Source organism: Ammospiza nelsoni, chromosome 8 (assembly GCF_027579445.1).
Source record: "Ammospiza nelsoni isolate bAmmNel1 chromosome 8, bAmmNel1.pri, whole genome shotgun sequence".
In the NCBI taxonomy this organism is placed as follows: Eukaryota; Metazoa; Chordata; class Aves; order Passeriformes; family Passerellidae; genus Ammospiza; species Ammospiza nelsoni.
In genome coordinates, this window is record NC_080640.1 from 19,554,683 (window position 1) to 19,672,016 (window position 117,334).

Consider the following 117,334-nt stretch of genomic DNA (forward strand, 5'->3'; position numbering starts at 1 on the left):
ACATCAGACAATGCTGTGGGCAGGTTGTGCAACTGCAGCCCAGTAAGGTTTGCCTTAGAGTCCAGGGTGAGTAAAAACACCTTAGGTATCACTCCATAGCATGGCCCAAGTAGGGCAACGATATTGTCTGTTCACACTGAAATGGGGAGAGCCTGCTGCTTCTCTAAATGTGGTGTAGGGCCCATTGCTGTGACCAGCTCTCTGAGTTATTGGCTGCTGGTCCTTGCACTTGCATCTGTTCCAGATTTCTTTCATCACAGGTTTGGAGGTGCTTTGGGAATGGGTGTGTGCCACATGAAGACAGAGGAGAGAAGGCACTACATGAAAGCCTGCAGAAAGGCTAAAACATTGCTGATGGAGGTATATGGAGACCATAGCAGCAGTAATGAGAAGGGAAAAGCACTTCCATCTTGCTTGAACAACTTCCTGTTATGAGAATCACAGATTCACATTAAACCAAGACCAGAGAACTGCCACAGAGGAGAAAGAATATAAGTTTATTTTAAAAAATAATAATTTAGCTCAAACACAAACAGGATTGCAGAGTGTTGACTGAAGTAGGAAGAACAATATTTATCCACAGTTTTTTTTTTTAGACCAGTTTTTCTCTCTTGTAGATGATACTTTCAGTGCCCTTCCTTGTCCACAGCTCTGCTTCAGTTCTCATCTGCACATAAAGGTATCCTGACTACTGGGGCTCTTAGTAACAAGGCAGAGGAGAAATGGTGTCTGCTGCATATGAAATGCTGTTCCTGCCTCCAGAGCCTCCATGATCCAAAAAGCCAGAAGAGCAACTCCAGCATCTAAACCAATGTGCAATACAAAGGGAACCACCTGCACTCCTCCCTGGAAGTCTACCTACCCATGCCCCATTCCCAGCATCCTGGCCAAGTGCTCCCACCCACGCCTGAATTCACCCCCCCGCCCACAGGTGCTGTACACAGAGGTGTAGACACAGGCCTTTGCAATACTCCTCCCTCCCCACTCTCTTCTCATCCAGACCTGCAGATCTTTCACCTCTCTCCATGCCTGCATGCCATACATTTCTTGGCACAGCAGCAGTTCATTTCACAGTGATGGGATATGCCCTGGAACACACCGGCCACTACTGCAGTTTTTTCTCATCTGTGAAGTGGCCTTTCATGCAATTGCCATTCTGATACACAGGGCTGGCCCCTTTCCTTCTGCACCACAGCACAGATTTGTAGAGAGCAAATCCAGTAGCAGCCAGACACAGCAAGAGAAGAGCCAATATGTCCAGGCAGAAGTACTCATACAAGGAAAGGTCGTAGACAGCCGGGCGAAGGAAGGGCGCCCCATCGTGCCGAAGGACGTACTCCAGCCAATACACTGTCCTGTTGAGAGCGTGCATTGGTCTGTCCAGGTGCAGGGCTGAGATGTGCTGGGCTGCTTTTCTGTAGCTGCAAGGGAAGATGACAAGACATTTACCTTTCAATAGAAACTTCAAACTGAGAAGTGGCCTGACACATCCAGTGATGCTTTGAAGTCCCAAATAATACCTTGGGAGAGGGGCAAGTTTCTCCCATTCTTCTTCTGAAACCCACTCTGATGGCACTGGCCAGCTATGAAGGCACAAACCAGAGTGGATTTTTCTTTGTGTTTTGTTAATAACACTGACAGTTTGGCTTGCAAGTACCTGTTCAGTGAGTTCATGTGTATGACACTTTCTGAGGGGAGTTTACACCCTAAGACCTCACCCAGCATCAAGCAAAAGCTATACACTTGATGAGTGGCCAAACCTTTCTAGATACCAAACTGCAACACCTCTTAATAAGTAAGAAATACAAAATATTTTCAAAATCAAGCTCTCAGAAAGCATTTCAAAAATCAGCAGTTGCACATGTCCCATTAGAAAACAGGAGCCCTGTGTCACTTTTCTGTTCCTGCTTCAGTTCTAGGAAAAAGCAGAGTATATGAATGACAGAAGGAGCAGATGGAGCATTACCTGCAGTTCCCTCTCTGTTTCTACAGAAAGTTTTTTGGACAAGTTCAGGGAGGTCCCAATGGGAGGCTGTGATCTCACCCTCCCTGATGACAGGATGGCCTTAAGAGGTCTGTTCCCCAGTAGCTCAGAAAACTTTCTAGGAACATTACAGTCAGACAGAACTAGATCACACTCCTTAGAAGCAAATGCTGGAGTATCTCCTCCTGTGCTGCATCTAAGGACTTTGAGGCATGGATACATCTGGTCAGCTGAGCAATGCTTGACACTGTGCTTGGTACAGAAGCCACCATAGGTGGTGTAGGGGTCAACACAAAGACACACTGGTCCCTACACACTGTCTGCACCAAGGAGGAGTTTGATGCTTCCAGATGCCTCACCTGGGGTCAGAGATGACGGTGATGACAGCCTGGTAAAGCTCCTCTTCTTTTAGTCTGCTCCAGTCCATGAGGATACCCATGCCCTTTGCCTGCACTCTGGTCATGATGTCAAACTGGTCCCCATAGAAAGGAAATCCCACCACTGGCACACCGTGATAAATTGCCTCAAATATACCATTCATCCCACAGTGGCTTACAAAGGCTTTCACATTGGGATGGCCTGCAGGTAAAGGAAGAGTAGCAAGTCAATGCCTTCCACGTTGCAACAGGGCTACCTTAACACACAATGTTGATGTATGTTCAGGGAAAAACAGGCATGTTAAGCAGAGAGGATGTTAAGCAGAGAGGATTCCTTTGGGAATACATCTGGTTTTTGCAGCCCAGAATTGCTGAGTAGAGCCTGGAGGAGAAGGGAGATAGGAGCCAAGCAGCTTCAAGCAGGTGTTAGGTGAGGAACATGTTTTGTACAGATCAGACACACAAGGAGCAACAGACTTAGATCCACACAGGTGCTGCTATCCTTATGTGCCTTTGCTGTGGTTTGGGCTAAACTCCAGGGGTGTTGCTAGTGGCACACACATACACAGAACCCAGCCTTACCTAGCAGGTCATTCTGGGGCAGCCACCCCATCATCAGCGTATTTTCACCCAGGTTTCTTGGCTTCTGACCAAAATATCTGTGGGAGGAGACAGAGCAAGAGAAAAAAGGAGAAGAGAAACACAGAGAACAAGAGTAAATTCAATCAGATCAAGAAACAGAAAGCAGACTCTGTGATTTGAAATGAATCACCCCTCAACATTGTTTTTCATCCAACTCTAGTGAAAATTAATCCCATTCCCTTTTCACCTCCACACCACCCTTTGTGGGAGGCGAGCAAATGCACCAGCCATCTTCTCCACCAAATCGCTTGGAAGAGCTCGGATCCCGATGCCAAAGGAGACAACAACGACACCTGCTTCTGCTGCTTCCACCCAGAGACGCAGACCCTGTGGGCAAAACACACACAGCCGCCTTGAAGTATTCTTCCAGAAGGGCCCTTCCCACTCTTGCCTCTGACAGAGGCAGTAGAAACTGTCCACAGAGAAGATGAAGCCAAATCCACCCAGAGCACAAAGCTACACGGTTTTCACCAGGCAACGAACTCTAAAACCACTGTGGTTTTTGCACCCAGACAGGCAGAAATTACTTGAGCACCACCTGGTCTTGGAAGTTTGCAGGGAGGTGACCAATGGCATTATCTCCTGCTGGAGGTAACACAATTAGTCTTTGACAAGAAAGGGTCTGGAAATGGAGGTACCACATAGGAATAGCTAGGGGAGAGAGGGAAATTGGAGCAAAAAAAGGGAGGCTATTTTCCCATTACCACTAAGACAGGAGGCCTGTCAGGATCTCTAGATGTAAGCTGATACAAGAGACAAAACATCACACAGTCAGGAACAACTTCTTCCTGGAAAGTTCCTACAACTCTCCAATGTCAAAGGCTTCTGATGGTGGCAGAAAGCCTTGCCATATTGACAGGAGACTTCTAACCATCCTTGATAGCTACTTGCAGACAGCAGATTTAGTTTTTGATCACTGGACAGAAAGGTAGCTACAGATCCAGTAAAACTCATGGTCATTTGTCCTTCATTTAGAGGCTACCTGTAATGCTACATAAACAGGTCTGTATCTAGAACAGAGTCTGTACTTTTTTTAACCAAAGCCAGAAGGTAGTAGGGAGAAGAAATCAGCAACCACAGCTACTGTGAAGCAAATATGGACTGTTCCCTCTTATGCCAGGCTGGGCTGAATCTATTTCTCATTATGTCCTGCTTCAAGTTTCCCATGTATCTCAGTCAGGAGCATTTTAGAGAAGTTTTATAAAGATCTATCTTTGAATATATATACTTCCTAAAACAAATATGCAGGAGAAATTGAATTAAAAAAAATGTTATTAGAAGAGAAAACTAAAGTGATTAATACAGAATATTAGTTGTATTTTAAAAGTTAGGGGATCAGAGTACAAAAGAGTTACAGAGCACATCTTAGTGCTGTTCTCTGGGGATACTTCTCCTTTGTTATATGCTTCAGAGATTCATGCCTGCCTTTTCAGAAATGCTTAGAGTGTGCTAAAACAATCCAGGAATCAAGAAGTTTACAATAGAGATATTTTAGCTTCTCCATTCTTTTGAGTTTTACATCCTTTGAGCTGTGCAACCACTGAAACTACTACAGAAGAGAAAGTGCTGGTTTTCCTTTCCTAAATAAAAGTATAATGACTCCTAAACCAGATGACTATGTTATCCATTATAATTGGGCCATAACATTTATCTTTCAGAAACAGCATTGAAGCTGCCAGGGAAGCATGGTTGACCACCAAATGTTCTCACTTTCTCTCAACTACAAATCTATATTTAACCAAGTCCTAAATAGAAGCATTCAAAATCATAGTGTTTCAAATAGGAGGAAATAAGCATTTAATTACACTTCAAATGGGACATTCTTTAAGGCACACCTAGACCTACAGAGGCTTTCTCTTCTGCTGGCATCCCATGATGTGGACACAGACATGCCTACCTGTTAGCATGACAGCCACCACCTACCTCAGGGCTCCAAACTTATCTCCATCATTCTTTCCTTAGGTGCCCTGGGATCTGTTCTGGAAGCTGTGAAGCACATGAGTAATGCCCTAACAAACAACTCCCTTCTTTATAAGGCAGGTGTGTACGTGGTCAGGTTGGACCAAGCCAGAGTTTTGCAAGAGCTGTGAGGCAGCCACCCTCTGACACAGCTTTCGGAGCACCCTACGTGCGTTTCATTACCTGCAGGCCGTGCCACATGGGCAAGGCTCATGTGCAGTCAGACACATCTGGAGAGCTTCTTTTTAAGGCACCTGATCTCACTTCTTTTTTAACTGAAAGATATTGGTATCCACAGCATCAGTGAAGTTGCCATCAGAGATCTTGAGAGGCCTCTAATAATTTGAAAGTTGAAATCTTATCTCCATTTCAGACCCTTAGTCAGGACACTAGGACATCTTGACTGCCCAAGTTTTATTATCCAGGTTTATTTCCCCTCAATGTTTGTAAAAGTGGTAAGACAAGTCCTACTCTCTTCCAATACTGTCTTCAGCCAGAGGCTTTAGGAGCTTGTTCCTCTGAATTTATTCCTGGGATTAGTAAGGCACAGGCTGGAGAAAGCCTTGAGAGGAGTTTTCAGGACTGAATCTTGAGAAAAAGGGGTTGATACCCTGCAGTTTTCTACATTTTGGGATTCTACACTCAGTTTAATGAAGGAACAAGAATAGCTGTCCCCTGTGGTTTCTTAACACTACAAGCTCAAGGGCAGAAATGCTCTGTGGGAAATAGGATGAAGGAGGAAATTCTGGATTAACACATCAGTGATGAAACAAAGCAGATTAATTGTTCTTCCCATTCCCACAGGAGCAAACAAACTATTAATTCTCAAGTCCCAGGGGCAGCACTTCCATCTTACAAACTCCACACACTATTTTACATGGACAGTGAGGCCAAATCCCACTTCAGCGTGGTCCACTCAATTCTACATCCTCCCTGCAGCCTGGCAACCTTCAGTGTTCCCTGTCTCACCAGTGCACCCACAAGCACCAAAACACCACAGCTTTCCAGACACTTGGGGCTTCAGAACTTTACAAGGTTCTCCCAGAGAAGATCTGTACTAAGTAGCCTCCCTAGCTGATGTGCAATCATAGATCAAAGCTTTCTTGCACTTACCACTGGAAGGGGCTTTGCAGGCTCAGCCAGGATCCCCCCTGTGAAAATGACATGGGGGAGGGTTGGACGGGGAAAGTCCAACACCACATCATTACAGAGGAAGAACAGACTGGTTCCATGAACAAGGTCCAACATGGATGTCTTGGGCTCCACAGTATGCTTCTCCATGAGACGTTCAAACTTGGGCAGGATGACCAGTTTTGTAGCCACACGAGTGATTATGTAGACTAGGAGATTCCAAGTCCTACCAAAAAAACCCATTCTGTCTGTCATCAGGGAGTTGAATTCAGGGACATAGGCAATGGGGGAGGTGGCACCAATCTCTGCTGGGAACCAGAAGCCAGTGGAAATCACAGCATATTTGATATGTAGGATGTGGGCCAGGATAAATCCACACATCTCATTGGGGTCCACCAACAGCAGATCAAAGTGCTCCAGCTGGAGTTTCTGCAGAAGGGTAGAATTTCCCAGTACTAGGTCACAGTTTTCCAGGTACTTCTCCAAAAATGAAAACACCTCCAGGGAGGTCATCTTCCCTTGAAAGATACGCTTTATCTTCTCCTGCACCCAGGCATCTGCGTTCTCTGTGCTGAAGGTTCCCCAGTACCTCTGCACACGGAAGCCGGGCAGGGAGGTCTCCACATCCCGACCTTCGTGGAGTAGCAGCACAGGGTCATGGCCCCGCTCAGTCAGTGCCTCTGCCACCCGCATGAAGACTCGCAAGTGGCTGTCAAAGACTATGGTGGGCATGATCAGCACCTTGGCACAGTGAGATGGCTCCACAGTGAATGCAGTCACGAGGAAAAGAAGAGCAGCAGGGCATGGTAGCACCTTCATCATCTTTATCGCTGCAAGGAGACAAACATGCCATTAATGCAGTATCTCTGTCATGCACTCAGGAATAACAGTTGGAATTGTAGCTGCAAGCCAGGACTTGTGAGCTGGGACAGGAGAGCAGTCTGGAGTCTTTCACTGGGGAACATCCATCCCCATCCACTCTGCCTTGCCCTAAAAAAACCCCAACCAAACCAGAAACAATCCCACAAAAATACCCCAACAACAAAGTCAGATATCAGGGGAGTTTTCCAGAAAATCTCTTCTTTGTGCTCCTAAGTTAGCTCAAAAACTAGCAGACTGACTCACAGAGAGTTACTGAGGGTGAGTGGCTGGAGGAGCTATGCTGGGTCACAGCACCAGCAGGGACACTTGCTGCTCAGTCCCTGTTTACCGCTATGGAACCAGCTCAGCTGGATTTTATTTTTATTTCTGTCCAGCCAGAACAGCTGGTTCTCTCTGAGGCCTTGATGTTTTTGCAAGCTCGCAGGGAGGCCTGCAGAACTTGGTGGAAAGGCCATGAGGTGTGCTCTGGCTTTGGCCCTCACATGGCTGGCAAGGCACTTTGCTCAGCACAAACAAGGCAGGAGCAAGTCCAGGTCACAGCAGGACCCACTAAGAGGAGCCACAATCCCAGAGAGCACAGCTACAGTCTGGACAGAGAGCTGCTCCAGTATGGCTCAGTCATAGGAGGCTCTGGGGAAAGGGCTGGGAAAGGAAAGTGGATGCCAGGATACTCATCCACTAGAAGAAGGCAAACCCAGAAAGCAATCCCAGAGATGACATGCAACACCTGTGGCACACTGACGCCCCTTAGTCACACTCCTAAAGCCGTCATCCCCTCTGCAGTTTGGTGAAACACCCAAGATTTCTGTTGTGTAAGGGATGTTGCTACATCACTGGAAGCGAACGCGCCTCACCCACACCTAGCATTATTTTGGGAGAAGAACTATGTGATAATTATTTGGGAATAGTCAGAAGCAAAGTAGTTTTCTGAGAACCCAGTTCAGACATGCTAGGAAGCAGCAGTGGGAAGAGGAAGAAGTTACAATGGGAACAGCTGGAAGTGGATTTTGGATGACCCCCACATGCTAAGCCCCAGTGGGGCTGCAGGGATGTGGTAGAGTGGAATTTGGTACAAGATTTTCTGACAGCCCCGCCAATAGTGCTTGATCAATTAAGAGGTGGGAAAGAAAGTAATGGACAAGATTCTGCTAAATAGAGTGTTCAGACTGCCCTCAGCAGGCCTCTCTCTGGCTAAACTAAGCACATGAGAGCGAAGACATGGGAGAATAAAACTGCCCTATTCTTCCTCCAGTGCTTTCTTGTCCCACGTGGAGACAGGACATGGGAAACAAACAGAGCAGCTACTGGTTGGGACCCTCCCCTGTTTCAAAGGCAATTCCTGCTAGTGCTTGGACTCCCATCCTTCCCACCCAGGGTCAACTGTGTGGCTGTGCCTGCACGAGTGATAAGAAACACGAGAAAAAGCTAACAGATACCAAGAGGGTAGCTGAACCCACAGAACAAGAGCTCCAGGAGAATATAGACAAAAGTGATGGGCTGGAAAGAAGAAAGCATAAGCTCTGCAAGGAATGTAAGGATCTGCCCAGCATCCTGCCTCCCTAACAGCAGGAAACAGGCTGGCCTGTGACAAAGCGTTGGTCACAACAGAGCTACAGCCCACAAAGCTGGTCTGGTACTCAGATTACTTGAGAGGCCCAAAAGGAACTTATCCTGCCCAACACCAGGGAAGGTAAAGCATTTGGCTATGACATTCACAGCAGATCCAGGAGCACATGCTGCTTCCAGGAAGCAGGGGAAGGATGGCAGCCATGTGATCTCCGCTGGGATGGCAGGGAGTTAAGGAGAGAAGCAGACACAGGCTTTCCCTGGGGCACCTAGTGGGTCATACATGCACATAAGTATGCCAAGAAGAGTAAAAGAGGTTTTATATGTGGGGTAGGGTGTTTTCTTATTGGGCAACAAGAAAAAAGATGAAGCAATAGTCCAGGTAAAAGGTATAGTTATTTAAAGAAAAAAAATAGTCACCCATCTTCAGCCAAGGACTGTGTTCTGCCATGGACCTACATGCCAGACATTGCTGAGACCCTCAGCTCAGCTAAGACCCTCTGGGGACTACCAAATCCAAATGACAAGTAAGGTGTCAAATCTCAGCCCTCAGGTCAGGGGCAGATGCTGACTCAGTGAGACTTGCAAACTGCTCTTGGTGGTTTCATCTCTTCCAAATCAGGAGCAATCCCTAAAGGTGCTGGCTCAGGAACCTCTTCTCCCTACCCAAGCAATAAGGGAGGCTATAAATCTTGCTAAGATGTGAGAGGATGCCAGGGTGCAGGAAGAGACCTTTTTTCCTACTTCAGCTCAATATCTCCAGAGATAATCTCTGCTCTGTCCATGCCCAGAAAGGTACCCTGGTCATAGCTTCAGCCCTAGAGCTGTGCTGGATGCACCAGACACATCCAATTTTAGTGCTATTGGGATAAAACAAAGGCTAACTACCAGCAAAAAGGGCACAAGGGCTTGTTCAGCAGCTAGTCATTGTTGAAGTCTCAGGCTGATGGCAAAGGGGAAGGGAGTCCCAGACCTATACAAGGGCTAAATGGCCCAGTTTAGAAGGCTCAAAATTCACCTGCTCACCTCACTGGTTTACTTCTTACTGACACTGAACAAAAAAGCTGCTCCATGAGCTCTGCAGCCTGGGCAGCTGCTGTGGCCAGTGCAGCCAGTTCAGCCCAGCTCTCTGGCTATGGGAGCTCAGCTACTGCAGGCAGGTGATCTTCAGAAATCTTCAGGCACCTTCAATCACGTGGGATTGTGATTCTCTGGGAAGGTGAATTCATGGTTTGTGACTTGTCAGAGGTGCAAAATCCAGTAAATGACAACAGGTAAATGACAGATTGCACACTAGGCCCGAGAGCAGAGTAGACGGAACCATCTCCTTGTGTGTGGTCTGGAAGTCCTAGTGGCTACATCACATAAATACTGCAAAAATAATCCTGCCACTGCAAGGGAAAGGCTTGTAAAGAGAGAATAGACCCTTCCCTGTTTTCATGACAAGTGCTTGGCAGAGCAATGGACCTAACATCACAGTTAACACTGGCAGCCAGAGTCAGGGTTCAAGGGAACTGTTGGAAAAGCCCACATCACAGCAGTTTCACCACTGCAGTATTCAGGGCAGAGCAGGCACCTCAGTGGGAGCAGGACCTGGGAAAGTGAGACTGTCACAGCAAGCAGCAGCATCCCCCCCTACCCTGCACAACTGTCCACCTCCAGCTGCTGGGAGATTACTTTCAAAACTACAGCAATCCATTAGTGCTGAAAAGTGAGGCAGCAGAAAAGGAGTAGAGAGGGCACAGTCCTCTGAAATACCCCTGAGAAACCTCTTTCTAGGCTGAAATTTGTCCCATGATTTTGCCCCGTTTAACATGTTTGACAGGGTATGGCTTCGGTATTGATGGAAAATTACACCAATCAACTTAAGTGAAATAACCAAACAGCCACAGCTCCAATTTAATTCAGATGCCTTTTATTAGGCTGAAGTACTAAAACCTGTCACAGCAAGCAGTCAAGGCAAAGAACCCCACAAAGAAAGGGCTATGAACAGGCTCAAATGCAAGGACTGCCATTTGTATCTCTCCCTCACTTTTTTATATTACCTAGTTCCTGCCCAGGACCTGGAGGCCTGTATACATGGGACTGAATTATTTCCCCTCCTGCATCCTGGAGCTCTTGCATCTATGCAGCTCTTGCCCACAGTAAGAAACGTTTTCACTGCAAACTTCTCAGGAGTTAACAAAGCAGCAGAATTAATTGAAAAGCAAAAGATACTTTCACCTGGATGCTCTAAACTCTTCCTGGAATAAGATACTGAGATTTGCCTGTTCTGTTGGGTATGATCCAAAAAAGCCCAGGATCTTCTGCTACCATCACACTGATGACAGCCAGCCTAGCTGCAGCAAATTTATGGAAGCCAAGACTGTGAAAGCAGGCAGGTATGCAGCTCCAAGAGCAACTTTGTCACTGCAGGAGGATATTACACTATCAGCAGGGGCTGCCCAGGGGAATCCCTAGTAAAAACCTAGAGGATACAATACTGTACAAAGCAAACAAAGCACAGGTGGAAATAGGGAAGTTTAACCAGGCTTCTGTGCTCTGGTTTTGGTTTATCACAGACTCTGACTTAACCAGAGTCACCTGGGTAAATTACAGTAACACTAAAACATTTACATTAACACTATAGCATACTAATGTCAGAGTATACCAATACAAGTATTAGTATTTTAGTATAGAAAACAAAGATAAAGGAAAAAAACCCTTCAGATATAAGCATCCCCTGGCAGTCTGTATCCCTGAGGGTCTTTTAAAATGCTGTTTGCACACAGACTGAATAGGGCACAGATGGTTTGCTCAAAACAACATACATACCTTTCTAGCATTTTTCCTTTTACATATTCATAGAAGCCCACTGCAAGCACAGAGAATGAAGGAAGCCAAGATCACTCTTCCAAGATCCCTTTGGAAGGACCAAAGGGAACAATCACAGCAGTGATCAGGTCAGCATCAGAATGATTTATACCTTTCACCACATTGGTGCTACTGCTGCCACAAAACACCAGAAGTGGTCTGGCTGATCTCTTTTGGACAAAGATTGATGCAGTCCCCAAACAGTTCCTGACTTTTGGTACTTTGGATCATTTTCAACATCCTTCCTGTCTCATTAGAGTTATATGGAGGAAGTTCTACAAGCAAGGTGGGAATCTGTGGGCTAGCAGGAGGTTGCCAGACGATAGTGCCAGGGAACCATGATACTAAAGGAAATACTGGTCCATAACAACTGAGAAAAGAAATAAAGATCTGGATCTCAGCTTGTCACAGTATTTGAAACTACACACATCTTCAAGTATTTGAAATTACACACACCTTGAGCTGGGGGATGGTGCCAGACACCACACATCTGCTTCCCCAGCTAGCCCCTCATCATACATTAAATCTGTCTAGGAAGTAAGTGATATTTCCCCCATTCAATATCCACAGGCTTCCTGTTTGTCTTGTGAAAGCAACAGAGATGGTTTGTGACACAGGGTGCTCTGCAATAACAAGTTCTTCTGGACAGCCTTTTTCTCTCACTTACAACATGGTTGCAAGACAGAGCAGCTGATGTGAGACTGTGCCCCTTGTGAGTGGTCTGAGGTCTGCCATGTGGAAGCAAGTCAGAACATTATTTGTAATCCCTGGATGAAAGAGAAAGAACAGCTTGGGGCCATTTCCAAATAGTCGTGTGAGCCATAGACCTCAAAGTGAGAGCACATGACAGGGCAGAGCATTAGATGGTCTTAAGAAGAATGTATGACACTCAAATAAGTTCTTCAGACTGCTGAGAAAACTGGGAAGATACAGGCGCACCAAACCTTAGGGAAGCAGTCAAGAGGAATGGGGAGGAAAAGAATCTTCCCATTAACTGCCTTGTCATTTCAACTTCTTTCTGCAGAGAAGCAGCATATTTAAAGAAAAGTTATTAAACACCTCAGAAAGTTGTGAAATCTTGTGTAGAAAGCTATGGGGACTGATAAAGTCCTGACAGACAAGTCTGATCACATTTGACAGAGTTACAAGAGTAGAGAAGCTAGGGATGAGTCTTATCTTCAATGAAACAATTGACGCCCTCACGTAAAAGAAACCCACAATCAAACCAAAGAGCTTCTTGGCTCTGAGCCCACCAGAGGAATGAGACCTGGCTGAGCTGCCGTAAACAGAGGTTGAAGAGGGTTGCATAGGAAGAGGAGGCAGAACAGCAGATGGAAGATACTCCTGAGATGTAATCTTCTAAAGGAAGATGAAGCAAGTTACACAAAGGCGCTCTGAACGCGCGTCCGTGTGCCAAGGCTCTAGTCCTGCGCATTGAAGCAGATGCCGAACTCGCGCCTCGCTGGAGCAAGCCGGGCTGCACACGCGCGTCGGGCAGAGCCGGGGCCAGGCTGACAGCCGAGACTTCAGACCGAGTCCCCGTCCCCGTCTCCCGGCCGGGCAGAGCTCAGGTGCCATCAGCCCAGCCCGGCCCTACAGCGCTCACCCGGAGCGCAGCTGGCAGCCCCCCGCCCGCGGCCACCCCGAGCTCCCGACCGCTCATCCCACCGACCCCGCAGGCACGCCGCAGGGCGAAGGACCCGGGCAGGGCACGGCAGCCCGGCAGGGCACGGCAGCCCGGCAGGGCACGGCAGCCCGGCAGGGCACGGCAGCCCGGCAGGGCACGGCAGCCCGGCAGGGCACGGCAGCGGGACAGCGTCGCCGCTGCGGAGCCGAGCAGCCCCGCCGGGGGACACGCCGGCCGCAGCTCCTCCGGGCCGGCCGCCCCCGCCCTTGCGCCGCGGTGCCGGCACCCACCTGCAGCGAGTCCCGGCGGAGCGCGGCCCGAGCGAGAGGCGCGGCGGTGCGGGAAGTGGGAGGGAAGAGAGGGAGGAAGGGAGGGATGCGGCCGCCACCCGCCCGCCTTCCCCTTTCAAGCCGGCGGGCGCAGGTGGGGCCGGGAGGCGCAGCCCCGGCCCACGGGCCGCGCCGAGCCCGGGGCTGTGGCACGAAGGCGGGGCGAGAGAAGGACGCGGTGGGCACAGAGAGCCGCACCCGCTGCCCCGCCCCGGCAGCTCGACGGGCAGCGGGACAGCGCTGCAGTTTGTGCCTCCGGCCCGGCCAGTGCCTCTGATCGCCCTTAGAGCATCTCTCCTGTGACCGCTGCCCGGACACGGCCAGGGCCAGAACCCCCTTGAGAGGAGGGCAAGCAGAACTCGATAGTCAGGACAGCAAAAGGGAATGGGCAGTGCACAAGGGAATCGGGATGTGAGGGACACTGTTCCAGCACACACCAGACGGGGATGTCCTGTTGGTCCAGTTCCAGCACTAATAACAGCTGTAGCTGCACCACTGTTGCACAGGGAAACCAGGCCTCTACACCAGGACAGCAGTAGAGCAGAGATGTAGGCTAAGTATGTCTAGCAGCTGCAAAATCTTGTGAAAGGACCAGTTTTTCCCAGAAGTGTCAAGCATGTCACTTTTGAGAGTCTCACAAATCATTTCCCACCCCAATGCTTGTTGCACTTGCTCAGTCAGGTGCTGATCTCCAGCAAGGCTAATGACATTCTCTGTGCTGGAATTTCAGACAGCATGACATCTCTTACAGCATCACGTTCAAGTTGGAAGGCTGTGGCAGAGTGTTGGTTACAGAGGGACACACAGCCCAAAGCACGTGGTGCATTATCCCACTCTTTCCAGAAAACTGCAGTATGAGGGATAAAACTGAGCATTACAGCACTCAAGATCTCCACAAGGCAAGTTTCTTTTCCTTGCACACACAGGGGAAGAAATCTAAGGGGACACAAATCAGTTATTTAAACTAGATCTATACAGGGTTTTTTAGTTATGCCTATTCTTTCTTTTTTCTATATACTGGTGCTTATATGGCCAACTACCACACAGTTGATTTGGCAGCAATATTTGAGAAGACCTGAGGAGATATTCTGATAGGAAGGAACTTGTGCAGGCTCAGTTTTTGATATAAGCTTCTAGCATCTTACCCATATTTCTCAGTCACTCACCAGCCAGCTGCACAGGCAACCTTTTACTTCTGAATGTCTGTTACATGTCCACAATCATTTAAGTAAGATGACAAGTAGTTGTAGACAGATGTAGAGACAGTGCTCTTATCCCCAAGCACTGGTACCCTCCCTTTTCCCACCCATTATCCCATATCTTTAACTACCAGATCCACTCAGACTACAAAGGCAGCAATCTTTATTTTCTGACACATTAAATTCTCACATTTTATACTTTTTTAAAAACCTCAAAGCATAAAAGTATTTTAAACAGTTTCAAATGTAAGTTCCAGATAAACAGAAAAAAGAGGGCAAATGACAAGAAAGATGATGTTCAAATCCCCATGCAGAAAATACTCTTTCCCACCTTCCTTTGGCCTCTAACCTTTACTTTATTGTAATAACCATGGTCTCCTGGGCCCCTCTGCACTGTAGCCCCAGTGATTGTGCAAGCTGGGGGAAGTCCTGAAAAATGCTCACTGGAAAAAGTTGCCACTCATGTACATGGGGGTGGCTCATCAAGTCTCATCCCAACCCTCAATTAGGTGACACTGCTCTGCACACAAACACAGCTTCCTACAACAAGGCTCTTCTCATTGGCACCCTTTGGGGAGGGAATGGAAACATGGAAATCAGGCCCTGCACTACCTCTCAGTGGCTGACAGCTTCATCATGTGGGGTAAGCATATTTCACAGCCCACTACTCCATTTCCCAAACATGCACTACCACTATTCACCTCATACTGGCAGTGGGCTCAACCCACTGCTCCTCAAACTAGTTAACTTAACCCACCTAACAGAGGGGGAATATTTTCTACCAAATGCAAGCTGCACCAGACGAAGCAGTCACACAACTGAGTGAATGCAAGCTCACCCCTCAATACACCATTACACTGTCAATTGCTCATGAAATCTCAGTTTAGGCTGCAAGTTTCTCAACTTCTTTGTGGCTGCCCATACTGAACATACACTTTTAGCTCATGCTTCAAACCTTACAGCACCAGGGTTTGCCTAGTGCTAGGGGGAAAGTGGCATTTATCTTCTCAAGAAGGATTTAACAGATGGAAAACAGATTAAAGACCAAGTGGTCTAACTCAGAAATTTAAGGCATTAATGATACATTCCCCTTGACTCCTAACAAGCTCCATCTCACACTGCTGGCAGTAAATGCAAGCTGGCACATTTTATGTTCAGACAGAACAAGCAGTGATGCCACTGCAGCCAGAGCCTCTGAAACAGTAACACTGCTTATCCACCTCTGCCTTTTGCTAAGAGGCCTTCATCTCCTCAGTCTCCTTTTCCCTTCCTATCAAGTGAAACTTCACAATCCCCATGCAGTCAAGTTTCTGTACAACTTCACTCCCCAGCTACACTAATGCAAGTGTTATTAGGAGTGCCACAGCAGTACTGTAGACCTTGGTCTTTCTGACAACAGCCCCCACCTTGCAACTGCAATCGATACTGTTACTCAACTACTAAACCACGTTTAGAGACTGCTTCTCCAAGTAGTCTGGTTAGTGGCCTCCACAGGAGTGCAAGGAAGAGGAAAGTAGGTATTTACACTACAAGGGTAAACTTGAAATGTCAAGTGGGGTTGGGGATTACAGCCAAAGCGCTCAAATCAGTTGTTCTTACAGTTACTTGTCAGAGGCAAGTGACAATACTTGCCTTTTCAAAGGTATGAGAGTTAAACTGGCTGGAAAATAAATGGGAGGTTAAAATACACGACAATGATTTCTCTTTCTTCTAGTAGATGGGCAGGAAACCAAAAGTAAAAAACACTGCCAGCCTTTCAAAATAAGACTGTAGAACATATAAGTCCTGGCGGCCACCCTAGTGGTGCCAATAACACCAGCTTAAGGATGGTTTCAAATTAGGAGACTAAAATTTAGAAATAAAACAGGGAAACATCCAACCATTCTCCCACATCCCTACACTGGAGCTGCCTGCCCCACAAGGGCCATGGGGAGGTAGCATTCCAGGCAGGCTTGACACCCATAATGTCCATATGCCCATCCCAGGTGTTCTGGTGAGCAGATGGTTTATGAACTTCAACATTCTCAGTCACTTTCAAACTTGACAGAATTGACTTGGGTTGATATAGTGCCCCCACGATAGCTGCCTCGCTTTTTCTTTGTTTTCTCATGACGGAAAGATTTGCCTTTAGTGTATTTCAGGATGTTGTTAGCTTTCTCACCCCAGTCGCCAGCTGCTCCTTTCTGTGAGGGATGGAGGGGGGGGAAAATAAATTCAAGTCAGTACCCAAGAGAGTGAGGGCAATGCTCTGCACTTCCCAGCACATTGGCACAGGAGCTGACACTGCTCTCCCATGCGCCTCCTGGTGGAAGAAGGTCTCACCAAAACCACTCCCCAGAAGCACACCGAGCCTGCTCTGCAGTCAGGTACTTCAGAGACCAATTGTTACCACTCTGGCACCACCTAGCCCTACCTTTGCTTCAAATGAGTTATCAGCCACACGGGCATCCACCTCAATCTCTTCTTCCCTTACGCGACGGAATGGAGAGGACGGCTGTTGAAAAAGAAAATGAGAAACAGTAATCACAAACAAACACGCAATGTTCCTTTAGTAACAACCTCCTTCCTTGCCCTGCAAATACAGAACCCTATTCACATCATCTCAATTTTTAAGTGTTTCTCAGATTCACCATTCTTTCCCCACTTCAGATCCGACAGCTCAGGAGTGCTCCTGTGCAAGTATATCAAATCAGCTTTTGCCAGAATAATATGTTATGTGCACTCCCTAGGGTTCTCCAGACAAGGTTAGAGTACTTAAGGAGATAGCAAAAATACAAATAATGCTGTGGGCCCAACCACCCAGAAAAACCTCTACTTGTTCAGAAGGCAGAGATGCCTCTTCAGCCAGCTGCCACAGTCCACCCTCACTCACCCGTTTCACCTTGGGAACTGTGTGTGGTGTTTTGGCTTTGATCTTTGCTTTTTTACTGTGTGGTGTTTCTGGCTCCTGAACATCTTCCCTCTTCTGTTTCTTCCCAACTGTACCTGTTAGATGTACAGCAGAACTTTAAAGGCAGCGTTGGGAAAAGTAATGGCTTCTGTTCCCCAGAAAGCAAACCCAGTGTTGACACAGGTGTGAGAACTGGTGTCTGCATTACTTCACCCACAAAAAGAGACTGCTGTACCAGACACTAACAAATTCTGAGTCAGCAAGGACTCCTCATCCTATCCTAATGGATAAAATTTTATGCAATAGGATAGCCCTATATGAACGATTTTGCATACTTGAGAGAGTTCTGTTAGCCAAAATTTGCCAGATTTTGGATTCATACCATATGCACTTGCACACATCAGTAGTGCATCACTAGTTGTTTTCCTTCTGGAAGGTTAAAGATTGAAATTGTGCACCGGGGCATCAACTGTGGTGTCCCACTGCACACAGACAAGGTCCTCCAGCAGTCTGCTTTGCTGTCACTAAATCATGTGCATGCACAGATGGCAACTGGCACTGGCAACAACTACACAGACATGTACTTCACATTACCACAAATGTGGTAATGTGCAGCCATGCAATGCAGACAAAAAAGATCCCACCACATTCAAAACTAGCCCTTCCCTCTTACTACTGCACCAAATGGCACAAACACACAGAGATTAGAATGAGTATTGTTTCATGAAGTCTTCCATTCATGCTTAGCTCAGTAATACTGCCTGACAGACCCACTTCCCACACTGCTGGTAATACCTCCATTGACTTTTCCAGTCTCTTCTTCAGAGCTGCTTTCACTGCTGCTACTACTGCCACCAGCTGGCTTAGACTTCACGTTGTTTGCAGCTACTGCAGATGCTTTTGCTTTCTCTGTGGAGGCAGGGGCTTTAGAACCGTTCTGCACCCCCTTCACTGCCTTTTTGGGCTTCTCATCCTCTTCACTGGAACTGTCTGATGAGCTGCTGCTACTGCTAGAAGCAGCTGCCTTCTTCCCCACAGCTGCTTTTGCTGCCCCTGTAGATTTAGTGGCTGGTTTTCCTGCTGGCTTTTCTTCTTCACTGCTTGAGCTATCAGAGTCAGATGTGTCTGCTTTGGGAGCTGGAGTAGAAGGTTTGGACAGTGGCTTAGCCACTTTGCCAGCTGGTTTAGCTGGAGGACCTTTCTTCTTCTTCTCATCCTCAGAACTGCTGGAGCTGCTATCTGAATCAGAGCTACTTTGTGCTTTCTTTGTGGCAGCTGGAGACTTCTTTGCTGCAGGGGTTGCTGCTTTAGTTGTGGGCTTCACAGGAGTTGCCTTCTTGGCAGAACTATCAGAATCTAGAATGGAAAGAAAAAGAGCAATCAAGGCTAAGTCTCATTCCTTTAATACAAGGCCAGCACTCAGATTCAGTGTTGATACACAGTACACTTCATCATCTGCTTGAAACAACATTGCAATGGGTATTCCTGTCCAACTGCATCTTCAGACCCTGCCCAGAAACAGAAAGCTCTGAACAAGAACAACATGCAGATAGAAATTCTCCTTCTCTCCCACTCCAATACCTGAGCTGTCTGAGGAAGAACTGGAATCTTTCTTTGCTTGTCCAGGCTTGACAATTACTTTTGCTGGTTTGGAAGTATTCTTTATCACAGGTTGTTTAGCAGGGAGCTTATTCCCTACCTTCTTTTTATCATCTTCAGAGCTAGAATCTAAAAAAAAAACCAAAAAAAAAGTTCTTCAAGTTAAGAGGCTTCATGTGCAATTTACTTTAGTGGTAACATGTATGTAATTTATGGGTAAGTGAAAAGCAAAATGGCTCAAGGCTGAGCCACTAGGCAACTGGCAAGCATCTGATGAACACTTGAACAGTCAAGGGACAGCATTCATTTTTCATGCATCTTCTTTGTTGGGAGAAAGTGGAAACTGTTTAAGTTGTTCACTAATGCATGCAAGAGGAAGTAAATATTTGGAGAATAATGTAGGAGAAGAGGTACTGAATAAGGAATTTTAGAGAAAGTACCAGTATTGTTAAACGTGGGGAGAAGAAACATTGAAAAAAGAATCTATGTGGTAAGGGTCAGAAAAAACATAAAAAAATTAAGAGATAAAGTTGACAAAGCATGCAAAGTGAGGCAGCAACAGCACAGTATCTCATTTTAGCTAATTCTTCTATCAGATGAGGAAGCAGCAGTTTGAAAATGGAGACTCTTGAGTACAAATACACCTTTGTTTGTGCTACATGGATCTGGAATATTAAACCTGATCTATTCCAGTATTGCTGAACACTTTAGCAACAGCAATCAAAAACTTGACAACGAGGTAACAAAATCAGGAGACACAGAACAGCTGACATTCACTGGAGTGTCACACAACCTAGTGCTAGGGCTAGCTGTCTGCAGACAGACTGGCAGCTGCTACCCAGTCTCTGCCATGCCACCAGAGATGCTGAGATATGCCACAGGAGCATCTTGAACTCAGAGGGAAATTGCAGCACTTGGGGAACTTACATGGGAAATACCAAACCTGAAACCTTGTTGACACAAGAGACAAAGTACTGCTCCCATTTCTAGGGCCACATCAGAAGAAGGGAGACATCTTCTAAGTCTAGTTTGAACTTCATATGGTGATTACACTTTTATTTCAGATACTTCTCCAAAAACAATGGAAAAACAAACCCCAAAAATCTCAAGAGAGATGTTCAAGAACAGTTTAACCATTAAATGTCTGTAAGAAACCTGATTCACAATTGCCTGCCCTTTCCATCCAGCAATATGGACTTCACTTGCCAATGGTCTTGTTTTATGGTCACACTTTCCCTTGAACTGCAGGCTGCTGGTTTTCAATTTTGTATCTTGCTGTTCCTGGAGACTCTGAAGCTTTTAAGCTCATACACTAAGGCTTTTAGATACATCACTATGGAGCAACTTGGCCAGTAAAAACATGAACACAAAAGAATCAGAACTTGAGTTCTTGAATTACCTGAGTCACTGTCAGAACTGGATTCAGCCTTCTTGGTAGTCACAGCTTTCTTCTGGGGGGCAGGGGGTGTTTTAGCTACTACTGCTTTGCCTGAAAAAGCAAGTTTAAAATTAATAGGCCACATCCACACCACACCTTTGTCCCAAGATCCAAACCTCAGTAGAAGTGAAAAAGCTCCATTCTCAGTACACCAGCCACTCAGCCAACCTACTGGAAGCCACGCAAGAACTTGGCTTATTCCCACTAAACTAGATCCCAATGACTTTTCAAATCAGTATGTGCAAATGCAACCTGACCACAGTTCAGATCCACAAGTTCTACACAGTGTTGTTTGGAATGCCTTCAAATTAGTCAGAAGCTTCCAGAAGAGCAAATAGCAACACAGAGCAAAGAAAAACAGCTTTTTCAAGGAAGCCAAGACCTTGCAAAAACCTTGTTGGCACAATGTAGTGCTTCCCCTGCACCCTCTCCTTCTCACAACATACCTGCCTTTGAGGGCACCTGCTCTGCCTCATCACTACTGTCTGAAGAGTCACTGCTCTCAGCCTTTTTTGCAGGAGCTTTAGCAAGGCCCTTCTTTGCCTGTGTTCCTTGAGGAGGTGGTACAGCACTGTATGGACCTACGAAGAGAAACACAGCATTCTGCATGATAAGAGAAACACAGATGCCTGCATGATAACGTGAACAGCACAAGGTGTTTGTTGTAATTAGAATAAAGCACTTCTGCTATTCACTTCCATTTATTCCCCTACTGTAGCTACAATCCAACACTAGCTTATAATTTGAAAGATTATACCCACCCCATTGCTACCTCCTTGTTTCTACTGAGTTTAGTGTAGAAACCCTACTCCTCTTAGGGTTCAGCTCACCCAACCATCTCTGCAGAAGTTTTCTCTGCACTTTTAGAAGAACGGGAACTTGCCAGCAAACTTTTACAGAAAAAAATCAGATATGTCAATTTTTCATTGTTTTCATTTACTGCCTTCTCAAATCCTCTAGTTAGAGAGTCAGACTGACCTTGGATGATTGACCCTCTACTCAGACCAGTTCTCTACTGGAAGCCTAAGACATTATACCACACTGATCAGAGGCCCATTCAGCCCATCAGCTGGACTGCAACTGAATGGCCCTGGATACTTCACAAAAAAACCCTATTTAGTATTTTTTACGCACCAGATTTTGGCTTTTGTTTTGCAGGTGGCTTTTCATCATCTGAGCTGTCAGATGAGTCCTCACTGCTGGAACTTTCCTTGGCACGTTTGGTTTTCCCCGGACATGTTTGAGCGGCTGCAGGTTTTGGCAGAGGTGATTTCTTGGGAACAGCCTTATCAAAAGAAATATACGTTAAAAAGGAAATTCAGAAATCTCGTAGGGACAACTGGATCTTGTTTAATTCCATGCCTCACTTAAGAGCAAGCTCCCAAGACAAAGGGAAGAAGATTAAGAGAGATTCTCAAATGCAAATTTTAAGAAACACACGAGTATCATTATCTTTCTAGCTCCTCTGCTATTGTTTTCTGCTCCGTGAACCCCTAATGATGAGTTCCTCTGGACAAAAGGGCAGAGGACTGACTGGAATTTAGTAACTGCCACATGATTAAAAACAACTATGATTATTTTTGTGTTGCAGGAATCATTTTAAATGCTTGCTAGTGGAAAACTCAAAGTAACAGCTAAACATGAAAGAGTCAGGACAAAGCAAGTTTCTATGATGGAGACACAATATGGTTATGACACAACAAGATGTTTTCCTGTAAATGAAGGAGCAGAGAAAGTAGCAAGGAGGTATTAGGGAAGAAAAAAGCAGTACATGGAGAGATGCTAGAACACAAAATCCCAGCATATGAAGGAGAAGCAGGTGTAAGAGTTATATTGAGCACAGCATCTGTGTAGCCTGTGCCTGCAAGATAATACCCAGTGTTACCAGACTTCTACACTGTGCATGAAGTTTCCCATAGTCTAATTTACCTTTTTTGGTGGAGCCTTTTCCTCATCAGAATCTTCACTGCTGCTGCTACTGCTTTCTGCTTTTCCATTGACAACTTTGGCAGCTGCCTGGGCAGCTTTACTTCCTTTGGAGAGAAGTAAAAAGGCACATTGCAAAACATGCTATGTAGATGAGGGTAATTACACTGAGCAGTGAGTATCTCAGAGAAAAAAGACCCACAGAAGCCGACAGAGCACATTAAGTGTACTGCTTTTGTAGTACTGCAAAACTCTTGGTTTATCCTACTGCAACCTTAGAGAAAGTTCTCTGGAAACTGTGTCTTTTAGCTCATGGGGAAGTTCCAAAACTAAAGGCTTAGTAAAGATCTTCCCTGCTTTTTGAGGGGAAGACAATGACAAATGCAAAACAAAAACAGTTATTCAAACAGTGTGGTGCTCAGGACCAGATGTTTTATTTGCATTCAGTTCTACAGCTCTGTGCCAGAACACACTAGACTGGAGTGGAATAGCAGTGAAAGCAGATTTTCAGACTGCTATGTTAATATCTATGTCTTTGCATGTAGGTGCAGCCCCCAGCACTCCTACCCTGCTTTTTTGATTTTGTACTTCACTCATGATCCACAATAACAGGTACCTGATTTAGGTGTTGCTGGTTTTGGTGGTTGCTTCTTTGGTGCTCCTTCATCCGAGCTGCTTGAGTCAGAACTGGAACTCTCTGCCTTCTTCTGAGGCTGAATTTTGGCTCCAGCTGGCTTCACAGCAGGTTTTGCACCTTTCTAAACAGCAGCAGGAAAAACTGATTAACCCTCAGAGTCATGAAAAGAAAACAAGGCTAATAAGATGGACACATACACAGAGTGTAGAAACAGCTGTCTTTCACAGACGTTACCATTTAGATTTGAAAACACCAATCTGCTTAGTGGTCAGGGTCTGAAAATTCTGGGATAACAGTTCTGCTCTAGAAAACCTCCCAGAAATACATTGGAAACCTCCTTTGCACATCAGTCTTCAGTTTTGCCTCCTTAAAATGGGGCAGCTCTGAGGCTGGCACTGTTCTCTTCCCTCTACAGATCACACTAGCTTGAAGACTGAAAATACTGACAACTCTGGCTGGTCTCCCCTAGTGTACAATGTTATCACTCTTCCTCCCCTGCCACCATTCTTCCTTGCCTCCACTTTAAGACCATGACTGCAGCAAGAAAAAGCTTTTTTTTACCTCTTTTTACCTAAACATACACATATATACATATATAAAGATCAAACTTATAGACCCGGATCTTTCTTTGCAAAGGAAGTAAGCCCTGGCAGTCTTAGGATAAAAGAAGGACCAGATTGGGATATGAAACAAGGGTGCAGGACCAAAAATTAATTTTTCCTAGGACGAGTCCAAATTGCACTACAGAAATGTCTTTCTGCATTGTATCTGCAGCAGCATGGGCATTTCATAGTTCAAGACCATGTTGAGCTCATAGTTGAGCTCAATATCCCATGCAATTCTGTTGGTTAAATTTGCTATTATTCATCACTGTCAAACATGCACTAAGGCTGCTGGAAAGAAAAGCCAACCTTTGCTGGCTTCTTCTCCTCCTCTGAGTCTGAATCATCACTGGAGTCCTCACTGCTGCTCTCTGCTGTCTTGGCTGCAGGAGCTGCTTTTGCTTGGGGCACAGCTGATGCTTTAGCTGCAAATAAGGGACAGCATATATTGATAAGTTAATTGACATTTTTCGTGTACCTATATCCTGCACTAGTGGGTATTAGAGCTAAAGGATATATAAAGATCATTAAACCATGACTGAAGTTCACAACACTGACTTTGTTTCTCAAGCAGTGTGTGAGACTGCTCTAAAATGGGTAAGCAATTCTAGAATTTATCTTTGTCACACACAAATTAAAGTGCAGTTTTCTATCACCAAAAATGACAGCCCACAAAGAAGAGCACCCCTCAAACTGAGATAATATTAGCTGGGTCTGCACACCTCTCAGCTTAAGAAGCTGCTGAACAAGTACAGACAGGTGTTTGCAAAGAGAACCACTGCAATGTCGTGTTAAGGTTCCAGACACCCAAATGTGTTTTGGCCAAATGCATTTCCTGGTTACTGATTGCTTTTCAGTAATGTGGAGCAAAACAAAAAAATAGTTTTGTCTTACGTTATATTTACAACTGTCCTTATCAAATAAAAATCAGATATAAGTTCAAATTCAGCTTTAGGATGGGTTAAATCAAAGACATATTTTCTTTCTGTGTCTCTTCTCATTTATTCCTTCCCTCCTGCAAATCTACTGCTAGACACACACAACCTTGTGTATAGTGATTAATAAATGATACAAGAACAGTTGCAGATAAAATGGAAAAATACAGCTCACCACACAGCAAAGTGCAGCACAGGGATGTATTTTTTGGTAGCACTAGTACACGAGCTCTAAAGGAAAAAGGGTAGCAACCTCACACAGGCAGCAGGTGAGTACGGATGCCCGGCACTTCTTTGGAATGGCTAAAACCTTCCATGGGACACAAACGGCTGTACCTAAATATTAGCAAGATACAGAGATCATCCTTAACTAAAATTAAGCTATCTTCCATAGCATGGGCAAAAGACCTGCCGAAACCGAGATCAGTCAATACAAGCCTAATCCTGATAGCTGCTGAAAGGCCTTCCAAGAGCTGCTGAAGCTGAGCTCCAAACGCACGTGAGAAGCCAGCGCCAAACACAGCCCCGGCGTGCACAGGGCCGCGCACAAACCTACCAGGCTTCTTGGCCGGGGGTTTCTCATCCTCCTCGCTAGAGCTGTCACTGCTGCTGGCCGACGGCTTCCTCTTGGCCTGGGCGCCGTTCGGGACCAGCTTTCTCTTCTTGGCCGCTGGAGACCTGCGGGAGAAGGGCTGAGCGGGGCCTGCGGGGCGCGGGCCGGGCGGAGGGGCCCGCACCGCGAGGGCACTTACTGTAGCCAGTAGGTGAAGATGTCCAGCAGCGAGGCCGCGTTGGGGTCCTGCTCCTTCTAAAGCGAGAGAGGCCGCGTCAGCCAGAGTCAGTCAATCGCTGATCCCCCGTCCCGTCCCGTCCCGTCCCGTCCCCCGCTCCCCGCTCACCGCCGCCGCCTCCCTGGCGAAGGCGCGCGCCGCGCCCTGGCAGCCGCTCTCGCGCAGGAACGCGAGCACGAGGGGGAACAGGTCGCTGGGCACCGCGCGCCGCTCCGCCATGATGCACACGCCGACACGTGCTGCGCGCGCACGCGCTAACGCCTGCGTGCGTGCCTACGTGCGTGCCTGCGTGTGCGCGCCGCCGCGGCCCCGCCCCTGCCGCTGCCTAATTGCCCGCGCGGCGGCGCTCCGGGGCGCCATGGGGGCGCGGGCTGCGAGTGGGAGGCTGCGCTCCCGGCGTGAGGGCATGGAGCCGCTCGGTGTTGGTGCCTGCGCCAAGGCAACGCGCAGTGCCGAACGGCTGCCTGTAGTGCAAAGGCAGGAGCGGAGTTGGGAACCTGGCAGTGCCCACTCGGTTCTGGAAGCGGGAAAACTTAAACTTAAGTCCGCTTAAACCTCACCAGCTTACTCCTATTTGTAATGCGTTTTAAATCACCGAAAGGAGAATGTTGAGGGAAGGCTGGAGAGCAGAAGTTGGGTTGCTCTAGGGAGAAGAAGCAGCCGGGAGCTGAGCTGCGGCCAGCCTCGGCGCTGGTAGAGCCCTCAGCGGCACGGCCCGGCTCCGCTCGGCGCTCGCAGAGCCCTCAGCAGCACGGCCCGACACGGCCCGGCTCCGCTCGGCGCTGGCAGAGCCCTCAGCGGCACGGCCCGGCCCCGCTCGGCGCTGGCAGAGCCCTCAGCGGCACGGCCCGGCCCCGCTCGGCGCTGGCAGAGCCCTCAGCGGCACGGCCCGGCCCCGCTCGGCGCTGGCAGAACTCTCAGCGGCACGGCCCGGCCCCGCTCGGCGCTGGCAGAACTCTCAGCGGCACGGCCCGGCCCGCTCGGCGCTGGCAGAACTCTCAGCGGCACGGCCCGGCCCCGCTCGGGCAGCGCGGCGGGCCGGGCTCGGCGCTGCTAGCGGCGTACGCCGGTACTCAGGAAAATGGGCTGTGAAGCAGCTGGACCCATACAGGAGCGAACTGAATACTCCTACTAAATCCTTTTATGTATGGAATAACATGAGACTGTGTTGCAGAAAAGAAACTGTTCGCAGGAACTCACGTTTCCTAGTTTTTTGTAGTTTCCCTCTACAGTAACCTACAGCTGCAAGCTTCATCTGCAAAGCTCAGCAAACTTTTATGCTTTTGCCTACATTGGAAAGGAAAAGATGCAGCTTTTGCTGGTAAACTGTGGTTACTTTAAGCCCCGCTGTGTGAAGTAACTGCCAAGAGGAGCCAGGGAAATTACTGTGTTTGCTTCACTGGCTCACTTCGCTTCTCCTCTGGTTAATGAGTATCTCCCTCTCCGGCCTGGCCTTTGCCAGTTCGTCTGTTCCCTGTGCTGTGTGGCAGCTTCTCTTCAAAGGTGTGCGGCTCTCCGGGTTCCCCTGTGTTGTGCCTGCAGCTGTCCAGATGACCTGGCAGGGAAAGCTGTTTTGTCCTTGTATCCTTCAAGACAGTATTGGGAGATCCTGGGATCTAAAAGACAAGCAAATTCAAGAGATTTATGTTACTGCTTGTGAATTCCTTTGTTCCCCTCACCTACTCCCAAGTCTTTTTAGTCCTCCCCTTGTCTGCCACGTGTCTTTTGTTAAGGCTGCAGGGAGAGCTATGCATGGGATCTTTTAAATATTACAGTGACTAAACTGCCCCCAGCACTTGAGGTGAGGAGGCCCCAGAGCAGAGCAGGCCAACCCCCTCCCTTGCCCAGCTGGCTTTGCTGTCCCTGATGCCCCACAGGACAGGCTTGGCCCTCCTGGCTGCCAGGGCACTGCTGCTAATGTTCAGTTTGCCATCCCCCAGGACCCCCGGGTCTGTTTCTGCAGCACTGCTCTCCTGCCTCTCATTTCCCAGCTCATCTCGGAAGAGAACATTTCCATTAGGGGTCTCTGGCCATTCCACTCTTTCCATGACCAAGAAAAAGTGAAGAGAGGTAGCATTAGTATTCAAACACATACTCAATCCTTTCCTTGTTACTGGTTGTAAGTGCCTAGCAAAAAAAGCATTGGCTCCAGAAAGAGCAATCTAGTCATTTTCTTTGGACAGGGACAAGACAGACCCTTGAGGATAATGCTGCAGATGCAGCTGTGTTCGTATGCTGCAGTGAACTGAAGTGAGGAAAGACTTGTACAGTCAATTTTGGGCAAGGTAGGATGAAATGCTCCCTCTATTTCTTCTCTCTTTTTTTTTTCTTTGATTATTTCTTTAGGGTGTTTGTAAGCATTTGTTAAGCCTGCCTACTGTGGTAGGGTGTGGAGGGGCTTTTGCCTTCATTTGCTGAGTTTTTAGTTGGAGGTTGCTGAAACAACACACTAGTAGTTATTTTACTCAGCTCATTTGTGGAGGCACGTTAATTTCCCTTTAGAGACTTGGGAAGTTTAAATGCTGAAGAGGCTTTGCATTGATTAAATAAAATGCAGAGTATCCTGAGTGACACTGACTGACATGGAGAAACCCTGTGGGTTCCCTGGAAGCTGACTCTGCTTTCCCTCTCTGTGTTACTGCAATGCTTTAAGGAGAGACAATTTAAAAGTTCATTTCATAAGAGCATGTTGAAATTCTTATCTAACATCAGAAAGATTATTTTATTTTTAATTTTTTATACTGGAAGTTGGAAAATACACAGCTTAACAAGAGAAATAATGTGGAACAGTCATAAAGTCGTACATGTGGTTATCCATCTGTTTAAATACTTCTTAAAAGATACTTGCTGTTCCATAACAGTAAAATAATTGGCTTATAGACTCTAGTTTCTGACTAGTTAACTTTTGTCTTTGACATAAATCCCAAGTTGGTTCTGTATTTGCACACTTCTCCATCCAGTGTCCATGTGTTCTTTATTCTAGTGTATATTTTTAGGATGATTCAAAGGGGAAAGTTTCTTCTTTGCATACCTGGAGTTACTCATGAGGCTTTATCATCAGGAAGTGCTTTTTGTTCTAGTACTTCCCTATTGAGAGAACAAACACCTTGGTTTTGGAAGACAGGCAGTGGCACAGGGTTTGTAAGCTTAAAGTAGGTTTTGAGTAAAGAAAGATTTGGAGGTAACGAGAGTTTGACTAAATTCTAAGATAGAGTTGATTAGTGGGAAATAGTTGGTTCCTTTCTGCTTGTAATCACCTCTGTTCTAACATTAGTGGTGACGCTAAGCTGCATACAGAATGTTCACTGACTGCCTTGACTGGGAAGCCAGGTTGTAAGGGGTCTGCTTTTGCTGTGCTGAAGTGCATCAATGGAAGATCTCACTGGTTACAAGTGTTTTTTTCGAAGTTTGCAAAGGAATAGGCTGAATAATTTAGGCAAAATCTGTTACTTTGTCTTCAGTGACAAAATTAGTAAGTTGAGTCCTACTCTCTTAACAGCAATGGTGTTTTTCTGCTGCTTTTTGTCTCTGTACTCAAACATGGGCACGGTCTTACAGAAAGGGGTGAATTTCATTTTGAAAGCAGCATCTTCTCAATGAAAATATAGAACATCGAGTTACTTCATTCTGTGGCGGGCAACTTCGCTTCTCCCTTGGAGTTTTCCTTGCTCCATGACAAAACCTAAGTTAGGGATGAGTATAAAGCAAGTATCGCTTGTTATTACTGTAACACAACCTTTCCTCGGCCCCCTAGGGAATGTGTGATTGGAGCAGCGGGAAGGGGCAGTTTCCCTGCTGGGGGCAGAGTCCCGCCGAGCGCCGGAAAGGCGACGCGCGGCCGGGCAGGGGCCGCCCGGTGCCCGGCTCTGCAGGGGGCGGGGCCGGCAGGAGCCCGGGGCCGTGTCCCGAGTCCCGAGTCCCGAGTCCCGAGTCCCGTGCCGCGCCGAGGGCGAGGGAGCGGCCGGGGGGGATGCGGCACCGCCTCGCTGCGCCGCCGATGTGAGGGACGGGCAGCGGCCCCTTCCCCGGAGCCCCGGACCATGGCGGCCCCCGGTAGGTGCCGCGGGGCTTCTCCGCGCTGTGCTCCCGCGGGCCGCGGCTCTCCGCAGCTGCCCCGCGCCGAGCGGAGCGTGGCGGAGCCCTGCCCGCTCCCCCGCGGGGCGGTGCCGCTGCGCGGCTCTGCGCGCCCCTGGCGCTCCGCTGCGGGCAGAGGGCGAGGGGGCTCCGCTCTCCGCGCTCAGGGAACCCTGGCGCTCTTCAGAGCAGCGGTGCCTCCTGCGCTCCTAGCCGGGCTGCAGCGCTTTCTAGCGCGCCTTGCTTCGCTTGCCTGGAGTTCAGGGCTGCTGCTGGTAGAGCTTTCCTGCGTCTGAAGTGCACTTCGGCTTGGCAGATCAGCGAGCTCTGGAGGGAGGGTGATCTGTAGGGTAATTTCCCCTGTCCGCCTTTACTACTTCCATGTTTTTCTGTGATGTTTCATAGAGAAGTCAGTTTTTCTTAAATACTGCTTTATTCTTTAGCACCACTTCATTTTGGAGGTATAACTTGGTGCTCCTTGCCACAGTGGCCCAGGATCCCAAGCTGAGCTGGTTTGCCATAATTGAAAGTGTTTTAGCTGACATATGTGCAGGTAAAACTACCTAGAATAAGAGCTGCAGACTGAAGGGGAGAGGGGTTTAGCCTCTATTGTGTAAGTCTTGCTAATGCCCAATTTGCAAGTTCCTCTCTTTGCAGGGAAGCATATGGGTTTTATCTAAAAAAGGAAAAAACGTGCCATTCTCAGGGTGTGAAGTAACATTTGCGTTTCATTGACCCATATCTCCTTGTGAGGTAAAAATAAGCTAAATGGAGGCCTCAGGAGACTTGTGGGCAAAACTACTTTTCTCTTTATAAACAGAAGGTGATTTCACAGAGACCCTTAAAAAGAGAACAACTTTAGATTAACGTATTGTAATGCAAATCTCTTGTTCCTCTCTGTGGAGTTTGGTTTGCAGAAATTTTATCTGCTTTGATTCTGTTATTTCCTTTTGCTTGTTTACAGCATTTTATTTAAAGTGAAGATTTTCTGTTCCAGTCGAGGTAAGAAGTCTCATGTGATCACTATTACTGTGCATTCCATGCATGCAGAGAATGCATTTATTTCATCATACATCACTTAAATACACACACTTCACATACTGAAATGTGGAAGGTGCTGAGGACTTCTCTTAATGGCCCACCAGCAGTTTCTATCACTTCCTGGAAGTGCTCTCTCTTTTAAGAAGTTGATTGTTAAGACTCTTTGAGTTGCGTTTCCTTTATACCATGGACAATTGTCTCTCATGAAGAGCGAATTCCCATCTATCAAGGATTGTTGTTTTGGACAGTATTATTTCTGTATCCTCCATACACATGAATCACAAATCACACTGCAACAGGTTACGTAATGCCTTTCATATGTAGTCAGAATTGGAGATGGATTTTTTTCTGGCAGATGAAGATAAATTGTTTGCCACTGCATATGGTCCTCTGAGTTGGAATGAAGGGTTTAGTCTCAGTTTTTTAACTTGGTCTGTGGACAATGAGAAATCATGGTCTACTTATGAGAGGTATGTGAAAGATGACAGAGAAAAGTTGTGTATTACTGCAAGCCCTGGATATTCTTTATGGGGCCAACAAGTACAATGGAAAAGTTTATGATCTGTAAATTGAAAAAGGGTCAAACCTTTTGGCTTATGGAATGAAATAATAGATAATAACAGTGGATAATGTAAGATGTAGTTTTACCCAGAGCTGATATGCCAGCTTCCCACAGAATTGTTTAGCTATTTCCATGGCAATCAGAACCTTATGATATGGCCATAAACCACTATCACATGTTTGGGCTTAGCCTAAAGATTATCACCTCACTACTTGCAGATATAATCCGGATATGAGCCTGATTTGTTTGCTTCTCAGAGAGAGACTGTGAAGACATGACATGGTCATGCATACTTCTCTATGCTTGCCCTGACCAAATGTGTTTTTTACTGAATTGTTTAATCCTCTTCCATTCTATGTGTGGTTTGTGAGCTAGGGAAAGCTTTGTATCAGTATTTGTGCTCTTTAATTTGTGGGGCTTACACTGCAATTATAGGTCTTATGCATTTCTATGGTACTGGTTTGTAATCTCATCAGTTTATCGTTGCTGTGTAGTGAAGTGTGCAGCTTAACACTGGAGAGGCAGTTACAGCTGGAAAGCATTCCAAAGGTTATGGTTTATCACTTCAAACTACAACAGAACTGTGCCTTTACGATTTTCTAGGAAGTAAATGAACATGCCCTGCAGTGTTGTTAATAGTGCTAACATTTTGTAAACAGAGGCAAAAGTATTATTAATACTCTAAGCTTAGGAATCCAGTGACAAGGTATTGTTAAAATTTGAACTAGATCACACTTGAGAGTGTGAAAGATAGACTTGCACCAGCCAACCATTTTTCTTCATCTTGCTGTTGTATATTCTGTTCATATATGTCTTCCTTTAATTGAAGACTTTCCCCAAACCAGCCTGTCAAAAGCATTGTCAAACCATCTATCTAAGGGCAGGGTTTAAAAATAAATGTTTGGTGTTCACCAAAGGATTTCCCTATATGCTTACAATAGGCAGAGTATACATTATGTTTTGAACTGTATTCTCTGAGTTTTTCTGATGTTTGAGGAATTGTGAAAAACCTCCCTGAAATGTTCTGTGTTCTTTTTACATGGTTCCCTGAGGACTGGACAGTAGTTAGTGCTGCAAAGGCAGCTATTTGGTTAGACAAATAATAGCATTGTCTAGGAAGGAGAGTCCTGAGTCATTCTTCTTTCAAAGGAGAATGTTGCAATTGAAGTTATTTCTAGATTTTTGGGGATTTTTTTAAACAGTCCCAATGCTGACTTAAGCTTATTTAGCTCTGCAAGACCCACTTCCAGTATTTTTGCTTATGAACATGGAGCGTTACTTGGGCTCTACATGTGGAGTCAGTAATTTTATTTCTCAGTTCTTGTTTTAGCAGCATTGTTCCTCAGTTGATTGCATGTGTGTAAAAGGCTGTAGGAGCTGAGGGAAGAAGGCCTGAGGGGAGCTGGTACAGCTCTGTTAAGGGGAATGGTGTTCTTGTAGAGCAGTGCTAGCTGGGAAATCAGCACCTTTCCTGAACACCAGAGGAAGTTCCTTCCTGCTGGATGCAAAGGTTGCACTGCTCTGGCAGGGAATTTGCAGTGAGTCTGTCCAGTTTGCATCCTTTATCTACATAGCAGAGAAGGGAGGGATTCTTGGATACTTAGTGCCCCTGCAGTGCGAGGCATGTTTAAAGTCAGTGGCTCTTCCACCCAGTCTCCAAGCACAGCTGCTTACTTTCATTGAAAGCCTGGAGAAGGGCGTGTTGGCTCACAAGTGGAGCTGTGGAAGCTGTGTGATTGTGCTTCCTAAGGTAAATGGCAGGATTAGTTGTTCCATTTTATAGAATGTTAAAAGTGCCCAGGAGGCCACTACTAATTCTTCCGGAGACTGGAGGTGGGGCTGCTGCCAGAGAGCACCAGGGTAGGACTTTAAGAGCTTTGGGCACACCTCAGAGAGTCATTGTGTGGTCTCCTCATCTGTTGAGGTTGGGCTTATCTGGCCGTGGTGCAATGCGTGGGCTCCATTCTCAGCAGACAGTTGTGCTGTCCTTTCCCACTGTACTGCACGTAAATCAGCCCAGGGCAGTGGAAGCAGAAGTCTGTGGTACATCTCCCTTTCTAGAATAAAACTTGAATTCTGCTTGGTTTTCATGTTTTTGCTCATGTAATTCTGTTGGTTTTGCCTGGTGGTGTTCAGCCACTACCAGTGATATGTTGGCCATGGGGGTGTGCTCACTGGTGTGAAAGCCATCTTATTTCACAGCAGTTCTGCACTCTTAGGTTAAAGACCCCAAGGTTTTGAATCCTGAGGACTCTACTTTGAATTTGCTGGATCCTCTCCTTTGGGAATGCTGTCTCCTACAAGCCTCCATCTGTGGTTCTGTATTCACTCCCAAACATGCAGCTGTCCTAGTGACTATGTCAGCACTGCACTGGCCACGTTCTCCATAGGTAGGAGATCATCCTTCCACTGCTAGAGACTTCCTTATTTATGCAGGTAACTGGAACACTCTTGGTCAAGCACTGACCACATCTTCCATCCTTCTCAATTGTATCACTTCTGCTGAGCTACTGTTTAAAGGTGTTAATTGTGTGGTTTAGGGCTGGAGTCCCTCAGCTTAGACATTGTTTCTGCCTTAATTTCACAATGAAGGTTCTGGGGAAGGTGATAGAGTCAAGTCTTTGGAGTCTGTGCAATTTTGGTTGAATTTTTCTAAGGTGACTGTAAAACTGTCATCTTCAGTTCAGGTAAATTAACTCTGCAGATCCTCTTTTTGGCGGCCAAATTTTAGGCATTGCTCTCTGCTTTAATTGGAAAAAATTGCCTTTGCTTGCATCATGATGGAGATGAAAATGTTGACATTTAAAGAGTCAAACTGGAATTAGCAGACAATTTGTTAACAAGACTTTAAATGCTCAGTTCTGAAATTTACTGTGGACCTGAGCTGTAAACTTCAAATTTGAGTAAACTTTTTCATTAGTAAAAAGAAAAATTAAATTTAGACATAAAAGCTTCCTTGAGCTTGGTGGGAGAGCACTGCATCATGTCACACTGGTTGAATTTGCATCTACTCTTAGCAAGCTGTTAACATTTTTAAGTGTTTTTGTGCCAGAGCACTGAAATGCATGAGTCTGTAGGTAGAACCTGTCTCTAGAGAATTGTGGAAGAAGTCAACTTTGGTGGGCATATTTTGGCCTGTCTTATGGCCACCACCATTGTATTAGTTCTTTCCCTCTAAAGGGAGGGAATTTTTGTCACTCCAAAAATGGTTGGGAAAGCTTTTGATGGCAATTTTGAGGAAGGACTCTAACACAGCCCTGTGGAATGTCTGAAGCCTGAAGGACAGAGTGGCTGTGGTACAAGCACTGGGGCTGATGTTCCCTCAGTTGCATGCATGCTTTTCAGGCAGTTTGCTTTCTGCTGCAAAGAGAGCAAATATCTAACACTACGGGGGCCATAGTGACTTCCTGTAGGCGTTGTGTGACCTCATTGGTTATTTTAGGTATGTTGTTATTTTTGGTGTCTGCCTGGGCATGTAATGATCTGCAGTTGCGTTGCAGAGACCATATAATTGCCTAAAATGATTTTAACTTTTCTTGTGAGAGTGAACTCCCCTTTTCAAGCTAGTTTGTTCTGAAGGTCTGGTTTTTGTGGCTTTTTTTTTCCTTATCAGAATGCTTTAAATCTGTAAATCTCTGCGTAGTTTGTTTCTCTTGAAACTACATAGGGAATGCTCTCCTTTATAGGAAGACCATTTTAAGTTTTTTCACTTTTAAGAATGAAAAAACTACTTAAATTTAGTGGAGTAGATGCAAGTAGGAGTTAATTCATCCTTAGAATTGCTTTGTGGCAGTGAACACCTCACTTTAGATAGAGCTACTGTTCTTTTGAAATGCTTTGTAGCTTCTGATGGGAATTAGAGACAGTGCTGTGGGGTTTTTTGTTCCAAAGCTGTGGGTGAGTTCATGGTTTGAATTTAATCCTTTCTCTTGTGATCATCTTGCACCTGTACAGGAGCCCCTGGAGAATATGATGTGCTGATTGTGTATGCAAGTGACGCTGCTGAATGGTGCCAGTACCTGCAGAACCTCTTCCTCTTTACTTGGCGAGTAGGAAAGCACCGCATCCTGAGCTACCAGCTGCAGGACCGCTCTGCCATCTCCCAGCAGGAGCTGCACCTGTTCAGCGGGAGTCGGAGTATCATCCTTTTGCTTTCTGCTGAGCTGGTGCAGAGTTTTTACATTCCTCACATCCAGCAGAGCCTTCAGGAAGCTTTATGGCCCCCGTGCAAAGTGGTCAAGCTGTTCTGTGGTGTTACGGACTGTGATGACTTTTTGACCTTTTTCAAGGACTGGGATCAGTGGCAAGAACTCACAAATGATGATGAGCCTGATGCTTACCTTGCAGCTGTTGAGAGGGCTATTTCAGAAGGTAAGACCATAGCTAGGAGCTGTGCTTTCTTCTTGGAGGAGGGAGATGTGTGGTGCTGTTTGTTTGTATTTTTACACTGGTAAAGTGCTTTACTTAATGAGCAAACTAAAGCAAATTGTCCAACTCTTGTAAACAAGAAAGTTATGCAAGCAAATTTTTCTGTGCCTGGTTGGTTGGTCCCTAATTCAGGAGAAATTACCAGCAACTCACAGACAACTTCTGAATTTGAGGTTATCTTGGGTGGCTGCTTTTGAAGCAAATTGAAAATTAAAACTTTCTATATTTAAAATACTGCCTGTAAATATTGCAGTTTATTGACCCAAATCAATGGAAAATTGTCTTTTTAAAATTTATTTTAGGGAAAAGAATTATCTTTTTCTTCAGACTTGTTTCTGTCATACCAGAACCAAAATAAAGTCTAGTATGTATTCTTTAGCATTGAGCCTAAAATCAAAGATGTAACCATACTGGCAGCAGATCACTTTGTTACCTGTGATGAAAAGGCAGACATTAATGAAGAATTCCACTGGTGGCCTTAAAAATAACCCAGCCAGTCTGAAGGTGATCCCCTTGTAACTAATGTAGAGGATTTACTAGCACAGAAGTATTAAGAGCTGGAGACCTCACAAACCCAATGTACTGAGTTTTAATTGATTCCAAGTTTTCCTAAACTCTAGAAAAGTGTGTAGAATTACTTTCTCATAGTTTCTGTTGAAATGAAGGTGGAGAGCTCTGGGCAGTCATGGTGGCCTGGGTATCTTTATGGCATTGCCATAGGTAGGGTTATAGTGTTCTTTGTCAGTCTCAGCAAGACTGGAATCCTGTGGTTGCATCTTGGCTGAAGATTTATCTCTATTCCATGGCATAAGTGAGGCAGTGTGTCCAGTGTTGTGTGCATAAAGGCTCTGGAGTCTGACTTCTCACAGTTGGATCTAAAGTCCTTCTCCACCTGTGCTGCAAGTTAGCATGGGCTGAAACAAGCTGTGCTTTGGCTTTATGTAGGTGTTCTGAAAGGTAGTTAGTGCTTTGGACTTTTATTGCTGTTTCTACACAACAAAAAAAAAAAAATCAGCTTGTTTTCTGTTTTCTCACTTTAATAAGCATACATTGATCTCAAACTGACTTCAAACTGACAGCATATCTAGAAAGCACTTGACTGGGAGAAAAAAAATTATGTAAAACTAAACTCATTTGCTGTGGAGTCTGCTGTAACATGTTCCAGACAGTTTGGTACACAAAGATTCAGAATTTCTGGACTTTGGTTACTGTTATGGCAATCATGGCTGATGTGACTGTCACCTGCATACCATGTCAAATTTGTGCACATCAGAGCAGTTGCAAAGGTGAGCCATCTGCTGTCACTGTGGTTCTTGTGAAGGAAGAACCTATTTAAGGTGGGCTGCTTTCATGGCCAAAGTATTTGGATTAATGTATCAGATCCTACTTCTGTGTGGGGAAAAAATGACTCTGACCTCTTCTATTGTGTGCTTCTATACAAGTTCTGTGAATGGCCTCAAATGCAAATGTTCTGATGTTTCCTCTGAAGACAGCCCCAGGTGTACATAGTTCCTTTTTTGGTTGAAACTGTGAAAACTTTCTTCTTGGCTGGTTAAAAAAAAAAAATCTGCATGATTTGGTTGCAGCATGAGTAACTTAAAATATTTGTGACAGCAGACCTCTCCCACAGAGAACCACAGCCTCTGCTCTGGTCTTAGTTAAATTTGAATTTTTCCTGATTAAGGCAGCCCTTAATTCTTACAGCACTTAGCAGAGAAAGTTCATGACTATATTTGAAATTGTTTGGGTCTGGGTGTCTTCCTCTGGGAAGTTCTTCACATGCACTCACCTGTACTTCTAACAGCAGCGTCAAAACTAGGCCTGATGCTAAAATTTCTCTGTTTCAGCTTCCAAATTGCTGAATCCTGAGATAGTGATAGTGGTGCAGGTCTACAGGATGCAGTCAGGGCAAATTCTTCTCCAGAGGCTGCACACTGGCCCTGTGCAGGCTGTGCTGTTGCCTCTAGCACAGCTGTTGGTGTTTAGGGCATCATGGGACTATGGCACCCAGACACCACATGCTGAAACTTATGTTAATTTTTATTATTTTAGTAGGAATTCAGAAATGAGGAAACATTCATCTAGCCTTGTTGAACAACTATGTGCTGATGCTGCCTCTTGCTCTCTTGTAGATGTGGTATTTTTACTTCTAAAGTTTCTCAATTCTGGGAAAACTACAGAGCACATGAAGGTTTGCATTTGCAGGTACTCCTCTTATCTGTGGTGAAGTTTTTTCAGACTATGCAATAACTGTGCTAAGGGGATAGAAATCATAGAATTATTATGGGTGGACAAGATTTTCAAGATGGAGTCCAACTACTAACCTAACACTGCTATGTGTACCACTAAACCATGTCCTTCAATACCACATCTACATGTTTTTTTTTGAACAGTTCCAGGGATGGTGATCCCACCACTTGCCTGGGCAGCCTGTTCTGGTGTTCAACCACCCTTTCAGTGAAGAAATTTTTCACAGTATCCAATCTAAGCTTCCCCTGAAGCAACTTGAAACTTTCATCTTGTCCTGTTGCATGTTGCCTGAGAGAAGAGAGCCTGCAGCCTCCTCTCTGGTAGTTGTAGGAAGCAGTAAGTTCCCCCTGAGTCTCCTTTTCTCCAGATTAAACAATCTTGTTCAGGATGTCTGTACACACCAGCTCAGGTCCAGCAGGGTGCAGTGACCACCTGCTGCTTAACCCCTCTTGCCTGGCCTGTGATAGCTGTGCTGTGTGCATTGAGCAGCTGGGAGGCTGAGCCACAGTCAGAGGCAGTGATCTTTCTCTTCCTCATGTGTTCTCAAAGCTCATGTGACATTTCAAATTGCTTCAGGGTATTTGTCCCTACCTATGTTGCTTTGAAACATTTCAAATTTCCCACTTGAAAAGCTGATGTTTCCAAAGCATTTACTAATTCATCAGTGGCTTTGAGCTCTCTGCATCCAAGCCATCTCTTGTGGGTAAAAACACGGGGAAGTCCATATGTGCCTGAGATGGCTGAGGTGGTAATTGAATATGACAGCAGCAGTGAACGGTGCTGCTGGAGGACAAGGGCAGCCTTGGCTGAGCAGAGCTCTTGTGCACTGGAAGAGACAAGAATGAAAGATGAGTACCAACAAACTTTTTGTGAAATAAGAGGGTCAGAAGTCGGTGTAAGAAAACATATGGTGAAGATGGAGGGCCTTGGGCAAGTAGAAGGAAAATGAGAACTTTTTTTAACTTTGTAGGTCAGGAAGAGCTGAAATGTTACGCCACTTTCAGAGGGGCTCATTAACAGATGCCAGAGACCATGGTAGAAAGCTTTTTTGAGAGGGAAATGGCATAAGAACCACATAAGCTGTATAATTCTTCCTCCTGTTCATGTCAAGGAATTGAATTCTATTTCTGGCTTTCTTCTGTTGCACTGATGAAACCACAGATGAGACTTAAGATCATATTCAGGTTGGAAGGGACCTCTTGAGATCATCTAAACTTTCTGCTCAAGCATGGTTAAATAAAGCAGGTTGCCCAAAACCATTTCCAGTTGGGTTTTTAATGTCTCTGCAGGTGGAGACTGCAGCACTTCACAGCCTCTCTGAGGCTGTTTCAATGTTTGACCACCCTCAAGAGTAACAAAATGTTTTCTTGTGTTCAGATGGAGCTTCATGCATTTTAGTTTGTGCACATTGCCTCTTTTCCTGTCAGTGAGCACTATGGAAAAGTCTGGCTCCCTCTTTTTCATTTTCTGCTATCTTGTCCATATAAGATTCCCCTGAGTCTTCTTTTCCCCAGGCTGAAGAGTTCCAGCTCTTGCAGCCTCTCCTCTTATGGAAGATGCTGTGGTTCCTTAATCATCTTTATGGTCCTGCGCTGGACTCAAGCTGTAAAGATAAATCTTGGAATAATCTACTCAGAATTTAAGGTCATGTTGGACAGATGTTCTCAACCCAGATAGGTGAAGTTGTAGTACATGTGAGATTCCTTACAGCTTTTTGTTTCTGTAATTATTTGATTTGATTTATTTGTTTACTTTTGCTAATAGCTGCCATTTAGGGCTAGAGACTTAAATTCACAAAGTATTTTTAAACTTGATGGGAACTATCATGTGGTGTTTACTTCTCCACTCTCAGTGCTCTGTGGAGGAATATGTTCTGAGTAGTTCTATCTCAGCTAATTACATCCAACATTGACTTCTGCCAGCTGATTGGTCTCAAAGATGTGAGGTGGTAGCATGCAGTTCTCTCTCCCTCCTCTTTGAAGGGGTAAAATTAAATTAATTCTTAAAGCGATATTTTTCTCTGTTCTATCTTGTTTAGACATAAGATGTGGTTCTTTGACCCTGCTCACTGAAGAGGAGTGGGTGAGCTATTAGTCAGCCTCTGGGTGCAAATGAGAGCCTGCTTTGTTATATGGCAGCTCAGCAGCCTGGCTGGTTCTCACTGCCTGTCAAGAAGAGGAAACTGTGACGCTCTTGCACAGGAGTTCAGGTTGAGAGAACATGCTGGTTGCATGCCTCTCTGTGCATGGGTGTACATGACTGCTGCTGGAAAATCAGAGAGTTTAGAGAGCTGGTTAAAGCAATTGGAGAAACCTTAACTAAGCTCCCAAGTGATACTGAGAGTTCTCTGAGAGAAATGCGTGGATGTTCTTATCCATCTGTAGCGTATGGGGTCAAGCAGTTAAAATAATCTTCACAGCTGCAGAATTAATTGTTTGTCATCAAGGTGTTTGATAAAGTCCCAGTTTATTTACATAAAAATACATCATGGGTTTTCTTTCATGGCATTATAAAATTCAAGCAGTGCTAGCATAAGTGCATATTAGCTTTCTAAATAGAGACAGTGATAGCCCAGAAATAGTAAAGGACAAACTGTTGTGATTAAGAATTTTAGACTGTTATAGTCTTTATGCACCTTGTAAATACTAAGCGTATTTCTCTGTGGCTTGTGGTTCTGACAATCTCCTCAGAGGTTGCTTTATGGTCTCAGACTAATTCTAGGTATCTGCTAATGAGAACTGCATGGCTTTAAGATACTTGCTTAAAGTAAGAGCCCAGTGGCCATCATTGATCATATTCAAGTCTGGAGCAGCTGAAGTCATTTCTGAAAATCTCAGTAGAAGTATGTGGTCAAGAAAAAGATGCTTTGGAGAGCAGGTCTGGAGAGATGTATGGAACAGAGTTTAAGTTATTTCACAGATCCTTTTTGGTTTCTTGGACAGTTGTTTTACTTCCAGGATTGCATTTTGTAAGATTTTTATGGCTGTTTGTTATTACCTCAGAAAACTTTTGACATGTTTTTCAAAAGTGACTTGAGAATAACAGTGTATCTTGAGTGTCCCATGGGGAAGTTTGACCAGTGGCATAGGCTGACCTTAGCATGAAGTGCTGCAAAAGAGTGTCTGCCTCATTTTCCACCTTTCATCTGTCTGATTGGGTGTGGTGTTGGACTACAAGAGTGGTGTTCCAAGAGAAATTACTTGAAGGAGAGGCAAGGCATGACTGCCCTTGCAGTAGTAATGTGGTCTTAGATCTACTGGAGCCATTTGTAGAACCACACGTTCAGTCAAACAGTGACTGGTGGGATGTTTCCAAACAGCTGCCCAGCTCTCGGAGATGGAGTTCCAGGTTTGTTGGCTTTTATGGGGATTGTCTTTTCTATCATGCAAGCGTTACACATTGCACTTAAATTGAAGCAAGGAGGTACTGCAAGAGGAGATAATGAATTAGCAGTCTGGATGTTCATGTTTCTTACCTGTGGCTTCTCAGGAAGGCTTGAATCAGTGATGGATATCATGTGGTTCTTGGCACCCTTGAGAGTCGTAAGAGGTGTGCATATGCCTTGTCAGTGTGTGTTGTCTCTTTCTGCCAGAAGTAGTGGAAGTGAACTATTCCAGCCTCTCTTTCTTGAGATTTTGGTCACGTACACAATGTCTGTTGTCTGGGTAGCCAGAACCCTGCTTCTTCCTCAATGTCTTCCCCATCTCTGTCCTGTTCCTGTGCACCCCAGCTACTTCTTTTGGTTTATACACTTGATCCAGTCACAAATTGACTGCTAGACCTGCAAGAACCTTAGTAAAACTTGACAGTCAAATATACCTTGTTTCCTTGATGGAGGATGAGAAATAGTTCATTTCAAACTTTGCACGACATGTGAAACATTACTCTGCTTTTCGTAGAATTGAAAATCTGTTTGTAGGTGCTGTGCTTGTAGATGAGCCGCTTGGGGTGAGGGGTTTGGAGAGAAGGGAGAGATGTCCCATACATTTTTTGTTCTGCATGGACAGTTTTACAAAGTCCTAAGTTTCTGTGTTTTGTTTTTCACACTGCTGTTTTTCTGCATGCTTCTCTCCGCTCATTTGAAACGGGAAGTGTTGCTACAGTATTGCCCAGTTCTGAGGGTTTATCACAAGATGTTGCTCTGATGCGCGTTTATCTCCTTGGTGAAGCAGGGGCTCTGATGTTAGCATGATGAGAGATAACTTTCCCTGCTTTCCCCAACTACTTGTCAGTACTTTGTCTGTTTCTTGCAAATGTAGCTGTCGTTGCTCTGGGAGACTTACTAGCATTTGGGAAAGGATACTGGCCAAGCTTCAGGTGAAAGCAGGAACTCTCTTTTAGGGTCTTCCCTCTTGCTCTAAGCGGTGAGGCCTTGTGAGAGCTGATTGTCTCAACTGGTTGATGGACAGCATGGGAGGTGTTTGCAGATGTCAGCGAGGGGCTGGTCTGCCCACACGGAACTTGAGACAAGCTGTTGCCCAGTTGTGCCATTAGCATTAATATCTAGGTGACAGAGTGCTCTGGACAGACTGCTGACTTCTTCCAAGCATTCACGTCCTCTGGTGTGAGGGCTGACTTGTGAGAAACCACAGCTGTCAGCTCCATGCCGATAGCCCGCCAGCTTCGCCAGGAGGAAATGGATGATAGGGAGAGCTGTGTGCTCTACAGCAGCAGGTCAAAATAGCTGGCTGCTTCCTAGGACTTTCTAAAGCTGCTAAATGGCTCTTGAAGCACATGTCCACGCCTGTGTTTCCCCTGGGCTTTTCCCTGGGGTGAGTGTCTGCAGGACAGCTGTGCAGGGGGCCCAGCAGGGCAGGCAAGAAGAGCATGAGGCTGCTCTCTGCAGCTCAGCTGCTGATGCATCCTGGAGGGGTGCGCGTTCTTCAAGGGGAAATGTGGTTGGGTTTCTTGGACCACATCTCCTCCCCTTGCTGCTATTCTCACAAATGTTTCACAGACCATCAAGTGAGGCCTGAGGGAGCCTTTGTTTCAAAGGGAGCAGAAAAGGAGAACCTCTTATAACTATGAGTGTTGACCTACAGCACATGCTCATGGCGAAGCTGAATTCAGGTATTCACTTAACTTTAATAAGTCTGTTGCTCTTCTCAATGATGGCCTCTCTAGAGTGTAATTGCAGTGTTATAATTGCTGTCTGTGTATGCAAATGGGTTGTCATTATTCAAGTATCTTAGTGGGTGGGAAACCTACTCTAACAATGCTTTAGAGCATGGGTATTATCAAGTGTTATGGAATGGTTTCCTCTTCCAGACCTTGCATGTTCATGAGTCAGTCACTAGCACATGGCTGGAACTTCGACATGAATCATAGGATCACCTCACTGCTGGTGTGGGAATTTGGTACTTTGCAATTTCAGTATTTTCTGAATGAAAAAACAGATGAATAATTCATACCTGAACTGAATGCTTGTTCCTTCAGCTTTTAATCCAATTACTGATTAACACTGCGTGCTTCTTCCTGTATTACCTAACAGCTCTGTGTTCACATGACCTCCAGGCAGTCAACTCTGTTACAAGAATGCAGAAGTGCAATGCCAGAACTTCTTGAAAGCTCTAGTTATTCTTTATCTGCTAAATGGTTTCTAGTATCAAATAACACTGTTAAGGCAGAGAGACTAGTGGGCTTGTTCCCTCCTTGCCACTCCTCTTACCCTTGCCTACTGTGTATATTGTAGCTGAGATCCATAGCTTTGGTTTGATTTTTCTCTGAAAAATCACGTTGGCCAAGTGAGGTAAAAATTAACACACTAATGGTTCTGTGTTGGGTTGGGGATGAAGCCCTGAGGATCAGGATGCTGGCAAGTGTCCATTTGTGCATATGTTGCAGGAACATCAATATCTTACTGTAGAGCAAGAGGGTCTCTCATCTGCTGTGAACTTAGTGAACCCTTTCTGACTTAGTCATATTGAAAGTAACCAACAGAGATTACAGAGACACTAATCTAGTAACAGTTGCCTCTTCTCCCCAGAAGGCATGGCATCTTGCTCTGCATATGCCAAACACCTGAATTGATAGCTATCGTGTAAGGGAAGGATGTGGGACCAGTGCTTTTTCTCCTCTATGCAGCAGGGCAGCCTGGGACTCCCAGGTGGGAGTAGTCCATGTTTCTCTAAGAGAAGGATTCCCAAAATGTATCTGGTTCTTGCAGCTGATGACTTTGAACAGTACAAATTGAAACCCTGAGTTAAGGAATATAATGCCCCAGTTAATTTTCTAATACTTGGTACTAGTCTGAAAATCCCAAAGACCACCTTCAGTACAGCCTTCAGCCTTGTGTCAAAGCAGTTGCTTAGCCAAATCTTCAGATTTGGTTCAGCATTAAAATCTGTTTGCTAAATTACATATACTGTTCTAGGTTTGTTTAAGAAATGTTGGTGTTAGTGGTCATGCCTTATTTAAGCTTCAGAGCTGCAAATTTTTGGCTCTCTTCTTTCTACAGCAAACATTAATGCAGCAATCTACTTGTACTCATGTGAGTAGGCTTTTATACTATGTGGAGAGATTCACATACTTAGTTAAGTGTGTGTGCACCAAAATTTGTGAAAAAAATTTCACCTGAATGGTTTGCTAAAGTTTTGTGGCTTAAAACTTCTCTCCTGAAAGCAAGGAGGTTGATTTCTTATAATTCCTAAAATCCCATTTAAATGAATTGAAAATACCTTTTAAAGAATTGTGTGACAAAGCATTTCTAATATCCTAAGTTTAAGTCTTTGGTGGTAATAATAATTATGAAGATGTCTACATTAATGTTTCTGACTGGCTTCTAGCTTCAGTTTGAAACTAGGAGGATCTGAACTCCTAATGGTGGCCCACTCTATAATTATTTTGTCTCTCTTGATTTGTGGAAAATTGATGTGCTTGAAGATTGGAGGATTCTGAGTAAAATTCTTGGCAGCTTCACTGTATGGATGCCATAGGTTTGACAGCCCAGTTCTCACTTATGTCTTTCCCATCAGAATTGAGCATTTTAAATACAATATTTCTTACTAATATAAGAACAATGACTGTCCAAGTCTGAGATTTTATCTGGTAAATAATTTGTACTACTCTTTACAGATTTGTTTTTTTACTAAGTAGTAAATAACATGTAAATTCCAAAATGTTGTCTTAAATCCTTGACTGCTTCACAGGCTTACAAAGTTTGGAAAATTCTGACCACAGGGGATAGTTTAAGAAGTCATTATAAGTGGAGTCAGTGACTTTTGCCTTGTGTTCTGGGAGATGGGGGGGGAATGGTGTGAACCATGTGAATCAAGAAGTAGAAACTGGCTAAAAAAAGTGTCCTGTGCGAAGTAGCTACGTAATTGTCTTTGGTTTCCTTTCTCTAGCTGAGAAAAGTATTTCCTGGCAGGGATAGATAATTTTTTTCAGCCAGTGGTATCAATTCAGTTTGTTTGCACTTCTATCAATATCCATGCTGGTTTTGGGAAATGAGAGTGAGAACATTGTTTTGTACACACATATTGTCGGCTTATATGTGCTAATTCTGCTCTTGATTCTGTTTAGGTAAAGTGCTGTTACTTTTCAATGCAAAGGTTTCAATTTCACTCTTGTATAGATACTGGAGCTTATGGTTCTTGCCCAAGGAACAGAACCCCTTCAGACTACTGCTTCATGTTTTATTTTTTGATGCAATAATCAAAGTTGGGGAGTTGGGGTAAGCAGCACTAAAAAAACTAAAGATGCTACTGAAATGACAAACATGACAAATAAAACATGGTTTTCATGTTTTATTTTAGGAAAGTAAGACCAAAGGCTGCTGCCATTCTTAGAGTATATCAGAGTGCTGCTTGAGTCAGATGAGTTCAGATGCTGATCATTCTAATATTAGACATTCACATGCTGATTTTCCTGTTTAACATGAGGGGACTATCCAGCTCAGCAGAGTGCCACTGTTTACTCCGTAAGCATATTCAGTGCTACTCTACTGATCTCATGTCTTTGGTAATTTCCTCCTCAAATCCTCTTAAGGGGAAAAAAAGAGGAAACTCTCTAGTTTCCTCTTCTTCAACTAGATCCCCTTTTCTGAGCATTACTTTGAGAGGAATAGCAAGTTCCATCCCACCACCTTCACAGCTGTTTTTCAGGATGGATGGGTGTGATAAGCATTTTCAGCAAAGGGGAGTGAGGCAACAGGACTCTCTATACTTTATTTTAGACTCAGGCTGTGACTCTGTGACTGATACAGAAACAGAAGACGAGAAGAATCCAGCTGAGTCCCACAGACTTGCCATGAGTGAAGAACATGGATCATCCAGGAGCACTGGGGACTGTCCAGTGGTGCAGCCCAGCCGCATACAATGTGGGGTACTGTATGTCCACTCCTTGGGCTGTGTTCTTACTGTGAGCTGCTGCAGCCCATTATGCTGCTTTGTAATGTTCAGCTTTACAGGCCTGCAAATTAGTCCTGAATTCTTCTGTCACCTTCCTGCTCAGCCCCCTGTCCTCCATGTCTCCTGTTTCATGGGCTTGGCTGCCTAGGCCCAGAGTAGCTTGGTGACAGTTGGTGCAGAGCTTAGTGCTGTCTAGGCTGTACTGTCACTTAATAACTGCCCCATTAACATGGCTGCTTGACTTGGGTGCTGTGAGACAGGTTCACACTCTTCCCTTCCTCTGCTCTGCTTGCAAGTGGAGTAAGATGACTGTAATGAACTGATTAACTCCACAGTCAGTATCCAGTCTAATATGACAATACTGGTGCATGCCTTGCAAGTGACCTTGAAAAGCTTGGATCATGGCTTCTTGTCTGAAAAGCAGCACTTTTTAGTATAGCATCTCCTCAGATAGAAAGAATCCAAGATTCTTTCTTTTGTTTCTGTTTAGAATGTGGCTGTGTTGCTTAAGGGAAGAGATGGATAGAGTTGAAAGTAAATAATTTTATAAATTTAGCCCTAATCAGTTTATAAATCTATCTAATAAATCTGGAGTTCTATCAGTTTAATGCTTGTATCTATACTGATGCAAGCTGTAGCAGAAGTCACCTGCCCAGTTAGTCTGTGACTGGAAGATGCTCCTGAAAACAATTCAAAACTGAAAATGATAGGTGATAATCGATGTGTTAGTTGCAATGAGAACAAAATCCCTAGAAAATGGACTTAACCAAGTAAGTGTTTTTGTTTTGAACCTCTGTGTTGTAATGCCTTTTGTTTTAGGTGCAGACAACAGTTTATATTATCATGAAATGTAAACTAGACGGTGAAATGAAAACTGAAGTTGAATTTTCTCCAGAGAATGCATCCTCTGTGCGTGTGCTGGCTGAGATGGAGAATGAGTACACAATCTCTGTGAAGGCTCCAAGTAAGATGAACTGAGATTTTTTTTTTCCTTCTCTCCTTCACCATTGCTGCCTTTCTATCTCAACCTGCCTGTCCTGAGAAGTGCCAGGGGCATAAGGCTAAAGATTGCAGTGCAGAAAAACTTGAGTCCAGAAAATCTTGAACTTGCTTTCTCACCTGTGATACTTTTGATGAGGAACTGAGAGAGACTGCTGCTTGTGGGCTTTGTTTCCCCTCAGCAGCAGTAGGATTGAAGGGTGGGAACACCTTGCTGGGAGTTCTGAGAACACATTGCAGCTTGTAGAGCACTTTGAACTTAGCTGTGTGTTATGACCACCACCATTATTAGCATTGGCAGGGCACCAAGAGAGAAGGGAAGTGCCAGTAAATAATTACATGACTATAATGGCATGTGTTTAATGTGTAGTGATCTCTGTGATCAGAGCTGAGACTATTTATTCTGGCTTTTAATTTAGATACGTTCTGTCACTCTAAATATTTACATTTACAGAAGTGAAGGTTGCCTAAACTTTAGGTTCACTGAACTTTAAGGGAATGATTTCAGAGCCTTAAGGATTGCTATTATTTCTCAGCATTATTTTATTTAATCTACCTTAGTTTGTCCTCTTGAAGAGTCATTCTGCCATTCTCTCTGAGAATAGACTAACAGTCATTAAAGCAACTACCCTAAAGTCAGTGAAGTGAGTTGATTTTAAAGGTGACCTCATGAACATATAAGGGCTTAATTTAATGTCTTAAGTCTTACAATATAAACACTGACCTGAAAACTAACTTGTACTTTGAATTATAAACATGACCTTCACATTGATGGAGTGTACAGTGTAAGCTCTGAAGTTTCTAACAGTAAGAGAAATAATTAATTCCTTTGTGTTATTAATGGTTTCATAATTTCCCAAGTTCTTAACAGGGAAAGACTAGCTTTAGTGGGATTCAAAATATCTGTGTTTCAAAGAGAAAGTTCAGACTTATAAATGCATATTAAGCAAAACATCAAGAACCTCCAAGGTGCAAGTATAATGTAATCCTGTGCATGGGTAAAGTTGCAAAGCTGGAATTCCTTTTAATGGATTTTATTCAGAGTCTAGTGAGGCTGACAGAGATTGCAAAATCTCTAGTGATTTTTCTGATTTCTTTTCTTCCCCAGCTCTTTGTATTTATGGTATGGCTTTATAGACAGCTCCAGAGAAGCCAGGGGTGGAGAGATGTGTGGCTTTCTATTCAAGGTGGAGTTCTTATAACATTAGTGGTCCAGTCTACTGTTAGCAGAGGACTTAGCAGGTTATGTGCATTGACGCAGCCATAAAGAAGGTAGTTCCAAAGTACTTTCCTACCTAGAGTTCCAAGATTATGACTCTTCTCATGACTTCTCATGAGTTCAATATAGCAGAAACTGTTTTGGTAGCCATCTGGTAGTATATCCAAACTCCTCCTGTCCTCACAGTACATCATGCAAACTCATGCCCATTGTTTGTGCTAATAGTTATTTTTGCTCTTCCTTTTCAAAGATTTAACCTCTGGGACAGTGACCCTGCAGATATATTCAGGGGACTTGATGGTGGGAGAAACAAGTGTCACTTACCATACTGACATGGAGGAAATCAGCAATCTGTTGGCTAATGCAGCCAACCCTGTACAGTTCATGTGCCAGGTAAGGACTTTAGCAATCAGCTGCTTTGGAAACCAGCTCTTTCAGAGGCTGAACAAACAGGCATAAGCAAAAGTGCTTGCCATGAAGTAGCTCTTCTGAAATGAAGAAATGCAAGGTTATTTAGGGATTTTCACCTAACTCTCATATCCCCTGTTATTGAAAGCATGGCTGTTTTTTCTGTCTCTGGAGCACATAGCTGGCTAAGGTGAGTCAGGTTATCAAACTAAGAAAAAAAAATGTGGTCAATCAACACCTACATTTAGATCTTGATGACTTCAAAAGGTTGGAATGACAGAACTTGATATAACAGAAAGTACCATAAAGAAATGAAACATTTTGGAATTTGTACCTAGGTGTTATTAAAAAAAATATGTAAATAGTAGCAAAGATTCATATTAGCTGGACGAAGCAGAGTAACATAAAAGGATTTGCTGATTCTTAACACTTTTTCAATACAGCCACTCAGCTTTCCTATTCTGTTTTGCCCAGCTGGGGTACCTGAACCCTATTAGAGGGGTAAAGGTTGCACAAGCAAGTTTTCTGCAGCGTTGCCCTGTTGCCTGCCTGCATGTTCCTGATCCGCCATGTAATGGAAGCCTACAGAGCAGCCTTGTTAGTCACCAATATACCTGGGGCAGGGGAGGCTGTGTTTCCCTTGCTTTTTAGCTCAAGTTGTGTAGCAGTTGGTACAGGTTGATGCCTCTGCTTAGGGAGTGTGCCTGTTTCCCAGTGGTAAAGAACCAGTCCAAAAGCTGAACTCAGCATGAGTACAATTCAAAATGGACTAGTGCATACTTAAAGCAGGAGTGCTATTTCATTGGAACACTTTCAGAAGTAAGTGTATACCTGCCAAGAAAGTAGGAAGCAAGTTTTCTGTGCTTCCAATTGCATGAGGGACTTTCTCATTGTGCTATCTTGTGGAATATACAGTTCTCATCTGTTGAGCTTGATGGTACTCTGTTTCTACACCAGGAAGCTATCCAAGTTCTTTGTTTGACCTGAACATTTCTACATTTTGTATTTATACCTACTGTTTTCTGATTGTGTTAAATAATAATGACACCATATAAATCTCACCTTAACTGAATCTCCAGATTCTACCAAACAAAAGTGCTTTCCATTTATCTGTAGGCCTTTAAAATTGTGCCATACAGCATAGAAGCCCTGGACAAACTATTGACTGAGTCACTCAAGAAGAACATTCCTGCTAGTGGTCTACACCTGTTTGGAATCAACCAGCTGGAAGAAGAAGATATGACAGCAAGTATGTTTAAAGACACTTGGTTTATAGGTTTTTTTTGTATCAGTTGTTTTACCTTGAAGCACTTTTAACACTGCAGTGGGTGGTACCTGCACAGGCTGTCTCAAAAACCTTGGATCTCAGCCAGGAAGCTAAATTTTGATAATGTCTATAGAAAGGGAATTGCTATTTGAGTCAGGTGGCCCTTTTATATTACATCTGTCATTCTCACTTCCCTGCACTGTGACAGATGCTGCTATATAGACAGCTTCATACCAGAGTGAAAAGATGGTTCTCCCCAAATGTCTCCCAGATTTTCTGCATTATTCTTTTGCCTCATGACTTTTCTCCACAGCCCAGTCCTTTTCCCCAAACCCCATAACTCCTAAGATATACAGTGGGCACTGAGCAGTTGGGTTGGTATGCTGTCTTTTTGTAATGATGGTCTAAGAAGTCCTTGCAAATCTGTGATCCTACATGCATTTAAGCTATTACAGTGTCATATTCCCCACTAAAGGTTATAGGACTTCAGCCTGGAGATGCACAAGATAATTTGCGCTGTTGGCTCGCTTTTGAAACCATATACATCCTTCCAGGGATTTCCCAGCTGCTTTGTTCTGTGTGATTGCTGTGTTTGTTTCTCACCTGCTGGCTCTGCTGCTACTAGAGAAAAACTTAGGTTCTAATGGGCTCCTGTTCTCACAGATCAGAGGGATGAGGAGTTGCCAACACTGCTTCACTTCTCTGCAAGATACGGGCTGAAGAACCTTACTGCCTTGCTGCTTACGTGCCCTGGCGCACTGCAGGCCTACAGCGTAGCCAACAAGTATGGCCACTATCCAAACACCATCGCAGAAAAGCACGGCTTTAAGGATCTGCGCCAGTTCATTGATGAATATGTGGTAAGGGGAAGCTGAGCCATCTTTCTGCCTCGTCCCACACCAGGCTCTGGCACCGAGCTTGGCACTCAGTGTTACTTGAGCAGGAGTGCTGGGGTGATAAAGTGTCTTGGTAGGATGTAGAACACAGACATCCAGCCACACTGCAAACTTTCAGGCTAGAGGGTTAGGTGTGTCTCTGGAGCCAGGGAAATTCCTGGGGCATTTGCAAGTAAGATGGAAGTAGAGACTGCCAAGCTGGCTTCCATTCCTCCATCCATCTAATGAAGTTTCTGAGGATATGTGGTTGGTGCTTAGTGCATTCTTGTAGTTCTGATCTTGGGAAAGAGCCCCTTCATCCAGCTTACTTTAGGGAATAATATGGGAAGAGAATATGTTTAGGAAGATACAATTTGAGGTGCTCTCTTATTAGTTTTAGTACAGGCAGGATTGCTTACTAGCTCATTCACAGCTGATCTGTGTAGTCTGCCTCTTTCACTTGATACCCATTTCTCCCTGCATTGGTATAGCTGTCCATTCCCTGTTTGTTCTATCAGGGATCCCAACTGACAGTTCATTTCTATTTGAGCTAAGCCCACCCCCAGAAAATACACTCTGACTTTTCCAGATTATGATGTGGACCTGACTCCAGCTGCACCAAGCAATTGTTTCTGTGCAGTACTTGGGTACTCATAGGGTTTCTCCTTTCATTTCAGTTTGAGCTCCTTCTGGCCTGTATGCTTCAAAATAACAAGGAGCTCCTTGACTCGGGTCACATTGACCACATCTGAATTCTATTTGCCTTTGCTTTAGGTTGAAAAGTTGTGTTTAATTGTCCTTAACATTGTCTGAGTGCTGGGTGATAAATCTGGTAGCTTTAGCATGGTTCTGCCAGCCAATTACTGTAGTGTTTGAGCCCTATTTAGGAGGCACGGGTAGTTCTTGGACTTGGGCCTTGCTTCTTGACAATTATACATTAGAGCTAAATAAAAGCCATTCCATATTCTGAGATCAGGAGGGCTGCAGAAACTGTAAATAGTGAGATCACAATCTTTGCATTGGGGTAAGTAAGAGATGTGCAGGAAGTCCTTCCAACCTCTCATTGCAGTACTGTGCTCCTCCCATGTTCTCTCCACCAGCACAGTGACAGAGCTGTGTTAAGAGCAGGTCCTCCTCACTGACCTGCTGGAGCTGTCAGTGCAGCACAGTACAAAGCACACAAACATCTGCAATAGTGTCACTACTATCACTAGTATGGATGTCTGAAAATCCCATTAAACCCCGTTACTCATCTGATTTTCTCTCTGGCAAAGGTTCCTCTGCACCTTTGTAAAGCATTGTGTGAACTATTGGCCTGACACATTTTGACTGTGGAGGGAAGCATGTGTAGACAGCTTTGACACACATGCCCTGTGGATTGAGGGCCCATGAGTCTGCATTTGGGAATGGAAGAGTATCTTGTAGTATTGCAACTATTAAGGTGGTGCTTGTGACATAATTGGAATTTGGGAAGGAGAATGGGATGAAGCTTTACCTTTTGCTTCCTTGTGTTGTGATTTGGTGAAGCTCTGCCTTCCCCCCTGCTCTATGTTGCAAATGCAAAAGAAAGGATTCTGCTCTCCTGTGAATCAGAAGTTGCCTGTATTGCATGAACTGCTGCCTGCTATGAGGTTTCCTGTTAATATCACAGAAAAGGGTCTGTGTACTCCCACTCTGGGTGTTACATGCTGCTGCTAATGCCAAGAAACTGAAACTGAATCTACATCAAAGCTAAAACTTTGCTATTTTGCAGGTGCTCTGCATGTGATAAACTTTCCCCTTTATGGTTAGCTATGCGTGCCCCAAAATAGCCTTTGACAAACATTTGTATTTTTAGAATGAGCTGTGCTTATGTTCTGGGACTTTGCAGATATTGGGTAGGACATGAAATTGGTGGGGTGAGAGGCTGCAATGGCTACTCAGAATGTGTCAGCAGCCCTTGTTTCACCTTTGTTACCTATTAATACAATAAAGATCTCAAAAGTTTGACCCAGACAGCTGTAGTGGGGATTTAAGTCACTTGAGAAGCCTTAATCTTTGGGAATGAGCAGTCTTCAGAGTTTTTTTTTTTTTTTTTTTTTATCACTGATGACAAAGTGAGATATCTTTTGCTTGCTTTTATTCTCTAGATTCTTTATTTAAGAGACTTTATTTTTTTTTTTGCTCTCCTTCGTCTCCAGGAAACTGCAGATATGCTAAAGAGTCACATAAAGGAAGAGCTGATGCAAGGCGAGGAGGATGAGTCTGTTTATGAGTCCATGGCTCACCTGTCCACTGATCTGTTAATGAAATGTTCCTTGAATCCAGGCTCCGATGAAGAGCTTTATGAATCCATGGCTGGATTTGTCCCGGGTGCCCCAGAAGATCTTTGTATGTACATTCATAGAGTTACAGAATCATGGGAAGGTTTGGGTTGGAAGGTACCTCTAAAGCTCACCCAGTCCAAGCCCTCTGCAATGGGAGGTGTGTTTAGATCAGATTGCTCAAGACTCATCTCTCTCACACACAGGAGTTCCTCAGTTACAGCTTTTCTGCTCTCACCACAAGGAAACTATGCTGCAGTTCCATCATTGGCTGACTGACAAAACTGCTCTATGCCTTTTCTTAATTGATAGTGTACAAGATCGAGAGCTGTTTCTTCAGTGTTTTAAGGACTCCCTGAACCCTGAGCAAATAAATTAACATATAGAAATGAGACTAAATTTTCTACAATGTCCTGCTTTTTCCTCCTGAGGACTGGTACCTAGGAACTGACGTTGACAGAAAAGAACACTGTCAGATGTGATTTTACTGACAACTGGGAAACTGAAAAACAAGAGTTGAGATTCTTGTGCAACAGCTTGAGAGCAAAAGAAAGTGAACATCTAGAAATATGTATACCGAAAAGATTATAAGTGAAAAATCATTATTCTAATCTGATTGGTTTATTGCTAAAAATAAAGAGCTAATTCTGATAAATATTCATATGTTTAACTTTTTTACTATTTCATTAATATTCAGTGAGGCCAATTGACAATGCCAAATTAATTACCTCTGTTAAGCAATTGTAAATTTGCTGTTCTTACTCACCTATCTGTTTGGTCTGACTTAATCCCACTGATATCTATTATATGATTCCCATAATGAGCAGAAAATTTTGCTTCCTATATTTTAAGTACCTCCTTAAGGTACTTAAGGACTTCTAGTGTTTCTGCAGTTTTTAAGTGTGCTGCCTCAGGGGAAAAGCTTTCTTTTTGAAACACTTGTGCTTATGGGCTATATTGGACTGTTTTCTCCTCTTTTAGATTAAATGATACTATAAAACACATTTTTGTTGTTTATGAAGTCCAGAAGACTGTTGGTTCTTTCCTTGAAATCACAAACTCTTTTCTGCTAAGTGTTGTTGGCCACTGCAGGGATAGTTTTGCTACCAAAACCAGGGTTATTCTGTCTTCAGGTGGAGATAAGCAGTAAATCAGGTTGGACTTGCAAGGAACAAAGCTGCTCTTGTTTGCAGGAATGAGTGAGAGTTTCTCGATGCTTGGTAGGTCTGCCGGTAATCAGTGCACCTCTGAATGAGGTTGATTGACAAAGCCTGTGGATGGTTAGAAAACAAGCTCAACACTACTAAGCCAAACTCCCCTTCTTCCAGGCCTGAAATGCCCAGATCTCCCAGAAACTATGCATGGAATTTTCTTGCAAATTGAGCTCCCTGTAATTTAGCACTTTTGAACTGGACTCTGAAAGCCTCTGTTTCCTGCTTCTTCTGGAGTTCTAGTGTGTTGCTTCTGCACACAAAGCTCTGCTGCCTTCCATTAAGAAGTCTTTTATTGAAATTGTATTTTCCTTACCTGGTCTGTTAGACTTTGCCTGAAGAATATTAACAACTTGTCTGAACAGTGCTTATAATCTACATGTATCATAACAGATAAGTTTAAATTGGTGCAATTATCAGCACTTGGATTGATTCTCTCAAAGTGAAAGTGTTTCAATATCATTTAGAATACCAGCACACAGGCAAACTCTCACTGAAATTAATATGAGTGCTGGCTGGTTTAGAGCTGCCATCACAAATAAAGGATTTAAGCTTTTGTACTGACTTGAAGGATCTACTGACTTTGTGAGGATGGCTCACTAAGGAATCATAACTAACTTCTCTTGAAGTACTTTTTCTAGGAATTACCTGTATGTGAGTAGATATGGCTGTGGTGTAGAGGATAATACCTGGGCTATTTTAGGTGTAGCCATACTGTGGCACTGTGCCCCTTTATTGTGATTAAGGTGTGCTTCCACCACACTTTTTCAGAGACTGATCAAAGGAAGATTAGATACCACAGGGTCAATTTTTCTGGTAGAAACTTGTTTGAGAATAAGGTAACAGGGGACTGAAGCTGTTGTAATGAGTTAAAAGTATTTCAAATTCTCACATGTAACCCAAACTATCTCGTTTACATAGTAGTAGATCTATGACATAGATATATCTCAAAAATTCACTTATATCAATAAGCCTCAGCAATCCATTGATATCACTCTTGTTTTTAATATCATTAGGATTATGGTTACCTAACATTTTATTTTAGTTTTAAGATTAGTATTAGTGTTATGATGAGGCTCACCTTTTTCTTTAAAATCAGAATTCTTTATGTCAAAACACTGAATTAACAAAGTATCTTATTGTTTGCTGTCAGTCCTTTCTCAATGCTGAATTATCATCTGACCCTGTAAACACTTTCCAGATCCAAGTAATTAACTCAGCCAACTGTTTTGACTTTATTCCAATAAATAAAATAAACGCTATCGTATGTGTCATGGGAAAATTGCCTTTAATGTCTTGTTTTTCCAAGGCACATGGTTTCCTCTCTGGGGCACTGTCCAGAGGTCAAAACTTTCACCTGGCCAACACACGCTCAAGAATAGCCAAAACTCAATGCCTGCTTGAAGCCTTGTCAGAACTTCTCAATAGGATTGTTAGTCACCCTCAAGTGTAAGCATCAGGCAGCTGGAAAAAATTTGTGCAGAGTGGACTGAACATAGCAACTTAGAAGCCTTCTTCAAGGAGAATGTCTGGGCATTTGCCCAGCTGCTTTGATTGTCACCATAAAGTAAAGGTCCAGTTCATTATGTCATATTACATAGTTCCATGTATTGAAGGTTATAATTGACAGGTTCATTTTTCTGGGTTGTTTTTTTTTTCTCAGATGTAGAGATGCTTCAGTCCAAACCAGACACTCCAGTTGCTGGAGATGAAGTTTCTATAACTACAAAGGACTCAATGCTCCGCAAGTTTTTAGAAGGTGAGACCTATTTTGAGGGAAGGATGGCAGTAGCACAGTTAAAGCAATTAAACAGAACCAGAGAGTTCTTAATGATCTCTTAGGGATAGAAGATAGCCCACGTAGTTAGCTTTTTTCAGACAAAGGACTAATTCTCTTTAGTACTTTGTAGACCATCACACAGCTTTTGGAAACCATTGATCTGTTTGATTTGTTCACTATTAAAGTACGTTAATTAACTGAAATTAATTAAACTAGCTATTGTTCAAATTCTTAAGGAGAGTTAGGAGATTTTTCACTATTTCTCTAAAGAGATGGTACAGGCATAGTGGCAGTTACATGCTACTAGAGGTTAATGACTTTATCAAGTCCTGTCATAAAGGTCTTTGGTACATCTAAGGCACTGCAAAACTGGGCGGTTTTGGCTGTGAAATGACCAGCTTGGTAAGAATGTGGTACATAATGCATCTGGAGGGAACCAGTGCTCAGTGAAGTGGCCAGATTATTATTCTTACAAACTCTGCTTCATTGTAGGTGGTAGCACGGATGTGCCAGATTCTGAGGAAGGAGGTCATGAGCAGTATGGTGAAGACGTGTATTACTCAGTGGAACAAGACCCTTTTCCACAGGAAATGGCTAACAGACCTCCAGTTCCTGTTCCAAGACCAGAATCTAGCTCTCCACAGCCAGACAATGAACTGTACATCTCCAAAAGTAAGTTGGTTATCAGTGGAAATGTAGACCAGTAAACTGTAGGATACAATTGACATGGGCTCCAGTTGCCAAATAAATGCCAGGATCACTGGATTATTTGACTCTGGAGTCAAGTTACCTTTGGGATCCAATTTCATATCTGTTTTTTCATCTTTTGCCTACTCTGAAAATGTGGGGATGTTATATCCCAAGATCTTGGCCTAAGCTTGCTCTTCCTGAAAGCAGTAGCATGACAGATTAACCCCAAATGGTATAAACAAGTCCAACTAAGTAGGAAAGATCCTGACATAAGGACACAATCGAGCTAATAAATTGAGACATTGCTGATCTGTAATGCTATCATTGATTCAACTGCATCTGTCTAGGACATGATTTTATACCTCAGTATCTCCCTCTGAGGTGGGGTTTTATTGAAATTGAAGATTGTTCCTCCTAGTTCATTAGGCAGCTTTGTTCATGATATATGACCAAGCTTTCCATTCTAACAAGAACCACAATGACATGTGAGAGAGTAATTTCTGTGACTTCTTCCCACTGTGACAGAGCTAAGGAGAAATCATGTCCAGATTTCTCTTAGAGGTGTCTGAGCTAAATTCTTTGAGGTCAATAGAAAGGAAATTCTGCTGTACAAATCTTTATTTTCTTCAATGGACTGAGAAGGGTAACAGAAGCTGTAAGGCAGCGCAGAATTGTGTATGCTTGCCGTATTCATCCTTGCTATTTCTGTCTTCATGAGATGCATTTCAGTATCTAAAGAATGTTTCTTTTGCAGTTTTTGCACAGAAGGCTCAAAGACCTGAGAATCTTTATGTCCCTAGAGGAAGGGTTAAGAAAGGTAAGGCAGAAGTTCACCCTGAAAATCCTTTCAGTAATCCAAAAGCAGATCTGTTATAGTAGCTTCATTTGTGTGAAATATGACAGAATAGACTGTTTTGCAAAGCTCTGGGGATAACAGTCCTCTATGAATGACCCAATCTTTTTGACCATTTGTGACACTGGAAACTTTTATGAGTGCAGAGTGTGAGGGGAGCACATCTCATGTCTGGGGAGCTCTTCTTTATGTTACAAATTATTTAGAAAATGCCAGCATCAGTGGAATGAGTTTTCAGTTTCTGGGCTTAAACTACATAGATTACCTAGATAGAATCTAGCTTTGTGACTGCTAAGGTAAAAGCACTGTTCTGTGAATTGCTGAAGAAGCAGGTGCTTTAAGGAATATGTTTTGTGCTCTTTACCTAAATTACATTTTTAAGAGCAGAGCTTATCCCTGGGATATATTTGTGTACAATGTTACCCCTCAGCTGGGCTTTTAGACCTGACAATTAGTAGGATGGCCTAAGAAGAAAACACTTAGGAAACATTCAGTCTGTAGTACTTTTTTTTCCTTTTTTTTTTTTTTAATGTCTGCTGGATCAAGGGTACTTGCTCTCTTTGTATTCAGCGAGGAAGGTAGATCCACAAGTTTAATAATATTTTTGCTGATGTTCTCTCCTCAGAGACAATAGTCAGGCCTGTAAGGGACCTGTCTCAATCAAGTATATATGATCCATTTGCTGGAATGAAAACCCCAGGTCAGCGGCAGCTGATTACATTACAGGAGCAAGTGAAAATGGGCATCCTCACTGTGGATGAAGCTGTACTTCATTTTAAGGAGTGGCAACTGAACCAGAAAAAGAGATCAGAATCATTCCGCTTCCAGCAGGTACAGACTTATGCTACTGTTTAGGAAATAGATCTGTCTCTCTAGGTATATATCACAAGCTTCTCAGCGTGGGTACATTTTTTTCCTGGTTGGAGCAGGAAGACTGCTAACACAGTCCCCCCCAGCTAGCAGAGTTCTCTCCTGCCATGGGAAGGCTGTTCCCAGTAAGCAGCAAGCAGTTTTACAGATCTGTTTGTCTTGCAGTAATAGCATCAGTTTTTGATGATCTGTATATACAAGGAATTGGATCAAATCCAGTTGGCTAAATCACCTTTCTAGAGGTCACCTAGAGCCTACCTGCTGGCAGGGGACTTCTGTGATGAACATTTAACTTGTTGGCTCTCATCCATTTGAGATCAGTGAAGACTCTGTGTCCCAGATGATGTATTGGCTGTAAAGCCCTAGCTGGTAGATGATCTGATTTCTCCAACTGTTGATGGCTACAGGACTGTTCTTTGCAGCTGGGCAAGGTCTAGCAATAGTCATTAGTAAAAGCAGAGTGTTTGGGTGTCTTAACAGAAAGAGGGAGTCAGTTGGCAGCAGTGACATAATGACTGGTGGAACTATCAGTTGTAGTTTAAAATTTTCATTCTCAAGTTAGAGTTTGGCTCCCTCTTTAAAACCAGTGCCTGCTTCTTTTGGAGCCTTTTGTTCATGCTGTGGCAGTCTAGTCTCCAGTGGGTGACATTTTGCTGACAACTTCCAAAACAGGCAAAGCTTTTCTCCTCCTGGAAAGGTCCTCTCTACCCAGAAACAGTCCCTTCTTTTCCCAGAGAAGAACACAGTGCTACTTGAGTAAATTGATGTTGAAGAGATGAAGTGGATGCTCTGTGCCCCATGCCATGAGCAGCTTTCAAAGTCTCTGCTCTGAATTTTGCTTCATGGTACAGCAGTTCCTTCCTCTGCTTTTCAGGGGTTTCCTCCTCTCAGATCTGTACATATTTCCCTGCTGAAAAAAGTTGTCTTTTTTCCCCCCCTACCTTTTTGTACTGTAAGGTGTAATATGCTGCCACATAATGGTGAAGAGTCTTTTCTCCCAGCTACATTTCTTCATTGGGGATATCCTAAATTCTGAGTTGTACCTCACACTGTGGGATGCATGGCAGCCCTTTCTGTCCCCGCAGTCAGAATAATCTGTTCATTGGTACAGAAAGAACAATGCAGTTACTTGGTTGTGGGTCATTTTTCTGTGCCAGTGTCACACTGCAAACAGAAAATACAGAGTTCTAAATCAAATTTGCTGCTTATGTGCAGCTGCCCATATGTGAACTTGACCTTAACATACATAATGAACATCAGAAAATAAACTTGGCTTCTGAAAGGCACACATGGGTTTCTGAAAGGAATAGATTAAAACCTGTTGACATGGTTTGGACTTCAGCCAGGTCTAGCAAGCTTTGTTACAGCTTGACTGCAAAGCAAGTTTAGCTAAAATATAATGACTTTATATATAAACTTTAGCAAAGTTAGCAAAAATATAATACTGGTTTTGTCAGAAAGCTGCTCATCTTTCTTTATCCAAAGTCCTGAAAAGAATATCTTGTGATGATTTTAGGAAAATCTGAAACGTCTACGAGACAGCATAACCAGGAGGCAAATGGAGAAGCAAAAAAGAGACAAAAGTGCAGGTAACAGTCTTTGATTCTGGTAATTCTCTGGCAATGAAGCAGCTAACCATATTAACAAGCTCTTCAGGCAGGTGTGTCCATGTGTATTGAGGTTCTGTGATATTTAATATGCACATCCATGTGCCAGTTGACAAAAACTTAAGGAAACTGCTTTGTTCATTTTCACTGCCAAGAAAAGGATGTCCCCATCTGTGGAGTGCATCTTGATTCATTCATACACAGTTTTGATTGTCCTTATGCAATGGTGTTTAACTCTGTCCTTAAGTGCAAAACTGTCTCTTGGAGGCTGTAATTGCATAGATCTTTCTGAGCTGTTCATTTTCCCTTCCAGATTTGGAAATTACAGTACCCATTCGACATTCTCGTAATACTTTGGGGAAACCAGAATGTGGAATATATGAATACACACCCAGGAAAAACCTTTTTCCACCAAAAAGGGAGTTAAAACGAGGAGACTGGAAAACAGAAAGCACATCCAGCACAACAAGTAAGCAACCTATGAGCATCACTGTCCCTACAGGAGAGCTGGATGGAACACACTTCCCAAGCCTTACCCTGGGGTCAACCCAGGGGACAGGACTTCTGTTCCTGAATCCCAGCACTGACAATGCCACTCCAAACCTTGCAGCCTCAGGCCAGCTGTTCTCAAAACTGTAGAAGCAATTCCAGGTGTGCATCAAGTGGTTTGGGCATCTTCTGTCTGCATCTCTGCAGGAGGAGAACCTGAAAGCTGAGCAAAAGATTCTCTTGAGCCCTTCTCAGAGAAGGCATGCCACCTGTTTTCAGTTCGTAAAAGTAGATGGCAGCTGCTGCCTTATTGGAAAGGATGCTCCCATGCTGTGACTGCCAGCAGGCTGTGTGCTCTTCTGGCCTGAAGGGCTGAAAGCCAGTCTCTATACGTTGTTTCTTCAATTGTTTTACATAAAGGACAGCATTTTTCATTGGTAACTGTGAGACCTCTTGAGTGGTTAGGCAGTCTGCACATTTTTATTATCTTTGCTTTTCATTACATTTAATTTGTGCAAATTAAATCCCTGTGTTCTTACTCTTACTGCAGACTGAGCAATTCTTGCAGAAATCATTTAGGACCAGTTGGGTCCTTTGAAAGGAAACCTCACTTCCTGTTAGGTTACAACCTTTGTGACTCTTGGCAAGGTGCAGCTGGCATTCATCCAGAACAGGTGCCAGAGGCAGCTGGCTGAGCCAGTAACTTGCTTACAAGCACATGTGAGAGAAGCACTAACAAGTCTGCAGAGCTTGCTCTATGTAGCCTGGTGTTCTTTCTCACAGGGTGATGCTGAGAATGGACCTTAGCACAGGATTTAGCACTCTAAAGTGCTGCTGTTTGTACCAGCTGATGAGACTTACCAAAGCTAGCAGGGAGGGACTGCATCTTAGGAGAAAACCTCTCTAGCCACCATTTCAGTGTACAGGTTTCAGAATAGTAGTATCCCCATATTTCACAGCCCTATAGAATGTTATCTATTTAGTACTGAAACCAGCCATAGCAGTATAGGGAATGTTTGTGAGTTCCTGTCACCTTTGGAATTGGCATGACTGATTGAAAAAAAAATCCCTACTCTGAGTCCATGACATTTAATGGGTTTGCATAGATGGGTGCTGAAGGTTGTTTGAACAAACTTGTTTTTAGCTTGGAAATAGACTAGGAAACATTTCTGTGGTGATGGAGGATTGTTTTAAGAGGGGATAGTAAACAGTTATTTATTTGGAACAATAACTTCTTAAGCAGTCACTCCAGGAATGAATATGTGACAGTGCTGAAAGTCATCTATCTTCATGTAGTTGTTAAAGATATGGGGACTGATAATTTAAATGTATGTAAGTGTTGGGTGTGTAACCCTTGTGAAAATATTTGCCTGACTTCCAGATGATATTAGCATTAGATCTTTTCATATTACATGATATGACAGATATAAAGAATAGATTGTGATTGTGAGTATTTGACCAGAAGACTGGATAAAGATAAGGCAGAAATCATCTAAAAAGAAAGCATAATTGAATTGCTTGGGCCTGTGGTTTGTGTTGTATGAAATGCTGGTTTTGGATCCCAAATATATGAAAAAACCAGTGAAAATAAATTAATCTAAACAAGCGTTAATTATATTTGCAAGAATTAAGTATGAGGTTAGAAAGAGCCCCGAGTTAGGAATTTGCAGTTAAATGCCCAGGGTTTGTTAATCAGTTTTTTCTCTTGCTTCCTCCAGGTAGTGCAAGTAACCGCTCCAGCACTCGGAGTATACTGAGTGTCAGCAGTGGGATGGAAGGGGACACTGAGGTAAGCTCTCACCTCTGCTATGTACTGCTCTGCTGTCCTTAAGTACACACCTTTGTTTTCATGCTGAAAAAAGATCTCAGAGCTGGCATTGCATTTAGAGAAATGCCAAAATGTAGCCACTTTTGTGAGGATACCAAGAACCAGATTCTGCTGTTCTGTAAACACTTCTCTTCATTTTGTAGGACAGTGAAGTCCCAGAAACAGCAAGGAGTCGCAGCCCAGTTCCTCACCAAGCAGAGAGGCTTCCTTTCCCAGAAAGGCCTCCCAGAGTGCCTCCTCGAGGTGCAAGCAGGTAAAACTAAAATGCTGCTCAAAATGTGTGTTTTCAGTTAATCCTTATGGAAGCCTTGGACAGAAAGCAAGGCAGTTAGCAAAGGCAGCAAGTATGTTTTTGAGAAAGCTACCAAACTCTCAAAGTTTTACTCCAACGAACCATTTTAGCATCTCTTTCCAGTAATAGTAGAATTACTGCAACTAAAGAACAGAAGAAATGGCTTGGACAGGAACAATGCTCTGGCAGCTTGGCATCTGCTCTGTTGCTCAATCAGCCTGTTTTTGTTCTTGTATGACTACTGATTGTACACTATGCTTACATATGATTTTATTGCATGCAATGTGTTGTTCCAGAGCTCTATTTTCTACTACTTTTTCATACATTTTCATTATCTGTCTTTTTATAGGCCTGTGAGCTGTGAAGGCTTTTATCCTCCACCTGTGCCCCCAAGAGGTCGCTGAATCTCTCAACATCTGTGGAATATGAGATTTTTTTTGTTTATACATGTGTTTGTACAGACTTTTTTGGGCTGCGTTAAATTATTTATAACTGGGACCCAAATGATTTCATCCCCTTCATCCTCCCTGAAGCTCTGGTGACTTTTCCCATGATTTTCACTGGGACCTTTTGGCATTTTATAACTTTTTTTTTAGTTGGAAGAATTTTGGTGCTTTGGGGCTTCAAGAAAAGGTATCATCATTGGGAAGAACATTGATGTGTGTCTTGGGAGCCCTGCATCAACATGAAGATCCCATCTGATCAAGAAAGCACGTGTCCTTTTAGGAACTAAATCCTGAAAAGCATTGTTATCAAACCTCTCAATACAGTCTATCAGGGCTTGACTGGAAAACATGCTTAAAAAGTAAAGAAAATAAGATGTTTGAAAAATGCTCATTACAGCAGGAGCAGATGAATGTACTACTGCTTAGCATAACATTTTTTATACAATTATACTGACCTTTCAGAAGGTGTAGCATCCCCCTTTAGCAATCATTAAACCATGGAGGGGATGAGAAATTTTCTTCAAGAATGTATTTTGCACACAGCCTAGAAAATGCCTTTCCTTTTCCTGTTCACTTCCTGAGGAAGACAGACAAGGTGTTGTGTGTCCTGTATTTACCATGAAAATTCCCAAGACAGCTGGTAAGACACCTTCTGTATCACAAACCAACTGGACTTAAGTTTTTTCATGCAAGTTGCAGATATGGTGTTAAAAGATCACATGACTGAGCTCTCAAATTAGAGAAGGCCTTTGTGGCAGTGCTGTGCTCTGTGTCTTTCACGTGTGGTCATTGCAGCAATATTAAGGCGTTCCACTAAATACTCTGGCACAGTAGTGAGTCCCCAGTTATCAGGGCACACCCCTCACAAATACCAGCCATATTTTAGCTGGCTGCAGAGGGAACAGACAGCCTGGGAGCTGGACTCTGCTTGCTCTACTGTCCCTTTCTACCAATGTGAACCTGCAGCAGCTACGTCCAGCCTTTTTTCTGCTGGAGGGCTTACAAACTTAAGGAGACTTCCTGGTTTGGCTCTCTTCCAGACCTTGAAATTGTCTGTGCATATCCCAACCCTTGGGGGACAATTGAGGGCTCTGGTTGTCCGTGAGTGACACTGCTGGAAATCTGCAATGATAACATTCAGGGTAGAGAATTAAGCATCATTACATACTTGGTTTTCAGGGATGAAAGAGGGGGGAATGACTTGAAAAACAGACATACATCTGTATTAGGTGATCCCTCAGGTAGAGGCAGGACATGTAGAGCTTCTGTCTGATCATGTCAGCTCCCCTGCATCAGCAGGAGAGCAGGTGACAGAGTTGCAGTTCCTTTCTCTTGCAGGGTGGCAAACTCAATGTGTGAAGCTGCAGAAGTGACAACCACTGTGACTTGACCAGCACTGATTGAAGGCAGAGGAGCCCCTGCTCCTTTCAGGGATATAGACATATGCTAAATATCATCAATGCATTAGACTTATAGGATTTAGGTGACTCCAAATGCAGTTCATAAATCCTCTTCTTTTGATGGCAAAGGGATGCAGTTGCTGTGCTGCATACACAGCACAACAGATAAAGAGGTGTCACAGATAAAGAGGTGTCCTTTCTGTTTTGTTGTTTTTTTTTTTTTTTAAAGGAACCTCAGTGTTGTCTCCAGTGACTGCCACTGTAGACTTTCAGTGAGTTTGCTTTCCTTCACTGTAGCGAGGGGAACGGTGAGGTAAGAGCAGCCCTCCTGTGCTCTTCTTGGACTGAAACAAGGTTTCCATCTCTATTAGCTCAAATTGGAAGGAGGGAAGGAGGTTTTGGTGCTGAAATGGGGAAAACAGTAGCAAGGATAAGAAGTAGTTAGGGACAGAAGATAAACAGGTTGTCTTCAGCTGTCACATGCTTTGGTTTGCATACAGCTCCCTGGTTTTACTCAAAAATTCCCTATCTTGGTGCTGACTGCAGCTGTGCCCCAGACTTTGGAGCTGTGATGTAGTAAGATGAATTTGTCTGCTTTCACATCTGCCAGGTACAACATAAAGTAGAATTGTAGGATGTGGGTAAAACTGTAGTAAGGCAGGAAAGGAAGAGCAAATTATATGTGTGTCATGCAGATTTTCTTTCAGCATTGTTGGACTGAAGCAGCCCTGGGATCTGTCTTTCCAAGCTTATTTTTAATTCTGCATCCCCTCCATGTTATAGCCAGATGTCCTCTATGGGAGGGATTTATCTGAGCATTTGACTAATACCATGACTGTGAACTGGATATTTCTTGCTTGTGCTGTGCAGACATGGTTATATCTGAATTACTGAAAGTAGCTCATAAGTAGCCTTTCAGTCCCTCTCCCATTTGAAGCTGAGATATTTCATTACTCTGGCCTGACCCATCACCTAAAGCCAAGTCTTGGTGGTGCTCTGGGAGAGGTGAGCCATGCTATAAGTGCATTCTGTTCAGGCCCCTTCTGCAGTCCTCAGGGGAGAGAAACTGAAGATGCAGCTGTGGTTTCAGGCATTCCTCTCTCACTGCTGCTGGGTTAGTGAGGGATCTCAGTAACCAACAATCACTGCAAGACTCTCACCCTATTGAGGAAAAAAGGAGCAGCACTAAGATGGCTTTACTGTTGGATGCAGGTAAACAATTGGATGCAGTCATGTCTTTCAAGCCTCTTACAGGCCAACAGCAATGCACCTGCTTAGCCACCAACGTGTGTGTTCCACACACGTTGGATTCATCTAGTTGCTTTCAGCCTCTTACATTTCACTGTATGCAGTCCCTGTATCTGTCTTTTGTGCTGGTGAGCATGTTGTGTGTGTTAATTCCACCCAGGATGAGAAATGCACTGAAACTGAAGGTCAGAAGAGACCAGAGAAGAAACAGTGTGCATGCAGATTGCTGGTTATTTAAGAATATGCTTTGGAGGGAAAGTGGAAAGGGAAATATGAAGTGTTTCTGATGCATATTAGAGTTCAAGGACTGAATAGATAATAAAATTGCTTGTAAAAACTTAAGTGGCCTGGCCAATTGTGGGGGCATCAACCAATCCACCAAAGTCAGGTGCCAGCTGGCAGGCCTGGGGACAGTGTCTGTTCTTTGTACAGCATGCCTTGCAAACCCTGCTGCAGCAGATGGCTCTGGTTGGCCATGGTGCTGACTGAGAGACTTAAGTACTGAAAAAACTGAAGATGCTGAAGCCTCCTCTCTCTGTCTCCCGAGGGTAAGCTACTCTATTTTGGACTGAGATGCAATGACTAGAAAGAAACATATGGTGTTATCAAAACTGTCTAGGATTTTTTTTTTTTTTTACTCTCTATGTGTGTGTGTAATACAAGCATGGCTTTTGCATGGGTTTTGGCAAGTGTCTCTACAGCGACCTCACTTCTACTGAAACAGTGCATGCACTATCTCCTGCATCTCTGGAAAGGGCTTCAGATAAATACACCTTTGAAATATGTGCAGGGAAGGTAGACTGAATGTGTGAAACCACAAGAGGAAAAGCTTTTAGCATAGGTATGATGGTAACAGGGAAATCTGCTTTCTGCATCATTTCTGCAAAGCAAGGATGACATGTAACAGCACAGAGTTCCTGCCTTCTGCTCGTATCATTTATTGTCTGTCTGCTTATTTGTTGGCTCTCTTTATTTGAGAAGATGGCATACCCCCCCCTTTTTTTTTGAGATAATATGTAAGATAACTTTTGAAATTTTTTACTGTAATTAATTTTAAAGTTGTCTGATGAATCAGTGTTCAATGACATGAGCTTTTTGCATTGAGGGCTTTGTTTGGCTTGGTGTTTGTTACTGTGGACTTGTAGTTTGAGGTAGGTTTGTGGGTTTCATCTTGCACTGACAGAAACCTTACTCTGAACAAGATCCAGGTGTGGCTCTGCTGCCTCAGCGCCTGCCCTGGGCCCTGCGGCTCCGTGTGCTGCTGGTGCGAGGGCTGTAGAGAATGGAGCTGTGGATTTTACTGCTGAGCTTCGAAAAGACCTCTGAGAGCGTCGAGTCCAACCTCGGCCTGAACATCACTGTATCTACTTGACCATGTCCGATCCTTCCTTAAACATCCAACACCCCCAGGCCAGGTGGCTCCACCACCTCCCTCGGCAGCCCCTTCCAATATCTGCTCAGGCATTCCGTGCAGAAATTGCGCCTGGTGTCTGAGCTTGGGGCCCTTTCCCTTGTCCTGTCACTGGCTCCGCGGGAGAAGAGACGGACCCCGCCTCGCTGGAGCCGGCTTTCAGGCACTCGCAGAGAGTGATAAGGGTCTCCCCTAAGCCTCCTCCTCTCCAGGCTCAAAAACCGCAGCTCCCTCAGACGCTGCTCCCAACACTTGCGCTCCAGAGGGTTCTTGTCCACTGCCCTGCGTCCCGCCCTTCCCAAAGACCTTTCCATTACTTTATCGATCAAAACGAAATATCAATTACAATTCCATCCCGTAAGAACGGCGCTCCCGCGGGGCGCGGCCGCCCTGCGCCTGCCCGCGCTCCCTGCCGGGATCCGCCCGCCCCGCGGGGCTCCCGTAGCGCCCCCGCGGTTCCGGCGGCCGGGCGGGTGACGTGGCGGGCGGGGCGGAAGTGGCGTCGGCGGCGGGCGCGGGCCGGAGCCGCGGCGGGGCCTGCTGGGGACGCCGAGGCCCGAGATGGCGGCGCCCGGGCTGCTCCTGCTGCTCCTGCCGCTCCTGCCGCTGCGCGCCCGCGCCGACGAGCACGAGCACACGGTGAGGCGGCGCCGGCTTCCCGGGAGCGGAGCTGGGGCCGGGCCCCCGTGGCGCGGCGGCGCGGGGAGCGCGGCTCGGTGGGCGGGAGGGACGGGGAGCCGCGGGCCGCGGCCTCGGGGGGAGCGGGCGGCCGCCGCCCCGCGGGGCTCCCGCCGCGCCCGCTGCGCTGCTCGGGCTGTTCGGCCGCGCCGGGCGGAGCCGGGCCCCGCGATCCGGTTCGGCGCTCGGGGCACGCCGGGGCGCTCGGGACAGGGCCGGCGGGTTCTCTGATCCGGTTTGCACATCCTTGTGCGGCCGGGCGGGGTGTCCCACCTTTTCCTGGAGCAGATAAACGGCCCGGCAGGTACCGTGCTTTGTTTGGAGAGCGCTGTTTGCTCTGCCCTCCTCCCGAGAGGATGTTTGCTCTGGCTTCAGAGCTCAGTCCGAGCCGGAGCGGTTCTGACAGCCCTGCGGGATAGGGGCTGACAGCTCCCCTCGGGAAAAGGCAGGATAGCGTGGGAATGGGCTGGGGAGTGAGAGCCGGACCGGGACCCTGCCACGGACCCGCAAGGAAAATGGGTGCAGAAGATCTGAGAGCTCACGCATTGGCATGAGGATAGTTTTTCTCAAGTGCTCGCAATATTATCCAAAAGGAATCTCTAGGAAAAAAATACTAGTGCTTTGTCAGTTTCCGATTTTCCATCAGAGTGTTGTTTCCCGTGGCTTTCCGTGTGAGAGAATGGAGGTTTGTGTGATGAGCTGAGATGTGATTTTGGAACAAGACTTTCCTAGAAATCATCTCTTCTGCAAGTGGAGTGTATTAGAACGTGGCTGTGATTAAACACTGGCTCTCTCTGACTGTCAGGACTTTTTTTGCTCTTGAGCAGCCTGGCTGGTAAATGCTTGCCGAGTTTCTTAACATAGTTTTCTCAAGGTGAGGTTGGTAAAGCTTACCAAGTGTTCTTAATGAAACAGATAAATAGTGTTGATAGCTTTTGTATAAGGGGTCGTTAATTAGTTGCCTCATTCCGTTTATTTTTGAGGACTTTTAAACTGATTAGGATTGTGTTTGTTTTTTGAAAGGGAAAGGACTTCATTGGTTCTTCAGTTGATGACAGAAAAGTTAATCTAATATTCAGTACTTTCAAGAAACAGATATTCTTTGAACTAGTTTAGGTGCCAGTTTTCTTGCTGAACATATGCTTTACAGTGAGGCTTCTGCTGAGATGGTTTTCAGCATTGCACTGTGTTTATTTTAAGGGCTGGTTGACTTGAGGGATTATTCATTATTAAATTAATATTGGTAGTCTTCTAGGGGAAAAAAATAAAGCTGTCACTGAATTTATTTGGGTTTGAGCTCTCTCTTCAGAAGTGATTGTTTTAGATCTTCTGAATGATTACCTGAACAATTACCCATGGAGATCACAAATTCCTTTTGAAGGCTTGTCATTTTTTTCATTTAAACTACTCAACTCTGAGGGATTGTAAGTCTATTTTGGTTCAGTATTCTTGTTCACATAGTGTCCAGTTTATTAACTGGGTAAGTTATGTGATAGGTTAGGAATAGTTGGTGTAGAAAGACAGGTACCTTTTTTTGGAAGGCTATCTCCTTACTTGGGTATTTTGGTATTTTAATCTTGTGTGTGGGAGATTGGAGTGGAAGCATTAATAGCATGAATGAAGCATGGCCAGGGTTTTGTAGTAGTGTACTGATGTTAAGATAAAGAACCTGAAGGAAATATTCCTTAAATACTGCATTTTAATGAATTTCACTTTTAAATATGATTGCAGCTGGGAGATTAATTTTCTTATAATCAAAGTGCTTTGCTACATTTTGAAGGCTCTGCTCACTTTTGGAGAAGTGGAAGGGAAATTTAGGATTTGATAATCTCAAACTAAATTTTCACTGACTTAAAGACTCGAGACCTGTTGGTAGGAATACACATCCTTGTCCTTCCATTTCCTCAGTGTGCAGCTCCCTGGGGGAAGGTGTGCTGGTGCACCCTGACACAGCTGAGCAGGGTGTTGTCAGTGCTCAGCATGTTGGACATACAGAAGTGCTGTCTTAAGCCTTTAAAGCTGCTGTAACATGGAATTGTATGCACTATGTGCTGTAATATGTACTACACGTGTCCTTTATTTTATTTAGTTGTGGGCTTCTAAGCAAATACTATAAAAGGTAATTGTGAGAGGACTCTGCATGAAACTCTAGGTCTGTGCTATTGTTTCTGGATATGTTAGGTATGGATAGTGTCATTGAATCAACAGCTTATATCCTTTATCTTAAATTTCAGTTAGTCTTTAGAAATCACATTTACTTTTCTTTGGAGGAAGAATAGTTTAAATACAACTATAAGATAAAGACATGGTTATTTAAAATGAGTAGTAAGTGAAGAGAAATTTTTGCCACAGTACTTAAAATCTCCATTGTCTAAAGACAGTACAGCAGCATAACTTCAGACCATGACAGAACAGTTTATCAGGAACTAACTGAAAACTTGTCTGGTGATTCTTTAACTTATTTTCATGCTTCAGAGCATGTAATGTACTTGCTCACTGCCTGTATTATAACAATTGCAACATTTTTTGACAATTGTCCTTCTATTTGTGGAAGTGATAGTATCAATGGGGTGCTGGTGGCCTTATCACAATGTACACTGATCCTGCAGAAACAGGGCTGGGGGCTCCTGCCTGCCCTTTGATTTCGCATCTTCTGTTGCTAGACTTGTTGAAATTGATGATGTAATAGACAAACCATAAAACATTCTGAAATATCCTGTGGTTTTTGTTGCAGGAGAATGGTCTAGAGAGTAGGTAGCATTTTAATGTTGCTTCAGTTTAATTATCTGTGCTCTGTAAGAATGGAAATACATGAAAAACATTGAAAATAAACAAAACCCAGCCTACATTACATAGCAAAATTCCTAATTTAATATGGTTGAGAAAAGCGTTTTTGCTTGATTTATACCCTGATCAAATACGTTAAAACCCTGAGAATGTAAGGCTTATTTAAAATTAGTATGTAAAATTAGGAACTTTGTATAGTATCTGAAAATTGTCTGTTAGAGAAACACTGTGGAAAACATTTCAGTTCATGTAAAATACTTATTTGCATGTCAAGTTGAGCACAGATGAGCGGCCTGATTCCTCTTTGAAGTTGTGTTTCCATTTTGAAGAGGTGAAATAAATGTCATGGAAGCAGGACGTGGTGTGCCTGAGCAATCTTGTGCATCGAGGAAGTGTAACAGTAAAAGTACTGCATGTACAGAAGTTCAGCCTGTGCCACTGGTACAGTTCTAGACACATCTTGATGAGGCCTTAAATTCAGAGAGAAATAAAGAAGTGTTACTGGAAATAGCCTGCTTTGTCCAAAGGTGAGCATGAGGCTGAAACCCACAGTTTAATAGGGTGTGGATGTGAGCTGCAAACATTGAGTATTATCACAGTGCTCAATAGATGGGATATCTCTAAGATACTGGGGACTGCAAGCCTGGGATATTACTTGCCAGGTGAGTCTTGCTTGCTGCCTCCTGTATTTCTTATCTTGCTTCTACATCTTTGCTTTGCCAGTAACAAATAATGTTGGTTCTTTTTTTCCCCCTGCAAGATGTGCATTGTGGGGCATGCCATTCCAGACTTCTATTCGAGGAAAGGAGTAAAATCACATACTTTCTGAAAGAAACTGTCTTGATTTGAATTTATTTTGCTGAATCATCACATGAGGTTTGGCAGATGTAAAGCTCTTTTTGGCCCCCCTCACTTTTTTGCAAAATGTTTTCCTGGTTTAAAGAATATCAGCAACAGTCTCATATCTATTTCTGCAACCTTTTGTAACTGACTTCATCTAGCCTTAATTGTTTTTTAGAATAGTCTCTTTTTAGGGTTAGCATGCTAATTTCTACAGTTGAGCAAAGAGAACATAAAGTTGCTTTCCATACCACGAGTGCCGTTGGGTAACAGGAAAGAAAGATGCATGTACTGAAGGCAGTATTGCTATACTTGAATAGTTTCTAAATTGTATAGATCTATGGAAATTGTCTGTATTAAGCCTCAAAGTGGTGCACCCCCCCAGTTTTCCACTAGTTGTATTACACAGAAGATGTGCACTCCTGGCCGTGTCAGACTACACAGGGTTCCTGCCCCTTTAGTGCTCTGCAGGGAGCTAGAGTGGACCCATCAATACAGGCAATGAGGAAGAACTGTGGATGGGTTGGATGTGATTTTAGCTTGCACAGGCACATCCCTGCAGCCCAGTGCTCTGAACAGGCACTGTGGCCATATTGTGCTGCTTTGGAGCAGATGTCCTCAGCTGTGGTGAGGGTTGTAGTTGATATGTAGTTGCATTTGAGGTGCAGATTGGTTCTCCACCACCTGGTTGGCAATTGCAGAAAGAAGTTTCTGAAGGTTTGTCTCCCTTAGCTTAACAGCTATATGGTAGGTAACTTGTGTCTATTCTGAGACTTTTCAGGCTGCATCTATAAATATATCATTATATATTCCAGATAGCTACAGAAATTACCGAGCTGATATTAAGCATAGTGCAGAAAAATATGTGAAGCTTACAAACATTTTTTTCATAAATTACAGTAAGTGAAACATAAATAAAATTGTGTTCTGTAGCCTTCTCTCACGTGTGGAAGTACTGAACTGTGTGAGTTGTGGCACTGTGACCAAGTTGTTAAATGTTTGTGTCTGTGAATATAATTGGGATCTCTGAGCTATGTGCAGTGTATTATCCCTTCATATGAACCAAAACCAGAAGAGATTGCTGAGATATACCAGAGTACAGATTGCATCTTATTTGTTGACCTTCTTTGCCTTGTCATTTACTATGTTCATCTTGGCTTACTTTATGTTCTCTCTCTCATAGTGGGACCTTTTTGCTGAAAGGTGTGTTATATGTAAGCCTTCTCACAACTTAGCAGCCCTCCTAAAGAGGTGACAGGACAGTATCCTACAAAATACTCTAGTGCTTTGTCTTGCCTAAATAAGTTTTCCTTTGTGTTGGCATTGTTATTTATTGTGGACTTTTTGATATTATGAAGGCCCTAATGAAACAGAACAGAAAAGAAACCAGACAGAAAGCCCACCATCAAACTGCCACATTTGAACTCTTTAATAGCACTGTGTTCTTGCCAACATCTTACCCTAGCACTAGGCTAAGAATGCAAGGATAAGATATGTCAGAGAAATGTATTTAAATGTGAAAGCTCATCCTTATAATTGACAATGAGCAAAACCCAACAGATGGAGAGAGAAGAAAATGTCCTTCCGTTTCTGCTAGGCACCACCCCCAAATTTAAGCTGAAGGTGCTTAAGTTGTTTTACTTACTACAATGCCCTTAATTTGAGGAAGTCACTGGGAGCACCTGGTGGATGGCAGATGGCTGTGCCTAAGGACTGTGTGAGTGAGGTGTACCCTGGGCTGGATGAGGTGTTGTGTTTCTTTGTGTAGCAATCCTGAAAAGATTTATCTGGTGCTGTTCTGGGGTGGTTGTGAGAAAGGAGGAAGTAATAAATGCAGACTGAGTTCTTTGCATCTGTTAGATGTGGCCCCTTTTCTCTCTAGAGTAGGTTGATGGCATCTTGGAGTCATTGTGGGAAAAACATGTAGGCCCTGAAGAGGGGCTAAGCCACATGAGGATAAGAGACAAGCAAAAACCAGACTTGTTATTGCAGATGTTGTAATTACTATTTAGTTACATTGGTAGATCAGAAAACATAGCAAGATTTTGCATATTATGTTCTAAATCTGTTGCTTTCTGCCTCATCTGTCATGAGTTCCAAAAATGTGGAGGTGCCAGCTCAGTATGAAGCACGTCAGAAAGGAACAGCTGAGGAAAGCAGTGGTCAGTGCTTTCTTTATTCAGGCTGTCAGTGATGAACTGACAGACCCAAGGATGTTGTCATATTCTATTACTGAAGGTTAAGCAGAGACATAGGTCAGCTCACGTGTAAGCTATTTGGTGTAAGTAGTGCTAAAGTGGGCTCTTGACAAGTAAAGACCATTTTGAGAAAGGGCTGGAAATATGTTCTGCAGCTGTTAGAGAAAGAAACAGAAGACATGATAGAAATAACAGGCTAGGAAGAGAGATGGACCAGCTTGTGCCGTGCTCTCTTGGCAGGAGCTAGAGGCGGATTCCATGTGCAGACTCCAATGTCTGTTTCTGCAGCTGAGGGGATTGGAACTGGGATTTTGCTTTCTTTCTCTTATCTTTCCCAACTTTGGACAACTATGCTGCACTGGTATGACCTTTCTGATTGCTGACAGAGAGGAGGAATGTCTACTTTCTCATGCTTTCTCTTGTTTACTTTTTATTTGATGCTTCTTTGACATTCTTTAGCTGTCAGAACTGCTCTGAAGTGTGTGCTCTGCAAAGGGGTAAGTTTGTGAAACCAGTAAGTGTTTGGTCTCTGCTGCAGCTCAGAATGAAATTATTAAGATATTTTAAGTTTCTTGTTGGAAATCACTCACACAGGAGGCTGGAATGATCTTTGTACATCTTTGTAAACAAAAAAAGATGAGCCTTTAATTGAGATGGTGTGTTAGTTTAAAGGGATGAAATTATTTTCCGAAGCAAGTTTATTTAAGTCCTTGAGTTTAACTTTTAAACACTTCATCTGGAATTTTTTTAAAATTTCTGCATTGACCTGTTGGTATGGCTGTGGTTGTTCATAATAAATGGAGTTAAACAACCTTTGTTCATTTGTTAAAAAGGGAGATACAAAACTGTGTTCAGTATTTCAGCTGTGCACTATATAATAGTTACATCTAATTAACATTTTGCTTTCTTTTCTTCTCCAAGGTATTCTGTGTCTGTGTTTTGGTCTTATAACAGTACTTTATACTTCTGTACCTAAAAAAAATTCAAGACCTGTATAGCAATTTGCTTTTATGTGTATATAATTATAAATAAGGTTTTTTCCTGCCTTAGAAGTTACATTGCTGTCCCTGTCCCTCTGATTCTGTTGAAATTATAGGTGAAGTAGTGTTGTGTGTGAGGGACTTTGTGTAGTAATCAGCAAATCTGATACCTCATCCAGATGCATACAGATATAATGCAGATTACTATTTCAGATAATTTAATTTTCCTGGATTTGTCCAGTATTTGAATACTGATAGATTAATGACTTCTAAGTACCTTTTTTTTTGTTGTTCAGAAGTAATAAGGGCTTGGAAAAAAATATTGGCTCCTAGACAAGGAATATCTTTTTCTGGCTAACAGTAGCTGTGGAAAGTGAAGAGTAAATGTTCCCAGAGAGAATTTCATGGCAGCCACCAGACTTCTTGCTGTTCTGTTTTTTCACTGTGGGAATGTTGGAAATGCATCAAAATACAGTTCTTCTGTCTGACATTGGCTCTTGACTGCTATAGGTACACAACAGTTTAATTTTAGTGCTTCCTGTGAGGCATTGTGCTCTTCTGGGAATTTTGAATGCAGTTTATACCCTTTCTAAAAAGAAAAGGAGCTGCATTTTAGGAAAATACAAAATACCTGGCAGTGTGGGTAGATTGCCTGACTACTTTGCTAAAGTCTTGTTTAACAAGACATTAATTTGGTGTTTCCTTTATTACAGTTGAGATAAGCAGAGTTTTGCTTTTAACTGATCTGTGTTTTTACAAAATTAGTCAAAGCTTATTTATTTTCAAAACTTCTGCTCGCTGCATCTTCTACATCTTTCTTAAATCCCCCTCGTCTGATACTTCACTGATAGGCCGTAAGAAACTGTATGATCAACTTGGCTTTTTTTTCCCTATGAAAGCAGGCTGAAATTTTATCCTGGAGTCCCTGTGGTGCAAAAGACAAAAATGCTCAGCTGTCTTTAAATGTGGCTGTTGCCTGTGATTGAGCAATTCTGCCATAGTTGATATGAATAAGAGCTTCTTGAATATTTTTATTCTGCTGAGCTTCTCGTCTAACTCAATAACTTTGTTTTTCAGTACCAAGATAAAGAGGAAGTTGTTCTGTGGATGAATACTGTAGGACCCTACCACAATCGCCAAGAAACGTACAAATACTTCTCTCTCCCTTTCTGTGTGGGATCAAAAAAAAGCATTGGCCATTACCATGAAACCCTAGGGGAAGCACTTCAAGGAGTTGAGCTGGAATTTAGTGGGCTTGACATCAAATTTAAAGGTAAGTAATTCAAAGTGCATTTAGTCACTTAAAAAAATACACAAACTCTTCAAACTTGATCTTTTAATGAGAAAAACTGAAATTTTCTTGCTGCTAGCAGCTGAGTGTATTTTGTATGGTTGATTGGTACTACCACTGGCTTTTGAGTTTGCACTTCCATCTATGTGCCCTTGAAGGAAAATGCTTGCAGCAGATATTGCTTCTGAAGTAACTGATATCATTTTACAAAATAAAACTTAACTTTTCTGCATATGAATGTTTGATAATTTCCTGGAATTAATATCCTGGAATTACCAGTTCTGAAGATGTAGTTTTTTCCTGTGATGATGAATACTTGTAGACTTACTGCAATTGCAAAGGAGTAGCAAGGGCTCAGTATGTCAGAGTTGCACCTCAACACAAAGTTGATGATTGTATCCTTGTGATTACTGTCTAGTTTAGAATAACTTCGTAGTGCTGTCCCTAACTCATGCCAGTCAGGCTGGAGCAGGATGAAGCTGGTTTGTTTTTTTTTTTTTTTCCCTGTTGTTCCCTGTCCTCACCATCTTTCCATACTATTCCCGAGAAGACATTTAACTTCTTTAGCAAATATATTTCTTGGTGTTAAGGCCTGAGTCTTCTATTGCATAATTTCTCACTGTGTGTCCTTTCAGATGTCTGTAGCTAGTAGTTTCAGAACTTCAAATATTAATAGATTCTTTTTTGCCTCTTGAATTTTAACATTTATTAATTTAATTCCATTTATGTTTCTGTGTATCTTTTTTTCCAGAACATTGCATTTCATCACTTGGGCTTAACTGGATGGAGAAATTAGCATAGTATCTCTTGTCTGAGCATTTACAGTCAGATGGGATTTAGTTTCTGTAAGCTGTAAATTTTTATCCAAAACTGGACATCTGTAAAATAAAAGAGCTAATGATGTTTTTGCTAGCAGTAGGATAAGTTGAATAAAAGATTTTTACAAAGTTTGTTAATATCTTAAATTCTTCATAATTTTAAAATTTGCATAGAGGATAGCACTGCCACACTAAAGGTGTTTGGATTTGAATCTTTTAAGAAAGAAAGAGTACGTGTACAAACATTGGGAAACAGTCTTACTACTGGTCTGTTACACTTGGTAGCATGGTGAAAATTTTACTCAGTGTGGGAGAAATAATTTTCTTGTCAAACCTCATAGAATGTCCTCAGAAACACAAAATGGAAAGGACAGTGAAGGCAACTGGCAGCAATTCAATAATTGGTGAAGATTAATAAAGTTTATTCATTTTTTAGAGGCTTAGAAGTTGTCATAAACCCAGTACAATTTGTATCCAATTTATGTATTGTAAAATTTGGATTTCATAGACCAGTCTCTAATGTTTAGCATTTGTATAATTAATTCCTTTCCAGTTAGATTGTTAAATTGTGATGGTAGCTCAGTTTTTTGGTGACATTTTAGTGGTAGACCTTGTTCTGTGCAGAAAGGGTGTTCACTTTTATTTTTTCCCCTTGTAACTTGGTTGTATCAGTGAAATTGAAAACAATATTTTTGTAATGGACAAGTTTTATTTCAGTGTGATTGATATCGGCTTCAGCTCTGCGTCAGTGTTCCAGGAGTTGCTGCAATTAAATTGAAACAGGGCTGTTGGTGCTTTGGGGTGATTTGGTTTTTTGGTTGGTTTTTGTTTTCCTTTTTCTTTCTTTTTGTAAGCAGATAGAGGCTTGGTTGGTACCAATAGATTCATGTGTTCTTAAGTAAAAGATACAGCTTGAAGGAGTGTTGAGTATCTAAAATCTGCAGCTGAAATAATTAAGATAATAAGTAATCAACTTGCACAGATTTTCTTCATGAATATATGAATCATATCTAAATTCTGAGTTTACAGGCATCTGTGCTTTTCTTTATGTGTCTTTGGCATTATGGCAAGATTAACAGTTGCAGGCATTTCTTTCTCTTTAAAGTATTGTATGAGTTTGCAAAATTAGATTTGAACTTCATACTCTTAGGTTTTTATTCTCTAAAGTTAGTAAAAGGGAAATAAAATTGTTCTAATAAATTAGCTTCTGCAATGAAAAATAATTCCCTTCTCAACATTGTTTGACTGGGCAGCAGTAGCAGGTAAGTGTGAAGCTGCATGTTGTTCATCATATTCAAAGAATTGTTTAAGCTACAGCTGTTATTAGCTGAAGTACTAAACTATGTAAATAAAACTGGCATTTGAATCAGTAGGCATTGCCTGTATTTTTTGAACTAGAATAAAAACATGATTTTGCAGAAATGTGCCCTTCTGAGAGTGAAGGTTTCCACTTGCACTCCCATGGTGGTGACTGGTGGGGCGAATCTACAGTGTATTCAAGCCTCCATGAAGTAGAGTTTCTTGTTGTATTAAGTGTGGCATATGAAAGGATACATGCAATCATACAAGATAGTTGGATTTTCCTTTTGTTTCAATATGAACAATGTTCTTACATCACAGGTCTCAAATCTGTATAAATACCTGTATGAAGGAAGAAATTAAATAGTAACATACACTCATATTGTAATATAACTTCTAAGTTTTCATTTGGCTTAATTATCTTGTCAAGCTAAATCTAGCATAATAATGCTTTTTAATTAATATGTCAAGTTCTTTACTCAAGTGTTTGAGTGACATCCTCTGTTACACCTGAGACCTAATAAATTTTTAAATGGATTGAACATTGGTATCATGGTAACTTCAGTTTGAAAATTTATTTTTGATATTACCATACTGTGCTGTTAGAGAAGATGAATGTAAAGAGGAAAAGGATGATTTAACAAAATTGCATTTTGTACTTCTTCAGAAATGTAAAAGAATGGCTGCTAACAGTATAACTTAGGAACTGTAGATGGGGAAGAATAACTTTCTGGGTGAAAGAGGTGGATTTATTTTATTTCCAAATGCAGCCTCTTGTGTGTCCTTTGCATTATTCCTATTTTTGTCTTCTCTCCTTTTTTTCTCTGTCTTTACTCTGATTGCTTTGTTTTTTCCTTAGGGTAGTTTCTTCAAAACTGCTGAGAACTTTAAAACTTTTTAGGTTTTTTTACAAACATTATTCCTAGTCAGTGAAGCCGATTATACTAAACCAGAGATAATGCTGTAGACAGTTTTAGGTATTTCTTAATAATTTCATATCTCTTGTTAGAGAGATCTCATTATCTGTTCAGGTGAATCTGTCATCAGCTTTTTTACCTTAATCTAGTGTGAGTGAAGCAGCAAATGGATACTGTGAAACCTTTCCCTGCCCAGTATGTGGGAAGCCTCTGCATGCAGAAGTGTAGATTTCTGAACACAATCATGCATTTGCTTTAATGCTTCCTTTTAAAATGTCCTTTATTGTTATCTACTTGAGGATACCCAAGAGGGCTTGGAGACTTCAGCTCTGTCCATTCCTACATTTGATTTGCCTTCACTTTGAGCCAGCTCATTAATAAATCTTCAACTGTGCTTCAATTTTTTTGCAGATGATGTGATGCAGACCACTTACTGTGAAGTTGACTTGGACAAGGGAAGAAGAGATGCATTTGTGTATGCTATCAAAAATCACTATTGGTACCAGATGTATATTGATGACTTGCCAATATGGGGTGAGTGATACTGTGCATTAATGATTGGATTACACCTACTCTAGTCCTGTACTAGTGGGTTTCATGGAGTCATTTAATGACTAAGCTTTGTTACAAGAATTTCACAAGAAATGCAAGTCTAATTCACAAGAATTTGAAGTAAAGTAGTAGAGGACATAATTGTAAACTGCACCATGGGAGAGTTGGGTTGAACATTAAGAAGCATTTCTTCACAGAAATGGTGATTAGACTTTGGAATGGGCTGCCCAGGGAGGTGTTGGAGTCACCACCCCTGGAGCTGCCTAAGGAAAGACTGGATGTGGCACTTGGTGCCATGGTGGAGTTGACAAGGTGGTGTTGGGTCATAGGTTGGACTCAGTGGTCTTTTCCAACCTAATCAATTCTGTGTGAAATAAGTTGATGACTTATTGCATTGAAAGAACAGTAGGGTGACTGTACTAGTGAAATACAAAACCAGTGAAAAGCTGGTTTGTTTCTAAAGCCCTGATTTACTAACAGTAAGTTCTTAGGTTTAAATTTGTTCAGATGTTCAAGTAGGTGGCAATTAGGTAGGTTACTTGTAAGGGCCATGTTATTCTGATCATTAATAACAAGCTTATTTGAGAGTTGAAAATTTATTTTGCTACTTTTCTTTATTACTCATGCAAAAACTATTTGGTTTAATTTCATGGTAATTTAGTGTTGCTTTGCTGTCTGTGTTTTATTTTACTTACTCTTTTACAGTTCTCAGAATTTCTCTTGCTGAGTATTATTTACCTGGGTTTAGAAGTGCTTGTGTCTTGAATAAAAATGTGTGTATCTTTATTGCCATTGTCTCCTAAGGTCTCTGTGTTTTGTTGCTCCCTCATAACCTGTGATCACATACCTAGTAAGGAATGCTCTGCAGATTGAACTTTGCACTGATAGCAATCAACCAAACTCTCCAAGGCCTGATCACCCTGTTGTAGATATATAAACTGGAAGGAAATGAAAAGCAGCCATAAGCTCTTTGTTGCCTGTGTTCCATGAAGGAGGTAAACCTGCCCAAACTAAACCAAGTCCCACAGCACCTACAGAAACGCAGTTCAAGTCATGCAAGAAAAGTTCTTTGATAGCTGGTATGAATAAGGCTATCCATCATTAATTCATTTTGACTAAGGCTGTTTTTTTTTAGTTCTTTCTTATTTTAATATGTTTTAGAAAATATCTGTTAGATTAACATGGCAGAAATATTAACACTTCATTTATTTATTATTTATCTGGTTGTCAGGAAGGTCTGGGTTTGTTTTAATGTGTCTGTTTTTAAGCCATACCATTATAATGCCTGAAGAGAAGTACTTAAGTATTGATTTTGTTCTTTTCAGCTGATTGGTTTATTGTGTGTAATGGCTCTGTAGCCAGGCTTGGAGTAGACCTGAATTATTCTGTGTGACCTTTACTGTACTGCTTGTGCAATTGCTGGTAGGCTTTTTAAAAGCATGCATGAGTGACAGTTGTTGCTACAATATTTTAATGGCTTTGGCCTTTCAGCAAAAGACCAGTGAATTATTTTTCTACACTAGTGGCAGGTATGTAGGGTTTGAATTGCCCAGGTATGATGGATGCTAAGCTGACTTCTTTGGAATCCTGTGTGGCTAACAAGTCTTGGAGGCTTTCTTTTTTGAAATGTATTTTTCTGGTCATGTTTCATCATCCAAAATGCCAAAAAACAAACATACCTACTAAATCTACATATGACAAATGTTATGCTCTCAGCTAAAAAATCTGGTTTCCTGTGATTGAGTGTTTTTAATGTTTCCCAGTAGTATGCTTTTTATGCACAAGAAGTCAACTAGAAAACATGTAGAATATAGGTATTATCTTTCTAAGATATTAAGAAGCTGCTTTTGATAGTTTGGAACCAGGATCTCAAGCTGTGCTACATAATGGGGACTCCAGGATCATAAGTACAGGTAATATTATGTAAGGATATAATCTGACATCAGGTGTGAAGGCAAGTGGTGCTGACAGTTTTGGTCTGTGTCTCCTGCAGGTTAGGTGAAAGTAGCAGGACTGCAGGTTGGTCAATATTAGCCTGACTTATATTCTAAAAATTAAAATGAGTTCTTGGTGAGGAGCTGAGGAAGGAGTGGATGCACCTGAACTAATTAGAAGAGTTTATCTGCAAGTCTGAATTAGTATTTTGGACCTTTGTTTTCCCAGTACAGTGGAGAAAACTGGGAATATAGCTTGTCTGCAATAATTTTGGTTTTCCTGGGTCTCTGTTCAGCAACAGAAATGTTTTGGGCTTTGAGTGCTGCTTAAAACTTAAAGCACTGAAACTTGCTGGTAACTGAACAGTTTTTATTTTAAGTATTTCTGTTATGAATATGGCATGAATGATGCTGTACACATGCCTCTGCCAGCTTGTGGTGCCTTTGAGTGTGTTGTGTAGACTTGTTTAGTACCACGTACTGTGGTGGCAGGTAGAGACACTGAAGAAAGCAAATATCTTTTGATTGTTGTTTCAGAGCTGTAAGTATTTCTAAATAGTTACTAAATTTCAGTAATTATAATGAAGGAAACTGTTAGGACTGTTTAAGATACTTGGGTATGGAAGTAAGATCTGAAGTAGTTATGATGGCATCTCTGAAATACTCTGAAAACTGAGAAGGGTTTTTTTGGTTTCATGGGGATAGTGTCCAGAACTGGTTACCCTCAGCTTGCATTAAAAATAGCTTGTGCAGAATGACTTTTTGTTACTGTGTGAAGGCTCTCATCTTGATCCACTTTATTTGGATTACCCATCTTGAGAACCTCACTGGCCAGTATGTATTGAATATACTGTATGATCCAATATCCAGGTTTTTTTCATTGTTGCTTTGCATCTTGTAGCTGGATTAAACCAAAATTTTGTTCCCTAAATGTAGATAGCTGGAATCCTTTTTTAGTGCTACCAAAATAAAGTTCTCTGTGAAGAGTGTAAAAAAAAAAGGATTCAGATGGTGCTAATGTTTGCTGAGAATTCTAGGCAACTTCTCTTTAATTCTATTCTTAAAGCAGACCTTTCACTTCCCTGGGCTCCACCAGATGCATTCCTGGCACTCCTCCTGTCTCCTGGCAAACTTTAGTTAAGTTCATCCTTTATGTTCTTTATGATTTTTCGCCTTGATAAGGCTTACACCAGACATATGCACAAACACTAATTCTTAAAATTCACCCTGGAAGTCCTCAAGCCCTGTAAGGACTACTCTATTTTCAGTAGAGACTAGGCTTAAATTAACCTTTCTTAACTGCTGGTAACTGAAGGTAATGACATCAAACTGCTGTTTGAGGGCTCTGTAAGGTTTACACTGTTTTCTAATCTGAAAAAGGCAACAAGATCTTTCTAAGTGCGTTCAGAAAAAATTATTCCATTTTATGTTTTTTCCTGAATTGCTGTCCCACAGTGGAGAGAGAGACTAGGCTTGATTGTTTCAGGACATTCCCTAGCTATGTGAAGCACTGTGTTAGTTCATTCCTTCAGTGAGTGATTAATCAGAGTGTTCTTTAAGTAGTTTAGAGGTCTATATTGTCGTGGTTCTGGATACTACCATGGGAACAGATGGCATGGCAGGTGCCAGGCTATATGGTGGAGGCACAAACTGGTACATGTTTTGGGTAGATGGCATATACAAGGCAATCCTGATGGATGAGCATAGTGAAAAACTTGACAGAAATACCACCTTGAAAATTAAAAAACACAGGTGATGCACAAAGGCCCTTCCTTCATATCCCTGGTGCTTTGTGATAGTCTGTTCCATATCCTTCACCTCCTTGTTCTCCCATTCCCCTCAGCCGTGTGTATCTTGAGTGCTGCTTTTTTTGTGACTTTCCATTTTGTACATCTTGTATGTGATCTTGGATCTTGACATCAAAGGTGACACTTACAGCCTGGGAACTTGTTGACTATTAAACTTTTTATTTTCACCCAACATAGCACAGTCTCTGGAATTCTTCTGTGGTAGATGAGACATTTTGCACTAACTTAATGAAAATTAAGAACTTAATCACAGGATGGTTTGAGATGGAAGAGCGCATAAAGCTCATCATGGTACAGCCACAGCTTCTCTTGGGCAACCTGCAACCTGTACCATTCTCACAGTAAAGAATTTCTTCCTGATATAAAACCACATTTTTGGCAAACATTGGAAACTTGTGTGCAAACAAGAGCAAGAAGCATTTGTTGGGAAGTAAACTAATGGGAATTACAGAGAAAAAGTAAAATTCTTAAGAGGAAGAAAAACAAGCAAATAGATAGTTGGAAGATGGGAAATTGTGGAGGTCTTGGCTAAGTTCTGCTAGGAAGAATGAATCTCTATTTAGCTAGTTATTTATCTGGTAAGAATTGCAAATAAAAGTAGAGGCACTGTTGTTGGGTCTTCTGCAGTGTTTGTAGCTGCAAGCTTTTTCTTTTAATGCCATTACTAAATGCTTCTTTCAGTGACCCATGGATTGAAAGTGGAGTCCAGATATTAGAGTTGAGAAGAAAAGTGTATGGTCTTCTGTGGCCTCTTTATTTATGTTGCTTCTTTAGCTGGCAAAACTTTGTAATGCATGTTTTTAAAAAGTAAATGCAAAATATATGAAAAGCATAGCTATAATACATGCTTGCACTTCTTTTCTATGCAGGGATTGTTGGAGAAGCAGATGAAAATGGGGAAGATTATTACCTTTGGACTTACAAAAAACTTGAAATAGGTTTCAATGGAAATAGAATTGTAGATGTCAATCTGACCAGTGAAGGAAAGGTGAAATTGGTACCAAACACAAAAATCCAGATGTCATATTCAGTAAGTAATTTGGTGATGCACATGTAATAATAAATTCTACATGGTGAAATAACTCAAAAATAGGTACTTGTATACTATAATATGTACTGATATGTTGGGCTGTGTTAGAGGAAGATGCATCTTCACTCCTTCAATTATTCTGTTTTGTTGCTGAAAAACCTTGATAGATTTATTAATAATGAATGTAAAATTATTATTTTTGAAGTACTCCAAACAAACTGGAGCTTCTGTAATGTGCAGAAAAGTGTTTTAGTGGGAAAGGAAGATACCCTGAAATAATGGAGACTGGAAGTATAGAGGACCCATGAGAAGGTACACATTGTCTTCATGTTTGGACTTCTGACCTTTGTATCATGGGTTTGAACTGGATTCTCAGCTAGTATAAGAACCCACTGTAAACCTTTATACTTTGCAAGCAGTTAATGTCAAAATTTACTTTGTTTTGCTATTCCAGTAGAAATTTCTTATTTATATAACATGATTAATGAGGTTTTAAATTTTTTAAATTTCTTTTTCTGAAGCTCTCTGATATGATATTGAGTTGCTATGATAAAAGGTCATGAATAAACAATGCTTGCTGGTTGAGACAGATGATTTTTTTCAGTTTTCCTCTTTATTTAGTTGATGTTACTTAAATCAAGTGATGGTTCACTTGTCATGTTCAGCACATTTGTATAGTGAAACCATTTTTTAATGCACTGCTTTTCTTCCATACATGGATGTCAGCATAGGATTTTATTTCAGAAAATATTCTTGCCACAGTTACATTTCTTTTGTGCTGAATAAGTTGTATAGTTTGAAGAGCAGATAACTGGATTTTGTATGTGCTTTTTAGTATTACATTTACCGTAATTTCCCTATTTTTGCTGCAAAATTGATAGTAGAAATTTCAGAATTTGCTATTTCAAATTCTACCATCATTGTGAAGTCCATTTGCTCTAAATTTGAAGTTGGACAGCAACTTAAAAGCCGAGTAGCAACCACTAATAAAAATAACATAAGATACTCCCTTAAAGACTTTCTAGCATGCAAAGCTCAGGACTTCTCTCTCAAATTCTGTTGGCACCGCTGGGCAATTGCTGGGCTGTCCTGTGTGTGGTGTTTAATTCACAGATTGTCATTGGTGGATTTGTTCTAAACTGTGCTTCATAGTGGCAGGTGCTCAAATGAGAAATGTTTCTGCTTGAAACAATTTTGAAAGCTACTAATCTTGAACAAAGTTGTAATTTGAACTGAGGAACATTAATATCAAACCTCAAAGTGTAGTTCTGGCATCTTGGGGTTTTTAACATGTCTCAGGACTGTGGTGAGTGATTGGGGTGTTCAATCTACATTTATATGCTTTCTTCTATACTCAGTAAGAGAACAGCTTTTGGAAGGGATAGTTACTTCTCATGAATTTTAAAATTGGAATGTACAAGGGGGCTACATTTGTTTCACTATCACTAAAAATCCTGGTAATTTTTGGCATGCTTTTGAAAAAGATTTTCAGATAGGCTTGTATTTAGTTTGTAAAATTATTTTGATTTTTAAATGCAGTCTTGCAAAAATTGACAAAAATACTCTGTGCTACCATATTAGCACCATGTAGTTCATTAATGCAATTACATTTTCCAAATCAAAAGCAGTCCTCTCTGCAGCTGGTGGAGAACTGACATCTGTAATATGCTGTTACCCTGTGATAGTCTGTCCATAATCACATACTCTTCCAGTTGGTTTCAGAATAATTTATTGGCAATTGAAGTGTCTAGATTCATAGTAATTACATGTATGTGTGTATGTATACTTATGTATATATACGTTGTATAGATTCTATAATCATGAAAAAGGTTTGTGGTATTTGACAACTACAAATCTGTATCTTTGGTTAACCTCACATAGATTAACCCTTAGAGAGAACTGAGCTAATCCAAGACTGATTCTTCCTTGTTCTTAAACACAAGCATGTACAAGATTAGATCCATGAGGAGAGGAGGCTGGTGTTCATTCTGTGCCTGACCTGTAGATGCCAGTCCTTAAGAATATAATTCCATTGTTTTTTGCTAAACCCCATTCATATTGAAGAGGACACCTAAAGTGGATGATTTTTAATATGTGTTCTGGGTTTCTGCATGTGAGTATAGCTAAAAATACTGTAAAAATATAAACATTTCTCTCTTCAGGTGAAATGGAAGAAATCAGATGTGAAGTTTGAAGACCGTTTTGACAAGTATCTTGACCCATCTTTCTTTCAGCACCGAGTATGTATTGTTCACGACAGCCTTACAATACATCCCTTTACAATGGTTGCATTAGTTTAGATGTCATGCAGGTTTTGGATTACATCATTGAATTTTCATATTTTCCAGGTGCTCTGGGACAATAAAGCAGGCAGGTCTGACTATTGTTTAAGTGGCAGTGTTGCTGCTAAAATAGGATGGCTCTGTTCTTTTGGGGCACTTCAATAAATGTGCAGGCAAGCCTCAAGCTTGCAGAAAATATAGTGTAGTTCAAAAAAATCCTTTCAGGTGACCAGAAACAATGAAACTTCAGGGACAGGACTGTGCAACTATGTAAGCTGAATAAATGCAGTTGGCCATTGGTACACTTCTTTCTGAAGCAAATGCAGAGCAAAAAGCGTTAACTAAGCCAGTTATCAGTTGTGGCGCTATCAGTTGTGTTTAAATCTGAGGTTGTAATCTCCTTAAGTGTAGTGTACTGAGCTGTGCTGCTTTCTGAAATTAGGGGCTTTGCATTCTGTTTGGAGCTCAGTGAAAACCAGAAGTATATGCTTTTGAGAGCAAAAATAATGCTGCTGCACATTTTCATCCTGTGCAGAGCAGTAAATTCCTTTGGATTCTCTACTTGAGCCTCTTCTCTAGGAAGGCAGCAGTGCATGGTGTTGTCTTTTGCTTATCAAGGGAGCATGCACAGCCAATTGTTCAAACTTTGCTGCTGCTTAACTAAGTTGTGATAACTTGGTCCTGATCGAGGCTGGCTGATAAAAAGGTTTATGAGTGGTGTTTCACAGGCCAGTTTTAGTGTCACTCTCTGAAAATGTAGTGTTACTTTGCTAGTGCTGACAAGCTGTCCTTATAGGCAACAATTTATCCTTATTGGAACAATTTCAAACACATTTACAGTTCTAAATTTTATGTGTGTGTTTTCTTTTTGTAGATTCACTGGTTTTCAATTTTCAATTCTTTTATGATGGTGATCTTTCTGGTTGGCCTGGTGTCTATGATATTAATGAGAACTTTGCGAAAAGATTATGCAAGATACAGCAAGGAGGAAGAAATGGATGATATGGTAAGACCTGCATATATGCTTTAAAAACTCCTTTTTTAAGGCTTATTGTTTTCCTGTTGTACATTCATTGTGTTAGCAGCTCTGAATGGCTTTCTTCAATTGGACAGAAAATGCCTTTTGTGTGTCTTGGAAGTGTTACTGGTTTTCTTTATAACATGCTTCTAGGTTGCGACCCAAAAATCTCTCTCTAGTCACTGTGTTAATGTTCATATCCAACCTTAGGATTAACTAGGTCCATTCTGACTTTGTAGTAGAAGCCTGATATACTCCTAAGCACCTCAGAGGCTTTAGGGACAGGGAGGGATTCTGGTAGATTCTATTGTGTCATACATTCAGGTAGTAATTTGTTGTCTTCATAAGCATCTGAAAAGTTTTCGATTTGATGCATTTAGAAGACAAGACACACTTCACTTGAAGTTGCTTTATTAAATCAGACCTTTTGTTTTTATGTAGCTTGTGTGTTTGTCTTGAATTGTCATGACTAGACTTAAAATTTGTTGTTGTTGTTCCCAGGACAGAGATCTAGGTGATGAGTATGGGTGGAAGCAGGTCCATGGAGATGTGTTTAGACCATCCAGTCATCCTCTAATATTTTCATCGCTTATTGGGTCTGGCTGTCAAATTTTTGCTGTGTCTCTTATAGTTATTATTGTTGCAATGATAGAAGATTTATACACAGAGTAAGTATAATTGTGCCATGTCTTCCATATATAAATGTTTAAGTGAACAAAATAATTACAAAAATTTCTGTTCTAAGTGGCCTGAATAAAAGTGTTTGAGAGTCTCTAGTAGTAATCTGCAGATCAGATGTAGTATTAAGAAGTGCTCTTTTAATTTGTAATGAAACTTTGTCCTACTGTTATCACGTTAGTCAGTCTTCTTTGATTTTCTCTTTTAGTGCTTGCTTTTTGAATGATTTATTTTGAAACTAGTTTGTTCTGCAGAATCACTAGTAGATAATATGGGAATTATATGTATTCAAAGGTACATATTTCACTCCTGGTTTCATCCAGAGTGACAAGATGTTATTATATTTCTGGCCCCATTTCCCCACCATGTCCTGTGAAGACTGAAATAAGAGTGTGCTCTGTTGTGAATAGTCCTGTTTTCAGCTAACAAGTCAGTATTAAGTCAGTCTTATCACAAGTCTGCTTGGGAATGAAAATGTAATTCTTTTAGTTCTTTTGAACACATTGTGCTCAGCCTGTGTTGATGTAAAATCCCCAGAAATAGGTCCTGACTGGAAAGAATCAATTAAAAAAAAGAAATAATAGTCAAGTTTAAATTTAACACAGTACTTGTAGTTCACCTGTTTTCTTCCTTTACCTCTTAATTTGATTGAGATTTTTGGGTTACTGGGTGGACTTCATATGCTTCTGTAGTGATTGTGTTTTGGGTATTGGAGGGAATTATTGGCTTGTGTTTGGGTTTTGGGGGTTTTTTACAAGTGATTTGTTTTAAGCAGTGACTAAACTTTGGTCTCTATCACCTGTAACTTGATTTTAGCAAGTTGTAATGCTTCTAATGTGCCGCTGGAGGGAACACTTGGTTTTCATTTTAGTGGCCTTTTACCGGTGTGTTTAAAAAGCCACTCTGTAGTACCAGAATCTTGGCATATTTTCATTTTCCATAGGGTGTTATTCCCCTCCTTGTGTCTCATGGTGGTGTTTCTAGACAGGAATGCATACACATTTTAATTGTGCAGCATATCAGCCCTTCAGAGGACAAAAGGAAACCATTTCAGAATGTATGTGCCCTGTAGGTTAGTCATGACACTTGTAAAATGTATCAGAGTAGTATTTTTTTAAAAGATGTGTGCACTTAGTCTTTTATTGCAATAGGCCTTTCTGTCAATTTCAAAGTGAATTTAATTCTGGGTGTGTAGTGGAATAATTGACCAAATGTGGTGCAGACAACTGTTATGTTTAGGAAAACAGCACCAAGTCTGGTGTTTTTACCGGTAGTCTGGATTTCCACAATGGCAGTGCCGTTTCAGACTGTGCCTGCTCTTGGGGGTTTTGCATGTCTCTCTAAATTGTCTTAAGTTAGGAGAAACTTTTAAAAAACAAATACTGGTAGAACAGTCCTTCAGTGTGTGTGACCAGCAGGTATATTTGCTTTGGTCATGCTGTCATGGAAGCTTAAGTGCTAAAGATTGCTTCTTTGAGTACAGCAGGCATCCAGGAATGGTTCCTCAAACACCAAAATGGCAGTAACTAGAATCTCTCAGAGCAACTAATTTGAAGGAAGTACAGTAAGTCAGCTGAAAACCTACTGCTATTTGCTGTTGAAGAATAGCAGACGGATGTGGGGAAACAATTCTATTAATGAATAACATTTATATCTTCCTATTCTTAGATGCGATCTTTTAAAATGTATTTGGAAATGGCTTCTTTGATTTAAAATTATTAGCTTTGCTTGTAAAATTTCAGAAAAATTACGCCAAAATTAGTAGTCCAACGTTTAATGGGGTGACATTTAAAAATTACTAAGCTCTTCTGATTGCAATACTTAATGCTGATTTGTGACTTCATTATAGTATTTATAGTTTCTAAATCTAATTTTCTGCCAGATGAGCACTTTCCATCTTAAAAGTTAATTTCTGGGGGATGGCAGAAACATTATTCACAATCTTAGTATATTTTTGTTAATACTGGCCTTTTGACATTTTATCTGCAGTTGAATCTTACACTTAATGGATGTCATGTAAATAATTATTTATGCACAAAGTACACGCATCCAAATGTCAGGGTATATTTATCAGAGGTGAGAGTCTGTACTCCAGTTAAAATAAAGGCATGTTAGGAAAGACTGTAGTATGTCAAAACTCTCTTTCCCACATTGAATTAGACTTGGCCAAAGCCTTGTGTACGAACAGTTCTCATTCTAACGCAGATTTTACAGTTCAAGCACTTCTAAATATTTGTAGTACATAAAAATATTAAATAACTTCTTCTGCTAAAAGTACAGGGTTTTTTTGCTCTAATCATGTTTGGTTTTGTATGTCATTATGTAATTTACCAAAAACATCCCTTCTTGTAGGAGAGGATCAATGCTTAGTACAGCTATATTTGTTTATGCTGCAACATCACCAGTGAATGGATATTTTGGAGGAAGCCTTTATGCTAGACAAGGAGGTAAATTGTTTTCATGTTTCAGCATTTTCATTGCATTGTTAAATTGAGAAGTTGTTATTTTCTGATTTGCACCAATGTAGAAGAGTCCTCTTGGAGTTAGATGGAATCCATTAGATTCTTAATAAACAGGAAATATTTTGAGTATATTTAACTTTCATATTATCTACTCAGTCAGTACTGGCTATGCTTTCTAAAAAGGTAACTGAAGTCTTAGGTTAATTTAAAAGAGCTAAAGAACTTTTAACAGTTGTGATTTCCAAATTGCTTGTAATACTTTTGTATATCATTTTTGGCTCATGACATCCACAGAGTATAACAGCCTTTCCCTTTTGTGTAACATGTTGTTAAACAGCTCATGTCATCTTCTCCAGTTGACTCCTACATAGTCCTCTTCTTTATGTGCTAGGGGGGTTATGTTAGGCTAACACAAAAAGGACAAATATAGATTATTTACTAGACCATTAATTGCAGATGGAGAGAACTGTTTATATAATCTTTTAAAGAAAGTTATTCTACTTTCCAGTATTGCTCTGCTTTATACTTAGCAAATCAAAATAACCATCAGTAGAGAGCAGAAGCCAAGTAAAATTGACAGAAGATTTGAACAGGCTGTCTTCAAATGCTCTCCACTATGCCTCTGAGTTATGACCAGTTAGATTCTTGCAGTGCACTAGCTTCATCCATTCCCTATGCTGCAATAAAAGAATAATCAGTGTCTATTATCTTCTAGAGTGCTTAAAAAAATAAATCTGGTAAGTTCACAAAAAAAAATTTGTATCTTTTTAGCATGATATACCTGTTAATGTTCAATCTCAACTCTGAGTTTGGAGGTTGGAAGTTTTTTTTCATGTGACTTGTTTATAAACCTAGCAATTTGTACAAAACCAGATCTACTTAGAAAGGGGTTGCTGTGCTGTAATGTATTGTTATTTGTAGTTGAGCCAGATAAGTTTGTTGGTTGTTTTTTACAGGTAAACATGTATCAAACCATTAAATGCTGATTATGTGGGCACATGGTGAAAATACTTATGAGTGTCTTGAAAAATATGCTTTTAAAAATATCTTTTACTTACTGAATATTAATATCACAGTGTATAAATGTGGACCATTTTTAAGAGCATAGAAAGTACAGGGAATACAGATGGGGGAAATTTTTAAGATGTTGCCCAAAAGGATTTCTTTGATCTCCTCAGGGAGCTCTAAACTTAGTAATAACTGCTAACAGGTGTTCTGTTCCCTTGATGCTTGGAGTTTAGAAATCACTTTCTTTCTACCTTTTCTGTTGTTGAAAATGTCAAGAGTCCAGTTTTCCTGTATGTTAAATGCTGTGGCATTTTGCTTTTTAGCAGGGATAGCCCTTTCCTTAATGCATCCTGAAGGTGTGTCTGCGTTGGCTGGGTCCAGCTTGGACCAGGGCAGCCCCGAGCAGGAGCTGCCTGGAAGCAGCTGCAGTGCTGAGCTCTCCTGGGAGCAGTGCTGAGCTCTCCTGTGCTCCTCAAGCATTGTCTAATGCAGGTGCTGCACAGGGCCAGCTCTGCTATCTCTGTCTCTTCTCATCTGCAGCTACATGCACCCTCAGCTTTCACACCCCAGGTTCTTTGGCCAGCTTAGTCAGCATATGCTGTTCTTCAGCTGAAATGTTCTCATGCTGCATCCCTTTGCCTTTCTCATGCTGTATCCTTTTTCTTCTTTTCACGTGGCCCACTAAATTGATTAATGTGCTGCATCTTGTGAGTGACCAGAGTCAGCCAAAACTTAGTTTGCTCTTAGCTCTTGTATTGATGTAGTATGTTGTTACTTACTTCTTTCACCTTTTTGTGGGAGAAGTAGTCAAACATGTAAATTCTGGAGTGCTTGCTAGTCCTTTTTTTTTTAATGTGCTGTGTCTTACCAGTCCCATCGAAATGTCCCTTCTTACAGGAAGGCGATGGATAAAGCAGATGTTCATCGGAGCCTTCCTTATTCCAGCAATGGTGTGTGGAACTGCCTTCTTCATCAACTTCATTGCCATCTATTATCATGCTTCAAGAGCTATACCCTTTGCAACCATGGTGAGTTGTTTCATTGGCAAATTTAAATTCCACTGTACACACAGAAAAATGTTATTTTTTTAATAGAAATATATTTGTGAGTCATAGTTTAGAGCTAGCTAATTAGAAGTTTATCATGGGAGGGGGCTTAAGGTGCTTCAAATATAATTAATTTTAATCACAATAGCAACAGCTGATGGATGCCAAAAACAGTCTTATCTCTGCTTAAAGTGACACTTAAAGTGACGTTGCTGATTCTAGTCACCTCCTCATTGGTAGTAATTTCAAAGAATGCCTAAATACCAGCTTTTTACCAGTTAAATTAATTTCTGTAAAACCATTAAATGTAATATAAAGCTAAACATGTTTATAAACTCTTCACTTATTTTTTCTCATTTTCTTCTTCGAGAAATTAGATTAAAATTCTATCTTTGAATATATTTGTGTTAGTTGGTCAATGTGTCCCAAAGCAATATTGTGTTATTTTTTCTTTCCTGTGCTAGCAGCTATATACAGTATTGTCATAAAAGTTTACAGCGTTGATCTTTGATATGTGTAAAGAGACTGTTTTACTGCTAAGCCAGCAGTTATGGTATCCCATTTCTCACTTGTATTCTCATTTGGAGGCCAGGAATGCTGAGGGAAGGCGATTCCACGTGTACTGAAGTTTTTCTTGTGAATCTGTTCAACTGATTTGTATTTTAAGACCGTGGGCATGTGCATGGAAAAGCAAACTGATATATAAATCTTCAGGGTTCAATTCACCAGGATGTTAGAACTCTCCATACAGAGTGATTTTAATGTTTGCCAGGTTTTATGAAAGCGTTTGAATCATTGTGACTGTGGCAATAAAACTTGAGTGGAGTTAGCAGGCGAGCAGGTTATGAATCGGAAACTTCATCAGCATGAGCAGCGCTCTAATGGCTTCAAATCAACAAGCTGGTTTGTAGGAGGAAATGGAAATTGTTTGCAATTACCATGTTATGCTTGAGGTTGAAGTCCCTAGGAAGCCCTCTGGCTTTATGGATGAGATCCCTTTGTGTCTTTCCACTTCTCTTTTCACTGTAAAGAGGCTTCCAGAATTGTCTAATGCAAATTTGCTGCTTTCTTGGGGAAATAAAACCTCTGCCACCTAAATGTATTAGAATACAGAAATAACTTCCTTTACCCTGACATGTCTTGAAACCATCCTCCTTGATTTAAATTGCTGGCAAGTATTGCCCCTTCACTTGACTGCCATAAATCTGGAAAAAGCAGAAACTGAGTTACTGAAAAAAGTTCCATAGCAAAAAGGTTGCTAAGAGACTATTCTTAAATATGTCATCCTCTACTTTACCAGTTTTGCATTGCCACTTCCAGTGAAGTATCTAAGTAGTCTCTGTGACTTATTTCTTCTGTCCAGAGGAGTTTTCATAGGGAATTTAGGCAAGGGCAGCTGATAAAATCAAATCCACGACATCCAAACTGACACTCAGTTCTGTGTCTTTCACCTGCCTGGTATCTGTTTTTCTACACTTTGTCTTGAAGTCCTCAAATGGATTGGGCTCTTCAGGACCTTCGTGCATTGTTGTAGTCTGTTTTGAACTTCAAAACTTCATTCACCTTGTGTAACTCATTCCTGGTGTCTGGGATCTCCTTGAAGATGAAAGTTTGGAAAAATGGAAAGTTTGTTTCTGAAATCAGTCTTCACTCTTGTGACTCTGCCCTTAGCCCTTTTAGAAATACTTGCAAGCTATCTTACCTGTGGAATGCCAAACCTTCTGCAGGGAAATAAGCCATGAGCATAAACAAAGACTTAATCTCTTCCTTGGGGTAGCTTTCAGCTGTCCTTCCCTTCAGAATTATATCAAGAATGTGACAGGTTTTATTCAAATATGAGACCTTTTTAAAACTTAATGCATTGAAGCTTTCCGGAGCATATGAAGGAGATACAAAATCTGCTTTTTTTACTCATCCCTTCACCTTTATAGGAATGCAATGGGTACTGTTCAGTTATTCATGCCTTTGGAGTCCAAATTTGATTTTTTGGTGTATTTTGTTTATTATGTCCTCTTACTAGTGAACATTGAGTTCTGAAGTTGTTATACATCTTGACTTACTGTCGATGTTTATCAGTCTTTCTGGTATACTTAACAATCATCTTTATATTTGTGCGTGTGTGAGTGATATGTAAAAAGTGGAGTGTGGAAGATTTAAGAAGAGTTTTAAAATAATGGTATGTGAAGTGATTTCTCCATAATAAGTTTGAGGAGTATGTTACTAGTTCTGTGCAGATATACTGACTAATGCAGAATTTCTACAGAGTACAGCATGATTGAATTTGAAGGCACCATTTTAATTCTGGCATTTCATAAGTTGTGACTGCTTACCTTGTTCTGTGAGTGATGCATAATTTAAAGATTTCCATTAAGGCTACTATGACTAATGTAATATTCTGACTGCAAAATCTATGCAGCTTCTATTAACCGTTTTAAGATTTATTATTTTTGTTTTGTTTGAACAGTAGGTTCCTTTGTGGCTAAGGTTTCCAGTGCATTTTTAATGATTTAATTAAATAAAGTTAAGGACACAGTATTTCTCTTGGGATTGAGACCCTGTTTGCATCTTTTGTACCTTGTTTTGAAAAGAAAAAAGTGTTTCCTCCAACAGATAGCTTAATCCAAGGTTTCCCTGACAGCTTTGAGTTGATATGACTATTGACTGCCACTAAAAAAAGGGGACCTGGTGGTGCCAACCATTTTCATGCCTTAAGCCAGATAAAGAAATATACCTTACTGAAAAAGGGAGAAAATCCTATTACATGCATTCAGCAGAAAGTGACTGTGCAACCATTGGTCAGACTCCTTCATTTTGCTAAAAATAGACACCCATTAATTCTTCTGCCTACATTTTCAACAGTTCAATTTATTACTCAAAGCTACAGTCTAGATTAACAACTTAGTTGTAATAAAACTTGTAACGCTTTATGTTGAAGCCTTCTATTCTTTTTCTTGTAATGTTTGGAGAATGTGCAGAAAACTGTTGTGTTACAGAAATTTAGTAACCTCTGTATGGGAGGGAGTCTCATGACTCAGAGTGCATTTTGGTAGCTGACAGGGAAGATCAAGCTGCTGCTTTGACAGTTAATTTTTATTGCTTTTCTTCCCTGTGCATTAAGCAGACGTGGCACCATAGCCTGCCAGTAGCTGTTTAATATTAGATATGCTCATAAAAATTTTAATTATCACCCTTGAAAGAAGTTTAATCTACAGTTGTCAGGAAATATGAAACATGTGGCACTAGGAAATAAATTATATCCCTCTTCACAATGTTTCCTTTCAAATATGGAAAACTGAATTCTGCACATTCAGTCAAGGGTAGTAGAATATTTTTTCCCCATCAAAACAAAACAAAAAAGAAGTTAGAAGGAATGCAGGCTTGGTGAGGTTGACAGTCTCTTCTATGGCAACTGAAACGTGCAAACTAAATTGGCTGCTAGTGTGTAAGATATTTTGTACAACAAAATTGCAACAGTCAAAATTAAAGAAGTATTTTTTAATGTAGTGGCTTGGTACAAAAACTCACATAATTTGTTTTGGTTAACATGGATTATAGAGAACCTCTTCTTGTTTGCTTGATGAAAAACCAGGTTTGAAGATCTGATGTATTTGCCTCTTTGCATAATTTGTGCTTTATGAAGTAGTCGTTAAAACGGTTCTCTGAATTTCCCCTGGCTGATGTTACAGTAATAACTCTTAAAACACTCAGAAAAAATGTAACTTTCTTATCTCTGCCTATCACACAACTGCTGTTAATGGGATTGGATTTTTAGTATGTTGTCAGTGACTTTGGCAGGAGAGTAGAGCAGGTTTGTGTGTTGGTCTTGTCTTCATTTTTCCTTTCCATCTGTGATGGTGGAGGCCATTAAGTGCCTGAACTGCTCTTCCCATTATATTCTTACTCTTGGAAACCTTTTAGGCAGAAGTCTTGTTACTTCACCTTTAAGACACTTGTTACCCCAGTAGCCTGTGTTTGCTTCAATTAAGATTTAGACTCTGTAGGTTTGGATATTGCCCAGCCTGCAAACATTGTCCTTGCCATCTGTGGCTACGGGCACTACCTGTTTAGTTTGAGAGGAGGGGCGCTGGTTTTACCTCAGCCCTGTAATTAAGAGGAACATGCCTGAAAACCACCAGCTATCTCCAGTCATCTCTTACATCCAGGGAAGGCTTGTTATTGCCAAGAGTGAAGAAAGTTTTTTTACCAGTCATCAATCTGAGCTGGTAGACTACCTGTGAGTCAATGAGTGAAAAGCAAGAAAGAAGATGCTGCTGAGTTCAACATGGTGTGTACAACCAGTACTGGTTTTGTTGGTCATCTCACCAGGGCCAGTAGGTTGCTGTCTCTAGAATAGTCTTATCTCAGTAAAAAGAACATGCACATCTTCATTCTGGGCAGCTTATCAGAGCCAGGTGGGAGTAGGAGGCATTCCTGAGCTTCTGCTATGGTTCATCCTTGTTTGCTCAGTTGTGTCTCCCTTGCACCCCAGACTTACCTCAGATAATTTTTAGACTCCTGAAGTGGCTCCAGGATAAAAGGAAAAAAATGTACTTCACTTGCACATGTCCTCAGAACACAGGATAGCATTAAGACAGGTGGCATTTCACTGTTTAACAAAATGTTGACTTTATCTAGTGCTGCTGCTTGGTATCACTGAAGATGCTGGCTGTTCTGCTTGAAATCAGTTAATTTTTCAGCTAACTGGATAACAGAATGTGAGGTGTTACACCATTATCAGTCATACTTTGACTGATCTGATAATGAAACCACAGATTTTTCTGATGAATGCCAATTATAAGTGTACTAGAGATAGCTTGACTGTACTTACTGAAGTCATTATTCAAGGGACCTTGATCTGTCTCAGCTTGTTTTATGCAGATGAACATTTTAGATTTCAAAGCTACTGCTGAGTCAGTTTCCTGGATAACACAACAGCCAAACCCTGCTGGATCAAGTTGAGCCCTTTCCTTTGCCTACTGGTTTGAAGCCGTTCAGCTGTGCTGAGGGTACCACTGCAATGAAATGCTACTGGCAGCCTTGTTTCATCCAGGAGTTTGCCAGCTAATCAGTAATTAAGGCCTAGATGTTCCTTGCTCCATACCTTGTCCAAGGTTATAATCTTCCTGTGTGGATTCTGTAAAATAGACACATTTTGCAAGATGGGCAAAAGCAAAATGCTAAGTGTTGTTGCAGGTGAGCTTAGAGCCCAAGGCAGTTCCTGCGCAGTTTCTTTATGCAGTAAAGCAGTGGATTCTCTTTCTACCACTGTCCCCAGTCAGGTGAAATTTTAAGATCAAGAAATTAAGCTACAGTCATCTTAAAACCTGCACTATAAATGACAGCTGTGGCTGCATGAGCAGTACAGATACTCTTTCACTGCCTGGATCTGAACTTTCTGCCTCAGCCAGGTGTGAAAGCTGCCTGCTGGAACACCACTGCAGAGCAGGATGGACCACCTGACACATCCAGAGGGCCTTGCTGCAGGAAGCAGAGCACACTCTCCTTGAAAATGGAAGTGGTTTCAGTATGTTCAGCTCAGAAATTTTTTGGATACTATCCAAGCCTTAATTCTTGAAAATCTCTTCTACCCATTGCACCTAAAGCAAGCTGGGATGTTTTGATGAGGATTTTAATAAATGTAGCACTCAAGATGATGTTCTTTGATGTTTCTGATACTTTTTGACATTTTTCTCTGAAAATTCTCATCTGCTCCTTCATTTAGACTGAGAAGTTTTCAAGGGCAGAACCTGTATCCATTGAGTGAGTTGTATGCTTCTCCTGAAATTTCTTCTTAGGCAGCCTCAGTTTCCTACTTAAAACATTATGCTTGCTTACCTACCTGTGTTTTTTGAGTAATGGAAGAAGATAAATGCGAGATACTAAATTAATTGTGTAAAAACTGCTTTATTGTTACTATATTATTTGTACTTCAAGTATAAGTACAACTTAGCATCTCCTTATTTACCAGTGACACTTCGTATTTTAGTGGCTCATGAAGTAATTCTTTAATAACCTCTTCTCAAAGATATACAGAGCAGTGTGGAAAGTGCTTCTGCTTGTTGAGCCACCAGTTTGGTGTACCCCTCCTGTGAAGCATGAAGGTTTGCTCCATTCAACCCCAGGCAATGTTTTCCCTTCACATCTGACCTAAGCTAGCCATTAATAGAAGAATAACCCACTGACTTTAGTCAAATGCTGCCTTAAATTTGTGTGTTTCACCTATTGCTAAGTTTGTATTGAACTAATGTCATTCTTTCTTTTCAGGTGCTTGCTGTAGGTTTCTTAGATACAACATACATGAGCAGCTTTCATTTATCCTCTGAGTAACTGCTTCTAAAGCAAGTCAATGTGTGCTCTTAGATCTGTTCTGCTGTCTGTTGTTTTGCATTAATCTGCTGGACTTTGCATTCTGCTGGAGTGAAGGCAAATGTAGCTCCTTTGCTCAGGAGGCACCAGGGTGTACACACAGCCTCAGGCAACAAAGCCATTAAAAGGCAATATTTTCATATGTTTGCATAGAAAAGGTCACCGGGTCAATATTCAGTACTGTAGTGATTGCATTATGGGCAGCTGTTCTGTCTTTAGTTATCAATATCAAAAAATTACCAAACTGTCTAATGCTATTTCTTTTCGTGCTGAAGAGTTATGAATTCAGAATGTCTTACTTCACACTTGAAATTTTCCTATTTTTGGGAGATAAATTATGTTGCCTTTAAGGAATAGCAAAAATGGAGCTAGATAAGTATAGTGGCAGAAAAAGATTCATGGTAGATTTTTAGAGAGGCTGGAAAGAGCTGGAGCATTGACTTGACCTTTCTTTCCTGTATTGTGCATGAACTTGATTTTTATATGTAAGTAGGTTTGTTGTGTTTCTAAATTATGTATCTTTTGTACCAGTGGTCACTGGTTTCTTTGTCAGTCAATGTTCTTAGTTGCCTGGTTGATGCATAGTGGAAAACATTGAACCCAAAATTGAATCAAAATTGGTAGCATTCTTACATAGTTTTGTGATTGTTATTGGGTTGGTTGGCTTTTCTTTTTTTAATTGGATTAAAAATTCTGCACTCAACAGCTGTAATTTTGGGTGCAACTACCTAACTGCTAGATGTTAATTCCCAGAGAAATTCCCACTTATGTTAATTCCCAGAGAAATTCCCACTTGCACTCTCTGCAAAACTGTAATAAACGCTGACAATACTTTCTGTTATGAAGTACCATGAAGATTTCCTTTTATTTCTTATGCAATGTATTGAGTATAATAATTAGGTGGAAACAGTAAAGCAGTCTGTAATGGTTTTGTTCTCTCAACTGATGGATGAAAATAGGCTTAATAATGTTTATTAAAAAATTTCTCAGGGAAAAAATGCTTCTATTTGATAAAATATATGGTGACTAATGCTTCATAAGTAGGAGTATGATTCTACGGCAATAACTACTAAGGACTAATACTGGTTGATTATCTTATATTGTTGTCTTAGACCTGTTTTTTTAATTGCAACTGTAAATTTTTGCTTGCAGGTGGCAGTGTGCTGTATTTGTTTCTTTGTCATCCTTCCACTGAACCTCGTTGGGACTATTCTTGGCCGAAATCTGTCAGGACAGCCTAATTTCCCATGTCGTGTCAATGCAGTGCCTCGTCCTATACCAGAGAAGAAATGGTAAACACGAGCATAATGTTAACTAGAAATGTTCACTTCAATACATTTAAAATGGCTTTTCTGGTCTTCAGCTTTAATGGAATAATTCCTTTTAATTTAAATTGAGTTATGCCTAGAAGAACCGCTCAACTGACATTTTCCTAATATGATTTTTCTTTTGAATTAAAACACCGTGGTTAATAGTTGTAGCAGATTTTACACTCCTGGATCACTGATTCACATTTTTCCTGAAATGTTCTTTAGTCCCTGTGTGAAGGGGGTGGTGCCAACTCAGTTCTTGTATAGATATATTGACACTAAAACCTCTCCACTTCAGTTAATGCCTCTTACAGGTTTAGGATTGAGTGTGCCTTGGAGGCAGAACTGCTCTGATTAATGGTCTCCTAACACAAACTGAGACATATTTGCAGGGTTATGGTGGGGAGAAGCTTGCAATGCTGTTCCCAATTCTGTACTTTTGTTGATGGCACAGAGCCTAAAATATTACAGGTATATGGTTTGAACTGTGAAGAAGGCTTTATAATTTTTGATGTGAATGCAAAGTGGTGCCTAGTCTTAGGTTTTTGGAAAATTATGAATGCAATCACATTTTCCTATTAATTTAATTCTGAGGTGAAAGCAGCAAGCTACGGAAATTAAAATATCCTCAGAGGATTTTTTAATAGACTTTTCTTGCTTTCCCTGTTCAGAGGAGTGGAACAGATGAAGTGAAAGGGGTACTGAAACATGTACGCCTGTAATGTCCAAGAAGTGCAGCACACTGATTCTCTTGTTAGTGGTGGGTTGTGCAGCTCAGGTGTTAGAATTTAAGTTATATTGTGACTAGTATCTTGGAAATCTGATGGATTTTTCTGGATCAGCATGGCAGTTAAAAATACTTCTCTTGATGATGATGAAGTAACACACCATCAGCTTAGACAAGTCTCCCTATAAATAATAAAAGAAGCTGCAAATGAAATCACTGGTTACTAGCTGGATTCAGCATCATTGCAAGTGCTAAACAGAGGTCACCTTTTAGTGACAGTGTCTTTTACAGGTAGCTGGGTATTCATTTTTAACTATATGTTCATGACTCAGTATAGCATTAAAAATGAACACTGGTTCTTATCTATATAACCATTATCCTGTGAAATTTTGCCTGTGCTTTTTTCTGTATCTGTAGCCATCAACAGCACTGTGTTTTCACTGCCTTCCTGCAGGGCTAGTGGATGTAATGGAACTTGATTGCTTTGGCCCTTTTTGTCCAGAAATATTCTTTCTGTGGCCTTAAGGCTGGTTTGAGGGCTAATCTTATGCCTGTAGGTGATAGGCATCAGCCTCATGTTTTGTTTCAGCTTTCCCCAAGAGTAATTTCTTGTTTTATCCATACATGTGACATTTTTGAGGGAATCTTTCTAATCTGCTGGTATGAGACAGAAGTGTTCTTGTTAGCATGTCTTTTAAACAATCTCCTGTGCTATATTAATAATCTGGTCTTAATATGTTTATAAAGGAAAAATTTCAGTTGTCCCTAAACTAATCCTAATATCTTTCAGGTTCATGGAACCAGCTGTTATTGTTTGCCTAGGTGGAATCCTCCCTTTTGGATCAATTTTTATTGAAATGTGAGTACCTCAGCTGTTTCCCAGTTTGGTTAAAAATTACAGTTTAAGTTGAATTACAATATCATCTGCAAATTTTGTTTACTCTCTTCAGGTATTTCATTTTTACTTCATTCTGGGCTTACAAGATCTACTATGTTTATGGCTTTATGATGCTGGTTCTGGTTATCCTGTGCATTGTGACAGTTTGTGTGACCATCGTTTGTACGTATTTCCTGCTAAATGCAGAGGATTACAGGTGGTAAGTGTTGCACTGTTTGCATAGGTAACCAGATTGGGAGACTTGTGTGGAAAAGCAGTGTTTTTTCAGTCTAGATGGGTCTTTTCCAAGTGCATTGTGCATCTTCTTGGGAAGCCTTTTGGCTGGTTGTATGATGGACGTGTGTTTACTTTTAGGCAATGGACAAGCTTTCTTTCTGCGGCATCAACTGCGATTTATGTTTACATGTACTCCTTTTACTACTACTTTTTCAAGACAAAGTAAGTGATACTTTTCTTGCTTGAATATCAGATTACTGTATTGCCAAATCAGTTTTATTAATAAAAAACGGGAAACGGCTAGCATAAATTTCTATCTTTCTTTTTCAGGATGTATGGCTTGTTTCAAACATCATTTTACTTTGGTTATATGGCAGTATTTAGCACAGCTCTGGGAATAATGTGTGGTAAGTTCCAGATATTTTGAAGGTTTTCTAACAGTTTTTTTTCAGACTCATATTTCTGACCTTAGTTTGTGGTTTTGGTGGTAGAATGTGTATGTCTAAAAGATCTGCTCAAAAAGTCTTTAAGAAGAATCTGAAGAGTTTTCTGCTTAGACTTGGTTCTTCCTTATATAGGAGATTCCTGTGGATTGTGTCTTCTGATAGGAAGATAATTTATATACTGTGCAGGGAATTTCAGCCTCTATGCAAGATTGAAAGACTCAGTATTTGGCAAGAAATCCTGCAAAATAAATTCCAAATGAAATTGAGACCATGCTAGCATTTTGCTTTGGATTTTTTACTGTCACCCAAGACAAGGAGCTAGGTGCACCCGTTGAGGCATCAATGATGACAGGGCCATGTGTGTCTTGTGGCATGTATATGTGAGGGTGAGCAGGTCAGAGGACTGAGAGCTGGAGGATAACATTTGAAAAATAATTATTGCAATAACTATTGAGAATAAGTATTGCAATATTCACAGGTGAGGAGAGTGCAGGGTGCTCCTGTGTGCAGCTGGATTTCATTGTTTTTTAAGGTACTATTTTGACAGATGTTTAGACAAAAACATAGTTCATGGCAGGGAGGTCATTTGTTAAGGCCAAAAACTTGTTCACATGTTGACTTTATTTTTATAATTTCCTTTATGACCTTCAGCAAGTGCTTCTTGATTCTTTTGCACTTTTCTCTAATGTTGATTTTTTGGTGAGTGATCTTAATTTAATACTTCTTAGCAGTGAATGAATAGTCCTATAGCTAGTGGAAAGATTTCTTAGAGTTATATTTGAGACACGAGATGTCTTACAGGAACTTACTTCTGTAAAGTATGTATTTCTTGATATCTCAAAAGGGTGGGTAATACCACAATGCTTTATAAAAAGGGAAGGAAATTCATCATTTAACAGCTGAGTACCTGCTCCCCTTTTCTCTCATACAATGTAATTTTGCTTCATCAGGTTCTTGGCACATTACAAGACTTCCCTGCTGTTTTGGTAGTCTTGCAGCCATTTTTTTTCCTTAATAGGCTTATACTTTTCAGCTCTAATGTTTTCTTTCAAAAGTGCTCAGGCCAGTATTGATTAAAATGTCTGTGATGCAGAAGCCAAGCTTGTCCACCAATTTCTGTAATTAAAATGTGTTTTAAAACACAAAAAAGGGAGATTGTCAAATTATTTCTTTTCATGTTAGGACACTATTTGATGGAATATTAGTGTAAAATCCAAATTTTTTAAAACCAGAAAATACTTCAGCACACTAAACTTTATTTCCACAACTCTATTGAAATTTCTTTTTGTCTTTTTAAATGTGTTGGAAGAGAAGCCGTGAGATTCCTTTTTACTGAGAAGTGCCATTTTCAGCATGTAGAGTGGAGAAGAAAAATCCCCTGTCAAAAAGCATTTGTGTAGGGAACTTGCAGCCATTGAGGTCTAACAAAAACATTTGTGTTAAAGAATTGTGCAGTGTGTGTGCTACTGCCTGTAGGTCTGTGAAAAGGGTGTGGAGCTGTTCTCTGGAGGCTCACAGGAGTGGGCGTGTTGGGCATCACAGTTGGATGTGAGATGAACTGGTTAGGGCCCAAAGCAGCCACAGGGAAACTCTCTGTAGGAATGGATCATCCAGCTCTGGGTTTAATGCCCTTGACAATGCCTAGTGAACTCAATCCCACATGTTGTGGGGTGCTTTGATCCACAAAGTTTGCTGCTCTCTGCAGAGCATCTCAGTTCTGGGACCGGACAGCAGGGAGCCCATGAGAATTTCCAAACCTTTTGAGCTCCTCATGTTTCCCTCTTAGTGGCAGAAAAGGTTAAGACTCATTTCCCAACTTAGTGGAATGCTTAGGGGCTACATAACATAGAAAGAACTCTTGCAATACCACACTTCAGAATTTAAGTGTGCTTAAAGAGCTTTTAAAAAAAATGGTGCTTACAAAGTCACAACTATAGTAATTGGTTTGAAGTAATAGATGGGAATTATTCTCTTTTTGCTGCGTGGTTGTTCTTCCTCAGTATTTGGATTTTTCTTTTTATTTAAAAGCTTATTGTTCTGCTGAAATATGCTTGCGGTCTATTTCTGCTGAACCAAATAGGCCATAACCAGGTTATAAATATCATCTGCTAAGGTGTTTAATAAACAAATAAAGTATTTCCCTTTACTATGGTTTTTTTTATTCAGATGAGCCAGCTGCCTTGCATTTGACTTAGGAGGATGTTATTTAGTTCTCATTGCCCAGGGTTTTCTGCCTCCCCGCCCCATGTTTTATTCAATGCCTGTGAAGTAGCCTTGAGGCTTAACCCCTGCTTTGGGTATTGGCCATTAGTGGCCTTGCTGGCTAAGGCACCTCTCTGATTCAGAATAGATTATGATTTGTTTATGGGGATGAGAGCTTGTGGTCTCATGTGACTGCTACTCTCTACTCCTCCCCCTCACTTCCACCTCATGCATTCTCTAGATCCCAAGTGAAGCACAGTTAATGCTTTGTTCTCTCAAATCTCTGTGATACCTGGCATCACATCACTAGAGGAACTCTTAAAGAACAAGTTCTGGAGTGTATCTCAGTTTAGCACTGGAAATGGGAATTGGACTGTTGGCTGGGTTTGCTTTAACAGGAAAAGCCTAGTGAGTCTTAAAGCAGGAGTCCAGTGCCATTATTTTGTTCATTTACTTCATAAGACAGAAGATTAATTTCTTGACAAGCTGCAGAAAAGTCTGCACATGCTTCTGTATGACTCTTCACAGCCTGCGCTTGGGTCTGTCCAAGTGCTGCACTGGTCTCTCCTTGAACAGTCAGGCCTTCCTTCTGCTGCATCCCCAGCTTGCTTGCAGGCAGCAACCTGATCTTGTGTGTGCTGTACTTGCTTTAATGGAACTCTGCTTTGCCCAAGTTAGTAATGCAAATCTCTTGTTGCTGGCCAGTGGAATGGTTGCCATGATATTTATACAACTTGGAATGCTGTCCTGTACAGAAGCTGAATCCACAAGCTCCTTACTGCTCCAAAAATGCTGGAATGATTTATTGTTAGTTATTTCGTTTTGCTTTGTGCAGATTTCTTGATTGGGTATAAATATTGGGCTTTTGAGGGTCTAAAAATCAAAATTTTGTGGCAGCTTAATGGCTGGCTTCATAAATTATCCCATCAGTCTCCAGGATTTAAAGAACTCTTCAGAACCTGAATAATTCCATAGTCAGCAATGCCAGCTGCAGGTCTGTACAGATTTAATATGTAAAGGCAAAACAACCACTTTATATTTTTACTGGAAAGTTTGGCTTTAAAACTTTAGCATGGGTTAGACTTCTATATTTAACATTTCTTCTGCAGTTCTGGTGCATCGTAATTCACTGCAATGCTTTGTTCTGGGCTTTTCTTCATTTCTTCAAGGAAGGAAAAATATCTTTTCTCTTAAGAGTGTTCTTTACCAAGCATCCAAGCATTTAATGTTAGGAGTTCTCTGTAGTGATTTACAGACCCTGACTTCTCTATCCGTTCTGTAAAATACAACTGTGTTGGCAGTCAGACAGCAGTTGTCTCTAATTCTTGCCTGATTTTCAACTTCACTTCAAACATGACGATCAGCCAAATTGACTTACTCTCATTTTGCTTGGAAGAGATGAAGACATTCCCTGCTGATGTTGTAAGACCACAGTATTTACTGAGCCTGGCAAACCTGAGGTTCTTGGTTTGACCAGGAGAGCTGCTGAATCTCTTTCTGAGAAGAGGCCTTAGTCCAGTGCATTTCTTTAATTTTTCTGGATGTCCTTAATACTGCAGTATTTTGGGTTTAGCATAAACTGTTGCCCCTATCAAAAACTCAGTGACCTGTTCTTTTATTACTGCTGTGACAATGCATGCTTTGCTCATGACTCTTACTAATTTGAAAACCACAGGTTGCAATTTCTTGAACTACTAACTGCTACTTGTTAATGTCTTTGTACAGACCTCCTTGGAGTGTAAGACTCCTGGGATGGGGATCTATTATTATTTGTGCTTTGTGGGAGGGAAGAAGCCATCTGCCAATAAAACAGTCATCCAGAAGGCATGTAACTTATAATAAAAACCTGCCCTCCCATCCACCTTCCCTGCAGAGTGGGTGATTGTATGTTTTTTACCCTCTGCTCAGAAAAAATGGACTTGGTTATTGGCAGCAGTAGGGGGGCTGCTATATTTATCAAGGCCAAGTGAGCATGGCCTCTTGGTAAGATGGCTTAATGGATTTGGATTGCTAGACAGGGGAAGTTCCTGTCAGCCTTTCAGGGGAACATGGATAATTAGAGTTTGAGAACAAGTATTGCAGGTAAGAAGTTTCTGTGTGCAGAGTAAGTGCTTTGTGTGACTTTCTCTGTTGAAGTGTGCGGGGTTTATGCCGCTGGCTTGTTCTGATGATCAGCTCTCTAACATATTGAATGTTTTTGGTTTCTTTTGCAGGAGCTATTGGTTACATGGGAACAAGTGCCTTTGTTCGTAAAATCTACACTAATGTGAAAATTGACTAAGGAAATAAGAAAATTGAACTATGGATCAGCTCCTGTTTTCCTGGGGATGAATTTGCACAGCAAAAAGCGCGAGAAGAGATTTGGGTTTTAACACTGGGCACTATATGGGTCTCCATTTCGTGGATGGCTTAAAGTAACATCTATTTCATTGATCCTAGGTTCTTACTGACTGCTTTCTCCAACTGTTCACAGCAAATGCTTGGATTATATGCAGTAGGCATTACTACAGTATGTGGCTAATCTTTCCCCCCAAAAAAACCAACATCAAAAAACAAAAAACCTAGCTCATTAAAGATGAATAGACTAGCTCTCTTCAGTGAAGAGGACAAACAGTTTGTTTAAAGCATTTGTTCCATTCAATATAAAGAGGGAAACTTGGCTGCTAAAACTACTTGATTAGTAGTCTTCCTGGTACTCAACATTTCTAAATTATGTAAAAATGCTGTTCCAGAAAGATTACTCTTCTGATTTTTACTGCCATTGCCAGGATAGGAGGTATGTTTTGTATTTTCAACTCCAGGTGCTTTTTGGTTTATTTGCAATATCAACTACCCTACACTCATTTGTTAAAAAAATAATTTAAACATATATAAAACTCCCATATGCATGTAATATATCAGCTATTGCTCTAGTTGGACCAACTTCCCTTTATTTATCTTTAAAGTAATATCCAGCTACATCTTAAATCCATCCAAAGAAAATACAGTCTGAAGACGGGATGTGTTCTCTGCAATGCAATTTACTGTACAGTTAGAAAGCAAAATGTTAAATGAAGAGGATTGTTTGTTTTTTAATAAACACTCTGAGGTCTAGATTAAAACAAAACCAACGTTTTAACTGAATGTCTAAAGTGATTCTCCTTTTCTCCAAGTTAGTCTTGCATATTTTTTTGGGTTTGGGTTGAATGAAGATTTTCCTTTAGACGTCATACAAGGGGTAATAAGTGTATATAACATTAAATAATGTAACTTAGGTGTAGATCCCAAATGTATTTGGATGTACAGATTTACTACAGAGTACTTTTTCTGATGATTCGGTGTAAAAATGTGTGAATTCAGGTGGCTTTTTACATCTTGCCTGCCATTGCATGAAAAGTTGGGGTTTCTTCACAGTGTGTGTATGTCATGCTTTTCTGTTCTATTTCTCAAACTCTTACAGGAATTAAATTTGTAATTTAGAACATTTTAATTTTTGTTAATCCTATCTGAACACTTGTAACATCAAAAGCACAGTTGCTTTAGAGTGTTCAGAAAACTAAAATAAACTTTTCAGACAAAATGTTTTGATTGTGAAAATAGATGAGTTTGCAATGGAGAATGTTTGAAAAGGCAATACTGCTGAACACCAGTTTCTGTATACAATGTTAGCGTGGTTTTCATCTGTCAATCCCCCTTGCTTTGAATTCAGAATTTGCTTACAACTGTATTGTACAATACAACTCCAAAGTGAGTGACCAACCCAAAAAGATTCTTCTTGGCTGTGGCAAAGTGTTTTGTGATCCAGCCAGTGTACTGGGAAAAGTGGGGGTAAGTGTGGACTGAAAAAAATGGGCAAATAAAGGTTAAGTCTTTCTAAGATGACTGTTAATTATGCACTGTATTTACCTAGAAATATCCTGAATGTGTTTGTGACAGATTTGAGAGCCATTGGCTTGATTTTTTCATGGGATTTTTTTTTAGACATCTGCCATGTAGGAATGTTTTCATCAGTGTGGCTATCTGAAATAGAGCACCTGTCATGTAAAAGGAAACTCCCTGAATTTAAAAAATGAGCCAAATATTTGTATTGATTAGCACTGTACTGTTTCTATATAAAAAGTACAGATAATGCAGTAGCCACAATGAGAAACATCCGTATTTAGCTTGGTGAACTGTACAGGTAGGTAATAGAGGGAAGCAGTGCATCCTTGCTGCATATGGCTTCTGAAAAGTATTTGAGCTTTTAGTTCTGATTTCCCTGGCCAATTTTAGCTAATCTGTCAGAAAATAATTAAGTTTTGCTTCAGGTGAATCATGGCTGTCTGTAGGTGAACACTGCTGCACAGCAGAATAATTTTTTGTCTGTTTTGTTTTGAAGTACAGGCCAGTTTTAACATGAGCTTATAACCTGGGTCAACAGTTAGTTCATCTTTCTTCCAAAACATGGAGACTTAAAGCAAAGAATGGATTTTGTACTAGTACTTGCTGTGGGAAGCCCTCTTTTCCTTCTAAATCTGAAGTGAGAAGCCATTTTCTCCATATAATAAATACATTAAGTACTCTGCCAAGATAAAAGTTATTTTAAAGGGAATGTTATGATAATGGGTCTGGTTCTCTGTTTAGAGCCCCACTATGTGATTAATCTATCAGAAACTTCACTAAACCATTTGTGAATTTCATTTAATCACTTTTTAATGCCACAGGATGGTGGGTTGCCTACTTGCTTTTCCTATCCTCTGGTATTACTGGCTTTTGCATATCCATGCAGGATTGTATATCTTCTAAAGTGACATTGGAAAGATACTTACTGCACAGGCATTGCTTTTGTTTCTGCAAGCAGGTTCCTCAAGAAGTACTGTGTTTAAATAATTGACATTTTTATACAGCCACCCTAGCACGTAAGTTGGGAGTTTGCTTTGTTTTCTCCCTTTTGGTTTCTGAAGGAGTGCAAAATGTGACCAGTTTTCAACAGCTTGTCTTTATGGTTGCTGTTTGGGACAAGGCTGTTGGCTCCCCTTCCCCCTCCTTGCCCTCCTCCCCAAAAATGTGGGTATAGCTTGAACCATCTTGCTTAATAGAAATTGGAAGCTCTCTGCTTAGATGATGTAGTCCTTCCTCTTTTATGGAAGAAATAAAGATCTTACAGACAATACTCCTCTTACCATGGTTGTTTCTTAAGAGTTTCTGGTCCTTGAATTCAGGCTTTTTGATAACTCTTGAGTTGGCTGCTCAGTGCTTTTCTTCCCATTTCTTGGTACAGGTGCCAGGGATTTGGGTAAATAGTTGCATAAGCAATAGCCAGTCTTGACCAAATGTTTTAGGTAAATATAATTGGAAATATTTTCGGGTGAGGCAGAGTGCAACATAGAAAGTGCCTCTTGTAATTCATATTGAAAATATATGAATGCTGGATTGGAGGGGATGGACACTGTAAATAATCATTACATTGCGCTCTTTTTGATGTCTGAATGTTTTGAAGCCACAGTGTCTATTAATTCCTCTCCAAAATTATGTTCCAAAGTGTATAAAGGGCACAAAAATTGTTTTTTGTAGGATAGTCCTAGGTGTATTTCTTTAACAAGTTTCAGTTAAAAAACAAACCCAAAACACTAAAACAGTAGAAGTGATAGCACATTCTTATCACTATCATTACTGCAGAGCTAACACAAATGAGAAAGTTAAGTTTTGCTCTAACTTCAACATCACCAGTATCCAGCCAGATTTGCCCAAGGGAGTGTATATACACAGTTTCACTGAAGACAGCAAAATTCTGCAACTGTGAGTGCTTCAGGAATTTCTCCACTGCAGTGTGTCCGGAAGGCATCAGCTCAGGAGAAGAGAAGTCTCCTCCAGTCTGTGGACGAGTAAACTGAATGGTTGGAGCTGGAGTTTAGGGCTCCTGTTTTCTTGAATGAATTCTTGACTCTGCAGCTTATGATTCATTTCAAGTCTGTTGGAACTGATTGATGAAGAATTCCAGCTTGGGATCCCTTGGATCTTTTCCAGGTTAATGCTCTATGCCAGAGTAGCCCTGCAATAGCTGTTAGCACTGCTGCCATCCAAGGTCAGGGTCTCACACCAGGGTTAGCCCTGAACATTTTCATTCTGCTAAATGGCATCAGTGAGAAAATTCTCAAAACTTGTAGAGGAGACATCTGCATGTGCATTCTGCAAGTAGTGTGCTTTTATCCAAGAGTGTGTTTTCAGTTCAGGAAAGGGGTTCTTCCTTACTTTCAGTATTTTCATTCAGTGGTTCTGAAATTTTTCTTCCAATTTTGGGAGTTTGGGTTGTGGGGGGAAACTGTAAAAATGATGGGAGGACCCATGAATCTGGAAGGCTTTGTGTAGTTCTTGGAGAGAATCACTTTAAAGGGCAGAAATTCATTTAGGAAAAGGATAAGAAAATGGCTTTTTTATCTGGTGGAGTAACCTATTTTAAAGGCAGACCTTGAAACAGATATGCTGTTAACAATGTCATTGCCCCCAGCCCTGTACCAGTTAGAGTGTTCTTATTTTCATCAGTCTATTTGCCAACAGTGCAATGCTTTTGCAAAAACACAAGGAGTCATCTGCTGTGTACAAGGGGGTGATATTGCCTGGTACCAGCATTTTTGCCTCATTGATGTATTGATTTTCTCACCAGCTCTTAATAATACAGTACAGAACAACTTGTCAAATTTCTCTCGAGGTCCTACCATGCTGAGGCTTGTTTGGTTGTGAAAACCAAACCCATTTGAACTTTCTTTACATTCTACACAGATCTCCTTCAGGACCATGGGCTTGGAGCATTCCAAAGCATTCCTTCACAAGCTTGTGCTTATCCTTCAGCTGGCATTGGATGACTACAGCATTCCAGAAGACACATGTATTTGTAGGATTGGGAGTTTATGTACAATTAACAAAATACCTATTTTTACTAAACTGTTATTTTAGGATTCTCCTAATACTGTGAGGTGTGCTTACCCGTATGATGCAATGATTACCTAGATAGATTCCAGCTTAGACCTGAGTCCCATAAACTGGAAATGCTGGATCTGGGTGAGAAAGGCCAGTCTCCAGCAGTTCTGTGTAGCAAGCTGCTCAACCTAGAAAAATGTGCTACAGTTAGACACCACACAGTGAATTTATTTTTTTCCTGAACCCTGTGTGTCACAAGCTTTTATTTGGTTTCTGAAATGTTTTGAGAGCTGTAGTAACTTTTTCTGAGCGGCTTCGAAACAGGGCTGAGAACATCATATGAGGCTGAATTCAAGGAAGCTTTTGTGGCTGCTCGCTCTCATTTTTGAAAGGCTTGTATCAGGAAATTCAGATTTAGAGCACTAAGCAAGGTACAGTGGTTTTCTCTGCTGCTAGATATGTAATTCTTTGGATTTCAATTTATGCTGTTTTTTCATTCTGAATAATTTGTCTTATCACTTTATTGGGCTGAGAAAAGTGGGTTATGTAATTAACTTAGTGTGAGGCTTCTCTTGCTCTGCTACACAGGAGTAACTACAAGACTGGGGTGGAAATATTCACCTTATTTTGTTAATGCCTGACCAGACATTAGCAGGTGAATAGTGAACATTACCTACTGTTTGCTTTAAAAAGATGTGACAGTTTTAGAGTCAGGCACCCATTTACCTGCAAGAATTGGAGACCTGTATAATAAAATGTTGAAGAAATACTGTTAGTTTAAGTTCTGCATTTGGATTCTGCAGAATCATTTAAAGTTATTTTAATTGGCAAGATAAAAGGTGATTTTTTGTTAAGAATTTTTTTTCTGTTCATCTCACTACCAGAAAGTGATCGAACACCCATCTTTGTCTGAAGCGGAAATTACCATAATTTTAATTATGTGTATAGCAAAATAAATAATGAAAAAGGAAATGACTGTTCCTGGTTTTAGTGATCCAAAGAGTGACTTGTAAGATGAACCTATTTTAAGGTGTTGCTTACCTAAGAAGATGAATACCTGCATGTTCTCTGTCTGTGGTTTGGATGAAGATGTTACTATAGTTATTCTCTGTACAGAAACCCTGTGCAGAAGCTGTAACTGGGAAAATTCTCTAAGGCAATTTTTGATGGAGCAACATCTTTTCTGAGAGATTCACTAAATTCTACCCACTTGTCAAACAGCCTTAACTCAGGTAGCATATGGTCCAGCCTCTGTAAAGGATGCCTGCCTGTGAGCAGGGAAATGCAATTATCCCATCATGTAACAGAGGATTGGAGATATGTTTATACTTTCCCAGATTTATTCATCTGCATAAAGAGGAGGGGAAAAAAAAAGAACTTTTCCTATGGCAAAAAGCACTTTGGAAAAACCAATGGATTCAGCTCTTCAAATTTTTTAACAGCAGATGCTTTTCCAAAGATGTTCCCATGCCCTTCTTCTTAACCTTGCAGCAGAGATCACCAAAACCACCAGCCTTGCTCAATGCTTCCCAAGCATAACTGACTTCTGTGTGAACCCTGAAAATGGATTTTAAGTGAAGTAATGAAACATCAGTTTGACATGCCTCAGTTTGGGAGACAGTGGTCAAGCCAAAATTCATGCTTCCATATAAGACAGATTTCTCTCCCTGCCTCCCACAGCTTGTCCCTATACAACTCAAAATTACCCCATAAGCATCTGGGTTTTTCTCACATAGTTCAAGGACTGCATTAATGATGGGAAAAATGTTTGGTGCTTTTTTATGTGGGGTGACTTCAAATCCTTCCTGCTGCTACTTTGGCGAACAAAAAGGAATTTTCCAACCATGGCTTACTTCTAGTTTCTCTAAGTGTCACTGCCTGTTATGACAAGGCTGTTGTTAATTATACTTTGAGTTGTTAATGCACAGGTGAATGTGCCTGTGACTGCAGTGATCTCTCTACAGTGGATTTCAGAACCCCTGGGACATTTAAGCATGTATGTGTCAGCATCTTGAAAGATTCCTTTTAGGCAGCAAATAATTTAACCTTATGCAGGTATTTCCTGGGTGGTAAGGCAATAAACTTGATAAAACATTTACCCACCCCCAATCTACTGCACAAGAAACTAAAATGGGTGATGGAAGGAAGAGAGAGCAGGGGTTGACCCTTACTTTATCACCTGGATTTGTCTGTGACTGCTCAGGGAAGAAGGGATGTCCCAAGAGTGGTCAACTCTAGGAGTGATAAGGAGCATGAGAGCAATAGACTGCTAGATATAAACAGTCAGAGGAAAAGGGAGATGGAGAAATGAGGTTTTGTCAGGGTAGGAAGCCTGCAATGGTTCTAGGAGTAAATGAGCCTCTGCTAGAAGGGGTGAAGCAAAGGGAGGGTGATGGTTCTGCAGAGGGCCCCATGGTGCAGCTCACTGGGCTACACCTGCAGCAGGAGTTCTTTCCTACCATGAAGAGAAGCAATGAAAGAATCTAAAGGAGAAGTGAGGCGCACTAAAAATGCAGAGGGAAGAAGAAAGTTCTATGTTCAGAGTCCTGCTCTGTCTCTCCAGGACTCTATCTGCCCTTGCATTGGTGATGCAAACACCTTGGTGTGTTTGTTTTTTGGTAGACTCGGCAGCAGCTGTGGGATCAGCAGTGGGACAGACTCCAAGGGAGTGGTGCCTCAGACACTTTGTTAGAAGAATTGGTGGACCCCAAGTGCTGGCAAGAGGGAAGAAGCAGGTCTTGTGGAAGACCTAGCAAACTTTGTGTGTGTTTTGGCCTCAGGACATATTGTGTGCAGGGATATTCCATTAGCACTAAGTAGCTCACACATAGCTTTGCTCATGGGTGCTATTCAGAAAGAGCTGTGTGCATTCTTGCTTGGTGAGGCTTGAAAGGACAGTGGATTTTGTATGTGTGTGTTGGGCAGGAGAGGGTTCTACAAAGAAAAAGACTGCCTTTGACAGCAATGGATATGGATTGTTTTCTTTCCAGATAATTAACTATTGGTGTCACAAGTTGCTCTGCTGCTGTGAGACTTCACTGACTTTTAACAGCTCGGATGAGAAAGATCCTTTCACAGGGCTGTGTTCCTTAGTTGCACTGATGTGGCCCTGCCAATCAAGATGACATGAGCTGATCTCCTAAACACCTGGTTGCAGTCATTGCTCTGGGTACACTGCCTTGGCTGCCAGTTGCAAAGTGCCAGGATTGTTACTGAGAACTATTTCTGGAAAGTTTGAACAGTTCTCATGTTAGAGACTTCAAGAGTTCCTTGTAGTAGGGCAATGCTACTTTTTGTGTGTGAATAATAGTGATAGACTCCTCTGAACTCCCTCACAGACTCACTCTAATTGCACAATTAAGGATCCATATTTTAATTTGCTCTCTTCCTCCTTCAAAGCTGTAGGATGTCCTCTTCTCCATCCATCCATCCATCCATCCATCCATCCATCCATCCATCCATCCATCCATCCATCCATCATGGAGGTTCTGTGTGCAGAAGGGGTCAGGCTCCCCAGTGTAAACTGTCATGCTGGAAGAGCTTAACAAGCAGTTTCCATGTGGTCAAATGACTGTTCTTAGTGGGTGACAGCCCAGCTTTCCACAGGGATGACAAGGGTCCATGATCCTGATCAGTGATGCTGTTGACCACCCTTACAAGGTTCAAGCTTTCGTTTTCTGGCTTCCCATAGCCTCAGAAAGGTATATTGCCAGGCTTTGTGCCGAGAGAAAAGAGCAGCTAGTGCTCATCCCACTGGGAGTTCTGAAACACTGAGAGGTGATCAGCTTTTCTTTTAAAGATTTTTTCTTAAAAATAACTATTAGACTGCTCTTCCACCTGACAAAATCAGAGAAAGTAACAACCTAATACAGAAAAAGAAAAAGTAGATAGTGTGTAAATGGGCAGTATAAAACTCAGGAAATGGATAAAGTTACCTTACTAAGTTTAGTCTTGATGGCTGTTAGTTTACACTTCAAAAACCTACAATGATGGAAACTCCCTGGTTCTTTGTGGAGGGATAGAATGTAAGAAAATAGTGCAGAAGGCAATCTCACTCCTGAGGAGCTGCAGCTGTACCAATCACCAAAGATTAGGAACAGCCCTGCCCTTAATAAGCCACAGCTGTGTCCAGTAAGAAGATGAGTGCTACAAAAGAGTGGGATAGCTGGGTGAGGAGAGAGTTGGAATTTGTTGGCTGTGCTGTGAGGAGCTGTCCATGAGAAGTCACTGAGACGGTATGGAGCTTTTCAATATGATGACAACAGTTCTTGATGGCAATCTGCTCCAGAACTTCCCTGTTTCACTGCTAGAAAGCTTGCCTGAAACCTAGATCATCCTTGGTTCATTGAACACTAGCTGTAAGAAACTGTTGTATGTTTGAGTAGCAGAGCTGTTCACCACTCGTGTTAGAGTTTGATGCAGCCTTTTTGGCTTCTGTGAAGGTTTGAAGACAATTTTAAATATTAAATGAGTGGTGGGAGCAGTTTGCAGTAGACTGCGTTGCTGCTGAGGAGATGCCAGAATCACGTTGTGCCCTTTTGTGCTGAGTATCATTCATTTCTGTAGGTTGCAAGAGAGAAGGGTCAAATTTATGGATGGCAAATGATTATCTGTCTGAGTGAAGGGAGGTCTTGGAGCCCGTGCTGTGTTGGGAAATGCTGCTTAACAATCCTGCAGTGGGAGCTGGGAAGTACACAGCTGAAGGAGCAGTTTTGGCACCAGGAGACTGTGTATACACGTTCACCCCACTGAACTTGTACCCTTGTGAGCTGTCACCTGCTCACCGGGATGCCAGCTGAGCCCTCTCTGCCTAATGCTGTGTCTGCTCAGCAGCACGAGCACAGGGGACCACTTGGAAATATTGCTGCAGCCTCAGCCTAGCATCTTGCCAGCCCAGAGGCTGTGCTAGGCAGTGTTGAATTCACGTGGAACCCCCTGGCTGGCCTTTGTGAGATTATCTGTAAGATGATTCAGCACCCAGTGAGATGGCTGGGCTTTGGGTCTCTGCCCTTGCCCTGTCACTATGCAGAGTCACTGTGCCTGTGTGATTTACCTCCATCACAAGCCAGCAGCCCTAAAAGTATGATGCTTTCCAGTGTGTTATCCCATGTTCTGCTGTTAGAGCTGTCCAAGATACTGTACAGGCTCAGACAGCCACTAGATCAGATACCAAGGTGTAGATTTTGAAGCAATTGAGCATCTTGCACGTGATCCATCTTCCTGATTTCCCAGGCTTTGTAGTATATGGATTATCCCAAAGCCCAAATTAATAGTGTAACAGCCTAATTGCCTCTGAAAACAGCTGTGAAAAGCAGGTGAGAGGGATAAATGCACATCTTGATGTTTAGTCCTATCTTTCTTAATTTCTCCCATTCTTTGGTTTGGAGTGATTATTTTT

At 41.8% G+C, this 117,334-nt stretch overlaps 4 protein-coding genes across 6 annotated transcripts; 2 read left to right on the forward strand and 2 right to left on the reverse strand.

The window, feature by feature from the left end:
• Nucleotides 1-478: 478 nt before the first annotated feature.
• Nucleotides 479-11,634, reverse strand: LOC132076524 (2-hydroxyacylsphingosine 1-beta-galactosyltransferase-like). The gene is made up of 6 exons (XM_059477658.1): nucleotides 11,616-11,634; nucleotides 6,076-6,923; nucleotides 3,191-3,330; nucleotides 2,944-3,020; nucleotides 2,344-2,563; nucleotides 479-1,421 (listed from the first exon to the last, which is right to left on the reverse strand). Exons 1-6 carry the CDS (start codon nucleotides 11,632-11,634, stop codon nucleotides 1,106-1,108), a joined length of 1,620 nt encoding a protein of 539 aa, XP_059333641.1. The 3' UTR covers nucleotides 479-1,105.
• A 3,061-nt stretch (nucleotides 11,635-14,695) lies between these two features.
• NOLC1 (nucleolar and coiled-body phosphoprotein 1) lies at nucleotides 14,696-25,597 on the reverse strand. 2 transcript variants are annotated; one of them, XM_059476973.1, is made up of 14 exons: nucleotides 25,476-25,597; nucleotides 25,329-25,384; nucleotides 25,133-25,254; nucleotides 23,951-24,066; nucleotides 23,019-23,160; nucleotides 22,406-22,509; nucleotides 21,611-21,761; nucleotides 20,923-21,057; nucleotides 20,438-20,527; nucleotides 19,021-19,167; nucleotides 18,235-18,795; nucleotides 17,422-17,534; nucleotides 16,963-17,043; nucleotides 14,696-16,732 (listed from the first exon to the last, which is right to left on the reverse strand). In XM_059476973.1, exons 1-14 carry the CDS (start codon nucleotides 25,584-25,586, stop codon nucleotides 16,574-16,576), a joined length of 2,088 nt encoding a protein of 695 aa, XP_059332956.1. In that variant the 5' UTR covers nucleotides 25,587-25,597; the 3' UTR covers nucleotides 14,696-16,573. The 2 variants fall into 2 exon arrangements, with proteins under 2 accessions (XP_059332956.1, XP_059332957.1); XM_059476974.1 differs by lacking the exon at nucleotides 17,422-17,534.
• Nucleotides 25,598-29,298: 3,701 nt separating this feature from the next.
• PIK3AP1 (phosphoinositide-3-kinase adaptor protein 1) lies at nucleotides 29,299-66,195 on the forward strand. Of its 2 annotated transcripts, none has more exons than XM_059477499.1 (17): nucleotides 29,299-29,420; nucleotides 34,999-35,415; nucleotides 45,899-46,047; nucleotides 46,893-47,037; nucleotides 48,542-48,684; nucleotides 49,816-49,948; nucleotides 50,630-50,826; nucleotides 53,022-53,211; nucleotides 56,019-56,114; nucleotides 56,628-56,807; nucleotides 57,580-57,642; nucleotides 58,304-58,509; nucleotides 60,065-60,137; nucleotides 60,469-60,624; nucleotides 62,363-62,433; nucleotides 62,616-62,725; nucleotides 63,114-66,195. In XM_059477499.1, the coding sequence occupies exons 1-17, from the start codon at nucleotides 29,408-29,410 to the stop codon at nucleotides 63,166-63,168; spliced, it is 2,397 nt and encodes a 798-aa protein (XP_059333482.1). In that variant the 5' UTR covers nucleotides 29,299-29,407; the 3' UTR covers nucleotides 63,169-66,195. The 2 variants fall into 2 exon arrangements, with proteins under 2 accessions (XP_059333482.1, XP_059333483.1); XM_059477500.1 differs by having other exon boundaries at nucleotides 45,929-46,047.
• A 1,568-nt stretch (nucleotides 66,196-67,763) lies between these two features.
• Nucleotides 67,764-110,191, forward strand: TM9SF3 (transmembrane 9 superfamily member 3). Its single transcript, XM_059477501.1, has 15 exons — nucleotides 67,764-67,908; nucleotides 75,830-76,025; nucleotides 79,489-79,611; nucleotides 84,241-84,401; nucleotides 86,564-86,641; nucleotides 87,558-87,689; nucleotides 88,203-88,369; nucleotides 90,732-90,826; nucleotides 92,747-92,877; nucleotides 100,414-100,553; nucleotides 102,089-102,157; nucleotides 102,249-102,395; nucleotides 102,551-102,634; nucleotides 102,743-102,819; nucleotides 107,274-110,191. Exons 1-15 carry the CDS (start codon nucleotides 67,831-67,833, stop codon nucleotides 107,339-107,341), a joined length of 1,746 nt encoding a protein of 581 aa, XP_059333484.1. The 5' UTR covers nucleotides 67,764-67,830; the 3' UTR covers nucleotides 107,342-110,191.
• The last annotated feature ends 7,143 nt before the right edge of the window (nucleotides 110,192-117,334 follow it).

What these genes read in the sequence shown, in the direction of transcription:
- LOC132076524 (XM_059477658.1), bottom strand. An exon ending in CCACAAAGGGTGGTGTGGAG is followed by an intron (nt 3,021 to 3,190) that starts GTGAAAAGGGAA and finishes CTCCTCCCACAG; the next exon opens with ATATTTTGGTCAGAAGCCAA. An exon ending in GCCCCAGAATGACCTGCTAG is followed by an intron (nt 2,564 to 2,943) that starts GTAAGGCTGGGT and finishes CTTTACCTGCAG; the next exon opens with GCCATCCCAATGTGAAAGCC.
- NOLC1 (XM_059476973.1), bottom strand. Translation starts at nt 25,586, where the DNA reads ATGGCGGAGCGGCGCGCGGTGCCCAGCGACCTGTTCCCCCTCGTGCTC. An exon ending in TCGCCAGGGAGGCGGCGGCG is followed by an intron (nt 25,385 to 25,475) that starts GTGAGCGGGGAG and finishes CTCTCGCTTTAG; the next exon opens with AAGGAGCAGGACCCCAACGC. An exon ending in ACCAGCAACACCTAAATCAG is followed by an intron (nt 22,510 to 23,018) that starts GTACCTGTTATT and finishes TTCTCTCCAAAG; the next exon opens with GAAGTAAAGCTGCCCAGGCA.
- TM9SF3 (XM_059477501.1), top strand. Translation starts at nt 67,831, where the DNA reads ATGGCGGCGCCCGGGCTGCTCCTGCTGCTCCTGCCGCTCCTGCCGCTG. An exon ending in AGGAAGAAATGGATGATATG is followed by an intron (nt 87,690 to 88,202) that starts GTAAGACCTGCA and finishes TGTTGTTCCCAG; the next exon opens with GACAGAGATCTAGGTGATGA. An exon ending in CCTTTATGCTAGACAAGGAG is followed by an intron (nt 90,827 to 92,746) that starts GTAAATTGTTTT and finishes CCCTTCTTACAG; the next exon opens with GAAGGCGATGGATAAAGCAG.
- PIK3AP1 (XM_059477499.1), top strand. An exon ending in TGAGAGGGCTATTTCAGAAG is followed by an intron (nt 35,416 to 45,898) that starts GTAAGACCATAG and finishes ACTTTATTTTAG; the next exon opens with ACTCAGGCTGTGACTCTGTG. An exon ending in AATCATTCCGCTTCCAGCAG is followed by an intron (nt 58,510 to 60,064) that starts GTACAGACTTAT and finishes TGATGATTTTAG; the next exon opens with GAAAATCTGAAACGTCTACG.